A 118,512-nucleotide genomic window follows, 5' to 3' on the forward strand; every position below is an offset into this window, starting at 1 on the left:
AAAGAAGATGCACAGCCATGCTCGGGTCATTGCTTAGCTCAAGTGGTTTTATTTTATTCAGAATGACACCTGAGGAAAGGCTGGCTACCACTGAAAGGTATCATTACGGCTTTTCACGTGTTCTAACAAAATTGAGCCATTTAAACTACTGACATGCCTTACTACAAAACTCCAATTACACCACCAGCTTCTGTAACGCACTTGAAAAGGAAGTCTGAAAGCTATTTTTATTAACCTCACTTGAGAAATGCCAAGAGATATACACCAAACTTCCTTTCCCTGCTCAAAGTAGTGATTTATGAAAGAATATTTTAGAAAAACTCATATTTTCACACTTGTCTTAACTACTGCAGAGCCCTTTTATTTCTCCAGTTACCCATCAGCATTTGAATAAATGAAACTACTTAAGGTTTAAAGGCTGAGAACTAAGAAAGCAATGCACATGAAAACAGGGTAAAACCAATACGTTGAAGCTTTCCATTACTAATTTGTATGAAAACCTGAAGAGAAACTTCACAATATCTGCTTTTACTTCACTTGAAAATTTTGTGACCTCAGGAAAAATAGCTAGAGGTGAGCAGATAGTGGTGAAGAGAGGTACAGTAGTTGTTTCAAAACAAAACACAACTCCAAAGACAAAAAGGTGTCAGACCACTACAGCCCTATCAAGAGCTTCCAGAAACTGAGAGAAACATCAGTGTTGCAGCCATGCTGGTTTAAGGATGTAAACAAGACATCATTTATAAACAAAATACAGAAGTCTTCATCTGCCCAGGTGCTACAGCTGGGTGATCCATGCAGGCACACAGCGTTTTGTTATTTTCCAGAAGTCTGGACATACTTTGTGAGTAGTATCCTAACAGGATCACACTAAAAGGAAAACCCATACTAAAAACCCATACTAAGAAGAACCTGTACTACAGTTCAGTTGTCTGGCCACAGAGTCTCTAGCTTTGAGTGATCTAGCACATAAAACCACTTCAAACTAAAAAAAGTTTATTAACATTAACATTCAATAAGAGAGCAACAAATCGCACCTTACATGCTTCTTCCATCACTAAGTGTTGGAAGCGCTTCTCAGAAAAGGGCATTTCATGACAACAGCTGCAAAGATACACCAAAGCACAAATGCTGCCAAACTTTCTCTTTGATGTGTAACAAACACAGTCAAATACACGAGCAAGCCTGCTCAAAAGCCTCAGCTGGGAGCTTAAGCTCTGCTCTGTTTTCTTCAAAGAAGGTGACAGCTATTCTACAGCTCAAGTCTAAACACAGGCAGCTTACAACACAATAGTAAACTCAAGCATTTGAGTATGAGAGTAACAATGCAGGATGGAACAAGACCTTGAACAAACCACTAGGACTTCTGTGGGGGTTAAGTCTAATCCAGCATGAACCAAACACAACTTGCAAACCAGAGGTAAAGCTTCCTGACCATACGCCAGCCACCTGCCCTATATGGAAAGCTGCTGTGAACTTCAGACTGCAAGACCAAGTACCAAGATACCCTTCTCAGCCATGCGAGACTGTAAGAAGTAGGCTTCAGGCACTCCCCAAACTCATTAAATTATTTCTTAAATCTAAGCACTGTAACTACATGTATTTAATATATTCCACATTACAAGTGTGCACAGCTAGTTATGTTTGACATTAATGGACCTTATGATCACAAAGCAAATATTCCTCATATTATCTTTTAATTCTATCCTGGAAAAACATGAGTTCTTCCATTATTCCTGGACTTAAAATGGGTATCTGCCAAGATTTATTAGTCAAAGGGAAAGCAAAATCGGATGCATTTTCCTCTGTCTCCATTTAAAATTAAGCCTTTATTTCAGTCATTTTAAGCAGAAACCTCTCACAGCAGGTGGGATAAGCAGGCTGTTACACCATTACAGTTACATTCAGTTGCAGAGATACGTCTTACTTCACACAAATATAAGCAAAAGGTGTGTTTGTGGTGAGGTTTGTCACCCCTTAGCCAAAAGCATAAAGGAGCAGTTTTAAAATGTCTCAGTGTGCCAGGTACATCATTCTGCGTTTTTTGCATCAGGAGGCCAACTAGTAATGCAGGAAATCTTACCCGTGGAAGACAGAGGGAATTAAACTATTGTGTTATGACAAATCTTACCTGATAGAAAAGCACATTCAACTTGCTTGAGGAATCCAACTGTTCAGTGAAAAACACCTATATTCAGTGTTGTCATGGGTGGGGTGGGATGGGGGTCCTTAATTGCACAAAGGTGTAGAGCACTACTTCTTGGGTTAAAGTTAAAACTTAACTGAGCACTACCCTCACATCTTGACTCTTAAAATATCTGAGGCACAGATATGTGTGTGTACTTGTTTTATTCATAATTTGTCTTGGGATACCAAATGTATTTCTACTTCAGGTGATCTAACAAAACCATTGACCTCATTTCAAAACATCCACTGATCCATTTTTCATTCAATGGCAATATCGAATGTTAAAAGGAACATAAAAACAAACATGCACACAATTGTACAGTTTTCATAAATGTCTATTTCATTATTTGTGGGTAGCGCATTAAACAGTTAAATACATTTAAATAATGTTTAAGTGACTGCACTAATGCAGAATTTTAACTAGATGGGTAACCAATTTAACTAGAAACCAGCTAACAAGTAACTGTCTAAATACTTCAAATACAGCTCTTGTTCTAGGTCATTCTTCCTGGAAAAAAAAGCCTGCTGGTCACATTGGAAATGCATTTTAAGGCCAAATTCTTCTGATATCCCTTCTCTGCAGCAGTTTCTTCACCCTTTTAAGCCTCCAAATCCAGGCCAAGACCAAGTTTATGGCCACCAGCGTTGATGTTCTTTCCATCTATCAGGGCAGACATTGTAAGCTTCACACCTGTAAGATTTTTAAAAAGCATGTTTACAACATACTATTGGAACTCAATCTCTGTCATTAACAACTCCCAGCTCTTCTCCTATTTTATTACTTGCCTCTAAAGATTTCTACAGAAGAATCCATTTACCCATGAAATGTATTGAAAGCTAGTCATGTGAATCAAGCTAGATGCTTTTTGTAAATACCTATCACTCATTACCTGGCAAAAGGAGACCCACACACACCTCACTACAACCTCCTTTCAGGTAGTGGGGTGGATGGAAGTAAACTATTATTTTATTGGTTTTCAAATAAGGAACAAACCAATGGTAATATCACATCAGCAGCTGTTTTTCATATTTAACCAGAATTATTCAAGTTCTGCAGGGTTTTTTTTTTTACTAAACATGAAGAGCAGGAAATGTGTTCTTTTGCCAATTAATCATTATGTCAAGACCTGCTATACTTCAATACAATATGACTGGAGAAAGTAACACTAAAAAAAGACTGCTTACACAGCCTAAAGCTAAGCTACCAAACACAATACAGTTGACTCCTACAGAAATCAATGAGGAATATGATGCAGAAGTATCATTAGATACAATGGAATTTGTTTTGTTCAGATAAAGGTTTGATGTGCAACAGAAGCTCCTATAAACATCTACTTTGCCTTCAACACAAAATTATTCTGGAGAAACAATTGCATATAAATGCACAGATCTCAAAGATTTTCTCTGTGATGCGTAAAAGATAGGTATGTGATGTAATACATGTGATAACCCTTACCTGGCCTCAGGGCCTGGGTGTAACCCACTCCAACTAAACTAGAATTGTTCACTTTTGCCTGGGGAAAAAAAAAAAAAAAAAAAAAAAAATCAAGACAAAAGCAATTGAAGTGTTCTGATTAGTTCTTTGTTATCATTCAGAAGCCAAAATAACTATGGCAACACCACCATTATCAACTTAAACAAATTTTACTTGTTCTTTCAATATCTCTGTGCTTTCTGGATTCTCTCTTCCCAGCTATATCTTTGCCCCAGCTGCAGAAGTAACATATTTAAGAGCAGACAGAATGCAAGGGTGCGGAGAACTGTTACTGGAATGTAGTCTGGAAGGTGAAGTTCTGCACTCCGCCCCTACTTTTCAGAAAGGCATAGCAATTGACCACCTTGTCCTCTCAAAACAAGCCACTTCAGAAGAATCCTCCACATACAGATTATTACAGAAGAATTAGTATCTTGCAGGTCCAATCAGTCAAGCAGCAAACGTTTCATAATATCACCATAAACAATATGTGCAAAATTATTTATCTCACTTGCATTACTTTTTCTACAGGATGACTTCCAACAATTCAGGTTCAATTCTAACTTTATAATAAACTGATAACTTTTCTGTGTATCACCTTTTTAAGCAGTATCACCAGAGTTCTTCACATGAGAATGTGACAGAGCTCCCCAAAGACTGTTTGTTTTTTTAAAAAATAAATAAATAACGTGTAAGCTTACAGAAGTGGACATGAAGGTGGGGGTTTGTTGTTGTTTTGTGTGAGGTTCTTTTTTTTTTTTTTTTTTACTAAATATTTTATGTCTTCTAGAGTAGAAAAACATTTGACAGTCAGATCCTAAAAGACTTGGTTGTATGCAGCATCGCAAAATTTAAATACTGCTGGTTGAATTATGACTGCCTGGATTGTAAGAGTAATTGCTACAAGACTGACTGAGTTGCAAAACCTTCTTTTGTACTAATACACAGATTTGCAGAAACTGAAAATACACTGTGCTTAGCATAACCCTTTTGGTTAGAGCCATACTTACAGAGATAGAAGAAGTGGAATCCAACTTGTATTTAGCTGCAATGCCAAATCGAGTGCTGTTGCTACCTGCTGTCCAAGCCAGGTTTACAGCAGTTTCAAGACTGTCGCTCACTTTCTGGTAAATTGAGCCACCAAATTCTGAACCATCATTGCTGCACAAATTAAGAAAAAAGTTAGTTTCCCATAACTAGGTAATCCAAATATTTTTTTTTAACTACTTCAAATTTTTATTCCAATTAGAGTTTCAAAAGTTTAAGTTGTTACACACTTTGACAGGAGAAGGGAAGATGAAGAAAGGCTTCACGGCAAAATTAAACTGCAATAATTGATGGAAAAGAAGCTACTTTAGAGTGCTACAGCTAATTGTTACACTAGTTTTGAACTAAGTACTTGAATGAAATTTCAGATCATACCCTTCCAAAACAAACAGACACACTAATAGTTAGGAAATGGGTATTCTGAATTCTATTATTATTGAACACGCATGATATTCCTAAAGAATTAGATGACTTTTCTAAAAAATCTGTCACATGGTCTGACATTAGTAAACTGAAATGGAATTCTCACAGCCCAGACTATGAAGTGGTTTGTAGCTTCCTCCCATGCCCCTGTACTTCCATAAACCCAGACAGACACCCTCCAGAAGGACCAACTTCTACCTCAAAAATGAAGTTATTTCCTAACTAAACATACTATAACACCAGAAATTTTTATTGACTTAAGAGTGAAAACAGCATGCTCTTCCATAGGTTTTGATTAGCTTGCTCTGAAGAACATTTAAGATCCAAAGGCACAAGTCTGAAGAAAGTTCATAAATAAGATGTCTTACACTTGTTCAGTTACATTCTAAGCATTTCATGCACTTCTCATCCCAGACAGGCAAGAAGATGAACCTACTCAAGAAGTCCCACAGCAAAGCTCTAGTATTGCTCCAGGAACAACTACTGGCCTACCTAAACAGTGCAACACTAATTACTGCCTCTAATAAATCTACTGCCCTTAAATTATAGTCAGATAAAATTCAATGTAATGGGAAATCTGGAAAAAATCATTATGATCAGCTCTGCATAACTCAATTATTGCACTTCCGATTTGGTTGCACTTCGGTATGCTGTAGTATATATTGTGCTCTTTGTATTAACAAGCCATGAGTATCACAGAATCACAGAACTGTTTTGAAAGAGAGAGATACAAAGTAACATTTATCATTTATTTGTCATTTTCTATTGAAAAATGCACTTCACCTAATGGCCTTGCAAGCACCTTGCAAGGTATTTCAAGCATTTGTATTCTGACTAGAAGGACAGTAGAGAAAGCCTACTTCTGTAAATCTGGACACAATTTTCATTACTTACACATTAGTGTGCAGTTGGAAGTCTCCAGTCTTGTAACCCACAGAGAAGTTATTTCTTGTCAATTTTGATTTGGCACTATCAAAAGTCATCTGATAACCAGCAAGCCAGCCTTCATAACCAAAGACAGCAGAACCGTGGATTGCAGGTCCAGCAAAATCAAAGTCAACATCACAACCGAGGTTTACACATTCACGTTTGTAGGCTGACTTAATTTTACCACTTTTCTTTCTGAAACAGAGAAAGAGTTATGTTAAGACAATGCTTGATCTTCCTCAATGAACTAACTGTCAAATTTGAGCCGTATGACCCTACACAACAAATCTAAATGCCACGCACATGCATCCTCTGGACTGGGCCAAAGGACAGATAACCCACCAAGAAAGCACAGGGGTACCAGACAGGCATTTTGTGATGAATGTAGAGGCATTTTCATGCCTCCTGCAATCTTCCACGTGTTTCTATCCCAGAAAATAAGCAAAGCGGGCTGTTGTGAGAAGTCCGGTACTAGCCCTGTAGAATGTCATCCTAAAGAGCAGAAGCCTTTAGCAATGTAATTTGTTAATTTGGATCAATAGCAAACCATACAAACATCTGTCAATATACCAAATCAGATTAATATTTCCTGACCATTGGTGTTGCTGTTGCCCTAAACAAGGTAACAAGGTTAGCAATTCTTACCCTGTATTTGGTGAGAAAGTTGTGTCAAATGTCAACTTCAAGCCTTTGGCAATCTAATTCAAGGGGAAAAAGATAAAGCTTTAAATTCAGTTCTACTAGTTAGGTAAAACAAATACAAATACTCTCCTAATCTATTACCTGATCTTCAATTGCAATTTCTGTTCCCAGAGTGTTATCTGTGTTCCATTTTTCTGTGAAAGTCAGCCCATACTCAGCCCACTTGTATTTGGTCTCCAAGCTCCCATTCACTTTTCCAGTGTCTGTATTCGATGAACCAGATGTTGTGAATTCCTAAAAAGAAGTGTCCATGTTATACAGAAGACACAAGTGATCCTGAAAGCATTAGAGTGCCAGAAGGCACATTTTTCTTCAGCAAACACCAAGATCTTGTTATTCTGCACAACAAGTTTAACAACATTAGATAACTTGTGGGGCGAGAAGGGGGAACGACACAGACAAGAACAAGATGATTCATGCCCATATGGAGGCCTCCCCCCGCTTCCCATCTCAACTGCACTGTTTCTGCCACTATTACAAAACGTGCAGGTTTGCAACGCAACTCGGAAGCAAGACAGTAGTTACTGTATGCACTCTCCTTAAAAGCAGGAAACAGTTCTTGAAACATAAAGTTAAGTCTGATATTCCCAATGACAAAATTAAAAATCAAACCAAGAGCCAAGAACACTACAGGGCACATAACTCCAGTAAAATTCTTCAAGGAACACATACATATTTCCATTACTCAAGCCAACCTTGAAAAATAAATTATGTACAACTGTAAAATGTCATAGAATGACATAATTTTTCAAATCAGGGGTGGGTGGTAGTTTGGTTTCTTATTTGTTTTGGGTTCTTTGTTGCTTTTTAAGAGAGCTCTCAGCCTAACCAATGTGCCAGCCTTTCACACAAGCCATATACACACGTGTTTTTACTGACAGCTATAAAATTCCTATTCACACTCTGGTTCAATGACACTAGAAAAACATTTATGCTTGAATTGTGAGAAAAGGCAAAGTCTGATTTTATGCTTCTGGTACAGCCTTACTTGGAATTCTTGGAAGTGTTTAAAAGTTAGTTTAATAAGGTGATGTGAGCAATATTGCTAAGTTGTCACTAACATCTCTCACTATTTGGATTTTCACAAAGAACAGAGATAATAATTTCTGTGTACTACTATTCAGAAATTAAAGCCAAAACAAACCAGGCTTCCACGTCTGCTAGGTAAAGGATCTGTTTCCACTGAAATATTATTGTCCTTAAGATTTAAAAAATAATTATTTCAATTTTTTTTTTTAAACAGATCAAAATTTTTATCTCTGACTTCATTCACACACAATATTACTTTCAAATTGAACCCTCACACTCACCTCCTCCAGAAGGAAACACAAATTTTACTTTAAAGACCTCATTTGAAATCACAAGTCCTTAGAAGTCCTTAAGCATTTGTATTCTCACATCGCAAGACCTGCTGCATATCATAAGCATGCATGAGACTGTTCTATAATGGTGGTTGATCAAATTTCACCATGGCCAAGATATCTGCTTGAACCATGTTAGTGAACAACTAAACCATCCACACAGTTGCTTAATTTTAGTAAGGTCTACTTCTTAGCAAGTGACAGGGACTATACAACTTCAAGTCCAAATACCTTCAGCTTTAACTTCTTGCTTTGTGCTATTTCTAGTGCACAGGGTATATGTGACTGCAACCACTGTGGTAATAGCTTCAGGAGTGGCAGATTATTCCATTATCTCTTCTTTAAAACATCTGCAGTACATACACGTCAGTACTTCCTCCTCCTGGGAAGGAAGGCTTATAACCACTATGGAATTCACATGAGGCCTTCAATTTTCCAGAGAGTTTTACCAGGACTACTGGTAGTCCTTGAAAGAAACAAGCTAAAATAAGAACTATATCTATAACAGGGCTCTTGCAAACTGGGCTTCAGTTGGAATACACACTTCTAGCAAAAAGACAGCATATATCCCACACACCTTGTTTTGTAGTGAGTTACACTGTTAGAGCTTCCTGTTATTAAAACAAAACAAAAATCTACCTTTATATCTTGCAAAATCTGCTCTAGAAATAGATAAAAGTTACAGGAGGCACTGCTTGCATGACCAAGTCATCTTGCATCGAACATTACTGCAACACTTTTAATACCTTTAAAGAGGAGCCAAAGGTTCAACATCCTGTCACTGTCAACTACTTAACACAGGCACTAAGATACCAGAAATTTCCACCAAACACTGATAGAATCACAAAGTACTTTAGAAATAAATTCTGTGTACTATGATAAATCAAAACACTTCAAAAATGTAATTGGTTCACCTTCAGACATAGGATGAGGGACAACTAATAAACCTCTTTATTTTTACACAGATTACTAAACATTGCAATATCCCTGCTACATTCAGAATAAAGTCAGATCTTTAGAGGCGTCTGAAATTATTTGACACCAAAACCATAACATTCATATAAGCTATAAACTACTTAACGGCATATGGAAGGTGTCCTTTCTAATTAAATATCAGAACATATCCAGAAAAAAAAAAAAAAAAAGAATAAAAGGTTAAACTCACCACTCCACTTGTAGATTTTGTTTTCACATCCAGTTTCACCAATCCAAAACCTTAACAAACAAAAGTCAAAGTTAAACCAGTAGGTTTTAACTAAAACCAGGCACATTTTCCAAGAGTCTGGTTTTACAAGCAGTCTCATCAGTGTGCCACATATATACATTCACACAAAACCAACCATAAACTGCCTTCAGTAACACCCACATTTTAGATGCCACAGTAGGTTGAGGAGGTCACTCTAGAACAAACCAGGAGTTCTGTTCTATCATCACCATATAGAAAGTGAGTGTACATTTGGTGTACATTGTACATCTAACTACTGGGCAATTACTTCCAAAAGTAAATGTAGTGACAGACAAAATGCACTCTGTTCCCAGGATGGTATGAGCTTTTTAGTCGGTGCCATTTGAAGAGCCATCCTAACACATACAGCTTGTCTCTCAGCACCAAGAAGAAATATCTCCAAGTAAAAGAACTGTAAGATTGAAGTCACTGGGTAATACACAGCCTTTGGAACTGTAATATAGGCAGGTTTTATGGGAATGTCAATCCACATTGCTACTCCTACAGCTGAGCAACAGTCTTGTTGAAAAAGCCCCCACATGCAATCCCAAATACCAGAAAGAAACAGCACCATAACAAAGCAGAATTTAACTAGGCAACTGCCTGGCATTAAAGCATTTTAAAAGTGGAAAGATTCTTTATCCCAATAGCTATTCCTCTTTCTATTAAAAAGAAAAAGGCTACAATGTTACAGTAGCACATATGCCTTTCTATAACAACAAATGTTGTGGCAGAGACAAATTGGTAAATGAAGTTACTAAGTTAAATTACACTTGATGCTTACATTCTTGCACACTTGTACACCTCTGACATTTATGTGGCTAAGGCATTAACTTTTAGCAGACTTCACATCAAAACAGCCCTCAAAAAGCCTCCAAAGATCCATTCGTTGACGGTAATGATGTAAAAACATCACACCTTCTCCCTGCCCCAAAAACACTGGCATTTGAGCATTCAATTTTACATACAGGCTTAAAAAGGCAATTCATTGCCACATCACAAGCACTGTGTTTTATAATAAGTACTATTCTTACCATATCCTTTATTGAAGATATCTCTGGCAGACTTGCCAAGGTCCGCATATGATGGAGGAATCGCCATTGAAGCTGAAAGGTAACAGGGTAATTAACAGTGAATCTTTTACCACTGCATGCACACACACAAAAATGGCTACCACAACTGTTTAAGACACTCTTTAAGGCAGATTCATGTATGAAGGCAGTTAAGAGACAGACGGCTCACACTAATACAGTATTCTGTGAAACACCTACAGATTTACAGTGATGTCCAAAATGCAAAGAGTGCATATCTGTTTTGCAACATCACTTGCCTGATATTTTAAATGGGAGATATACAATTTAAAAATTAGCATCTAACACCATTAACTAGCAATCAATCTGATAAAGTTTTTCCCCCTGTAACACACAAGAGTTTGTCAGCTGCTCTTGTTAGTTTAGAACGAACAAGTAGTAGGAGTGCTGGGCCACTGAGAAAAAGCTCTTTTTAAAAGTCCCCTTATCAGCTGGGGAGCCTCTGGCAATCTCACAGTTAAAGAACTTGTCATTCCAGCCTAGCCATGACCCAGCCTCCCCACCCCATGGATAGCTACTGGCCTAAGGTCTCACAAGGCCTTATGGCTTCCCTCCCTGTGAAGATACACCTACCTGTACCTTCCTTCCATTACTGTTTTCCCACGATTTCACTAGCAAAAGGCCACTGTTACAGAGGCACTGTATTTTAAAATTACAGAAAACAGAGCATATTCGAAGTAACAGTTAACTCCCCCCATGCTGATAAAAGGCAGGGAGCGAGGAAAACAACAAAACTGACTAGGTAAGTGCCACAAAAAGACTAAACACAAACAGACAAAAATCTTATCTTTTCAAACTGATCTGTCACATTTGTTTTGCAAAGAAAGTCAGATTAGTATAACTGACTGTTTATCTTGCTTTTCTGTAGGGTTTTTTGTTAAAGAAAATGAAAAAATATCTTCAAAACCTCAAAAATAACAAAGGCAGTACCTTCACATGTTAACTTTCAACTGAAAGCAGAAAAATAATTTTCATATAGTACTTTTAACCAGTATTTAAAATTTCAACACCTGGCTACAGAATTGCTTATCTTCTGCAGATCTATGCAAGATCATAAGTATACTCAATAACACATTACCAAGAGGAGCTTTTTTTCCCTCTCTGTCAAAAAGAAGTTTATTTCAATCTTTCCATATCCTTATCTACATGTAGGGAAAACTTCTTTAGTAAGGAGTTCTAAACCCTGTAATCAGTTCACTACAGCAAGACATCCATCACTCGCTCAAGAATGTAAAACATCTGCTTTTTCATAAACTGTCTCTTAGCAAAACACCACCAAAAACCACCATGAAAATGACTTAGAGCATTTGAAGCTTAAAAATGCTTAACCCAAGTTCAAGTCCATAGTAAATAAGTCTTGAGAAAAGTTCTATAGCAGAACACATGCTAATCCCAGCGACAAGAGATTAAATGGTTCCTACTATTTATTCAATAAAAAGGTGATACACCAAATTATGAGAAAGTGTGGGAACGCTGTTTTTCCCCCCTAAATTTCTGCTGTACAGCAATTGTACAATTCATTAACACTTTAAAATAATTTAGAAAATATTTAGCTAAGCATTTTTCCTCTAATAGACAGACCTCACTTCTAAGTGTCATTTTCAGAATATTTATGTCTAAAGTTTTATACTAGCCTTTAGCAGACGTGCTTTTACAGTGTAAATAGACAAGCTTTTTGCTTTTGTTTAAATGTTTCTAGTCTGACTAGAGAACTATCACAGACAAGGTTTATGCAAAGCAGTGATGTCCTGAGAAGTTAACAAACTGGTATCTATATCTAAAGTCAAAGGATTACTGCAGTAAAAAGATACTGCCATTTTATCTGGCCTGGGTAATCACCCTTTTTACTGCAAGGAAACCAACCTGTATTTGTCAGACATTCCAGCCTACAGATGCAAGTTTTGTGATAAAAACTTAAAACCGAGTACAACTGTCACACTGTTGTTCTAATCCTATACTAACAGGGATAGATGAGGACAAAAAGGGAAACCAAGAGTTAATTTGGGGTACACTAAACATCTGATAAAGCAGTGCCATCACCAGAATGCTCATTAAATGAAAACAGGGGCCAAAAAAAAAATTTCCGAGTCCTCCAATGTTGGCAAGTTAGCTGGATTTGCAAATTCTTATAATCAGAAGTAATTTTCGTCAACCCTATTTTGAAGTGTCTTTCACTTAAAAACTACTCATTAGAAGTGACTAAAACGTAAGTACCATTTAACAACAAGAGGTTTGTGGTGAAAGCAACTACCAGATAATCTTATTCCTCACTTCAAAAACACAAAATCTACTTGAATCAAGTGGGAGCTCCACCCTGATCTTGTTTCATGCCACCCTAAAAAAAAAAGTTAAATGAATCTGTTACTCGAGACTCACAAATATGCTTTCTTCTTCTGTAAAAATAAAATAATCTCATGTACAGTGTTTCAAAAAGATGGATCCAGTTTCAAAGACAGAGTGATTTCAAATTTGGTCCATCTTTTTTAAACACCTCGTATTAATGTTATCAGAATTATTATGTCAGTTTTCTTTCGAGGTAATATTGCAAAACTATCTCACACCCTATAATTAAAGGAATGCCAACGACTTACATAAATATTTCTAACAATTTTAAGATCTCAGTATATTGAGGAACAGGCTGGAGGCTAGATCAGGTTATAATAAAAAAAAAAAAACCACAAAAAACCTTAAGTATTAATACAATTAAAAAAAAAAGGCAACTACACTGAGACTGTAATCCAGTAGTGTAAATAGCAACAGAGAAATCGATATTATTTTAAAAGATTTTGTTAAAATACTCGGGACACACCACTGGCCTTTAGACTTGTACTGCTGCTAAAGCTCAGGAAAAAAAAAATAATAATAATAAAAATATATATAAACCACCTCATTACCCTTGCTTCACCTGTCTCCCTACTTACATCCTGGAGGTGGGCACACTGGTCTAGCAACCATAGCTAGACCAGTTTAGAGACTCTACGGAGAAGGGAAAGAAAATTAAACATCTGAAAATGAGCTACGTGTTCAGAAACCGAAAGGAAGGATAAAGCAGAGCCTCCCAGGAGAGAAGGACACGGGAAGGGGAAGCGTGGCTGCGAGCGGCCAGGCCGGGGCGCAGGGGCAGGCGGCGCAGCCTTCCAGGGCCGGGCCCGGCCGGCGGCGCCCAGCGCCAGGTCCTTCCCCCGCGCCCAGGCCCGCCGCCGCCGCCAGGCCCAGCGGCGCCCGCTGCCGCAAGGTGAACTCCTCCACGCGGCCATCTTGGGCATCCCGGCCTGACCCCCTCCCGCGGCGCCCTCCCCGCCGCCCTTTATGTAACCGCGGCCAGGCCCGGGCCGGGCCCGCACGCCACGGAGGGCGCGGCGCCTGCGAAGGCCATGGAGGGAGGCAAAGACAAGCGACCCGTGCGAAGAATCACCCCACACCTCCTCAAACCGCCCCCCGCCTCCCCAGCCGCCCCCATCCGGCCGTTAGCCGGGGCGCTGGGCAACGCGTCCCCGACCCCGCCGCACCCGACTCCACGCGGCCCGCAGCCCCGCTCGCCGCCCCGCCGCCCGCCCGCTCGCTCGCCCGTACACGGGCGAGCCCCGCCCGCCTCCCGCGCTCCCACGAGGCTGGTCGCGGCCCGGGCGGGCACCTGGCTAGTGTGGGAAGGCAGCGGGGCCGGAGGCGCGGGCGGGTCTCGCCGTGAGGAGGCCGCGCTGCTGCAGCCGCTGGCACTGGAGGGCGAACTGAAGGAGACACCGATCCGCCCGCCCGCCGCCGCCGCGCAGGACCCCAACGAGCCGCGGCCGCCCCTCCCGCCGCCTGCCCCGCCCGCCGCCCCGCACCGCCGCCCGGCCGGCGAGAGGTGTCGCCGTTGGCGGCCCAGAACCGGGCGAGGGGGCGGGATACGCCGCATGCCCCAGCGGGGAGCCAGGCGGGGGGCCGCGGGCCTGCAGGCGTTCGGAGGGGCAGCCCCGACAGCAGAGAGGGGTCCTTGCGAGCGGGCGGGGCGATAACGGCTCACCAGGCAGCGCGGGGCGGGGCCGCGGCGGCCCGGTCTGCAGGGGGGCGGGGCTGGGGAGCAACAGCCGCACGGGGGAGGGTGGGGCTGAGGGCGCCGCAGGTACCGGTTCCTTAGCGGGCCTGTGGCGGCCACAGCCAGGGAGCGATTCTGCTGGGGAGACTCTAATACATGGACACTCCCTGGGATGCGGAGCTGCAGGGCGGCTCCAGGCAGTACTTGCAGGAGGTTCCATACTCTGGGCCACTACCCGCCCTCAGAAACTACCGCTCCGTTCAGGGCCCGTGTGCCTGGGCACACGGACCCGTGAGGCCCTCGGTGCGGGAACAGCCACGGGGAGCAGCTCTGCAGCCCGACACGGTGGCGCCTGCCCTAGAGCTTGGAGGCAGCCCTGGTAATCACAGCCGCCAGGACCCCATCCCATGCCACCCAGCCCTTGCAGAGCACTGGGGGTGCTCGCCTTCACTCTCCCACTGCCCGCAACTCTTTGAACACCTTACAGCTAACGTGGCCTCCTGTTGCTGCCCCAAAACACACAGGCACAGGGCAACATCCAGCAGCACGGCTGTCCTATCGCTGATCTGACATCTAAGAAGGTTTGCTGTTCCTTCCAGACAAGTGCCACAATCTCTCCAATTGAGTAAGCTCCATGTTTACCTTCCAGTCACTTCCCACCAGAAGACACAAGTCAAGAGAAGCAGTAACCCTCAGAAAGCTTTCCTAGATAATGCTGTCCTGATCATAAATGAGACTGCTTGGAGAAAACAGTCAAAATGACTGTTCTGCAGCTGTCACTGCACAACTCTAGCAGGAATCACTGAGTCACCCATGCAGACCATTGCTAGACCAAGGAACTGCAGGACAGGCACATAGTTCTCCCCTGCTTACTTAGATTCTGACATGATCAAAGTTCTTCAAAAAAGTGAAAATTATTTACAAATACAAATTCTATTTGCATAGTATGAAAAATATATATTACCATCCAACACTACCAATTTACCAGAACATATACTACAACAGCAATTTCCTGGGTTATTAAAAAGAGAGCAGATTAGCAGCAAGGCCCAACACAATGTCAGTCAGCACCTCCTAGTTATATAAAAAGATAAGCAACTTCTTTTTTGTGAGAGTCCAGTACTTTCACATCAGAAAACCCAACAGGTTAGTATGCTTCTTTTTGATATTTTTAAGTAAAACAGCTTGGCATTCCACAGAGGCGTATGTATTGATGAATCAAGAAGGAAAATCACATGCTGAGAGAATAAAGAGCAGTAGAAGAAGAAAACTAGTGTATCTTATCGAGCACTGGAACATATATTAGGAATAAATAGAAGTCCAGTTAAGTAAAAATAATCATGCAATAAGTTGTTCGTTATTTAAAGAAACACATTTATTATTCATACCCAAAGTATCAATCCATTCTGAATAAAATTCCACTACTTACAGGAGGCATCAGCTTTTTTGCCCTTTTTTCCTTTTTAAAATAATATTTTAGTCATGGTTCAGCTCTATTTTTAGCAATCCAGGAAAGTAATTACTGCCCCACCCTAAGGAAGGGAGGGAAAAAAAAAAGGCAATGAATCACTTGCTTTGTGAGACAATAATCTGAGACAAACGCACACACATTAATACTCCAGGCTTCTGTAGCGACAGCCTCTGCCTGCCAGTGTTTGTCACTCTTACTCTCCCTGTTCCTCACTTGCACAACCTTGCCTTATTTCTCACGACATGTCTGCTAAAGCTTAGAGAGCCAAGAAAGGCTCACCTTCAGCCAATAAAATTATTCTGGACCTTTCTTCTCATCGCTCTCCTCATACCATTCAGCGCACACACCTCCCATGCAGGTGTGCTCACTCTCAGTGGGCTGGTTTTCCATTGAAACTGAGCAGCTCTCAGGTTTTTGTGCCACTTGCAGTTTATCTATTACCACTTCATATGAATACAGCCATGCTTATGCATAACTGACAACACAGAGTCAAATATTTTACTGGTGCCACTGGGATTAAAAAAAAAAAACAACAAAACACACACATCACTACGAAAGTGTACTGCCATTTGAACACAAGCTCTGCTTATCTCTCCATATATTATAAGCACAATAATTTAAGTAATGTATGTGATCAAAAAAAGGGAGTAAGTGGCTACAGTGCATATCAGTGTCCAAGCATTTTAAACAAATTTATGTTCACTTCTAACACAAGCCTGAAGTCACTGTCTGCTCTCCCCGCAGATGCAGACCTTCAAGTTGAAGATTCAGTGGAGAAGAAACCTTAGCAAAAGTCTAGCAAGGAACAGCTAAGTAAATTAGAACTCCCCATTCTGAAACAAGTTGTCCTAAGGGATAAAGCAGAAATTATGAAAGTATAACCAGCTGGGAAAGGGTGGGAAATAGCAGGAAACAAGCTCAAAACAAGGAAAGAAAGTTTTTTTCCACCAGAGGAGTGCCATTCAGTGGAACTACCTACCAGAGGAAGCTAAATGTTTATATGGGCCTCCGAGGAAACTGTACAGGTTTGTGGATGAGAAATCAAGTGAGGATTACTAATTACTAATTGATTCAGTCATTACATATGGCTGTATGGCTTCTGGAATCAGAAAATCCCTGAGCTGCAAATGGAGGTGTCATTTAAGCTTACCCTGTTTTTACACAGTTGGTTTTTTTTGAGGCACACATTACCTAAATAATTGCTTAATGCATCATCTCAAACACAGGAATATTAGACTAGGCACACATTTTGTTTGATAACCATACAACTGCCCTTATGCAAACCAGGCATCTAAATAGCCCCAAGAGGGCAACCAGGAGAGGCCCATACTGCCAGGATCCTTTAGACTGACAGACTTAATACCTTTAAATTTTTTTCCCAGGCAGTTTCAAGTAGCCTTCTTTCAGTTTAGCTTAAACATCTAGGATAAAGTTCAACTTAAACCAGATTTTAAGATACTCTTAACAGGTCCACACAGAAGCATCTGGTACGGATACATATGGAGATAATCCCTTAGCTCAGAGGAACACCAACAAATATTAGCCTGCAATTTTAGGGCTGAGAAGGCAAACGGAAAGCAAGTTTGAGAAAGCCAACAAGGGAACCAACTTACTTTCAGGCCCTACTAAGGCTAATGGAGACACAGAGCAACTTGCACCTACATAGCTAACAAAAGCCGATTCCCCATAGCTCGGCAGCCAAAGCAAACCAAAAATCCAATCCTTGCTATGGCTTGTGGAGACACTGCATGCTTTTCTAGTATGTGTTCAATGCTAAAGCACCATATTCCCAAATAAACAGTAAGGTGTGGAAAACCTTCTGTTAAAGAACAAGGAGAAACTGAAATCAAAACCAACCCATGCAGAAGAGCCTGTACTTATTCCTTCTTCTGGATTTATCTTTAGTTGATCGTAAGTTCTTTTTCTTCATTTTTCTTTCTGTTGCAGCTTTCATTGACTTAGGATTTTTTTTTTTAATCCTCAGTAGCTTAAGGAATAAGTAAGTTTTTAACAAAGCTAACTACTACCTGAGAGATCTGCAAACCATCAGGTTCCCTGACACCCTGAAATATGTAAATTAATAGGCTTCATTCCTTGGAGGAGATACTTCCTGGAAAGGGAGGGCCAATCAAGTAAACAAATGCTGATTTGTAAGCAAAACAACCATTCACACAAAAGTCACTGAGTAACTCAGAAAGTGTTCTTCAATCACTTACATAGAGCAACAGGTTTGAGTGATTGGTGTAAGGATTCTCACCTGAAGTAAATATGAAAACATCTCACTTCTGTTGTATTGTTGACATTTCTGCTCCTGGTGCAGACTGTAGCAGTTAATGTGTCAGACTGATGCGTGGCACTTAGTTTTAGAGGTTACACATTTTTTTATTATCTCGAATTTTTCATAAGAAATTGAAGGAGGATTATGTGCATTTAGTGCTTTTTATACCAAAGAAATCACATTGCAGAGCAACAGGCCTCCAAGTCTTTAATCACTTAGCTGAAAACAATTTAGTTGCCTCCATGAGTGCTTATCTCATTGTAAAGCTTGACCTGGTGAGGGATATAGGTGCACAAGATGCTGAACAATGTTTTTATGGACTTGCCTCTCACTGAAGCCATTCCAGGGTTAAGCCTAAATTCTGTAAATAACACCATGAAGGTAGGGATAACAAAGCAAAGCTGAGCCATGCAGGAGGACGAACACCCAGAGGGCTGTGCTCAAGCCATTGCAAGTTACATACTGTGTTCAGAAGTGCTAACAAGGAGCTTGAGGAGGGCGGATGGACAACAGTTTGCCCACAAGAAAATCCATCTCTGAAAAAAAAAAATGTCCTTCACTGCCATCACAACCTTTTACATTATTTCTAGGTGTCATTATGTTCAGAGTATCCTGATGATGGTCTTTACTGTAGACTGCTCTGGATGCACAGCGCCAAACCTGAAAGCATCTCTACAGTACCAGCACATGTGGTTTGCCATTTGATTTATGAGGGACTAAGTTTTCTTTTTCAACAAATAACGCAAAAATCCTAATATTTGCTGTCATTTCAACATGCACTTCAAGCAATTTCTCCCTTAAGGGCAGTGTTTCTTAAGGTCACCCCTCTTTCTAGGGTGCCTGCCTGCCTGTAGCAGGCTGTACTAACATAGCAGAGGGATAGGAGGCCATTTGCAGTAGTCAAGCTGCAGAAGCTTCGGGCTGCTGTAACCTGAGCTGCTGCTCCAAATAGCCTCAGACTTCGAGGAAGCTGCAGCTGGGGACAGGCTGGCTGAGGTCTGGCCCTGGTGCATGCCTTGGCTCTCAGAGGCCAAGTGCCACCGTCCCCCTGGGTAGATAAGGCAGACTGACTTGGGGTAGGGCCACACTGTGGGACATGAGTCTTGAAACAAATGGAAAACAGCAGATTTCTGGAAGCAGATGTGTTAGGGGCAGGTTGGTGGTGCTGAGTGACAGGACAAGCCCAAGCTGGTCAGTGTGGCCACACACCATGCTGCAGCAGTCACTTTTTGGTTCTGGGTGCATCTTCTGGCTGCAGTGTGTGGATGCGATGCCAGCGACCCCTGAGCGAGCTGGGGACCAGCCATTGCCCACCCTTGAAGAGCATGGGGCGGCCTCAGTTTTATCCTGTAGGCACATAGGCTGCTGCACATGTCTGCTCTGTTATTCAGCCCCAGCAGTAAAGACACTTTGCTGAACAATGAATTCCATGGCTGCTGCCTTTTAGGAGCATGGGCAGCGGAGGGCAGGCTTTCCCGGCTGCTGAGCACAGCCAGGCCCGCGGTAGGAGGGAAACTGAACTGTAGAAGCTGAGATAAAATCCAGACTTTAAAAAGAGAAGAAAGGGAAAGAGTGGGGAGTTGGGTTTCTTTCCACGGTCTTTGTAAAAGCAAACTGATGTCCTGTATTACACTGAGTGCTCTTCGGTAGCTCCCGCACCGTCTGGCAGCACACCTCATGGGGAAACGGACAATGTAGATGGAGTTGACTTAAAACTGATTGATCTGTGAACAGCTAGAGTTTCACCATAGCAATTTGACACAGGTGGTTACCTGGGAGGAGGGGCTTATCTTGACAGGACAAACCTGTTATAAAACCTGCAAGAAGGGATTTATCTGCAGATCTATTTTGACAGCTCTCATGCTAACAAATATAAAAGCAGCATTACTTCCTTAGAAAACTGTGCGGACCAGACCCTCACATGGCATGGTCACGTGCAAAGCAAGCAGCCTTTGCCAACATACGTGAACTCTCCAGTTCTTCAAGGGTTTGCATTTTCATCTGAATATAACATATTAAAACACATACACACACACACACACACAAAAAGACCTGTGGGTAATCTACTCTCTCTATGGCAGATTTTTCCTCTTTTGCAGAAATTTAGCTATGTGTATTTACAGTCGCGTTTTAGTTAGTTGCCAGATACTCAGTGCAGATCTCAGTGCAGCAGAGCTGATGACAGTGATTCTTATAATTAGGTTTGCCTAACAACCCCCAGTAAATTGTCATATTTTAGTAATACACTATTTCATTGACTCCTTTTTATTTACTCAGAGTGGAGATTCTAGTCCAGAAATTTGTGTCAGCCTGAATGTTTTTTCCAAAGTTTTGATTAAAATATTCAGTCTTTTATAAGTGAAATATGCTGTTTACCCAACTGAAATAGTTCTTATAATGCTTAATTGAGAAAGCTCTGTGCTTTTCATGTTGAAACAGATATTCCAGACATCACATGGAAAGACTGCCCTTTTGCTGTCTAGTAAAACTCACCTATTCAATCTATAAACTTCAGAAGGATCTCCCATGGCATGATTTGGCAACTGATTTCTCTGAAGGGTGTATTGATGGAGCATACATAATCTCTGCACTTAGTGTAATTGATCTAAACCATCTCTCAGGAGCAATTGTGCTGAAAAAGTGGGATGAGATTTTTAATACAATTTTAACTCTGTATTGTAAACCTGACTGTTATTCTGAGCAGAATGGAAATCCCTAGAGGTCACCTTCAGGAGCATAAGAACCCCAAATGCCTCTCATGCTGAGGAGCAGAGAACAGAAAGCGATACCAAAACAAAAGGCAAGAAAGACAGAAGCACAAGTACTAACACAAGGGGATAATGAACTATGACAGGAACAAAGGCAAAAGTGTCTGTTGACAAGAATTAAGAAAGTGGGGACTTACTGCAGACCTACTTGCAGCAATTAAGTTCACTTCTGTGTAAGTCTTTGCCCTTCTGCAAGAAGGGAGTAATGATATTGACCTCTTTTGTCGAGCCCAGCACAAAGTGAACGCTGAAAAAAAAAATTGTCCTGATTTCCAGCTGTTACATAACTACAACTTTTTTTTTTCCTTAATGTCGCGTTGAAAAACTTGCACAGCCAGGTGTAAAACTAACAGAGCATGTAATAGAAAGATGGAAAAGATATTGGTTAAAAATCCTCCACAAAAATCCTCCACATTCAAAGGTGATGAGATAGGTACAGTAAGTGTGGCCTGTCACAGCCTAAAGAGGCAATCTTATTTGTATACAACCAAGCCACTGGGAAAAATCATACACACCATTCTAAATAAAACTAAACAGCTTCTTAGCTATCTCCTTTTCTTTCTGTTTGGAAGGAAGATGTGTCTCAGCATACCTATTTCATACCCTGAGAACATGTTCACCACATTCTTAGAATTTAGGCATTTAAAAGAATTTCTCATACACTATGGTTCAGAGAGACTTTTGTCTGGCACTGCTGCATATTTGTTTTTAAATGTATTCCCAGTGTTTATAGCACAAATGCTGATCAATTTCTAGAATAATGAAGTGTTAAGATAAATTTGAGATCATCCAAGTGTTCAAGCATAGCAGAGGATGGACATACAGACCTGCTTGCTTTATTAGAGCCACAAAGAGCTCCTTCTCTTTGAGCTGGGAGTAGGGGGAAACTGTGGTGTTCTGTGGTGGTTGGATAACATGGGTGACCTGGACATCCATAAGCACATGACACATGAAGGCTGATCCTTGTATCCCGTCACTGTCCCTCCTCATGTTCACTGCAGATTCCATTATAGCAAAACAATAAATAAGTAACATCTTAAAGATTTTTACCATCTTTTATACCTGATGCTTTGGTTTAAATATGCACATGACTACTTTGGGTTAAATGTTCACAAGCATAAAGTGAAAATTGAAATTTACTCAGCCTATAATTCACATAGGCTTTGCCTAAGCACCCAGAAAATAAGCAATTTTATCATATAAGTAGCTATGATCGAAGAGCATGAAGTTTAGTACATTGCAAGATTAAAATGGGGCAAATTTTGCAAATTTGTATTTTGATGGAGCACCAGGAAGAAAAACTTTTTACATGGGTATCTGTATAGAAAAGCGTTTTCAAAACTAGCCTAGATAGATAGTATTCATTGACCTAGGAAAAATATCAAGAACTATTCTAATGACCACAGTGTTATTATCTATGTGGCCTGGAAGGCAAAGGGGCATTCATTTGTTTCAAAAAGTTATCTTGCGCTGGCCAGATAAATCAAATGTGACAAAACTAAGTAGGAGAAGTTATTGCTAAAAATGATGGGCTTTCAAGTATGGTGTCATGCAGAGACCTGAAAAGCCTGTGTTGGTGAAAATAGAAGGTGTTTGCAGATGGGCTTATAGGTGCAGGTTGTGGAAGAATCCAGTGTACTTGCTTCATCAGTATCAGTTATGGCTGGAACCAAAGATGGAGCTTCAGAACAAAGACCTGCAAGTAATGACCCACAAAATGCATGTTTCTGAAAAATAACGTCACTGAGGAGTGGCAACCAAAGAGACCTCTGTCACTTGGTGGGTGTTCACAGCAGGACATGGGCCAACAGCTCAGTTAACGCAGCAACAGCTTAAGGAAGTCATAAACATTAAGAGACTAGCTAGGGTATATGTAGAGAAAATCACATGTGGTTCATTGATCATAAGGAGTGATCACAAGGAAGGAGTCCTTTCAGAGAGAGAAGTGAGCTTTTGCTCTCTTTTGCTTCCTCTTAGCTCCATCAAGCTGCAGCCCAACACCATCATAATAACACCATCAGCCAGGGTTATGGGTTATGCTACCACTGAAAATTCACCCAGCAGCAGTAAACGAAACCATCTACATTTTGGAAATGTGAATCCATCAGAAAAGAAGTTCATGTTTATTTTCCAAACCTTTTTAAGCTGGGAAGGGCAGAATAATCTACCCTTTGAAGGTCAAACCTTGTGAAATTCAAGCTTTTTGACAGTATCTCATGTTTGGGAAAACCAAAACGAAAATCCTAAAATAAAGACAACCTTTACATGAACAAACTGCAGTTTCAGACCAACACAGTCCAGGACAACTGATTCAGCAATACTATGAACTTCTGAACTTTGTGCCATTATATGGCTGTTAACTGTTGTTCAGTACTGCAGCATAAGAGTGACTGTTTTAAGTACCAAATGCAGCATGGGTTGTATTGTGTACAAATTCACCCTGCCCTGGGGGATCTTGACGGAGCTGTGATTGTTCCCATGGGGGATACATTCTGTGTCCAGGTTTTCATGCTTCCAGCACGATTTTCAGTACACTCAGCAGCTTTCTTCCGGCACAGGCTGCAGCTGAAGTCGTGTGAAGTGCTGCTGTGGATGCTCTCTGGTGCGTTTGCCTCCCTACCTTTCCTCTGCAGTATATCATACCAGTCAACACACAGCCTTGCCTTCTCCATGCTTCTATGACTGGCACTGCCAGCAGCTCCCAAGATGAGCTGGCTTATGTGGACTGCTAGACGCATGCGACCAAGAACAAGAACAATTCTGTATGTGTTGTTTTTATTTTTTTTAGTTTTACTCAGGTGTTTATTGAAGACACAAACAGGCAGTTTTACTAGCAGCCTGTTTATTTACTTTGAGTGCAGTCCTGATTTCTTACTGCTCAGGGAATTTATATATGGGAGACTGATTTGAAGATACTCTCACTGTTCTAACTAAGCTATCAGAGAAGCCAGATGCAATATAATAAGTTTGTCTGATTAAGCCCGTTGCAATCTTTGGCATGCCTGGGACTACTTCCGTGCTTTCATTTTCCAGGAGGATGAATTTCAAGTGTGCTCTGAAATCCTCAAAGCACAATACAGATGTTCATGTGACAAAAGCCAGTGCTCAGTAATCTTAATGCACAAGCATACTTCTTTTGGCAGGATCCTGGCACTCCAGCTGTTACTCTGATCTGCTGGCTGCCTGCTTTCCATTAATCACTTCTGGCAGAATCAAAGGCCTTCCAAAGATCTTTTAGCTTTGGCTTATACTCAAGCAGCAGAAAGGATGTTGCAGCATATAACACTTGTGCCAGAAGGGATCTTCAGCTGAACGGAGAGCATGATTCTGAGTTTTTTGCCATGGGATTCCTCACAAGTCCATCTTGGAGAACTCAACAATCTTGTCAGCCCCACCGCACCTTAGGTTTCTGTATCTAAATAGGGCGTTAGTCCTCAGTTACCCTGCCTGCATTTGTAGCTGACAAGTTAGTTCATGCCTAGCAGAGATCTGGCAAGACAATATCACAGGGATGATGTTTGGAAGACTGAGAATGCAGCACAAGCTTTTTAAGACTTACATGGTTGAGGGTAAAAAAAGGAGGAAAAGGAATCAAGAAAATATGGATATGAATCCAAGTCAACTTCATTCCTTTCTTTCCTGCGTTTGGGAACAGTAATGTACAGAGATACTTGGACAAAACTAAATTCCTCTAAGGGACCTAAAAAGGAGAAAAATTTTCAAGAACACTACACATTCACTGAACATTAAATGTTGAAGAAAGCGCACTCAATTAAGGAACCCAAGCTGCCTTTATTCTGCTTTCTGACAAATGCCCTCAGAAATACTGATGAGTTTGTCAGCACATTCTCATTAAGCTCCCTCATTTCTTACTCAGCGAGGTAAAAGATCCTCCTTCCTAAGCCAGCATCTATCTTACCTGTTTGAGGATGAATTCTAACAGTTCTTCAGCTGTTAGATTGGAGTTTGAGATACCAGGGGTCTGCATCCCAACCACCTGCTGCCCCAGGATCCAACTGGGTTTAAATTCCCACATTTTACACACCTGGAGGCTGGGGATTGGTGCCTCCCCTTGAGAGCTGAAACAATATATATATTTAACCTTATATGGGAGATTTCTTCAGATGAAGTCAAAGAGCTGAGCCAGTTTCCTTAGAGTTCCATAGTCTCTGTGCAGCTCTAGGTGTAAACTCTTCCTGCATCTGATGTGGTAACGTTGATTAGTTGTCACTGGACTTTGAAGAGCTAGATAGGATCTAAGTACACCAGGTAGCCAAAGGTAAGCTCGGGCTATTGTCTTCTCATGGATAATGCGTTCGCCCCACCATATACTGGCAGGGAAGATCCTGTGACTTTCTTTTGTGCTCAAGTGATCTGGGCTATTCTGTCGTTCCTTGCTGGTTCTGCCATGCTGCAGGAAAAGCAGAGGAGGAATTTGTAGAAAGTATTTGTGTAGTATGTGGAAAACCAAGGGCAAATCAATAGCCATCAGATGATATAGTGTACATCCCCACTGAAAAGCCAAAGACAAAACAACACAAGTTGTGAACTATTCATCAACCACACCAGCTAATGCAGGTTTAACTCATATGCATTTCGATGTAGTAGAGATAATGCCCAAGCAGGAGCCTGTCTATGGGTTTGGCTAACGGGGTAACTCTGTCTGGTAAGCAAATACTGCTGGAATAGAATAATTTAATTCTAGCATTTAAACCGCAGTGCGTTCTCAGTCAGCGTGCACACCACATCAGCACGATAGTGCTGCTGTAACTCAGCTGTGCCATCACACCAGCCCATCCCTGCTTCTACAATCCCAGGCTGAAGCATCCAGGCAGCGTTTCTGCAGCGCGGGGACAGAGGTGGCACCTGAGTGGTCTTTCACGTTGCCAGCTGGGCAGAAGCAGACACTAGCCTTCTGCTAAAGCTCTGGTTTCCAATTACCACAACACACAGCTTGGAGAAATGACCCTGTTAAGAGAAAACCAGAACAGCCAAACAGAAGAGCACCTTTGGGAAAGACTGCCTCTATGAAGGAGTCATCTCAGGAGCAGCCAGAGGCCTTCAGCAAAGTCTACATTCAGCAGAGCCCATTGCAAACTACTCTCCCTCTTCCTCTGCTGTCTCCTCTTGCTTATTTAATGTAGCCTGCAGGAGAGCAAATGCTTTTCTAGGTATTTCCAGTCTCATGATTGATGGTTTGTGATTGTCACGAGGGGCTGTTATGCCCCTTGGCATTAGCCAGGGAGGCTATTTTTAGTAGGCAAGACAGAAACAGAGGTAGAGCCTTAGGCCAAGTGCACCACAACCCTCTGTTACTCACAGATTGATTCACTTTTTGGCACCCTCATTAAAGCATTTGGCTAACAAACTGTGTCTGCTTTCCTCTTCAGAAACACCAGTGTGAGCAACCAGTTCCCCTGTAACATGGTGAAGCACTGTTTCATCCTGGGGTGGGGAGAGGACACCTTGTGGAGTGACACGTCAGGGCACTGCTAACTGATGTGACATCCCTAGGGTCACGTTAGTATCTTGCAAGAGAAGTTAGAGCTTGCTAAGATACACTGAAACCTTCCGAGACGCAAAATAAGGGCTGCAACAATCTAGGCCTAATTTGGGCACTGACTATAATTTAGTTTGGCTGGACCCTGATCTGGTACAAAATAACATTTGCGGTTTTACAGAAGCTGGAGCTACTGCTTTATACTTTTATTGCCTTCCCTCTCCATAACTTTGGCTCCTGTTTCTAGGTCAAACTGTCACTTTGTGCAAACGATTAAAGCGTGTCACTGAAGGCCTCCTGGAGCACAGGGCTGTCATAACCCTGCTCCTTGAGCAGGACCTTCTCTCCTTGGCTTCCTACCATGGAGCTCACCTCGGAGCACAGGAGAACAGAGAACATCACACACCTTATTTCTGGCAGAAGCATGCACAAAATAGTCTCTCTGATGTGTTTTCATGTATGTGTAAAAAGTAGCTATATCAGCTTATTGTTCTGTACATATTCCGTTTTACAAGCTTCCCCCGATATTAAAAAAACCCTAAGCATTGAGGAATATTTTAGAGTGCTGTTAGGACACAGAAGTCTCAATTTATTAGCTTTGCCGAAAAACCCCACAAAACCCTAACATCATGAAATAATTCGAATCCAAAACACTGAAGATGTGGAGAGGACCTTTGTGATGAGACTTGTAATGAAGTTACAGAAGCCAGCAAAATTGTGGGTTATAGTTTTATCAGTCCCTTTCTGTGCTTCCATTTGTACACCAGAGAGATTCCTTAGTGGGCACAGTCATCTAAAATATTTTTTGGTAAGCTCCCCCGAGCTTCATGCTCCACTCTCTTTCACAGTATTTGTGAAATGAATTGCTTTTCCCAACATTTCCTAAAGACCCTTCTTCAGTGCTACAGTAAGAATAGCACACTTGTTGCCTGCTGCTGTCTCCTCTTCCTCTCTGCCCCTTTCTTTTTAGGGCTATTGCTCCAATTATAGCATTTGAGAATCTACCAGTGATCAAGCGACACAGATTCAGTTTTGAGGTCTTCATCTGCCAGAGCGAGGGGAAAAAAAGTTAATTGCTTTTTATATTAAAATTGAATGATACTTCTTTGAAAACAAGCATTCTCCATCCCCTTCCAAATGGATCTTGCTTGCTGTGGTATGCTAGAGAACAGAGCTTGAAAATAAGCTTTTGAGAAACTAACAACACTGCCAGAAAAAACCTCTGTTACCGAATTGGCTGTCAATATTGTGCACAAGTCAAATCACACTGAGGAAGGGCTTCATATTCAGGATTCCTTCTCTAAATTATCAGATTGATCAACATTTTATAATTCAGAGGGAGGTAAACAAAAAACTTTGTAGCTGTTCAATATGTTAAGTTTAGCTGGCTCACACTAATTAGAGAATGTTTTAGCTAGATTAAGGTTACAAAATATATTTTAAAATTGCCCTTTACAAACATGAACATGCAACTACAGGGCACACAGCGCACCTGGCATACTGTTAAAGTTTCTCCATAGGAATGAGTGTACATCCTTTCACATGCCAGATGACTGAAATCCGTGACTGAGAGTAACAACAAGCCTAACATACAAACCCATTAGAAGAGTATCCAAGTATTCAGAAGTTAACTTTACTCTTTCACAGTTTTTCCCAACAGTTCTTATAGACTACTGATTTACTGTAACACTATTGACCACCAAAGCCTGGAGACATTAAAGTTACTTCACCTGAAGAGTCTCTGAAAGCCCTCTTGCCATACTTAACTGAAATCTTACAAAACAGAGTACATCTTTTTATTTCTTGATAACAGAAATATTTAACTGATTTGCTGAAACAATTTACAACTGGCAAAAATATCAGGCACGCTGATACATGCATTATGCAACATGCATTTTCACACCCATAAAACAGAGCTTTGGGGAAAAACAACTCTAAACCCTAGATTACTCAGGTATACTTTTACGATCACAGCACTAACAGAGACCATCATTTTACATATAAAATAAATCAAACATTTGTCATCTTTCAAATATTTTATTTTAGTACTTTTAAATATGTTTTAATACAACAAAGATAGAAAACAATATATTAATTCAATCTGAGTTTAGAATCAAAACAATATTTACTTATTTACAGTACTCACTTTAAACTTCACTGGCACTCCTTCTAGCCATTAGGTAATACTATTTTCTCTGTTGGAATAAAACTGAAGTAACTGTCAGTGTCAAAAGCCGTATTTCTACATCCCTATTATGTTAAGTACCACATACAATGCAGTTTGTGGTTTCTCACATTTGACAAATTTCTCATATTTGACAAAACAGAATTGAAAAAGCAAAACTAAGTTAGTCTTCCTAACTACGCAGTCACTGGGCTAACAGGTCAGGTTACTGTGCTCAACGTTTATCACCTTAAGATCTTACACACCTATTAGAAACTGGCTTTAAAAATGTGCATGTCATTGAACTATGTACATAATACTCACTGCAAATTTCTTAAGTTACTAAGAGTAAGTATGCAGGATACTGCTATACGGAAAGCTCAGTGTTCACAATACTATAGTGTTTGAGGGATTGTGAGGGGTTTTCGGTGTTTTTCTTCATATAATGAAGACAACATCAGTAGGTTCGCTCCAGAGGACTTTTTTCCCCCAGAAATACTGTTTCAATTAGAATAGGGACAATGTCAAAGATGCATCAGAAATAGTAATCATCTATATCAATCATCAGTAGTCTATCAATTAACCCTTGATTGATAAAGTCTACATGCGCAAAACAATTCAGAGGGTAAGCTGGCTCGCTGCTAGGACTTCTGCCCAATATATATCCATCTTGATAAGTCTATGATGGGTTTTGTAGTTACAGGTCATGTTTCTACAAAAGGATCCTAGATTATTAAAAAACCCAGAAAAATCAATATTGTCAATTACTGCAAATTCTCCCCAACTCTTCAGTAGAAACTACATGGACAGGATGAAAAACTAACATACTTGTTACAGGTTACTTTCATTATACTCCATGTCCACAAAACCTACTTTTCTTTTTTTTCCTAAGACATCTGCTATTTCTTCAAATGCGTATTTAATGATTAAGACTCAGCTCCACAAGAGTTTTGGTGAGTGAAAACCTAGTGGACTTTCATACATCAAAAAACTAGCTAAATAGTAATGAACAAGTGTACCACTAAGTATGCACGCACTGCTTAAAAAAACTCAAGGAGATACTAACTGTTGCAGAAGACTTGTACTGATGTCCGAGTTCAACGCTTCCTTCTTTCTCTTCAGTACTCTTTGGCACTACATGAGACACAGCTGTACAGAAAAGAAGATTATTGGAACCTGTGCTTTTATCCACATTGAAGGGTTTCAATATTTCTAAATAACCTCATTAACATGCTTGCATCAAAAAAGAACCTTTTTTTTCCAAATCATTTAACTGATTCTTGCATCTTAAAGCAACTAACTATCCAGGTTTTGTTTCAATGCTTCTTTTTTTTCAGATTTATTCTCTCAGAACCAAGTTAAGTAGTAATTCTTTTGAAATTCTCCTGGAATGTTTTCTTCTATAATAGATGGCCGTGGGCAGAAATCAGGGAAAACCAAAACCAAAGTGACATCACCTATTCCCATAACCATAGCAGCCGACCATGTACAGCATGTACTTGGCCTTATCCAAGACAATGCTTAAACTTAAATGGTAGCCCTCACTGAGGTCAAGAGCAGTTTTTGCCTAAAGTTAAGCACATCATTGGCATCATCACAAGCAGTATACTTGCTAGTCTCGAACATTTAAGTACTTCAGGCCTATCTACATTTCTGTACCAACACTTTGTATAAATGTTATCTTGTTTGCCAGAGGACATGAAGATAATCAGCATATATGGAAGATTTCTATATAATTTTTCAAGGACAGCTAAAGGAACCTTGTTTAAAGACCCTTTCATAAGCTTTTGTCAGTGTAATCAGAATTTGCTAAAAAAAAACACCTATGAAAGTCTAATTTCTGTATGCAGGTGTAAGGTCATAAAGCCACCAGTTTAACAGATCTTCCAGAAAGGAAAAACTAAAGGCAAAAAGTTTAGGAAAGCTATTACAAGAAGCTCTGTCATAAGGTACAATGAAAAAAAAAATGGAGGAGGGGAGTGCCTACATGTCTATCACTTGCAGGTCTGTGCATACATATCCCAAAACTGATGACAATAGTAAGGGAGAGCTCAAGACTGTTGTCAAGTCTCAAATATTACTAGATTTGCTCAGCTACCGAAAATGTGACCCTCCCCTTCTTTTCTATATCCAGACTTCTTAAGTTAAGACTTCTCTACTTGATTGCTTTGCGCACTCCCACAGAAGATGACTTTGTACAAATTAGGTGCAGCAAGATAAAGGACAGTAAGAAAGACTGGTGCATGAACATAAGATAGAAAGACAACCCTGAACGTACTTGGCATTAAATCCAAGGCCCAACGATGCTCTGCTGCCATTACTTAAAGTGCCTGTCAGCAGCAGAGAAGCAGCAAAATGCATTTAAAACACTGACTCTTTAAAAAGGAGGTACAGAATTTTAAGCCTGTCAGTTACTTGCAACTTGTTTACATCTAACTAACAATAAAACTTACATTAGCAATTTTACAGACTGACCTGTGCTCTTTTGCATGCAAGATAAGACTGTTCTGTCTTCTATTGATTTCAAGCCTTCCTCTTGCATGTTTATCAGCAAAATGAACTTACAAAATAGAAGAGGACAATTACCCCAACAATGTTTTAACCCACTTCAATGCTCACAAAACCAGTCTCTGTAAATTACTTATCTTGGACACAGATATTTAGCATCAAGGGAAAGAGCACAAAAGAACATGTTTCCTTTAAAAAACAGTGACAGGCTGATGTAAAACATGGATTTACTTAACAGAATTTGAAAAAATTAAATTAGAACAAAGAGAGAAGCCTTATATTTCAAAGTATATTAAATTAATTAAAAAAATAGTATTGAAATGGTAGCTTTACTTTATGTAAACATTGTTACACTGGGCTGTATTTGAAAATTCTCCTGCATGTCTAAGTTGCAGAATAATTTTTCTGTTTAGACACAGCTACGCCAGTTAGCACTCAGAATCGATAGCTTTGCAGTTCAATTGCTTATCTCTCCAAATGTTTTAACTCAGAATACAATCCTGCATATCCTGAAAACAGATGTTTCCTAGACTTTAAAAAATAGCATTAGTAATTGTGTGTGCATTGCAAAGGCAAATAAAAATTAGCACATAGAGCTCTTTGATTATTAAGCCTCAAGAGGAATGTTCAAACTGCCTTTCTGAAATCAGAAAGGTAAGAACAGCAAATGAAAAGTCTTTAAATATTTCAGAATATTTTCTCCTTTTTTTTTCTTAAGTGTATGCACACACCCCCAGTTTGGATAGGAAAAGCCATTAGGCTATGGCTGATTGAACAACACAGTATTATACCTGCAATTTTGCCAAAAAATTGGAATGTTACAAATGTAAAAGTCTGCAGAATAGTACAATGTATATGTGCTCAATACAGCTGGGAGAGATACTCTAAGATGCACAATCCCTCTGTGGAACAGGAGCTAAATTAAGTTACGAAAGTAATATACTACAAAGAGAGGAAGACAGTGAAGTTAGTACAATCCAGGTTTATAAAAGGAACACCACACAGCGAGGAGTAGCCCACAGGAGGTTACAAACCTCCAAACAGAAAACTGTCTTGCAAAATTCCAGAGGGATTCTTTTCCATGCAAACATAAGTATACAGTGGCCATTAAGTCAGCTTGTACCAAGCTGGAAAAGCTTCGTGCAACTTTCCAAAGCTGACTTATGCTACCTTTTGCATATACCACCTATTTGGAAATTGCAATAACTAAATAAAAATGCCTATATCTTTTTACGATTTGCACCTTTTACCCATCAGTTTTCATTTAGCATTAATCTAATTTCAAGTCTCTACAGCCAATATGTTAGTATTGTCCCCTTACAAACCACCACATAAGAGATCATCAATGGGGTGACCCTTGGACTCAGAGTGTTGGTTTGGGGTTTTGGGGGTTGGTTTGTTGTGGAGGATTTTTTTTTTTTTAACAACTGAAACTCAACTGCTTATGGTACTTTTATCTTTCAGTGTAGTAAATGAGCAACTTAATTTAAGAACTAGTCTTTTTTCGTACTTGTTAGATGAACATATACTCTGTGTGTTTATATATATATAAACAAATATACTGTGCATATATACCCAGAGATATTCACCATTGTTGATACCAGAGTGCTACAACACACACCAATATGAGCACTATTTCCAATACTCACTATTATTATTTTTCCTGAAAGAGTTACTACATGCATTTTCCCCATCCATTTATGGGACAGTAAGATACATGAAGAGAACCGTTCTGGCTTTCCAATGTTAAAGAGCTGCTCCTAAAAAGCATGCAAAGGTTTGGGTAGAAAGCAATTAAAACCACACAAAAGTTATTTTGTGGCTTTAAACTCACTAAAGCTAAGTTGACTTTACTTTCAGTGGATGTAGCATTTACTTTAATTCATTTATTTAAACACAAAAGGGAAAACTTCCAAGTGCCAGAACAACCATATACACAACTGATAGACTAGACTAAGTGAGCTGTCATTAAAAAAAACCCCATAATCGCTGCATAGCCACAAAGCAAACTTTTGTTTTTGGCAACCTGTATGCAGACCATTTATACTGTCAATTATACTTTAAGACTTGTTAAGAGACCCTTTTAGCAAGGAACTATACTGCTTTCCTCATTATGACACAGTACTCCTCAATTTTTAAGTATACACACAGTTTGTTTTGAAAATTACATTTATGACTGTTTTAAAATAAAGTCTTCATGAAGTTCTGATTTTTTTAGTCAGTATATGTAAAGGCTGGCATGTCAGGTAACGGAGATTATTTGGACCTGTAAAGGGTATCTCATATTCAGTACAAGCAAATACTTGAGGTTAGAGTTACTTAAACATTCACACAGAACCTTACTAAGGGTAACAATATTCTGGTTCATATGCATGATGCACTGATAGCCTTTACTGGTTCCTGCATTGTTTTCTATTTTAGCAACAAGAAAACAAAACACACACTTGTGAAAGATGGGAACCCCATTTTATGGCTACGAATCTAAGAAACAAGGCAGGGAGGAGGAGTGAAAAATATTCCATTTCCCCCCGCCCCAGCTAGCCTTGTAGGATCTTAGTCATAACACTTCATAAAAATCTGAATAGACCCACACACTCTTCAGCCAATCAGTCTTTTCAGTATAGTAGGTTTTGAAAAGGGCCAGCAATACTCATTGGGAACAGTACCATTAACATTGCATTCAAAAAAAGAAAACATCGGAAACCAGATCCTTGCTCTCCTACTCTGTTGATATGCTCTAGTATTAGCCAACGTATGGTAATACAAAAAGAGTCTTGTAGTGATGTAGAAGGCAATGAAGACATCTATAGAATAATGTTCATGTGCAGCCAAAATGAAGAAGATTCCAAAGAGATTCAGGACCCAGGACAAGGTGTGCAAGAAGTTCCAGCTCCTTGGTGTATCTAAGAGAAAACAGAAAGTGACTAACCTTGAATGTCTCAAAAATCCAGGTCATTACAAAATCCAGGCCTAGACATCACAAGTTTTTATACATAGTTTTCATCCAACAATGTGATGAAGTTATTGTCATCACCTGGAAATATTGTTTACAGCTACAGGTCCAATAAATCCAATGAAAACAACCATACAAGTTACAAATATCTATCACTTCATGACTTCATTTACAAACACAGCTATTATGCATTTCTGGATTAAAAGAGAATCCTAAAATGGTTTAGGACCATGTAAAGCAGAATTCTCTGTTGAACCAACTTCTTTTAATGAACACCGTGCTTTTTCCATGTAATAAGGGGAAAAATGTCATAAAGCGTACATTACTCTCTTATTGCAGTCATTCCATCATTGGTGAACTCAAACTAATTATCTTAGCTTGCTATATAATGTATCAAATCCCACTTTGTATTTACAGAACAAGAGTACCCTTTTATATCTTCTCACTCATTATGAAGTTTGGTATTTTGGCTTTATGCATTATACTAACCATCCAGCCACCCCGCTGGCTATTTTGCCTGACAGGGGTCAGTGGCAGATACATAGGGAAGTGTGTAGGAATCATAAATATCTCCCCCCGTATTCTCCCAGTAACAAGCTAGAAAGTCTTTCTAATTTTCTTGGCTCACATGTTCTTCCACATGTGCCCTATTCATCCTTCCATTGATCTAGGTAGTGCTGCTCCTTTCCTGGCTGCAAGTGAACTGTCCCGAACATGAGAAAGAGCACAGCAATCTGAATTTACATTTGTTTGCTTAAATGTAACACTCTGAACTTTTTGAGGAGGTCAAGCAACAGATGTTCTTAAAACTTAAGGACAGTTAAGTATTTACACTCTCACACTCTTGGCTAACAGCAAGCAGTACATATTCTTAACACTTAAGGACATTTAAGTATTGACACTTGGTACTTACATTCTGTGACAAAGAAGTTGAGCATGGTCAGGACAACAGTGTGACCACTGAACATGTAATCTCCACATGTATGTACTCCAGTCAGAGTCATTCCAAAGCCACTCCATATTGCAAATGCCCGCTGGAGTTTTGCCCAAACATTGCCATACAACTGAAAGAAAATGACATTAACCACACTGCCCGAACAGTACATCCCTAACATTAGTTGTATAGCACTATGTACATTTAATACCATTTATCATGTTGGGTCTTTTATTAAAATGAAGGTTAGCACATCTTTGAATTTTCTTGTGGCACTGAGTCACATTAGTAACTGGAATTACAAATCGTATTCATCATACCTCTGACGAATACTAGAATTTAGAGCAAGTATTTTGTTGCAAGTGATTTACATACAGAGTCTGCCACCTTTTTTTGAATGTATTCAGCCTCCCAGTGTGTCATTGTCAAGCTTCCAATATATTCAGCTCAACTAAAAGTTAAGATAAAACCATAAAATTCCATGTTCTATGGAATATCCCTTATTAGAAGGGGTGAAATAATAATAGGTTGCAGGTTTTTTTTCCAACCATGCATCCAAAAGGACAATGAAGCGATTACTCCTCTTCCAGCCTTTCTTCATGAAGTCAGTATCTTAAGTGCACACTTCTCTGTTGTATTCTCTCTGGTTTACATTGTGAAATATTCTAAACGCCCTTCCCCAAGTAACTATCTCCTCTCCCAAGTGGGAAGCGCTTCTAATACTCCTAAGGATGCTTGCCTACATAATGGCAATTAATGAAGAGGCATGGAGAGGAACAGGAGAGAAACAACACTGTTCTTACAAACATATGTCTAACATTATGGTCACAACCATCTTAATAATTTTAAATTAAAACAAAAAAACAAAAAACAAAAAAACAAAACAAAACAAAAAAAAAAAAAGAGAAGGAAATGGCAGAAATAATTGAAAGCATTTTAAGTTTTTACCTTTCCAGTACACTGCAAGTGCTGGCCTGGCACAGAGAGTGAGGTAACAAACATTGTAATGCAACGTAACAAGAATACTGTCCCCATGAGGCTGCACAGCCTTCGCAGAAGTATAGATCTGGGAAAAGTACATAGGAACTAATTGAACTAATTGCAAGAATCTTAATATATCATATTCTTAAATCAGAAACGGTATCATAAAAACAATTCCCTGCACCCCAACTTAATCCCATGAAGTCCCTTCATCGCTGCTGCAAGTTTCACAGTATGGTTTCTGTTTTAAGTAGTACTGTAAAGGTATGGTTCCACATGACAGGGTGAGACACCGTGGCAAGTTTACTGTCACCAAATGGTACAGCTCCACTCCTCTCCAGCTGCACTTGTAACAGCTCTGGCACTCACACCTTCTATTGGCAAACTGATAAAAATCAACTAACTGGTACAAATTTAACTTCAAATACATACACAAGCATTTTCTACTCTTCAGTGACACCACCCTGCTAAGCTGGCTTAGTCATCCTGTGGAATTTCATTCTCATAGGATTTTCTTATATACAAAATTGTTACAGTATGAGAGTATATACCAAGAACTCTCTGAAATACATATGTTCTGAAGGAAATTACATATAAATCCAGTAGAAAAGTAAATTCAGATTATTCCTTTGTAAGATTAACACATCACCATTCTTGAATAAATCCTCCCTAATCAATTTTAACAGGGACCTATTAGAAGCTTACAAGGTCCTCATTGAATTGAATTGAAAGTCTTAAACAATCATCATAAATTCTTGCTACAGTCCTTTCTCTGAATCAAAGTATTGGTTAATTTGAACTTTATATACTGTACCTGTGTTTGTGAAGCAGAAGAACCAACAGCCAAATATAGCAAAGAATTACACCGCATACTTCAGTCATAGCAAAAGCCCATGGTATCCTAGGGACACTAAAAAAAAATAAAGGATGAAGCAAAAAAGTTAACTTGCAATACAAAGACTTAATTTTTCTACCTAGTCTCAGTATTGAGAATGAAGACATATAAAGTTCTAACTACAAATCTAACTTGCATTAATCTGACAATAGTTTAAACTACAATCAAAATTATTCTGTTAGACAAATGAAATAGAATTTGAATTAGTTTTTAATCACATCATCTCCCTTCTAATAACATATTTTCAGCAGCCATTTGCGCAGAATTCACTAAGACAAAGAAAATCTCTAGTATGCTCTCTTAATTTATGTGTATGATTTCCTAACAGGATGTGTTCCTCCGCCATTGTTTCCCAACAGCCTTTTTCTTTCTGACACAAACTTGCATCATGTCAATTATGCTGCTTATACTTATAAGAAACCCATGCCAACACAATTAATGAAATGCTGCAAAGCCTAAAATCCTAAATACTTGCAATGAAGCAGAACTGCACAGGAAAGCGCCAGGAAAAACAAAAATTGTTTTCAAAGTTAGATTTCAGTGATAATCACTACATGCAAACTTTTCAGCCTTGCTTGTCAAAATATTTAAGACTTTCTTGCACATGTATGGCACCAATAACAATTTCCACTCTCCAATTTCACTAAAATACAGACCAACAGATTTCAAGAGAGGCTGCTCCTCGTAGCTTGGTGTTCCCCCTCAAACAAAGGGGTAGCAAAGCTGCTACCCCAGCTTTATAGTAATCCCCTCACATTGTTTTGTGAGCTGCTGCTTTCTGACCTCCCCCATCCTCCTGCCCACGGAACACCATGGCAGCGCCTGGGGAACATAGCCCAGCAATTTCACAGAGCTCATTCTCTCTCCCCTCTCACACTCTGCTAGACGTGGTCCATCCTTGCTAAGTTATAACTGAATTTATGGGGAATTCTGCACACTTAAAAGATTAGACTCCTACAGACTTCAGGAAAATCATTAATGAAAACGGAAATTACTGGCAGGAATAAGGAGACCACAAGGACAGAACACTTAAACGGTTTATCTTGTCTTTTAAAGCTCTCTAGGCCATCGGTTCTCTACAGTGCACAGGCACTTCCGCAAAGGAGCATTTATCCCCCATTAAATCTGTAGTTGACTATATATAGACTAGAATTTCACCTTTGCTATTGTGTCCCTTTCCTGCCTGAAGTTGAATATTTTCCTTAAAAAATGAGCAGGTACTATGTAAGTTACAACAGTGCTTTAGTACACAGATACTTTACGGTTAAAAAAGACGCTGGTCTACTCAGTCTACTTCAGAGTTTCCCTAAACCACCTTCGACAAGTTAACAGTGGGGAGCCGGCAAGAATACAGTATCAGTGCTATTCCCTTTCAATCTCCCTGCTCACTAGCAGGTCAAAATATTCCTTCATAAAAGGCTTTTCTATCAAGACATGTTAAGCTTCGTAGCAGCATCTGGGTTTCAGAAAAAGCGTATGGCTGCTTATCTGTGACAGCTGACCATCAGCCTTTTTAGTAAAATTAGAGGATGGACAATTTAATTCCTGTGCTGCGATTAGCTGAAGATGTAGAATTAAATATAAACTGGGTAGAGCAACAGCTCAATTTATTTTCCCCTGAGAAGACTAAATCTCTTAATCTAACTGACGTGCATTTCGATCTTAGCAGAAGGGTTTAACTACACTCTAATTACTATTTTGCAGAGGCATCTTCAAGAGCACAAGAGACTTTGAGAATGAAGACAGCCTATACTTTAACCATCAAGTTACTATTTTGTTTTAGAAGACAATTTCTTACCTGTCTAGAAATATGTCTGGTAGAGGTGGATATGTTTGCATGTCAGGTACTCGCTCATGTACTATAACCATAACAAACGATGTAAAGCCAAACACTATGAAGACATACACACAACTTAAAACTGTCTTCCAATACTCTGGGTCCAGTCTTCGGGCCGAGTGCTTGTTTTTGCCATTGGCATATTGATACTGGTCACCGTTCGAGTCAGTACTTGGTCCATCGTAGTCCCGAGGTACTTCACCATTACAAAACCAGTCTGAACCCTGCAGTGAACCAACACTGGGGCACATTGTGCCAACGTGACTGTCGCTGTTGTAACCCAGCTCTTCTAGGACATCAATATGTTGCTTCTGCAGTTTGCGTATGGACAGCATTAGCCTTTTGATATCCCCCAGGACTTTGATTTCCAAAGGAGGGGATCGTAAGTCATACTCAGTAAGTGTCAGCAGTGTAATTCCATCTAGCCTGTGTCTATTGCACAAAACATCCACATATTCACAGAAACCTTCTTCCTTCAGCCACTTGGCCACATTCTTGGTAGTCCAACGTCGAATGCAAAGCTGGTTGTTGCCTGCCATCATCCTTCTCTATCTGCCAATAAACTGACCTGCAACATGTTGGAGAAAGAGACAAGACCCAAACACTTAATGCAGATCACTGAAATGCCACTGTATTTTGTTTATTTTAGATGCCTAATTAGCCAAAGGCTTTTTACATATGAGCCAGCTAAAAAACATATATATAATTTATTAGGTAATATAAAAATACTTTAAAAACATTTTTTATCCAAGCAAAACTAATATTATCTCACTTGTTCCAAAATACACATTTAAAGCTACAAAGAAGCAGAGCATTTCCTGGATGTACCAAGTCTACTTTCATTATTTTCTTAAAATAAATAAACAAATTAAAGTTTGTTAATTACAGTAGGTGATGAAAAACAAAGATTTCTCTGTTTAAATACTAGCTTAACCAGTAGTCTTTTCCACTGCTTGCACTTCATCAGCTAAGTATAGCCAGCAACCACGTGAAACTGAATTAGAACTAAAGTAATACATTACAGGTCCAATACATTCTACTGTTTTAAAAAATATACTGAAGCTTTAGTGGCATGGCATTTCCCCCCACCCCTCCCAAATAAACCTAAGACTAGGTATCTACAATAATATTGACCCGAGGCATCTCAATTGTATGTTGATGGTGCAGCCATCATATTTTATCTTTGTTTGATCTCAGTAATTAAGATAGATGCTTATTATATTATGAATCCTTAAAAATATTCAGCTTTCAAAATAACATTACTAGAAATTAAGCATTAGCTTTAATTCCAAAGCACCTTCAAAAGCGATGTTGTAATAGATGACATAATAACACACCAGAACCAGAAAAGATGTATTCTCTTCACACAGATTTCTCAATAATTGTTTTCTTGACCCTAGAATATTGTTTGAAGGAAAGCAAGCCATCTCAGCAACATCTGAGTCACGTGGAAGCGACAAGTCAGCAGAACAACAACCAGAAAACAATTAACCCCAGAATGTTAAATAGAATACATAAAAAAACTTTGAAAAGCTACCAGTGATGTGAAAGTAATAAAAAGCTTATCCAATATTCAAGACCCACAGCAGTACAGAATGGACTTGTGCATAAGTTATATTTGGTGACTTATGTACAGTTACCATCTAAGAAACAGCTACAACTTCACAACTCTTTTGTACTCAAAAAAAACAATCTACTTAACTAGAATGTTTTAATCATGCCAGCCAAATTTCAGAAAATACAGGAGTAAAATACACTAGCGCATTGAATACTACACATGAATATTCAACAAAAAGTTCTACACCATTTTCAGGGGCACAGCTCTTCCACAAACAGAAGCTCTTTCCTTCTCACTTCTCTTTTTGAAAAGGTATTGTACCTATTGCTACAAGTAGCTCTTCTCATAATTATTGGATTCAACTTTTTCTTCCAACTTATATCTAATAGGACCACACACTATTTTATTCTATATCAGAGAAGATTCAGTTTGTCCAACAAGATTTATGAGATTTACCAACAGTGCATAAGAAATCATTTAGAAGAAAAATGAGTGCACAAATCAAAGCTGCCCTTCTAAATGAATTAAGGGAGCGGTACTTCTGAAGATATTCTCTCTGGAGTTGACTGTATATTAACAACATGTACTTAACGCATTGTTTAATTTCTCAAAACTCCATATACAGTCAATATGTATATAAGCTTTAATACCTTGATTTAACTAGTTGCAAAAACATCCATAAACCACTGCTAGAATATCTGCATATAAAAGGCTATTTGCTCATTTCTGTTATCTATTTCTGAAAGTCTTGCTCAAAACAACTATAGCAACTACTTTGCTCGTACAGCTATTAACAAAAGAAATAAAGACATTTAATTTGTAATTAATGATCAGTTAAGTGACCTTTTTTGTATTACATATTTTTATCTTGCTCCAGTAAAGCAAACAAATAAATTCGAGCTGCTTATCTGGACTTCCAGCTTTGCTTACACAGAAATACAGACAAAAAATGTTAATTACTCTGTTTTTCTTACAACACTGTAATCATCACAAGTTTTCTAAAAGCAGTGAATTTAGACTCACCAAAAATACACTCAATTTACGGATTTATCTTCTAACCGAAACAAGTTCTGATGGCAAAGGCAGAAAACTCTCCCTGTCCCATGAGAAATCTGTTCATTTTTTTGCAAGTAGCCCACGGCCAGCCTAGTGTTTCTTCATCTGGCATCACAGGAATAAAAATCAAGTCTTAGCAAACATGCAATAAAATGCATAATGTTATTTAAAATGAATAGCATGCATTAGTAACACAGAGCAAGCAGAGACTTCAGCGTCAGAGGGAAAAATATACTTTTTGCCTGACATCAGCAATGTCTGTAGCGAGCTAGTTGATTACCTCCCTGCTACTGGGACTTCATATTTAGTCAGCTCATCAGCAGTACATATCATGTGTCCTGTTTCCCTTTTTTCCTTCCTCAGCCTTTCAATCAACAGCATGAATACAACCAAAGATGAACTTCATGCACATAAGTTGTTTTCTTCTTTTTTTTAAAGAAAAACATTACTTTATGAGTCACGAACAATTCTACAATTTGGTTAGGGCATTTTTAAAAACGAGATGCCTCTGAGAGGCTGAGTATACCCTGACTGTTAGCACAATATTTTTCCTAGATGTCTACTTAAATATGGAAAATTAATCTCTCTCAAAATGACTATCATGTTTTCCTCTACTGAATTACTGCCAGTCAACCATTTAGTCACTAACTTTCATAGCATACAGACATGGAGCCAGTATTTTGAGGTAAAAGTGTGGAAAGCTGAATACGATTATCACTGCTCTAGCCAAGGAAAAGTAGCATTAGTATCACACTAATATTAGGCTGCAATTTGGTTACAGAAACAAAACTCGATTCCACCAGAGTCATAGCTGAAGGGTTAAATAACACGCTAGCGATGCCCACAACAGTTAGCAGAATGCTGACCGGATTTGTTCATTCTAGACACATGCGAAACTCTACCAGCACCTTTAGAGCTTCACCACCTGCCCTCGTGTGCCTCGGAGAGCCTGTGGCTCTCCTTCCTGACATGCCTGTGGATTTTGTCCCAGCTAGGTTAAATTCTCACAATGCTTCAGAGGAATTTCGGGAAGGACACTGAATCTCACCAATCTCAAGTGATTTAACCTACATTTCTTTGTGGAAGATTTCAAGCTGATAGGCAACTCCAACTCAACCCCTCCTTGCCGGGTCAGCCGGCTTGGAAGCACGACATCTCACACTTCGGACATCTCACACCTCGGGTGAAAAGTCTTCCTGTACAAAGGCTGCTGGATCGCAATGGGGACAAGACGCAGGTTTGAGGCCTTGGCTCCCCAGCACACAAAGGCCATACACAAAAATGTACACTGAGCCAACTTGCAATAATGGGGCCACTGTCACATACCAACCCAGTAATGCTGTGCTGGAAAAGGAAAATACAGCACTGCCTTTGTTACTCATCAGAAGTCTTGAATACTCTGCTGATTTGCATCAGAAGCCTGTCACTTGTTCTTCCCAAAAACTCTAATTTTTCAGTGCTTATTTAAAGCAAATAACACCAAAGGTTTCATTGCTACATAGTATACAGTGACTTAAACCTTACCTTCTAAATGCCAACATACATAATACAGTATCTTGAAAACAAAAGGAGAAAAAGAACACTTACCAAAAAAACAGATGACTTTAAAGGGTTTTTAATACAATAGCTACCATGCTATACAAAAAACTGATCAAACACAGCAGAATGCCCACCGTGAGACCAAAAAATTGTTTTTTTTCCTGAAGCAAACATACAGTAACTTCAAATGCAGAAATAATCCTGTAAAACTTTCATTCAGTTTTACTTAAGAAACTTTGCTATCAGGGTTGTTTCATAAACATTTATATTAAGAGAGATTATCAGCAGTATCTTAATTGTACTCAAAGGCCTCAGTGCTATTTATGAAGGTAAGATATGAAAACTCATAAAGTAACACTTGTTTAGTTTACTGTATGTCTTAGGTTTTAAAACATGAAGGAAGATGTGTTTTTCAATAATTATTTATTGAAGTGCTGCATTGTGGAAAACATAGAACCGATACTGTAAAATCCAAGATTAGCTCAACATGCTTAGGAGAGTGTGTCTGTTGGAATTGCCTCCGTGCCAAACCGACAGCTAAACATATTTGTCTTAAGAACCACTAAGTGCAGTTACACATTGCAGCAAGCTGAACAAAGTACATACTCTTACCTGACTTTTACATCTCATTAAACCAAATGGGTTGTACTATACTCAAGTGAATACTACGAGTGGCTCAACTCCTACTCAACTGCCCAGCTAATGAAACATTTTTAATCCTACCACCGTAATTCAAGACACACACAAGAGATTTTTAAATAACTGATTAAGTACTCCACCACTTATCTTAGGATGTAATTCACAGTATGTCACTAATATTTGTACAAGATCTTGAAAATTTCACATGCTAAACGTCAACCGTCAAATATTTTTTCCTCCAACTTCAAGAAATAGTATATGCACCTCCTAATGGAATGTTTGCTGCTCTTTATCCTCATACAGCTTATAAGTAAAACAATTCATGTTTGCTTTTCCCCTTTTACTTAATTCTTTTCTTCTACACCCCCATCTTAAGATGGAAATTAGGAAAAACATGAACAAACTCTCCATCCAAATTAATACCAGAACAGTATCTGAAGTGAAACTGTGTTTGTTCTTATTCTCCATAATCGTTTACAACCTGATCTTTTTTGGTCTAAAAAAAATCTAGGAGCCTGCTTCATTTTAGATGCATTAAAATAAATAAGAAATAAAAAACCTTTTCAAGTTATGGGATTATTAAATAATAATTTATAGTGTTATATAGTTTATGGATCTCAACCAGCTTAGTGGGCTGCAAAACTGAGCTCTGTTCAAAGAAAAGTGATAGCATGGAGCCTGAATGACCACAGCTCCTAGGCCAAGCTGGGTTTTTAATTGTATACTACAAAACAAACAAACAACAAAAAACAACAAACCAATCGGCCAGGAAAAAATTCACATAGCATAGCAAACAAGATAATTACAAATTCTTGCCCTTTACAAATCTACAGAATGTTTCCTTCACATCTAAGTAACACTTTCGCAACAAAAACTTATGAAACTTCCCAAAGAATTTCCTTCCACTGGGTATAAAAATCATTTCACTCTAAACCTGTGAGTTAATGTCACCTTTTTTTCTGTACCACAGATAGCAAAAGGAGAACAAGTCCACAGGAATTTCCTTATCTCTGATATCCAGCAAGTGGCAACTCCTACCAAACAGGAGGGGCATTTAAATGCCAGGATATGACTTGCTGAGCTCTGGCTGCTGCAGAGAGAGCACATCAGGATCGGCCACCCCACGGAGGTGGCACAGACCCCGTGCCCAGCTGTCCGAGGGAGCTCTGCGGAGACGGAATGTTCTCAGCACAAGCGGAATCTCCCATCAAGTCATCTTACAATGCAGAATGTGTGTTGGGTTTATATAAAATGGATTTTGCAAACTGAAGCATCAAATACAAGGCCACGAGACCACTTCAATTCCAGTTACAAACCAATAAATATGTGAACATTAAAACTGCCTCTCATTTACCTCTTCTTCCATTAACTTATAGAGCTGAAAAAACCTACCCTTTGAAGTATTATTTTTAAAAAACAGCATTAAGTGATTAGTCCAAGAGGCCACCTGATGCATCAGCAACGTAGATTTGACAGACAGAGTGGACAGCAGTTCCTTGCAGAGTTTCAACTTTCTGCACACACTCAGGCCTTAAACTCACACAAAATCTGTCCCACGCAGGCAGACTCCTCCCTTAATCCCGAGACTCGAACAGCGTGGAACATGCCAACCAGTAACGGCACCTTTCCTTGTCAATTATCAAATCCTACATGCTCAAAAACTTTTTTACTCAAAACTGAATACTGTGCCCTCGAAAAACCCACGATTTTACACCGTTGGCAGAGAAAACAGTAAGACAGATAAGCGTCTGTTTTGACCCTGTACGACTGCTTCGTTATCGAACTGCAGGACTGACACACAGCATCATTTCCAGAAACGATGTGTTTCCTGGGCAGGCTGACACGGGAATCAGACACGATTCCTCCCTCCCCAGACCTGCTACAACTGAAAAAGCAGAGTAACCGCCCGGCCCCGTCCCCGGCCCCGCCCGGCCCCGCGGACCCGCCACCGCCCCGGTTCACACGGTCACACCCAGGCTCCTCACGAGGATTTTCTCCTCCCTGATGACAGCTTAGGTACAAAATTCACAGAGTCCAGAACGAAATCGACACAACCGGACACAGAGACTAAACCTGTTCATCCTCCCTCCAGCAAACGAAACGACTTAAGCAAGAAACACGCAATTCCCAGTTTCTCAGCAGACTGGTTTCCCCAAGCGCCCGGAACCCACCAGCCAAGGCGGGTCAGACCTCAGGAGAGCCGAGGCCGTGACAGACACACGTTAACGACGGCGGAGCGGGTTTCAGCGCCAGCAGAAGATCCAAGGGGCTCCTTGCCCGCTGAGGCCGCTCTCCAGCGCGGCCGCGGCCGCCCGTGTCCGTGCCGAGGCCCGCGAAGCCCGCCCGCCGCCGGGCCGCACACACGCCGCCCTGCGGGCCCGGGACCCGTGTTTCGCTGAGGGGCGACGCGCGACCCCTGCGGGGAGCGCCCCTGCACTGCACCGCACCGCACCGCACCGCACCGCACCCCGTCCCGCCTCACCTGCCGCCGCGGCAGCGGCGCTAAGTGGCGGTGCCGCAGCGCCCGGCCCCGGGGCGGCGGCAGCGGCGGCGGCTCCTGCGCGCCCTCCCTCTCTCCGGCGGCGGCGGCCACCGCCACCACCCCATCACCCTGCCGGAAGTGGCGGCCAGCAGCGCATCGCGGGCGGCGGAAGGGGCGGGGACGGCGCGGGGGCAGGTTCCGGGATGGCGGTGGCTCCCCGCCGTGGCGCGGAGCGGTGCGGGGTCCCGGCCGTGCCGTGTCGCAGCGAGGCCCAGTAATGGTGGCGCGGGGCACCGGCAGCTACGGGCGTCGGGTCGGTACCGCGGCCTTGCTGGTAGGGGCGGAAAGGCTGGAGCGGGTGCTGCCTGCGGGCGGCTTCTCACCCTGCTGCCCCTCCGGTAACCGCCCCACGGCGAGGTTACAGTATAGCGTACAATACGGGTACAATGTCCTGTCGGACTGCCGTGAGAATGTAAGTTCTAAGTACGTGAAAGCGTAGTCACTGCTCCTTTGAGCTGTCCAAGAAACTCACAATCCAGTTGCCCATTGTTTAGAGGTCATAAGACAAATTATTAACTCTTCCATAATCCCAACAGAGATCAGCAGAAGGGGCAAGTGAGGTTGTATTGCTTTTCTAACTGTATTGTGCTATTCTATCTGAAGAACAGAACGTGCTCAAAACAGGGCAAAGGTATTGAACTCTACCCTGGTAAGATACCATAGTGTATTTTTTCCAGAGTGATCTGGATGTACCTTAGTACGGTGTGGATGAGAGAAAGAGGTGGAAGTTTCTGATCACACTGTATAGAATTTTCATTGCTTTTGCATGAGAAATGAATAAACACATAAAATGAGCCTGGCATCATTTAAAAATCCACTAGTGTTGTCATGAAGATATTCCCATCCTTCATTTAAAGGCGTATGTCAAGAGAAAATAGCGGAGAAATATTGCAGGACCATTATACTGTCAATTTTCATATCAAGCAATCATTATAGGCCATTTCTCCTTAGACGCACCATTTTTTGCACTGTTGTTCTTTTCTGATGTCTATAGAAAAAATAAATCTGAAAACTGGCAGCTGGCAGACAGCACTTAGTCATTCATCCAAGGTGATCCACAGCACCGATCTGAACAGCACAGATGATTTATGAAAGCTCCAGCAAGGCACCGTAACATCAGGAACTCCATAACCTATAAATAATACAAATGGAGGGGATAGGAGACAGATGAGTTAGAAACAAATGACTCCAGAAATAAATTTATTCTGTATATCAACTGACTGTGGTAGCAGTCAGCCCTTTGCAGCAGCATAATGCAGTCGGAAGAACATTCAGATTTAGCTTTGTTTATGATTTAATTACTATGAGGATCAAGACAAGTGACCTAAGTTGTCACTTTGGTTGAAGTAAAGATGCTAATGTCACTCCATAAAGTTAATGACACTAGCCCTTTCAAACTATTGGGCCTTGTATTCTTTCTTCACAGAGGAAAAAAGGCTCTTTTGCAATTCTTACCCATGTGCCCCTACAGTGAAACAAGGAAATTTTACATTTCAAAATGCTTCACAGCTACTTCAAGTTGTCAAGTCATCAAGCAGTCTAATGCAAGTGTCCACAATTGTACAATCTCAATTGTAATGGACTATATATATTTTAAGTAGATCAAATATTTGGAACAGAAGCAAGCTGTAAGAATTTCTGCGCATTACCACACGCCCTGATACTGGTTCAAAGATGCTGATCTCTAAGTAGTCTGTTCCATCCTGCCGTTATTTTTTACACCAAATGAAGTGTAGTTTCCCAAATAAGTTGCTGGATTTGGAGGGAATGTTCCCAGTTCAGTAGCCTCTGCAAACAGTATAGGAATTAAGTACAGTTTCAGTCCTTGCAATGTTTCCCTGCTTTCTCTTTACACACACTAGATGAAAAACCAACAAGTTTTAATTCATCGGTGCCAAACTGTAGAACACATACATATGAATCTGAAAGCAAAAAAAAAAAAAATTAAAAAGGACCTTGTCTTGCTGTTAATAATGGACCTGTAATAAAGTTGAATGTTGAGGGAATTTTGCTTACTCCAGGTCCACATATCCGTATTAAAAGTAAGTAGTTATCTGACAAGGGAAACAAATAGGGGAGCAAGGCAGTTTAGTTCTGCTATGCACATTATTCACTTTTTCTGCCATGCATTTTTCTTCACCAGCTGCCTGTCAATCACAACTTTCTGCGCACTCCCAGGTGCCAAGTTGGTACAATTTATAACACATCGCCTCATTTGCTTGTATCTGAAAAACTGGTTTAAGCTAAAAATGTAAAAATAAGTAAAAACAGAAGATAAAAAATGCTGCAAAAATAACTGTAGCAGGCTACAGAGCTGCCTCATCACAGAGCGGGTCACTGTGTCAGTGTCTTAAGCATAGTCCCAGCGCTAACTCACCTTCGTGATCTCATTCTTAGCCTTGTTTTGGGAGGTGCCAGGAAAGTGCTGTTTTGTTCAGAATGCTGTGGCTTTGTTGTGTGGGTGGTTTTGGTTTTGTTTTTTAACATAAACACACACTAGAGTCCACCAGCTCCCCAGATTGCAGGAAGGAAGCGAAAATGAAGGCAGGAGTTTCCTTATCCTGTTTCCATACACTGTTTATAGCAAGATCAGCAATCCACCGACAAATGATTTCCCAAATTCAGTCTCCAGACTTCAGAAATCCGGGTTGGGAAATGAGCCATGATTATATATACATGAGAGTCCAGGACTATATGAAGTCTAGGGCCCCAAGGTATGTTTTATCACCGATAGATTTCCATGCAGTGAGCCCCTGGCTGAGAGTCACATGCGCAGCAGAACTGGAGGACAGATGTACATACGTACGTATGTACATGTGTGTGCAGCCTGGTCATGCCCACTGGAGACAGAGAGCCCTGTGCCCAGCTGTGGGGGCCGCTGGGCTGGTTTGCAGCAGCGATTTGGCAACATTGGCACTGGAGAAAGTCTTGACGGTCGGTTTCTATTTGAAGTTGTCCCTGCTAACTGCGTTTTGCTGCTCTGTCTAGTTGCATCACCTAACAAATATTTTGAAAATGACCAAATTATCTTGCACAAAAAAGTGATGAAGAGCACAATTTAAAACTTGTAACTCCTGAATGAAAGTAGACATGAAATAGCTGCTTAGCCACTGCACTGCAAAGCTGAAAACTGGTTTTCCTTGCTGACATTTGATGTTCTTTGAAAGGGTGAATTATCTAAATAGTTTGTGCTTTATTTAACAGAAATTTCCAATAAACCTCATTCTGTCACTTTGAGTTATGTCATTTCACGCCATGTGACATGAAGACATTGATGTAAGTTTGACAGGCAGTGGCAATGCTGACATGTCAGTCTGAGAATTTATGACAAATTATATGCTACAGATGTTTTTAAAAATACTGCAGATTTCCAATAAAATGTCTTCAAAATGTATAATCTCACTGGGTGCATCTTTAGATCGAAAACAATTTATTCAATACACTTATATTGATTCAATGTTCAGACTGACACTTAATTAAAAAAAAAAGGAAATTTATATTGAAATTCCCCAACTAGCTCCAGTTACAATATATTATATAGTAAAGGAAAATGAGATATGTTAATGCAATGTGGGGTTTTTTTAAAACACTCTGTCATCAAATAATACTGTTAGCATTTAGTAATTTGAAATTATCTCAAATCTCAGGATGGCACACAGGAAAGAAAGGCCCCAACTGAACAGGGAATTAATTGCTTCCAGCAAATAATAAAACATGGCAAAGGAAGATAGGGAGATCTTTCACTAGAAGTGCTAATTGATCTAAATAATGTTTTATTTTCCAGGTTTTGGATTTTTTTTTTGTGATCTCATCTTTGTACAGATCAGATCCTCCTTAGAATTTATTTGTAATCTCTGTACTTGAGTTGAAACATACTTAGATTAGTCATGTGGACTTTCAAGCATCTATTTTATTTTCAGATTTTGTGCTCCCATAATGGAAGAAATAGGGACTGAATGCCTAAGAACTAATCAAGTTAGTTAAATAATTATTTTTAAGGCAGAAAACAAGCTGCTTAGAGGGGAGAGGCTAAAAAAGTAAACTCCATGTGCTGATCAGACAAAAATTGTTCTATCCATTAAAAACACGTTAATGTTGTAGAACACTAGAAAACTCTGTCTCACTTAGTATTGATCTAAATGTGCCAGAATTCAATTAGTTTGTTTCTTCTTCAATAGCTAACAATCCCCAAAATCATATCCTGAAAGGAGGCTGATGAGTGAACTGAGTACATGTTTTGCAGTCGGAGATGACTGTATCTATAGCATCACAGCTGGCTGAACTTCCATGCTGTAACATTTTCCACTCTTAAAATGTTCTTCTTTCAGGATATGTGAAAGGAGTTTGCTTTCGGCCCAGATTTCACTAGCGAGCTGGAAGAGTGTCACAGACATAGCATCAGTTAGTAGTGATGTTCAACAGAAGAGCCTCCACAAATGTCCTGTTCTCTCAATTGCTGCTCATTTTCCAGGTCATGCCATGCTGCTGGGGCTCTCATGGCAGCTGACACTGTTACCACCTAATGTGTTATGAGCCAGGGAATGTTTGATTTAGATTATTGCACCATGTACTGCCTACAAAGTAATCACAAAGGCATAGTCCACTCATTGACAGGATGCCTTCTGTTGGGTGTTCCAGAATTAATCATGCATTAATCTCAACAGAAACAGCAGCTATTTTAAGATCATATATAATTGCACATGGATGTTTGGCTTAGAGCTGCCCACCATCCCAATGCTCAGGACAATGTCCAAATTCTTGGAATCTCAAAAAGTTCCTACTGCACAGAAAGCTGCTTTTGCCTCTATTCAGTGTGTCTCCATATATCAATTTGTTGTTTTATTGCATCCATCCTTAGTAGTTTTAAAAGGGACAGCAAAGAAGCAAAGCTGTCAAGAGACCTAAACCCATGTGGACAAAAGGTTGCACGTGGAAGGAATAGCCTGCCAAATTTGAGGACAAAGCTAAGTTCATGCTTTCCATAGTTTTTTACCATTTGAATTCAAGCTACTTTTATACCAACTAAAATACAGCAATTCTTCACAAAGTCAGAGAGTCACGGCATTTCCCTGAATGTTAACATGAGGACAAAATAAAGCACTACAGGAGCAAGGAGATGGTGGAACAAAGCCTTCAGCTTCATGTAGGGGAGTTAGCACTTCTGCTGAGAGGGATCTCCAGCTTCCTGGGAGTTTCACATCAAGGCTCATCTCAGTAGAGGAGAGCCCAACTGTCCGGATAGCTAAATAGTGTGTAAATACATGGAAGGAGAGGTATAGTCTGAAACACCCAAGCCCCATGCTGTGGGCAAAGAGCAGGCAAGGGAGAACGTGGAGTGGGAAGAGATGGTCTTGTTCTCTCTAGTGAGGTTACATCCTGTAGGTCAATGCGTAACAGAGCTGGTCTGAAAGCCAGATCTCTGCATCCTGTCTATTTCAAAGACGGCTCCTGATAACAAGAGTCAGTAACACAGCTTTAACAGTCGTGGTTACAGACTGTTAAATGTTTAGAAGATGCTAGGTGGGGAAGGCCAGAGTTTTGAAGCAAATGGATGTATGCCATACGAATGTTGGAGGCACACAGGGCTTAAATATCATTCATCTGTAGTTCATGTTTTTCTACTCAAAAGCTTTCATGCCACAGATGAACTCTGAATTTTTAGTCAGTGCAGTAGAGGTAGAGTCCAATAAAACTTTTACAGCTGAAAAGAGCCAGAATTAAATACGAGTGCCACATTTCTGACAGAACTTGATTGGCAACAAAAGGGCTGTGCTTACATTTTAAAAAACCCTGCTCATAAAGCCTCAGCTTAACCCTCCACCCAGAAACCTGAGAAAAGTAAACTAAATTAAACAACTTCACCTGCTCAGTGAGTTAGTTTTCCTCATTCATGAGCACAAATCAATCAGCTTAAAAAGCACTAGTTTACCAGAGGAAAAAAAAAGAACAAAACAGAGAAACAGGTTGACATATTAAAGACATACGCATAGTGCTTGAAGTTTAACCATTTTTGCAGTTCTCTGCTGCATCTTGCCAGCTGGTTGCCTTACTCACTGCAGAGCCTGGCTGCATGTCCCACTGCCCCCTCAAAATAAAGGCAGAAGCACTGTTGCTGGCATTTTCTCTACTTTGACGTTTTAGGCCAGAACATATATGGCAATGGCAAATAACAGTCTCTTTGTATACAGGAGGCTCTTAAGCAGTTTTTTCTCTAAATCCACAGAATTTTAACAATTTCTGCTTCATAAGAGACTCTAAACAAAGTCTTTCCCCCACCTCCATATAACTTTTGACCTCTGATGCTAGAAACTATTGCCCTGCATTAAAGTGATCTCTCACCCTCAATACTCCTAAGCATAGTTATTTAGTCCAGACTTTAATACCTGGTTTCAAATGGCTCTTCATGTCTCCTGATAAAATAAAATTAAGCAAATGCTCTCTCCATCATAGTAAGTCAATGCATGTAGAATAAAGGTGTTTCAGACCTGACCAAGGGTTCTTTACATTCATCACCTTTTTTCCACGGGGGATAATAGCAGCAGTAAGCTTCTCCTCTTGGGTCACCTTCTCTTCTGGATTCCTTTGGTAGAGAAACCAAGCTCTGCACATTAGCTGCCAGGCTTACAAAGAGCATCAGCATCTCATGTATTTCACCCTGCAGCTCCATCACTGACAGCTTTGCAGCCCCTTCCAGGAGTCCCGTGATCTGAAAACCAGAAGCACAGGCCCTGCTCTACTTGACAAGACCCACTAACACTGCAGTTTGACATGATCAGTCTCTAGTGGCTCACCAGACCTTCCTATATGAACTAACTCAGCAGCTTACAAGTTTCACCTGTTAACCATTATACTCATGTTTCTTGTTCTCCCACTGAGGGAGATATTGTGCAACATGTGGCAACTGTATTGTATTAACACGTTGGTGAAAGCAGTGACTGCAGAAAGATTAGACATATAAGGTACAGTGAAGCTCGGATCATCTTACATAGTGAAAAAACAGTAGCTTCAAGAAATACATTTCTCTAAATTATTGGTGATAGGCAAAGACATCATCATCTGCTTGGTGTTTGACCTCCTGGTGACCATGTTGGTAGGACCGGCTGGTGCATTTCTGACCCTTTTGCAGCAATGGTTTTAAGCACCTCAAAGTAACTGGGAGACAGTTGTTATTGGGAGATAGTTGCCACGCTTCTTGCACTGGACAGGATTCCATTTTCTGTTATTTGGCCTTTAATCACTTACGATGAACACCCAGGTCTCTCTAACTGCCGCTGCTGTGTCAAAGGAGAGTGGTGCAGCTCTGGGGATGAGCCCTGAGGAGTTGCCTGGAACCAGTGAGGACGCAGTGAAGCCCAGTTTGGTACATGTAGCTGTTTAAACTGTCTGTCCCTGGCAGGGCAACGTACAGGCGAGCGGCCAGCCCTGGGGAGGGGTTCGGAGAATGCCGCGGCCTCGGGATAGCATGGCTCGGCAGCGGGAGCTGCTGCCCGGCACCTGCCCCAGCCCATCTCCCGGCTTCCCCGTGACTGGCGTGGGGGCTGGCAGCACCCCAGCAGCAGTGCCGTGCCTCTGGCTGGTGGGACTGGGGTCTGTCCCTGGCTCTCAGCATGTCTGGGGTGGAGGCGCTGGGCCCCCGGGGACCTGAAGGCACTGGGTCATGCACAGGGGACATTCCCTCCCTTAAAGAAATCGAGCAGCTCCTGAACACCGGGCGGCCCTCTTGCAACCACGTTGATGAAGTGTGGCCTAACCTCTTCTTAGGAGACCTGTGAGTACAGCTTTGTGGACACACCTCCACCATATGCTGTGTCTGTCAGTATGCCTCATGGGTGCAGCTTTAGATAGCTCATAGTTTTTGCTAATTGCTGTCATTTACACTGCAGACAGCATAGTTTCCGAGATAAAATTAAGACTAAGCTGGTACTTGTTTCTCAGTTAGCCCTTGGAAACAATGGATCGGCTCCAGCAAATGGCTTGGGAGATGCAATCGCAGTGCTTCTCCTGCTCGGTGAATACTTCCACGCCCATCTCAATTTGCTTGTGTTTATCTTTGCCTTAGAGTAACAGCTCACAACAGATTTGTTTTGTGGAAGATGGGTGTGACCCATGTTTTAAATGCTGCCCATGGCACAGCATACAGCCACGGGGGCCAGGACTTTTATGGAGCGACCATTGAGTATTATGGTGTACCAGCCCATGACCTCCCAAGCTTTGATATAAGCCAGTTCTTTTTCTCTGCGGCGCAATTTATCCACAACGCCTTGAACACGCCGGGAGGTAAGAAATGGTCATTGGTTGCATTTTTATGTGGGTTGGGAGCCTCTCCTAGCAGGTCAGCACCACAAACTCAGTAGTAGACATGTCACTACATGGTGTCCTGCCAGCTTCTGGTCACCTGCATGATAGATCGCAGGAGAAGAGAGTGCTGGGTACACAGATGTAGCTCTAACTGGGTCCCAAAAAGGTGACATGAGAAAAGGGATGAACAGTGCAGGAGAGAGAGAGGGGCAGAGAGGATAGGAGGCAGAGTTGAGAGAAAAGTATCTGGAAGGAAAGGCTGGTTCAAAAAAGGAGAAGCAAAGCCATGCATTTAAATTGGACATCCTCTTTTGAGACACTCTTACTGCAACAGTATTTGTAAGAACAAATGAATAAAGAGACAAAAGTTCTGATTTCTACAGCCACCAACCACATGAAGAGGCTCATATATTGCAGCTGAGCTTCTTGTATGAGCAGGGCCTGCAGCGCTGTGCCCCCAGGGAGAAGATTTACCTTTACCCAAGGAGATTCATAGCATGTTGCAGGAGAGACTGAGCTGCTTGACACTGGTGCAATAAAATACTAATTAACCTGTACTACATAAAAGTCCATTTCTTAGCATGAGTAAACTGGCATTAATGGAGATGTTGCAGTCTGTGTTACAAGTTCTGCCTTCATAAGAGAATTACAGTCACAGAAAATTGCCTTCTTATGCAATGGTACTAGGCCAGTCATTTTTCTTGGTGTCTAATGTGTTAGTGCCATCCTTTCAGGCCAGATTTTAGCATTCTTCTTCACCTAAGTAAGACCTCTGAAACCAACGAGTCTGATTTTCTTCTTGCTCACAACTTCATTACTTCAACAGGGTTTTCTTTGATTTACCGGTGTTTCTGAGATCAGGTTGGGATCTCATGACACTTCTCGTACAAATGAGTGTAACAACTACAAACTAAAATGAACTGTTAGCAGTTCATGTGATCTGTCAGAAGAGTGAGAAATACACCATGTTTGCAGTGTTACTCTAATTAAGCTGGAGAAAGCAGATGGGCTTTGCCTTCCCTTTAAAGTAAACTTCTTCTACTGTACTCCTTTTCTTCTATGCTTATAATTTATTTATTTTTTTTTTAACCAGCTAAAATTTTGGTACATTGTGCAGTTGGAGTGAGCAGGTCAGCTTCCCTAGTCCTAGCATATCTCATGATAAATCACCACCTCCCATTGGTTGAAGCCATCAAAACAGTGAAGGAGCATCGATGGATCTCACCCAATCGTGGCTTTCTGAAACACCTGCGAAATTTGGATGTTCAGCTACGGCAAAAGAAAGACTGCTGAAGGGGCAAACCCATTTACATTCACTTTTCTGAGTTTCAGCCTTCATAGCCATTGTGTGTATAGAGTTTCCTATGATCAATGCATGTTGAAAAAAATGACTAAAATTGCACGTCAAAGAAAAAAGTCAACAGAATCGTAAATGGATTAATTCTGATAGCTCAGTTGATCCAAGACCAGCACAGCCAACACCAGCACCGTAAGGGCTGTGTGCTGCAGAGCTGCTATGCCTGGCCTGGGGCTACCAGGTGACTCCACTGGACTGGTTAAGATGAACCGAGTTTGTTCCTATTTTGTGCAATGCCAGAGGCAAGTCCAATAATTGCACCTAGCTGTATGGCATGTTTGAGTCCCCTTTACTCAGGAGTGTAACATAACCACCTTCCTTGGTTTGGTTACAGTTCTCATGTGCATGTTCTCATAACAAAAGATTGTTGTGTTTCAGGCCTGGTGATGTGGTGAGGGCAGTTTCTTAAGAGCCCAGTCACTGCTACAGGAACATTCCTCTTCCACTGGACTACTAATTATTGCAGTGCTACAGAAAGCTGTGACAGCCTGGCCACCCACACCGGCAGAATAAACTTCTGTGCAGCTCTCCCTGCAGTCTCTGGGTCAGCAAACCCACAAACCTTTTATTGTGTAAATATGTTTTCAGCAAGATAGTGTTTACTATGTAGTATACTAAAGACATTAAAGAAAAATGGCAGATCTTCAAAGCATTTTGTAAGCTTGAACTCATCAGCTCATTCTCCCTCTGAATTACACCAAATCAGTTCTATGTAAGTGGCTTTGAATCACTCCTGGTTTAACATCATGTAGGAACTTAACTTACATCAATGGCTAGGCTTAATTGATACAAATTAGTTTTAAGCTGTTTTGAGGATGTCACTTTTCCTATCACCAGTTAATTGGTACTTAAACCAATGTGATTTTTAATACAGCAACAGCATTTTAAATTCATGCTACCACTCTGCCTGAAAATTAGCTTGTTACCTTGTGGTGAACCATGAAGTGATAATCAAATCTATTTTTGCCCTTTGCTACTGGCTTGATTTATTGATTAGCTAACCTTATAAGCCTTCCCTGCCAGATGAAGTAAATACATTTCTGTTTGTTTATTTGCATTTGAAGCATCAGTTCTGATCTTTTTCCTCTCTGCTGGAAGAGACTTGCAAGGTTATTAGTAGACTTAAATAGTGGTGACTTGTGAGTTGAACCTATTCCTTCATGGACCCCCTATCCTTCTTAATTCTTGGAGAGGTTATGACATGAATGCTGATTCTGCCTAGCACCTACAGGAATGTAGAAATCCCTCCCAATTTCAGTGTACACAAATGCTTTGCAAAGGAAGCATATTTAAGATCCTTTCAGAGGTCTATTTGGCTGTCTGTTTAGATTTTCCTGAATCTTGCCAAAGAGCTCTGCTGACAAGAGAAAGAAGACATTGTAGTGAAAAAAGATCAAATAGAAAATCACATTTAAAACCCAACAGTGCTAGGACAATCTTTATACCTCACAAAGCAACAGAGTGGTGGAGGAGCTGGGTTTGCTTTGAAGTTCTCCATTAGATTTAATAGGGATTTATATGAGCTAATGTTTCATTATAATTTATACTTCATTCACGTTACAGTAGGTTTTAGCCTGGAAACCTTTTGAAGACATAGCATTGAAAAATCTGAAATTCATGTGAGTGAAATAATGCATCCTAATGGCTTTAGGCTGGGCAAAATTAGACACATGTGAGCAAGATTAATGGAACCTCCCATCAGGATAATGCTTTGCATGCCCCTGAACATCTGTCCCACAAAGCCACAGCTGTGAAAGCTGCTCCTGTTGTAAATTAGTACCTGCTCTCGGAGATACTGCTTGTCCTGCAAGAGTGTTGTTTCACCAGGGCAGAGAAGAGCACAGAGAGAAGCTGAGCCAATATGGCATCCATGCCACCAATGACATGATAGTGATCACGTGCAGCTAGACTTACCCCAGTGGAGGGAATAAATTAGTTAGAAAATCTTTTCAAGGGCACTGGCAAATCACAGAAGTATTTCTAATCTGTGGAGTGTGTTGCCTGTATTTCCTGCCTGCCTGTATTGCTCTTTCCCTTACATACAGTTCAATTTTGGCTCCAGGTCTGCTCAGGGAGGAGTCCAGTCAACATAAGCAGAAGAGGTAGAATTAGGCCTGTAACTTCATAAAACAGAAAACACTGTCTGCTGTGATGTGCGAGGAGGAAAAGAGACCTCATCTGTCACTTACACTACCCATAGTTCAGGTTATGATGTGATATGACATTAGTGCTTCATTATTTTCCACTATCAGCAGGAAAACTTATTTCAAATATTGGTTTGGGAAGTTAGACTAAGGAACCAAAACAAAAGAAAAATACTGCCTCACCAGTGGCACTTTGTTCAGAAAATGCACATCTGTCAACAGGGTCTACACAACCCAGGAGATTAAAGACACCAAATGTTAACTCCTCGCTGAGGTAGGGTCCCATTTTGACAGATATTTCAGTATTTAAAGGTAATTTGGGTACCTGCTGAGCTGCCAGAGCACACAGGCTCACACAAAACCACAGTGTCACCTGATGGGAGTAATGTAAAATTCCTGTGGAAACTTCCCTTGATTTTATTTTCCAGTACAAGAACTGAGGGCATCAGATGAAGTCAGTACAAGCCAGGTTTGAAACAAGAGGAAGGGGTTTAGCTGAGCTGCGTAACACCTTGCCACAGGATGCTGCAGAGGGTAAAAGCCCATGAACGTTCAAGGGGTAGCTGGAAAATTTCCACTCAGGGTTATAAGTATTTAGAAATTCCATCCAGATCTGGAAGCTGGGAGAGTGTTAGAAAGCGGTGTAATTCATGCTTGTATGTTCTTATTTTCTGTAGGTAGGCACTTATACCCACAGTTAGGTGCAGGATAATGGGCTCAATGGACCTCTGGTGAGACCCAGAACAGCTGCTCTCTTAGCCTTTATTTTGAACTCACCCCTAATATGAGCTGTCTGCTCTTTCCTGGTAGTTTATTATTAGAACTGGGTCACATGAGGCACTTGGGACTATGTCTCGGTTGCGCTGACATTTCTTTCACAAGGAAAGGTCTCTGCTGGTGGGCACAGCAATATAGCTTATGTGGGGAGGGGAGTACTGTCTTTTTGCATAAGATTCGCTTAATGCAGACTTTTCCTTTTTGTGGTTTTTCCCCGCTCGATCAGGGCTGTAGCACTGAGCTAGTGCGGGGAGGCGTCAAGGCGTGCGCCGAATTTAGAGACAGCCACCTGCTTGGGAACATCACACGGCAGCAAAGAGCACACTTCAGCAAAAACCCTCCCCTGCGGGTGCCGCTGCAGCGGCACCCAGCCGGCTGTCCCCTCCCTCAATCTGCCCATGGCCACTCAGGGGGTCAGCGCCTGAAGACGATCAGACCCCGTCAGCCCAGGAATGCTCTGAGCCTGGCAATCCTCCGCCCAGGAACCGCCAGATATTTTGGACAGCTGCAAGGTGGAATTAAATCACGTGGGTGAAGGGTGGCCTAGTCTCTGCATAGGCAATATGTAAGTGTTATTTGAGGCTGAGTTGTTCTGAAGGGCTGGGGAATACAGTACTTGTTAACACACCCCGTCCAACTACTTTATTTAGTTAGCGTTGTTAAACTTCATTGCATTAAAATAGACTTTAGATTAGCATAGAAGAAAGCAAAAGGCCTGTCTGTTGAAGAAAGAACATACAAACCAGAACGAAATTAATTAAAAAAAGACTATATTGCTTTGCATTATTTCATAATTATTCAACAAATAGATTTTATAAATGCTGCAAACATTTACCAAATAAAGCACAAGACAGACTCATGATTCTGAGTAGCCTTAAAACTGAACTATTATTGGTTTTGATCTTTTTTCAGTTTATTTTTAAGTAGAGGGAAATTTTCATATTAAAACAAACAAACCAAACCAAAACACAAACCCGCACAAAACCAAACAAAAAAGTATTATAATATATGCTGTTTGTATGACAACCTTGTTTGCAGTTGAAATTTCTGACCAAAAAAATATGGATATTCTGAATAATGGCAGACTTCAGTGTTGATTTCTCAAACCTGTGCAGATGTCCGTTTCACTCTGGAGCACGTAGAAAGCACAGTCATCTGCACTCAATGTGCCTAGTGCCCAATATTATGCTAAAATAAGTTCCTTCCTCCACAAGCAGGTTGCAAACTTGTTGAAATATCTGGAAAGTACAATTACAATAATTCCTAAATGAGAGAAGCAGGAGTAACTGATGAACCTTCAGCTAATTGCCCATTGATTACAGCTAAAAGTGAGCATTCTTTTAGCTATGAAAAAGAAGAGCCTAAAAATGAGCTAGATGACTTTGGGGAAGTAAAACCAGGTTTTCCAAACGCAGATTACAAATTGTAGCCTGCTTCCTAATCTGGCCACATTTCCAGTCAGGAGCGTGACACCCTGCAGATGAGCCCTGTGCACTGGTAGGCACTGGTGGACACCCAGAACATGATTGTTCAGGTCTGGCCCTGGGTGGGGAAAGGCAGAAGCCAGCACAACACGCAGAACTTCACTGAATTTCTGCCTTGGTGACAAGAGCAGGAATCCAACCTTTGCCTTTCCAGTTAAACCTCATAACTCTATTTGGAAATTAACTTTTCTTATTTTATTAGAAACAGCTGGAAAAATAAGGATTTGAAGAACGGAGGCCAACAGGTAGTAAATGCAAAGATTTAAGACTCTATAAAAATCACTGAAATTGTATTGTCTTAGCACCATCATTTAATTTTAGACATTCTTCTAACTGCAGTTTTAAGACCTCCTTTTAATGTCTGTGGGTATATATGCTCCAAATTATTCTTGCATGTTTATTTTCAATCACAATCTGTCTCTTAGGGGGAAAAAATGAATGGTGGGGAAAAAAAAGTATAGATAACAGCAGTGTGTACATGTAGCATGGAAAATATTAACTTTGAGAACATTCAGTTAACAGGAATAAAAATGTAAACAGGTTTGTTTGCTAATGCAACTGCCAGTCACTAATATTGTGGTTAAATACAAAGAGTTACAGACTGCTATCAGTGAACCTGGAAGTTTTTCAAGTGCTATAGATGGAATTTTCTTTATTCTGCCAACATCAATAAGACAAGAATGAACAACACCTGAGAATAAGGTTTCATGGGATCTTCCTGAGGTGGAAATGGGACACAGAGGATTTGCATTCAGGGCCCAGCCTAATACTCAGTGAAGTCAATAAACAGAGGCTGTTTCTGTTACTGAGCAAACCTGTGCCAGCACCAGGGCTTGTGCCAGACATAAAATAACCTGAAGCAGTACCATAAATTGTCACTGCTTGTTCCTGTGGAACCAGTTATGTGCAGTTCCTGAAGAACTATTTGGAAATTAAAGGTCAATCTAGAATTAAAGCTGTATTTGTAAGAAATATTTATCCTTGTGACTTTTTCAGAAATGTGATGGCCAGCCTATTTAAATGAGTTAAATATCTCTAGTAAAACAAAGTAGGGATGGTTGACTTTACACAATGTTTCTCATCCCAGAGGACTTTGAAGTGGTCAGCAAACTGATTATTAAATATTTGCATGGCTATCAGCCATTGCTGATATGCGAGGCCAAGGCCAAGACTCTGACCCTTTGGGTTGAAAGGTAAAATATTTTTTAAAGTCCTACATAATAAGCAGCTGAGGGCACAAGATGTAAAATATCCTGCAAAAATCAAACTTCATGCAGATTTTAAGCAGGCAGGTTTATCAACTGGAGTTTAGTGATATTAGCGAGACTAATATCACTCCAGCAACTGGATAAGATGTTTACAGGCTATGCTCTTAGTGTGTTATTTCAACATACATATTTCAAATCCAGTTACAGGAGGGCCCGAGCTACCTCATGAAGTGAATTTTTGTAAGGTGTTTGGGCCAGTAATTCTCTATGCCTTTGTCATCAAATAGAACCTGTAACACCTGTTAAATTTACAGGAAGTTGTAGGCAGGAAAACTGTCTTTGCAGAAGTGACATGACCTGTAATTCTGCATTTTCTACATCTATTTTGAGTATATTCAAAAATCACAACCTTTTACCTTCTTTTACTACAACAAGTCTGCAAGTGTGGTGGGCACTGGGCTCTGCAGACAGGAATACATTACAAGGCAACCGGATGTGTTGAGTTGCTTTTCATCATGAGCTTTTGTCCCTGACTCTCAACATCACTGTAGCCCACAACAAGGAATCACAAAATCACAGAATGGTTGGGGTTGGAAGGGACCTCTAGAGATCATCTAGTCCAACCCACCTACTAAAGCAGGTTCACCCAGAGCAGGTCACACAGGAATGTGTCCAGGTGGGTCTTGAATGTCTCCAGAGAAGGAGACTCCACAACCTCCCTGAGCAGGCTTGGTGTCACCCATGCACTCAATGCTGCACATTTTGCATGGGGAAGGCAAGAAGACCAAACTGTCTGTGGTCAGGAAATGCATTATTATATAATACCTGCAGAAGATTTGGTCTACTTTCACCTTGGTGCACATTTCTTTACCACGTCTGAATATATTCACAAGGCCAAATGGCGAGTCCCTCTCCTGGTGGTAATCTACTGCTCTTATGCAGCACTTACGCAGCACTTTCATTAAGGGATCACAAATTAGTTTAGCAGCATTGATTAAACCTCACTCAACCACTTGGGTGAGCCTAATTATCCACTTACAGATATTGTCTCCATTGGCAGGTGGGAGGACAGCAGGATCCTGAAAGATTAGGCGTAACCAACAAAATTGCATCCAAATCAGTGGCAGCGATCACACGTGGCCTACTGGTAATCATCAGAGTGTATCTTCTGTAGCAGGAGAGAGAAAAAACATCAATTATAAAAGGGAATGATGCTCTGGTTTAGGGAGTGAGGAGAAAGTTCTGACTTCTCAGTCAGAAACCACTGATTTTTAATTTTTTTTTTCTGTTTTTCATTCATCAATACACACCACAAAAATTATTGCTTTCTGGTTTCAGAAACAGCGGAAAGCCACAATGAACTATCATAGAGATATGCCAATTAGCCATTTACAAAGCCTAGTGCCATGTGTTTTTCTGTCTTTATGGACTCAGATCTCTAGAAACAAAAAGTGGTTCTTGATTTGTGAAAGGGATTAATGTAATACCCTGGAGGCTACTTTATCTCAGCTGCTGTAAATTTGATCTCTCAGAGATGAGAGGTGAGTGAGGTAGAAGCATGAACTCAAGCAATCTGTGACCATGGTGCTATTCCATGCAGCCTGGAACAGCACTGCATGTATTCTTTTCTATTTTGAAGGGAAAAATCTTAGTTCTCTGTATTCCTGGAAAAATCAGATCTGCTTCCCTTGTGCTGGTCACCTTACGATCTTCTGTCACTTTCCTCTAGCAATGCTATCCCAAGAGTTATCCAGGAGCAAGCAATTTCATCAAGCTGCAGGATTTACATATCGAACTGAGATGTAGTATACACCTATGTAAACTCTAAACTCTTATGAAATTAAAAAAGATCAAAGGGAGAAAGGTCAGACAGACAACCTGGATCTGAGATGTAGTTCAAAGGAACATGACCTAAAGCTTTGGCAGCAAACCTATCTTTCCTCTTTGTTTAGGAGGTAGAAGGTTTCTGAATTTTGTATGCTCCAGTCACTCCTCAGTCATTTGGTTAAATGGAGGCAACAAATGCGCTAGATACGCCTGTAGGATACATTCCCAGTTTCTTGTCCATTCTGCTCATTAAAACTCATAAAACTCAACTCCAAGAGAAAACAGGCCCCTGTTTAAAGTTAAAGCTCTTAAGGATATACCTGGACATAAAAAGATGCTACCTTGATTTGCTGTGTTGGGATCAGCAAATGAAAAGGGGGAAAAATGTTGTAGTCCAACACATACAAGAAGTCACCCAGATGTAAGAATTTTCAAGTCCTGGTTAAAATAAATGGTCAATGGCTGGGGACTTTCCAGAGGTACCTTCCTCCCACCACACCTTCTGTGCACCTCTATCTTAGCTTTATGGACCTGAGATTTACAACAAACGAAATGAAATGAAATTTCAGCCATAAATTAGCCTTCTTTTCATGCTCAGAATTCCCCATTCTCACCAGACTTCTTTTTACACAATCATTGCTGTGTCTCTAGCACCGGTAAACACAGGAAGAGCCAAATTCTTCTACAGGATTATTTAATAAAGAAATTGGTCTTTCAACCCTACTCATCTTGCTCAGAAGACAAGGTTTCTCCCAGTACCCTGTCTTCTGTCAACATCTTGCAAAGGAAAGGGAACTGCAAAGATAAAATACTCATTAGACTTTCAAAATGACTACCCAAATTGGCAAGCTAAGCCAGACCAACGTAGGGTAGTTCTCATCTTAGAGCAGGTTCTGGAAAACAAATTGTAGTTTTATACTAAAGTCCTAGACAAGCAGAGGTAAAATATCTGGGGAAAGTTGCTGGTGGCAGTTCCAGCATCTCAGCAGAACTACGTAGCATTTGCCCAGAGCTCATTTGCTGCACGTATGCAGTTCTGTACAAGATAATGCAGCGCAACATCAGGCACCAACCCTGGGGCCAAATTAATCCTTTGGGGAAAGTCCCACTAAAAACCAGTGGTGCAACCCAGGGCTGAGTTTGCCCTCCTATTTCCGAAAAGAGAAGTCAGCCAAGGACAGTATGGCCTAAGAGGCACACAGAGCTGGCAGGCTCTCAAGTGTCAAAATAGAACCAGCATCGCTGGCCACGTACATCCCGTGCTTCGCAGGCGAGACAGAGACAAGAAAAACAATCAAGTTGTCTGGTGGAAAAAGCAGCTCCCCAGGATTGCTGTAGCCACGGTGTAATTGTGATCAATCCGCATTGGCAAGTATCAGCTTTCTGTGTGTGTTTGGCCTCACGCAGGCTGCCTGCAGAGAGCAGCTCGGGCAGGCTGCTGCATGCTTGTTATCGCTGGCGTAAATATCTCTGCCTTGTGTTATTGTGGCACAAAGCAGCTGGACCATTTGAAAATCATTTAAAAAGCACTATAAAATTAGGGCTCCAGTGCTCTTATTTTATTACTTTCATGAGCAGCCATTGCCTAGAGAGAAATTATCCTCTTTATTTTCAAGGCTAAAGGTTCTTTTAACATTCATCAAAATGAAAGTGCACCCTTGATAACACATGGAGCTGTTACTTATCTAGTACAGACTCTTTACCTTCTGCATAATATCACATTTGAGATCTCAGTTCTTCATATACAACTCATTTCATTGTGTCTGCTGTTGTTTTCACCAAGTGAATTTGCATAGTTCCAGGAGAGTCTGGATGATGCCCTGAAACATATTCTTTCCATAATTCCTAATTTTTTTTTAATTTCTAAAACAATAGCCTGGAGTGTTTTTGTTACTAATCCTTCTATAAAAATGGTCAATTACCTCTTCTGGCAGTTGATTTGCACAGACCAATTAAGCACTGTAAGCGAAAGATTTTCAAGGACATAAATAGTACTTTGGTGCATAACCTGATAGATTCCCCTTTCTGCCTTTGAAAAATCTCTCCCCCATATATACATAGAGTCTTTGATAATTTTCTTTTCTTTCATTCTTGTTTTCACAGACAGCTTCTTTACTGAACTCAGGAAAATGGTGAGTGAACCAAAGCAGCATGACAAAATGCAAACTGTACAAAGGGAAAGCCATTCTTTTGAGCTGGATTGTCCGTACTTAAAGCTCAGATTTGAAGGGCTTAGGAAGAGACACTGCATGAAATTCTCAGCTACAGAGGCTGTGAATGGAGAATGGTGAGGTCCTGCACATCCTCTGTCCTGCAGCTCAGGAAACCCACTGTTTTCCTCTGTGTTGTTTAACCTGCCTTAGGTTTCTGTAAGAGACTGGTCACCTTAATATGCAGACATCAAATATAGATTGAAGATTAATAATTTAGAAACTCATAACCTTAGGTCTGTTCTCATTATTCCCTCTTTGGCCAGGATTTTGTCTTTATTTCCTCTGGAGGTAGCAGGCTGCGTTCCTGTGCCAAAAGGTGGCATGCTTTCAGATCTCTGCAAGGGGAACTGGTTGGTCCTAATAGATCCTGCTGTGAAAGCATGTGCAGCCACGCAGAGGAGCTATAAAGTCAAGATGCAGCATCCTGCATGGAGGAGCTGTAGCCGGCCAGAAGGCAGGCTGCGTGTGGGTGAAGAGAGCCTCGCCACCACACCAGCACCTCTGCTGGCAGAGGGAGTTTGAATTTTTAACCATAGAGGTCTTGCCTGTCATCACCCAGTTTGCGATTCATCAACAGGATGCTTAAGATAATGGAGAGGCGAGATGGAGATATTTAGTAATCACGATTGTTTATGCCCCCAGGAGGGCAGAAAACAGGAAAGGCGTGATCAGCAGAACCTAGTACAGTCTGCTGTCACCTTGAATGAAGAAAGCAGGACATGCTAATAAAGTACCTGTGGTGTGCTTTTCTGTTCCAACAGTCAGCAAGCCAGTGACCACCTTCCTGTGTCTGATGATGCCAGAAAAGGAGAAAAGGGCCTAGCTGAGCTGATCTTGCGCTGGGCTCCTGCATTTCAGACCAGATTTGACCTTTTGGGTTAGGACCGATCCACCCAGCCTCAGCCCTTACTGTGGCAATGGTCAAGAGTAAGTGGCAGGAAAAGGGCAGAGTTCAGGGCAGCACAATCACGATCATGTCACCTGTCTGGGAGCTTCCTCCCTTCTGAGCTCACCTGCACATATGCTTTTTCCCTCTCAGGTATATACACCTCACCTAACAGAATAGAAACAGAAAACTCAGGTATACACACCTCACCCAATAGAACAGAAGTAGAAAATCCCTTCCACCCAGAGTTTTCAAGTTCTTAGACAGCCCTGAATTTGCCTTTCTTTTGGAGATAAACTGTATTGAGTGTTTTTTCAGTATTGTCTTCACTAAAAAAAGGGAGGTGGGGGAAAGGAGCAAATGGACATTTGAAGTTAATGATTCAGTGCTGAAAGAGAAGGATTTTCCTTTCAAACATGGAAGGGGAACAGATATCTATAGAGTGTTGTTTCCCCCATATACACACCCCTACTGAAACCTCAACGTGCAAAGGGTATGTGCTTGCTCACCTCATGTCCAGAGCAGGGTTAAGCATACCCTGGAGGTGCTTTGACCTAGATAATCAGTTGTTGGAAGCCTGGCAAAAGGACTCAGGTTGTAGGATGTCCTGGATGAGGCAGACTCAAAGTCATTTTGTGCTCTCTTAAAACTATGCATTTTCAGGGAGGACTAATATACTTCTGAATAGCAGGTGGGACCCTTTAACTAAGAGGAGGGCAGTAAAGGGGCAAAAGAAAGCTGCTGGATGGCAGCAGTGCTCTTGCCACAGCAAGCTTGCCAGCAGCCACAGAGCTACCATCACTTGCTTTACTCAAAGGACGAAGCTGAGTCCGCTGCTAACCACACAACCAATCTGGGAACAAAGTTGTTTTACCAAAAGGAACAATATTATGAACAATACCTTAAAAAGTCAAGTAGGATCAGAATCCTGAAGCAGAAGGTGTAAGGGCACTGGGGTCTGTGTTAACATCATCTCATGGGGCAAGGGTGTTCCTGCCCAGCTGATGGCTGTCCACAGCATCAGTTGCTTTTCCTCATCATCACAACAGTTGAAAGTTGCTTTAAACATTTTTCTTTTGCTTCTTCACTCTTGATCCCTTGCCATCCTCCTCCTTGCTGCCACTGTGAAATAAATCTTGGTTGATAGTAAAAATATATTGCCAACCTGGGAAGCAGACACTAGATGTTTGGTGCCCGTGTTAGATAATGTGATGTTTAGCAATGGATATGGGGGACACCCCATTCATAGGAGATACGGAAAAGATGCCAAGGCAGGTTAGATCTGAAGGTCTAGTTAGTCAAGCATTCTCCATCAGCCCAGAGCAGAGTCTAGGGGAAGACAGTGTAAGAAGCAGGACAACCTGAGAGTGATGGGCCCACTCAGTGCTGCCCTTCAGAAATCACTGCTACTGGTTAGTAAGAGCCTGATCGTTTTCACTGGTGCCCAATAATTTTTGCAAGTTTTCTCCTACAAGGGAAGCATCAGTCTAGTTGGGGAGGAGGAGTAACGCCTCTGGTTAACTCAAGGCCTGCAGCCAGTCTGATTGCACTTTCCAAACCAATTTCCATCCTTATAAAGGGTTTACTTCCTATAAGAAAAGTATTTGACGTGAAAAGTGGCTGGGGAGAGAGTATGAGCAGCATGAACTCCTCCGTCCAAGCCCTCTTCAAACCCCCTCCAGCTCCTGAGAGAGGCTTAGTCCTGGCCGTGGAAAAGTCACCCTTGTGACTGAAGGGTCAGTTTTCCTGTGGAGAACAGGCAGGGGAGATGCTGTCTGAGGTGCCCACCATCAGTAGCCCGCCACCTAGTCCAGCAGCTCAGTGCAGAGGTTGTCAGTGCCACCAGCAACTGCCCCACACACCTCCCTCTTCCTGAAAGCTGGAGGAGGGGAATATTTGCACCATGTTGGCTCTTCTCCTACTATGACTGGAGGAACTGGGAAAGGGAAGAGAAGCATGCTTGGAAAGAGAGAATAGAAGACTAAAAGAATCACCCTCTTTTTCTTTTCGGTGATTGCATTACATCCTGGTCTCTGGTGTAGCCTGGTTTGTACACGAGACTTTGCCAGGCCAGGCCAAATCGCACTGCGCATATAAAAAATGAGCACAGTTACAGGCTTTTCTAATACAGAAAACCTGCATGGGAAAGGATACGGTATAGATAATTTGATGTATACACCCTAGTCAATACCAATTTAATTCATTCAGTACACATTTCACATTTTTCATTCATCCAACTGGTGCCGTTTCTTGTGAATCAGTAACAGCTCCTTCTAAAAGCCAGTAATGAATATACTGTATATTTTTAAATCATTCAAGATTGCTTTATTCTGCCATCTTCTGGCAATATGAAAAATGACAGAGCCTCAGTAACAGCATCGTTGCTGTCCTGATCAAAGTGAAGGGTTGTCAGTAAAGGCAGTGTATAATCATATCATTTGGCATAATTAGAAAAAAAATACGGTCCTTCTTGCTTCTTTGAAAGCTTGCCTAATTCTTCCAGCTCTACCAGTTGATCTAGTAGCAATGTCTCGGTGGTTATCCCAGGACAAAATGTCTCTTTTGTAGACCTCGTGTCTGTGTCGTGTCTGTAACAGCGAAGGAGTTGCATGCATAACATGTGAGGCTTTATCACTTTATAACACGACTTCATTGAGTGTACCATAAATATTTTGAAAATAATATTTTTTTCCAGTTTCGCTCTCAATCTTCATAGCTCCTTGACAAAAGATATATTTGTTTCCTATGAAATCAGAGGAAGATCTTGTCCAATAGGGATGTAAAGCTTTTTCTTCTACTGCAACAACTATTTCTTTCTGATGTCTCAATGTAAACACCACAAATCATTCCAAAATACCTTGCATTATTTGCTTAATTCTAAAACATTTGCAATATTTTTTTAAAAACTTACATAAGATTTAAATAAGACTAAATTTTGACTCCTGGGTTTTTTACCTTTTCCTGCAATCACACAGAGGTTCTTTGAAAATGACTACTTGTGATTCTCACTCTCCTGTCATAATAGCTTTCCCACATAGTTTTGCTAAAAATATGAAAATTATACACGATAATTAAAAGAAAAGAAAAAAATCCAAAAGGAGAAAATGCCAATATTTTCCCTTAAAATAAACTCAAAATTCAGAGCCAGTGAGAAAAACTACTTGCAAAATTCCAGCCTGCAAACAGAACACAAATAAAAGCTGTTCAAAGCTGTGTTCATTTTCACTAGCACCAGCAAAAATGAGTGCTTGGGATGCCAGGCATTGGAGAGAAAGGATGTTAATGCTATTTATAGCTCATGGATGGCTCCCATTACCACTGCACCTGAGAAGCTCACAGTCTTTAATGTATTCCTTCTCACAGCAACTTTCTGAAGCAGAGGACAGCCTTCCCAGGGCTGTGCTGGAGGAACTGGGGTTTGCTTGAGGAAAACGGACAGTTACATTTGTAGCCTGTTCCCAAACTGTCTATTATAAACTGCCTCCAGCAGGCACAACCTCCAGCGAGGCTGCAGCCATCCCTGCAACCTGTGCTTGACTCTCCCCTCCGCGAGCCATAGGGCTGCAGCTTTGCTGGAGGCTCTTCCTCCCTCCACCATCCTACCAGCTTTGCCATCCATCTACTGTCCACACCAAGCCTCAGAAAGAAACATCATCAGAAAGACAGCAGCATAAAACCTGACAACATAAAGGTGAAAAAAAACCTTCAAAAACTTGCTGGCGCTTAACAACCCTGGCTCCTGCCCTGCCTGACCAACTGTGCATCTCAGGTGCCATCAACATGGTATGTGGGGAGGGAGCAGCACCGCACTGCCAGCTCCTTGCAGAGACAGTGCAGAGGCAGGGCCTGGCAGGGAAATTCCTTCCCACCAGCCAGCAAATGGCAGGACGAGCTCTCCCAGTGACCCTGAGACTGGACATGGCGCAGAGCAGAAAGGCGTCCCCCCCACACCCTTGTCCCGTCATCCAGCAGAGCCTGGAGAGGTGGCTGCACACGCCGCCTCACCCACACCCGACTGGGCAGCGCCCTGGTTGCTTGCGCTCTGCTCTACCTGGTACCCCCATACCAGGGAGGACCTGTAGGAATACTACCCCCAGTTTTATTTCTTCAAATTCAAAATAAGAAATTAGGAGCAAATATTCATCAGACACATAATCAAAAGTTTGCAAGAGAAAGTAAATCCCAGATCTAGGTCTAACTATTTCCTCTTAGCTGTTCTCATGCACCTCCTCAGTGGTCAATTCCTCTGATAAAAAATGTCACAGTAATTAAAAGACGACATAATAAAAAACAACAAAATCCAAACCAAACAAAAAACCCCACACAAACAAACCATGATTTTAAAGTCAGCAATTAAAAAATATGAAGTAAATTATCCTGCTCTGCCCCAACAAAGCTGAAGTGTGTCCTTTGAAAGCTCTGCCTGAAAACACTTCAGTGCCAAAATAGATCTCTCACTGTAGAGTTTTGAAGTCTCTTTTCTCTTGATTCCACTGCAAAGAGTTTGTACAGCTTTGTCAACCTTAGAAAAAGGTTCCTTTCTCATATGTACCTTTTCAAGCAAGGCAAGGCAAGGAGCGCACTTCACTGCCTACGTTAAAAGTGCAGGGCGAGACAGACAGCTCAAAGATACCACTGCCAAACGACTGAGGAATATCAAAATGCCTTTACTCATGCCTTCAAATACTCTGAAATCTTGCAAGCTTGACAGCATTGTCAATTTTGTATTGACAGCAGCAGTCAGAGAAAAATAATTTGAGGAGTAAATCAAAGAGAAGGAAAAAAAGCCCCTTTAATCCACCGTTGCACAAATCCATACTGCCTGCAGAAGGGCAAGGGCTTTAGAGCCCCTTTTAATAGCAATATATTAATATCCTTGTTTGCCTTTCCTGTAGCTTGCATGGCATTTCCCATCTACACCCCACCCCCACCCCCGACTCTGGATTCTTCAACATCATTTGGGTCAGAGCTGCCCATAACTTACACCTATCGACAGCCTGTGACAACGATGCAATCTTGGCGCAGCTCTGGCTGTGACAGCACTCACTGAACTGTTAGCAATATCAAGGTCACTTTGTTTTTCTTGCTCTCACTGGAGCTCCTCTGCCCTGGGGCTGCCCAGGGAAGCTTTCTGCCTAAGCTCCTCACAAGCCACAGCCTCGCTGCTCCATTACTGGCGTTATGTAAGATTAGAGTGAAGTTTCCACTATTAGAAGCAGTCAGCTGCATGGTGAGATTGTGCTCTCCTGATTATAGCATCTAGCACAGCTATGGCTGCTGGCAGCAGAACTTAAAACTACCACTATTATAATTCAGGGAGAAGGATGAGCGTAGTCGAGATGTATCAAGGAAAGCAGTAGTTTGGTGGGTTTTTAATTCCTAGCTGTGGTATCCTGGACAGGAGCGCCCCAGAAGAGAATTAAAGGGGAAAGCATCACCCTAGGCTTGACAGATATCCACAGCCGAGTCGGAAATTATGGCAGGAGCCTGTGGAGGGCAGCACTGCCTTGCTGGGGATGGTGCGTTGAATAGCCCAGCGATGCCATCTGCTAAGGTAATACTTCTTTTATCTCCTTTGAATCTGAAAGCTGCAAATGTAAAAGCTGTCGTCCTGCCACAGCCATGGCTTGTCACTGCAGCAGGGCGTCACATTTTTCCACCTGCCTCCCCCATTTTTCAAGCATCCTTTCCCACAGCACTAGCCCTGTGCATGGACAGGTGCCTCTTCCTTGGCTGCATCGCTCTTAAGTGGGAGGGTTGAGGGTGACAAAATGGGGCTTGGGGGCTGGAGGCAGCATGGAGGTTCTCCCCCTTTGAAAATATATAGTTTTGGAATAATATGTGCAGATCCATTACATTGCAAAAGAAAGGAAATATGCTCTTCAGGAGCACTTCAATGAGCTAGCAATAACACCCTCTCCCCAAAACCCAGCAGGTCACAGGTGAAGCTCCCCCCATGAGCCCTAATCCTGCTGACAGGGCTGTAAATCGAGTTTAGCAAGCTCTGCCCCTCCTCAGGGCTTGCCTGCCGGATTGTCCAGGGGCAATGGTGGCTGTGTGACCTTGCATGGGGCTGCTGGAAGGAGCTGAGAGTGAGCAGTGGGACACCTCGCTGGGGCTCCCCACCTCACTCAGGAGGCCCACCTGAGCTGAGACACTCGGGCTTCATCTCTGCCTGTGCCATCCCACAGCTCTGCCCCTGCCTGGCCACGCACCCCCTTGATTTCCCATTTCACCTGGGACCTGCCTCCCCACCACAGGATCTCCTGGCTGCCCAAACCGCTGGCTGAGGCTGGTTACCCTCACCTGCCCTGCCCTCTGACTGCTCCCACCCCAGGAACACCCTCACGCGTCCTGGCCATCCCAGGTGCAGGCAGCTCCGGCGGGGCAGCAGCAGGCTGTCTCTGCCCTGTGCCAGCCCCTCTGGCCCCACGGGCAGCCCTGTGCAGGGACAGGAAGGCTCTTGTAGGAAGAAGCCTTTTACTCTCCAGCCCAGCTCAGGCTCCTCACATGCAGAAGTTGCTACCTTCCAGCTCAGTTTGGAGGAGTCAGAGGGCCACATCATAAATGTACAAGGCTGGACGAGATGGAGGTGTCAGCAGGGAGAACAGGCAGTGAAGAGGTGTGAAGACTCAGATTTTCTCCCACCCAGTAAAACACGGCCGCCGGCACAGGGCGAGGGGCATGTGCGAGCGGAGCTGCCGGGGTAGCCATGGAGGAGGCTTGCAGGGCTGCTCCTGCTCCTTCCCGGCGCTGCGGTTAAACAGAGGGTTGTGTTTTCCAGAGCCCTCGGTCTGGCATCTTTCCCGGGTAGTAAATTCTCTTAAAAACTGAACCAAACAGAGCTTTAATTGTACATTCTGCTTTTCTCTTCACTCCAGAATAATGGCAATTGCATTAATACAGTGCTGCATTGAACACGTACCTGCACTGAGGCCGAGGGACCGATTCTGCTTTCCATTATTATGGGGCACTGCCTCTGCTGAGGCAGATCAGGATTTAAACAGCGAGCAGGAGCAATGAACTTCTACTGTTCCCTGCTGTTTGAGTGTGGGCAAAATAAAAGGCCCTAATATATGATGCAGTCAGCCAAGAAAGCAATATTGCTCTACCATGTGCATGGTCTACACCGAGACGAGTCCAGGATCTCATTTCTAAATTCCCATAGGAGCCTCATTTAAACCATCAGCCATAACCTGCTTCTCATTTTCAATACCACTTGGTATTAGAGCTGCAGTGAACTGCTGGTGAGAGATTCTAATTCCTGCAAACAAGCCCCTGTAGGCTTGCAAGGAAAACAGAGAGTTCCCCTCTTGGTTGCCTGCTAGGTTCCCATCTGGCTGTTTTAACTTTGCTATTGCTTTTAAATGTGCCTGTTTCTGCACACGAGGCTTTCAGCTCTACCTCAAGAGACTCCTGGGTTCTCTTAGCATCAGATTCTGGCCAAAATGTAGAGACACAGATTGGGTCTTCTTAACAAAAAGGAAGATCAGATTTCACATTACAGTATCTGAAAGATTAATTCCACTTACATGATCATTTCCCTGTGAACCACACTTCTTTCCATCTGGATTTTTCCATCAGGAGGACAAAGAGCCATAGTGTTAAGCACTACCTGAGAGAAAAGAGCAAGGAGTGTGAAAGATGAGTGCAGAAATACTTGCTGAGAGAAAAGAGAAGAAAAAAAAAAAAAAAGAGTAGACAGCAACCTTAAATGCATCAAGAGGCTTTTTTAAATTTTATTTTTCATGTGAATTATATTCTGATCTCATACTTTAGTAATTTGGACCATTTCATTTGTTGGATTTTGATTCAAGGAATTCAAGTTTTTTGGCTCCAGGCTCTTTCTGTATCATGTTATTGTTATCTAGTGTTTGTTATTGTAGTAACCACAGGCCCAGCCAAAATCAGTGCCCTGCTGTGTCTGAGGCTACCAATTATATCATATAAGACCTTGTTATTGAAAGACACCTGTCCTGATCCGAGCTACAATCATAAGCACAAGCAGAGCTGTGCCAGCTAGGAAGGTGCTAGTGAAAGGGATAGAGGAAAGATGACTTGGGGCACAAATAATGCCCTGCCACAGACTTCTCCTGGGGCTTCAGTCATTTAATCCCTCTACAGCTTAGTTTGGTCTTTACAAGACAAGGTAACCACTATAACAAAAGGGCAATGGGCTTTCGCCCTTACAGAAATGAAAATTAGGGCTAGGCAAGCAAGTGGCTGCTCAGTTAGTGTTCATTTTTAGGTAAACAGAACATGTTTTTCTTAATCAGGAACAAGCCACTTCGTCTTGTTTTAATATTTTTAAAAGTATTATGCAATGCTAAAGTAAAATTGCAAAACAAAAGTAACTTTGAATAGAAAAATGGAATTGGTCATTTTTTTTGAGATAATAAAATGAACTATTCCAAACCTACAGTATTGGAACGTTTGCTTGTTTCTTCAGAACTTTGCTGATTTTTCTTTCACTGGAATCTGCAAATGCAACACAAATCTGTTAAATGCTTTAGCCAATTCAAGTCAGTGGGGGTTGTGTGTTTTTTTCTCTTCTCTTTGCCAGAAAAATCTTCAGTAGAAAACGATAATTGTTTCCAGTGTAGAGGAAAAAAATAAAAAAAGCGCCTTGCAGCCTGCACTACTCAAGTGGCCAGATAATACGAGGGAGATCTCAACGAGGTTGTTGCAGATGAGATCCTGGATGACCAGGTCCCTGAGGAGCTGCACCCAGCTGCAGGCAGACAGGGCGTGGGGTCCCCTGCAGCCCCCCAGGTGCTCCCTGCAGCTCGGCACTGCTGGCCTCACAGCTACCTGCAGCTCTTCTGCCCCCTGGGGAAATCGAAGCCTCCTCCGTGGAATCTAGAGAGGTGACTGGGGCTGCAGAGCTCAAAGGTGGAGCCAAGCAGGTCCCAGCCATTTGGGATGTACCCCAGTGGTCTGGCTGTTTGGGAACTGATGCATAATGACAAACCAATTTTAAAGCTTGTGCTACCCTGTATTGTGCCAGGGAAGGAAGGAGGTTAATACATCTGGACAGCCCTTAAAAGCTCTATCCCATCTCGAATGTCTTCTGTAGGTAGAAGGGTTCAGGTTTTTTGTTGCTGCTGTTTAGTTTTTAACAAAAAAAAAAAAAAAAAAAAGAGGAAGAAAGATAGAAAGAATGAATCTAATTAGAATGTCTTTAGGTACTTCCAGGCTACAGTTTAAAAGTAAAGCAATCCTACCCAACTTTCATGGTCTAGATCTCTGCAGAAAACACTAATGACTTTGCAAGACAGAATTTTTTCTCCCCCAATTACGGGGGCTCCTGCCCTCCTGTAGTCACAGGCTGTTTCCAGCTCTACCAGCTTCTGGGAGCCACCCAGAGGGACAAGCTTAGATAAATGTAATCAGTGGCAGCACTTTCACTAGCTTTGCAGTATCTTAAAGTAGAAGGAGAGGGGAATTCTCAGCAAAGTCCCTGGCCTTCAATTAAGAAATTCATATTACTTTCTTCATTAGTCCAATCATCTGCTATAGCTATTTCCAACCTCACCCCGAAGGCCCCGCAGAGCAATTCAATTCCAAGGCCAGCACAGCACGGAGCGGGTGCTTGGGAGGAGCTGTGCTTCGCGTTGACACGAGGAGCTCGCTTGTCTGGCATTAGTCATGCGAAGCAAATGATGCTGACGCACTTTTTGGGAAGAGGACTGGTGCATGAAAGGGAGCTCTGTTGCAAAGTACCTCCCTGGCTGCAAAGCCTGGAGTCGCCTGCTAAGTTTCACCAGCACCAAAACGACTCAGTTCTTTGAGGCCAAGAGAACCTCCTCAAAGTCGGGTCTTGAACGAGAGGCCTCGCAATGTAATTCTCTCTGCGAATAACCTCTTTCCCTCTACTAATCAACTCCATTACTCTAACTAGCTGACAGGCTACAACAGGCCTTTAAAGCAGTGGGGGCTAAGACAACTGAAAGTTTAGTATCCATCTGCTTACCTTCACAACTTCAGCTTTTAAACATCTGCAGAGACTGAGCATCAGCCACACTCCTTGAAAATGAGCCTGTGGTCTTATGAATCTCCTGATGTAGAAGCTGGATTATCTTTTTCTTTATTTCCTTTTACTGCTTTAGCTTAACATTCTGTATCAGTGAAAGTACAAACAGGTCATCATGACAATGCTGGTAGTAGCTCTTGAGCACGGTGCATGACTTCTGCAAGGTAGTAAAACTTGTAGGGCAATGCACAATATCTTTTTCTGTGCTGTTCTTCATGCTAATCTGTGCTGGGACTGCACAACATACTCCTTTACCAAAGCTCTTGGTGTTATGTGCCCTGAAAAATTTGTAGGCTTTTATCCCTATACTCCTCTCTACTTCCCTGCAGTTCTTTTCCTTCTTCATTAAAAGTAAAACCAGTCAGCTTTTTTTCCATTTCTTCCATCATTTTTATTATGCTTTTCATATCTTCCTTATTAAGTAGTTACCCCAGGGAGATTTTCTTTTTATTGGAATGTACAAAAAACTGTAACTGCTCTCAACATTCATGGGGAGGAGGGGGGAGAATGAAATAGGGGAAGAAAATGTAGGCTGAGGTCACAAATATATTTGGTTTGTTCAAAAAAATGCCTTGCATCATCCCTACTTCTTTATCTATAAGCAACAAGATATTCTCTCTTCCTTTCTGCTTATTCCCCAAATCAGCCTACACTGTTAAAAATAACATACCTGGATGTTTGGACAAAGCTGTTGTTTAGGAGTGACATCCATCTTGCTGCTGCTGCTGTGGGGCAGGGGGCAGACTAGATGACTTCCAAAGGTCCCATCTGCACTTGTTTTCTAGAATTGCTAAGAAAATAAACCAAAATTCTAGATTTAGGTATTCAGGCATTACAGAAAAAGCTGATGTCACTTAAACTTTTGCAGAATAAACACAGGACATAGACTTTGGGAAGAGTTCTACTGTGGTTCCCATGTTGATTATAGGTTTAATACCAGCAAGCAACTAAACAAAGAACATCAGTATTCTCTAGGGTCAAGAACAGCAATTCAGGATAATGAGATCCTGTCAGGAGAAACGCTCCTGAAGTCTCAGAGGAGGGGTATCTTTGGCTTGGATATCTTTGAACTTTTGCTCTCAACCAAGCACTGCTTCAGGCTGGACTGGCTGGCCTGAGCTTCCTCGGTCTAAACCAGCAAAAAACATTGCAAAAGGGATGCCTGTATTCCACTGCATGATCTGTAGGGGAGAAAAACAGTCCTAAATGGGATTCTCAATAGGCCAACAATGCCGGACCTTTCAGCTCTGAATTTCCCAAAATTCAGATGTTCTTTTTTCTCATGTGCCAGGTAAGTGCCCTACCTCCCAGGCAAGAGGAACAGCCTCTCTCTGGAGGCAAACAGCTATCACATTATTTATCCAAAGTGGGACAGCTCCCAGAGGAGAGACTGAGACAGACAGATGCAAGTATACCAGCATAGCTGAGTGTTCAGGGGTATCCACCTGAGACAGAGAAAAAAATGGTTCAATTTCTCTCAATTTCTATTTATATACATACATAGCTATATGTATGCTTGTGAAAATCCTCTTATGTATACATATGTGCATACATGTGTTTAAATACATCCCTATAAACACAAAGAAATTGTACACACATACATTTTATATATGTATACACATACACTATATGAATATGTCTTACATGCACATCCTAAGATTTCCACTTTGGCCCTATATGTGGCACTAGTGCAAGAATGGCGAGGAGGGGAATTGCAAATATGCTCAAGCAACTGCAGCTGGGGTGCAGTTACATAAATCACATAAAACACATAAATCGAAAGTAGAACCTCTGTGTTTAGATAACAGGCCAGTGAAAAAAAGTTGTAAAGGCACCTTGTCATATATCCTTGAGATTCCTGCAGGCAAACATCAAAGCAGTATGGTAAACTGCGCCTGCACGAGTCCCTATATACATGCCAAAACGAGCAGGCTTGTTGGTCTTCACCAAGGGCTGAATTCTGCAGCGCCTGTATCTCCGCTTTTGCGACCTCTGCCTGGGAGCTTAAGTGCTGTTTCAGAGATTCCCCGGTTAGAGAGATAACAAAAATAAATTTGTTATTTGCATTGCATCTGTGGCCCCTGGTTGTTCCTGCGACCTGCCTGCGTTGGCTCACACACCTAGAAGCTTTGTAAGTAAAAGTCAGACCAATGATTCATTCTTTCAAAAACTTCCAGTTTTAACTAAACAGAATCGAGTGTACACAAACACTTTGGTAGCTCTCCAGCATCAAGTATGGGAACTTTCCTGTACACACTCACCAGCATTATAGTAACAGAAATAATACCTGCACCTATGAAGTTCAGCCAGTGCTGCATTCGGGTGGCACAGGATGTTCTTTTTTCAAGTGTTACTTGACACACACAAAAAAATCATGTTGTCTTATGCTGCTGCTTTCTCAAGGGATTCATTACATGCCTGCAGAGTCCTACCACAGGGTCAGTCCTGCTCTCTGGATGCTTTTAGCAACACCTGCAGGTCCTGCTGCACACACCAGTTATGATAATGTAATGCTATTTGGAGGGTAATGAACAGGACAACTTACTAGGGAATATTATTTCTGTATGAAAATTTCCTCTTAATTCATTTCAGGAAAGCTGTCTCTGATATATCCTGAGTGTATGCAAGAGAAGGAGCAAGATGCCTCACTCCAGAGACTCTTCATCTCCAACGAGCAGCACAGGGAGCAGAGCTTCCTATGAAACACCAGCACTATCAGACCTCCAGAGGCTCTTGTGGTTCAGAGGAGGGTCTGATAATCATGTGGACGAAGTCTGGCCAAATATTTACCTGGGAGATGCGTAAGAACATATGGTCTTTTAATTAAGCTGTTCTCAGTCCCTGGGAGGAGGAGGAAGGGGTGTGGTGCATTGGGAACCAGCTTTTGGATCTGCAGGAATGTTTTTCTGATACGGGCTTCCAAAACTGATAACATAAAGAGTCAAGAAAAACATTACTTACAAAAGGGTGATTTACTCATAGTGTGTCCGAGTTGGGTCTTCTATGTTCTGTGAACCACAGCGGATTTGGCAGAGTAAGAATTATTTGTATTCTAGACAAAAGTCCTTAAAGAACCCATCCCAAATTGGTGTCAACTCTGAGATGTCTTATCCACCCTGGAAACTGCTCCAAGGCATGAGGCAAGAGCACGGTTGCCCTCACATTCAAATAGGAGTAGCATGATCAAGAGCCAGATGGAGGAGGACCCAAATGAATTATACAATAGGGATTTTACCAGTTCAAATCCAAACTTAGTTTCAAAGATGGTAAAACTGAAAATATCGAACAGGCATTTTCAAGCAAGTACCTTATTCTTGCGACAACTTCTATTTATTGCCATTTTCTGGTATTTGGATTACTGCAGATTACATAGATCATCAGCTCACTTTTCCCAGCTGTTTCTCCTCATGAATGCATCAGTTAAGGATCACAGTTTTGCGGAATAACTTCAGTCCCAGTTTAGGGTGGGGAGTGGGTAGAACCTGGCTGGTGAGCATGATGCATCCACTTCAAGTCCAAACTAGGGATGAGGTGCTGCTGCATCTGTGTGGGTTCTTGCCCTTGTGACCCACACACACTATGAATGAGAGATTAGCTCTAGAACTTGATAAACAACTATTTAAAGGAAAATCTTGACTATATTATACAGTAAGCCATGTTCCCATGGATTAACTGCTGAGAGGCATTTGCTTAAATAAGAGTATCCCACCGGCAAGTCTGTGCTCTTGCTGCTCTTCACAACACCATATCACATTTTTCATGTGGGCTTCTTGAAATTTGCTACTCTGTAAGCAAGCTGCAGTTCCTGCATCCTTCCCTAGTGGGAGGAGGCACTAACTTTAAACCATACTATTTTAGGAGAATGTTAGGAGTGTTGCCAATGAGCCCTTCATGTCTTTCAACAGGTGGGCTGCTAGGAGCAAAACTACTCTTCAAAGCCTCAACATTACTCATATCCTTAATGCAGCAGATGGGCCTTATAGCATCAATACAGGAGCCAAATATTACAAAGATCTGCAAATAGAGTACTACGGAGTAGAAGCATTTGATGATCCTTCCTTTGATATAAGTATCTTTTTCTACGATGCTGCCAATTTCATAGGCAAAGCCTTAAACACTTCAGGAGGTAAGGGGGAGGCAAAGAGAATATTTGGGAAGAAGTTTCAACATGAGCCAAATGGCTTCTCCTTGCAGTAACAGGCAGCCAGCAAGGCTCAGATTCAGCATAGGGTTCAAGGAGGCACATGCAGAACCGCCATGCAGAGGATGGGAGGAGGGTGCCTATGCCACACACTGCAGGGAAGGTGGCCATGGCCAGATGCCCAGGGGCTGGGGAGGGCTGGTCGCCACAAACCCTGTGTGCTGGAGGAAAGGGCCTGCTCTAGGAGCAGGGAGAGGCGAAAGCAGAGGTTATGACACTGGGGGGCTCCCCCATGGGTCTGTCCTGTGGGAACCCGCAGGATCCATGTGCCTGCACACGCACTGCACACCCCGGCACGGGCTCAGCCCCGCGACCCTGCGCCGGGCCGCAGAGCCCTCTGCCCGCTCCCGGTGCGCTCAGCTGGGAGCAGCCGCACTTCAGCGCAGGCTTAAAGTCTTCACATGCTTAAGTGCTTCACAGAATTGGAGCTTTATTCAGACTGTCTATTAAGCTAGAGAAGCAGCAGAAGTTAATGAACTAAGTCAAAAACTACAAGCCTGACCCACAGCCTGCTGAATTTTGTCAGCAGACTTTGGATTATGGCCTAGTTATCATAATTTCCATTTGTTCCAGAGTTTGCTCCGACTCTGACTGGCTGCGAGATCTGCTGCTTTCACTGGAGTGCTTTACTAAATCCCCAGTTAAAGCTCACACTGGGCTGCTGAGATACAGTAAATTATGAGTCCACTTTTACAGGCAGACTTTTCTACAGAGTTTATGGGACTTGTCAGTGATCACAGTCAGGGCTGGGCCAAAATTTTCTGCCAAAACAGTTGTTTTTTTTTTTTTCCACAGAAAACTATACTATCAAGTTTAGACAGAGCAAGCTTCTCCTTCCATAGGAAATTTCAACGATTTTAATCTGAGGCCTAAGTTAGATGCATGTGGTCAGTATGAAATATGACCTTACTGGAGAAGAATGGCACAATCTTATGCTGTCATAACATGAGTATTCACTAATCATCACCATTGTTTTCCCAACTAATTTCTAGTAGTTTTTGTCTTCTCTGTGTCCCTCTTGCTTTAGAAATGGTAAAGTCCACTCACCTTGCTGTGCCTTTTCTTTTACAGGTAAGGTGTTTGTTCATTGTGCCATGGGGATAAGCCGCTCTGCATCTTTAGTGCTTGCTTTTTTAATGATCCATGAAAACATGACGCTTGTGGATGCTCTGAAAACAGTGAGTGCTCACAGAGACATCTGCCCAAATTCAGGGTTCCTCAGCCAGCTCCGGGACTTGGACATTAAATTAAATGAAGAGAGGAAAGGAACCAGAGAATCTGCTACTAAAGAGCTGTAAGAAAATATCGCTGAAAGAGAGAGAACTAAACGTTATTTGAGTTTCCTGTATCTCTTTTAAATGAATTGCAGTTGTAAACTAAAGACACAAGTTTATGATACACCAGAATCCATGTTACGACTAAAAGGACATTTTACTTGATCTTTCCATTTTGCAAAATCCTCCCAGATTATATTTACAATTGGTTGTATATTGTATCTCTCACTCTCCACCTTAAAACATTGCTCTCTGCTGGTTTAAAAAAAAAAAAAAAAAAAAAAAGAAGATATCAGGTTCCACTTCAGAAATAGCTGTGTTTCAGCAACTAGTGAAGCCCATATCACTTTATGAAGTGTTAGGCTATTTGAGGTGAAAGATGCCATATTATTTATGCTACAATAATGCTTAGAAGTTTTCTTATGAATCAGCCCCACACCCCTTTGCTCCCTGCATCTGAAATGGTTTGTATTTTGAGACTTGAATCTGGCACTGGTTAGTTCTTGCTTTTACAATTGGTGGAGCCGCTGAGTTGGGGGTAAGAGGCCATTTAAAGACGGAGCAGCTGGGAAACAACACAAGCCACTCTTTAAGAAATTATTCCAGGTCTGCTTATAGTATTTTCCCTTTAACTATTCATCAAATATATTCTTCTTCAGTCCATAAAAAGTACCTCTGTTTGAGAAGGCATTCAAATAATGTTCGTCCTCCCTGGTAAAATCCATCCAGGACATGCTGTGGAAAATGCTTCTGAAGAGGAAGATGGGCTCCCAGTTGAGGCTCCAAACATCTGCATGGGCAGTGGGAGCGGGTGCAGGAAAGCATTTGATGACAAAGCTAAAGGGGTCCCAAATTTGCCTGACAGTCCAACGTTATAAAACTTGGGATTTTCTTTCTCAAAAATAAAGGTCATTAACATTGCAACATCATGTTCTGTGGCATTTGCTTTTGTGAGGGGACTCAAGTGAAAACTGAAGGGACACAGGAATGGCAAGGGAGGTGCTGACAGGCATCAGGCTTTCATCTTTGTGTCCCTGGGCCACCATAAGAGCATTCAATAGCTACTGTCATCTGATGGATCAGTGCTGCCTGGAAACTTTGTGAAGCACATCTGGCTCTCAGTTCCCAGCGGACAAACATTCACAGCACAAAGCCAGCTTGGGGATGGCAGTTGTTTGCATTCCTAGTACCAAACTCAGGAATGCAGAGGCATGAATACTCCCCACCATGTGAGCTGGCTGCTCAAGAACACCACAGCAACAAGGGGAAACATTCCTTGCCATTCCCACTGCTGTCTACAAGGCAGATTTCTGCCTTCAGGACAGACAACTCAGCACCTTTTGTAATACTCTTTGGCAATATCTACATCTTCTATGTGGACCAGGCTACAGAAGCAAGAACACAAAGCAGAGCATTTGGCACTGAGGACTAGACCCTCACACCGGGGCATCTCAGGGGGTTTTGATTGGGACTAACCCTGTGGACTGGACATCCCCAAGCAGCAGGCGAGCAGTGCTGGAGTGTTTCTTTGCTTTAGTTCCCTGTCTAAGGAAACCTGCTGATGAGCACCAGGGCTGCTCTGCAATGTCAACAAAAACACAGCAAGTAGGAACGGTCAGTGTAAATGTATGCTTCAGACCCAAATAAAAATTTAATATGCATGTCTCAGTTACCAATTAACTCAAATAAATTGATTTCAACTTACAGAACGAGTGGGAAACAAACAACAGTGGATCTGGCTACAGAGATTCCCCCATCTCCAAGCAAAAACCCCACATTCCCCTGTATTTCCCACCTACAGGAAAACTCTGCTGGCCCTTGGCAGCAGTGGGACTGAGGCCAGTCAGCCACTTCCATCTGCAGAGCAAAGGGCACAGCTGAAGATGTTCACAGTGGGGGTACAAGATACCTGTAAACTATATGCATTTCATGTGATAAAATCTTACTGTGTTTTTGGTGCGACTGGAAAACCTGTGTCTTACTCTGATGGTACATTACTGTAAACACTGCAGAATAGCACACAGAACGCACTTTCTCACCCTGCGATGCAACGCACTCGGTTTTCCCCGCAAAACACCCGGCGCACCCCCGCGCCAGCCGCGGCACCGGGTGGCGCCGCCAGGTGGCGCCGTCGGCCCGGCCGGCAGCACGCGCGGCGGGGCGTGGGGGGGCGGCGACCCCCGGGTTGGCCCTTTTGTTCCGAGTTGGGGTCAAACCCCGAGGGAAACGCAGCAGCCGGTGCGGGGGCCGTGCTTGGGAGCGCCCCCGCCCTGGAACTCCGTGTGCCGCCGGGAGGCTCGGGCACGGCACACTCACACCCGCCCCGCCGAGACAGACCCCGGCGGCCCCACGGGCACGCGTGACCGGCGTGAATGCCGCAGCCCCAGCCACGCACACGGGCAGGGTAAAACTCCACACCCCCCACATGCGTGCCAGGGGTAACCCCAACCCCACAATGAGTCACGCAGCTGGGGTAAGCACCAGCCACCCCGACACCCGCTACAAGGTTGAACCCCAGCTGCCCACCAATGCGGGTGTGCCGGGGCAAGCCCAGTCACCCCCCGACTGCTCTTCTCCGACGTAAACCGCAACTGCTCCGCCAACAAGCACACACGGCAAAAGCCCAGGTATCTGGGGTACACCCCAAGAACCCCGCGACATTCCCATTCGCGCTGCAAACCCCAGTGTCGCCGCCAGCAGCGGCCCGGCCGGGGTGAACCAGCGCGGCCCAGCCCGGCTGGCCGGGGCTCATCCGCTCGCACCACCTGATGATGATCAGCCCCCTCCACAGCGCAGCTCCCGCCGCGGCTGCCCGCCCGGGCTCCTGCAGGTCCAAAGAGGGTAGGGGATTATGGTTTATAATTAACACAATTAAAAATAGATTTTGAATAAACTGAACTCTGAGAGGATAGAAATCTGTTGTGCAACTGGCACCTTAGGAGGAAAGGAAGTGGTATTATTCAAAGGTAATCCAAGACACCGCAGCAGAGGACCTTCAACTACCAGGCAAGTACTTTTAAGCTTGTTTACAAACCAACCCCCAGTGAACTTAATACATGCACTGAGCAGCATGAATTTAACCACAGCCAGCTCCGCAAGCAACAACACAACTGCAGGGCTAGGCCAGATTATAATCTATGCTGCTGTACTCAGAAGCTCTAGTATTTGTGAAATTTTAGTTTGCTTTCCAGCTGGATTCTCAGGCTGAGGATCTCTCACTGAAAAAGATGCTTAAATTCAAGGGTTTTGGTTTTTTAAATACCAATCAGTCTTGTATTTAAATTTCTTACAGATCTGTCTTTAAGATAATAGCCATGAAACACTGTATGTGGGTTTCCTTCTCAGTTAATATTCACTAGAGTCTTTCTTGGGAAGGGAGAAACTGGGCAGCCAGTTACACTGGAGAAAATGGGAAACAGACTATGAATGAAATGCTGTGCAGTTCAAAACCAAAACCTGGGGGTGGAAAAAAAATCTGTATAAAGAAGTTCGAGAGATGGGGCGGAGGGGGGGATAATTTTTTTGCCTTTATTTTTTAATACTAACCCTCTATAGTTTGGGACTTCTATGAATTATTTATAACTAGGATAGAATTTTCAGAAAGAAATGGGATTTTTAAAATCAACAGCCTTCCTCAGAACATTTTTATTGAGGAAACATGTTTGTGTGTCTGTAGAAGACATCGGGATGCTTGGAGTAAAAGAGTGCAGGAAGAGAAGACTGGGTTAAATTAATTCCCGCTAAATACCTACCAGCAGACTTACTGTCTATATGAGGAGCTGGAGACAGAATTGTACCAGGGTAAAAAGGATACTGTGTCTATTTATAGCACTGCCTTCAACACCGCAGGAATTCAAAGGAAAACTCCAACTCAGCACACAGTCTTCTCATCATCTGCTTCTGTCAAGATTAAATCGGGGCTGGGATGATTCCTTTCCCCTGCAAATCCCTGCTAGGAAGGATCTGTTCCTTCCTGCAAGTGAGGGACTACCATGGTACAAACCACTCCAGAGCTCATATGATCTGGGAGTCTTCACCCAGACAACTGTCACCTCTTTCCTCTTGGTAGTCAGAGGAAGGGGATAAAAAGATCCTTACAAGCCTCAGCACTTCAGCAGGAAAAAGCAAAGGTGTTTCACCTGCTCTGCATCCCTGTTCTCCATGCTGTCCCCAGCCCTTCTCCTACACCAGATGCTCTGGGGCACTTGCAAAAAACATGGTAGCATAGCTCCAGCGTGCTCCCAGTGTCAGGAGGCAGGGAGGGGAAGATCAGGGTCCTGGCACACAATCATTGTCACTCATGGTGTCACTGAGATCAGGCCTGTACCCCACAGGGCATCCATCTCTGACAAGGAACGGGCTCCAGCAGTTGTATAGGGCACCTATTTGTCAGTGGAAATGATTTCTGATGTTAAGAGTACAAATGGGAGCAGCCTTGGAAAAGCTATTGGCAAAAACCTGACCACCACTCCAAGAATAAGGCAGGCTCCTGGAGTTCCTTAGGTCCACTCTTCTTTTAGCATCACAGTGCCTCAGATCTTTCCTTCTCATCTTCCACCTTCCAGTTTCTCTTTAATAAGAGCTGCTCTTTCATTCTTCACAAAGCACTACCTACTCTACACTCTCGGTGCTCCTCTTCTGTAATTCTGTTATCAAGCTGTCTGCTAGGTGGGGAGCAGAGGTGCAGGACTTGGTGCTGCGTTTGAGGTACAGATAATTATTATGTGCATCTTTTCTTGTGGTTGCTGCCTCAACGGGTGGAAAACATGCTGTTCTCAGATAGATTTGCAGCACTCTGAGCTCCTGCCTTGTCTTTTCTCTAAAGCCAGTCGTGTGGTGTTCCTAAAATAATAAACACAGCCTCACTGCTGCCACAAAAACCCCTGGTAAATATATTTTTATGGGAATGAAATATTAAAGGATTTGAACATTTCACTGAAAGCAAAATATGAGCAGTAAGGTTGGGTAAAGATTCAAAGGCTGGTTTACTTCCTTTCCCTGGGGCACATCAAGGCTGTACTGTTTGCACTTTAGAGATGGATAGCGGGGAATTACTTAACCCAAAATGATGGAAACAATTCAGACGATAATAATATAGCATGAGAGTTTCTCACATTACATCTATTCCCCATACTGCTGGCTATATTCTGCCTTCAGATTCACATGCACAACTCTCACTGGATTCTGGAGGAACTGTATTTGAAGCCAAAATGCATTTCATTGTCTTTCTGAAGTCTCTATGGTTTAGTTGCTAAATCCTGAGCTCAAGGACTGGGGACAAAGCTTGTCTAAACATTTCCCAGTGTCTGTCTCTGTGAGATTCCCATCTGCTGTGTTTTATTTTGAATTTCATCTCCCTACTTTCCTAAAAACACAAAGCAGAAACACAGGTTTCCTCTGCCCTGGAGTGCAGGAATCACCAAATTTCCCAGCAGGTTCTTTCACAACATATGGTGGATCCAAGTTTGTTTAAAAATGCTACAAGCCCTTTGTGGAGTAGAAAGAGAGGAGACCAGAAATGTGGGCCAAGTTTCTGAGTGTTATGAACACCCCCCATTCCCCAAAGGGACTCCATATCCTGTTTCTTCTCTCCCAAAAATTTCACCTGGCTTTGGGTTTCATTAGGAGAAATACACATTGCTCAAGTCCAGGCTCTAAGTCTTCGGTTTGTGCTTCCTGCTGACACTGCAGAGACTATACGAGCAAAAAAACTGAGTCTGACCTGTGGGCTTCAAATTTACTACAATAGCAGAGCAAATTAAATGGAGAGCATGTTAAGCAGGTTGGGAGATTGTTGTTGACCAACAAATCTTCATTAAGTTCCCGCACCAAGCTGTGCTGCATCTCCAATGTAACTGATTATTGTGTCTCCATTTGTGTTTCAACTATATCTTCACCAGGCTTAAAACGAACTCAGACTTGCTTTAGGTCTAATTAGAAATAAAACATAATATTCATCCACGTTGCCCCACACATGCACCTAGTTTGGAGGTGCTGGTGCATCATTCAAACAAGCCAGGTTCCACTCTGTTCACCACCAGGTATTTACTGCTCTGGTTTTCGCTAACTCTTTTATTTACTGCCAGTGTCTCACAGAGACTTTGTTCACTGTTTTATGGTGACTTTCTGGATTAGCGGTTTGCATTACCAAATACAAGGTCTGAAATTAGTTCCTGGCACTGATCTCCAAAACTTTCAGCTCAAGAGCCACCAGCATGAACCCCAGGAGTTCATACAACTCATACCTCCCCATAGCAAAGCCCACGCTTGGCATAACAGCAGCTTTCACAGAATTAGACCAAAGCTCTTTTTCGATATTCATGACTGAAGGGAGGCTACCACAACTGGAGCCTCTGACAGCCTTCCCTGCAGGCCACTACTAGAAATACAGCTCCACAGGCAAAACTCAGGTGCCAAGCTACTCTGCTGTATGAGCTTTAAAAACACTGCCCAATTTAGGCCAAACAGAGAAAGGTTTGAGGAAGAAGTGCAAGGAAAGCAAGAGGAACTGAACAGCAGTACTGCGAGTTATATAGCTTCAGCATCTGCAGTGTACATGCAGAGCAGGATCTTCTGCCACAGACTGGCCTTGCCTTCAGGTAAGATGAGAAAAAATTATTAGCTATTTCTCTTCTGAATACAAGGTAAGAAACTAAAGGTATTACATGCAGATACACCGCAAATGACGGAGGTAGCCTTTAGTATCATTCTTTGCCAGATAACATTTATGGTGACCGAACTACATACTGGCCATACCCCATACCACATTGTTCTCAGAGTCAGACAACACTTGAAAAACATGGATAGGACTCAATCATTTCCATATCAAAGAGAAGGCATTGATTACTGGGCTATGGGGTTATTGGGTTTATGCAGCACCACCTCAGTATGAAGGCTGGTACTGGTTCCCAGCACTTGGGCACTGCAAGGCAACCTCCCCTTCACAGAGCTGCCTGTTGTGTCCCTGGCAAGGCTAAGAGTGTGAACACAGCAGCTGCCTTCTCATGGGATCTGAATTATTTTTTGCTAGTGGTTAATTTGTTTCCAGCTCTAGAAGAAAACGAGTTCTGTTCTGCTTGTACCATGTGACCTATGACATTTAGGGGCATATATTTTTAATTGCCAGTTTTAGAAATATGGTAAAAGTTAACCTAAAGGACAAATAATTAGGAATACCTGTAATCTCAAGAGCTAATACAAATTCTGGGAAATTCTAAACCTCAAATCAGCTGTACTACATAGTATGATGGGTTCCTATTCTTTTTTTTTTTTTTTTTTTACCTTCAGCAGACTTAGTAGTGATATTTTACAATGAGAAGAAAGCAATTTGCTTAGCTTACTTAGGATTTAATCTCCTTCCATTGCACCTCTTAGACTGCACACACATCAGCAAGCAAGTCTCAGCTCTGTTCAGTCTCAGTCTGACCTCTGTACTAACTTGATTTATTGTTTTTAGTTCTCATATAGTATATTACATTATACCCCAACGGGTCTGATTAGAACTGGCCAGTATTTTAATGATTTATGAGGGGCATCTGGGACTGCATGGGTAGCATACGTGTTGTGTCACTGCTATAGGAGGAGTCTGTATTGATCCATTCCAGTGTGCTCCAAGACAACAGCGTGTCAAATTCCAATAAGCTTTAGTTCACAAACCTGATTTAACAGGTGGCCAAGCTTGCACTGGGACTGACTGTAGTTCTCATGGTGGGAATAAAACAAAACATCTGGATTGCTTCTAGTCATTGCATTATGAGAGGATTTCCATTCCTTTCCCTTGTTCCATTTCTACCTTACAGGGCTTAAGGAGGTGTTTATCCTTCCCAGTTCTGTAGCCAGAAACCTGGGCAATGGGAGCTTGCTATCAGCTCTGTGGTTTATCTTTCTGCCAGGGAATGCTGGTGAGGACAGGCTCCTGGAACTAGCCGTCCAAACCTCTCTCAGTCCTGCCATGGCTATCACATTGCTAGAAAGTCTCATATCAGAGAGGCTGGGGTGAGAGCAAGATAGACTAATAAACACTTAGAAAGACAATGTGGTTGTTCTTAAGTCATAATGTCACCACATTTAATAAGGGATCATGCTATTTTTTTAGGGTATCTCTAAATAAGGACTTTGCAAACATGATAAGAAGGGTATCAGGAGAACAGCACAGTGACATAGGGTTTCTGTGTCCTTGGTTTGATTTTGCATGTTCTGAATTCTGTTCTGAACAAAGCTAAAATCTGCCAAAGCATTCCTAGGAAATCTCATCCCTATGCACGGAAGTCCAAATTTGACCATGATTTTCACTTCAGAATGTAAGCTATCTTTGACTCACTAGAAGTAGGCACAGCTTTTGACCTAAATTAAATCAGAGGGTGACTCTTAACCCTGGTTCAGCTGTTGCTACAAGTGTTTGGCAGCACTCTGCCCTTGGGTTGCCTCCCAGCTCAGTCTTTTGTACAGATGTAGAAAAATCATCCAACTTAACTTTACCATCTCCACCTGTGTGGTAGGAACAGCAGTTTCTTCTTCACAGGCTCACTGTGGTAAGAACTATAAAATGCATTCCAGTGCTCAAGAAACACCAGGGAACTGGCTGCCTACCTCCTGCTGTCTTCCACCTTTCTTCCTAGCAGGTTGCTCACCCTTCCTGCTCTGCCAGCCTAGGGATACGTGTCTGTTGTCTCCTGTAAGCTGGGTAGCACTGAGCCATCTTCATGATGCTCGTAGAGACCACTGGGCAAGAATAAAGAGCAATGAATCTGTCAATGTCCCCAAACAGAGCAGACCCAAAAAAGAGCAATATATTCTTTTTAAGATAGAAGAACATACCAGAGCTAGTCACAGGGGAGAAGGGCTTTGCATTGTGCCATCCTTTCAGTTAAATCCTTGGGGCAAAAACCATTCATTTGTAATGAGATTCTTTGAATTCTGAAGTCTGATGTTTCAGCGCTGGGCTTGAGGACACTGCTATATTAGTTATTGTTAAAGCAGCCTCATTCACCTTCAGATGTGGCCCACTAAAATCTAGTGGGGACACAAGACACAGACCTAAGGGACTACATTACAACCGGAGTTCTGTGCAAAGCACGGTGCAGGACATCCTTGGCCTCTGAGTAGTTATTGCTGAAGCAAGAAATAAACATGGCTTATGCCTCAGATCACTTTGGACATGACCTGGGAAAATTAGATCAGGCTAGATTAAGAACATGCAACATGGTAAGCCTGAGGAGTAGAACCATGGCTGAGAGACTGGAAACAGCACCCAAGTCACATTCTATCATTCTTCCATTAAGCTAGATGTATTGTGCCCAGCAACTCGTTTGTGGCTTTCTCGTGTTGTGTTCAGTTGGAAGTGAGATGTCTGGATCGACATCCCTTGCAAAGTAGACAGTATGCAAAAGACCATAGCAGTTGAGCTGCTTGGCAGTCACAGTTTCAACCCAAACAGCCTCAGAGAGGGAGCAGAGAATGTACCCTGTGGTGTACAGCAATGACAGGCTCTGCCTCCACACAGCAACAGTGCTGAGGTTGAAATGCATCACTGCAAATGGGAGCCTGCGGCCCACTGGATCTTCTTCAGAGAAATAGACTCAGCACATTTCAGGTAATCTGTGAACAAACCCAAGCTTGTGCCTCTCCACAGGGTCATGCTGTATTAACATCACCCGGAAATGAGAGCACCACACACTCTCTGCAACTTCAGGCTGCAAATGTCAGTAAGACCATTACCAGAAATCATGAAAAAGCAGCTAAAATTTGTGTTTTTCAGGGAGGGTGAACATTTTGGGATGGTTGTACCAAAACACCAGTGTCAGCCAGGCAACTCAGCTGGTTGCTGGCAGTTCCAAGAGGAAATCAAAGTGGCACACATTACTCATGATTTACAGCAACCTGCATCGACTTGCCAGCTTGTCTTCAGAAATGTTTCATCCTTTGAGTTTTCCAGTAATCTTCTGAGGGTGCTTGCAGAAGAAAAAACAGAATTTACCTATTCAGAGTACACTGGCTTTCACCTCAGACAAGTCATTGCTGGAGGCAATAGAGAGTAAGCAATGTAACAACCCTTGTGCACAGGAGAAGAGCCACTCTTACACAGGAAAAACTAAATTTTAGGCAAGTGTGTCTTCAAGTGGGAGCGTAGGGATAGCAAGAATGTCTCCTGAATGTAGAAAGTCCAAGAGCTGTTTAGTGCTACAATATTGTAAATTGGGATTTTTGTTTTCTCAAGAGGGAGTGAAAAATATCAGTACTGAATGGAGGAAGGAGTTACAGACTGTCAGAACTGATCACTTGTCAAGTCTGATGGCTGAAGTCCACTGCATAAGAAACTAGCAATTACGTTCAATCTAGGAGCGGTAGCCTGGCAGGGAGCTAGAGACACTCTCAAATACAGGTGTGCTGTTTCAGTGACAAATAGCATGGAGATGTGGCAGATGCATTTTGAACCAGCTACTGTCTTTGGGCCATATGCAATGTGTCTGATTCTCTACCAGGTCAGGTTTGGTTAACAGGTATAAGGATGTACTTGTCAGCTGAGAGCCCAGGAGTACCAAGGGGCTCAGAGGGCCCAATTTTGCAGCTGAACTTCTGTGCTCACAGCCAAAAGCCCCACACCTTTGCTGGGGCCAGGGCTGGAGGGGAACCGACTTTCCTTTGCTTCCTTGCCAAGAGCCAAGTTCAGGTCCTTAGAGCTCTACAGCGCTCGCAGTCCAGCTGATGACTTCATGAACACCTAGTGTTGAGAGGAACACAGCTCCCTGCACAGCTTTAAATATTTGTGTTTCCCTGCATATGCCGATGACATCATTGCCACCTGAGGGCCTGAACTCGGGTCTTGGCAGGTAAAAGCCTTTCGGGTCACCTTACATTGGGGTTCTTGCTCTCAATGCATATTTATGTAATGATTACTAGATGGCTCTAATTAAATGACTGTAAAGCACCACCTAAAATGCACTAGTAATAAATTCTTAATAGCTGATACTATAACAAGCAGTTACCAAAAAATATATCGTAACATGCAGATTGTTAACAGTGTCTGGGCTTGTTTAACGCACAGCTTTTAATAGTTACAATGCACACTATTAAAATAACATGTAAAATTTGTAACTAGTAAATAAAAGGTCCAATTCAGCAACAAAATACACGCAAGCTTCAGTGGTGAAGAAGCCACAGAAAAGCTTGGGGTGGATGAACTATCTCCTCTTACCTCTGCTACCCTTCTGGTGGTGCTACCTATCAGCCATGGCTTCTATAAAGCATAATCTATGTGCCCACCCCTGCCTGGTACAGCCTCTGCCCCTGTCTCTGTCCTGACTCAGGAACATGGCTAGGATTGAATTTATATTAGAAAAATACAACTGTGTCCAGAAAACCCTTGGTTTTGCATTCCACAAGGAAGGGATGGGTCTGGGAAAATCCATTTAGCTGCCCACGTTTTTTGCTTTTCTTTCATCCAGTCAAAGCTTCACTGTGGGCAACATCTCTACAGAGATGATTTGCCGTGGCTAAAGAAAAAATAAATACACGTGCAAGACCCAGAAAAATTAGCAAAATCAGAAGGTGGCCAGGTTTTGAGCATTTGGTACAACATTGCTGCACATAAAAGGATGGCTGCTTCTGTCTAGCCACTGTCAGGAACCACACACATGGCTGATAAATACAAGTGTACTAACCAGCTGATGACAAGAGAATATTTTTATACTACAGTCACAGACAAAAATGAGGCCACCCTGCCTTGAGGCCTGCATGCTGATGTACATCCTGAAACAGCTAAGACCATCAGGTCTGAGCCCTGCTGGCTGGCCCACAGACTTGTGATGAAAAAATTAGACATTTTTGAGGCTTCTGAGGCCTGGCAACCCATAACATCAGTAGAAGCTGTGGTAAATTCAGCATATTTGAGAACCAGGATGGGCTGATTGATTTCTTCCTTACATTTAAGTAATGTTTTGCATCAGAAATGTTGCTGCTGATTTCCCTGAATATCACATGGAGGAAAGTTCTACTCAGAGAAGTGTCACAAACCCTCTGCAGAGAGGACAGAAAATTTGGTACCAACACAGTACTGAGGGGAAAAAAAAACAGTCAGAAGTTTTCCTCTTCCTTATGGTGCTCAAAGCTGTCCAATACAGAGATTAATTTAGCTAGTCTGCTCCTCAGCACAGGCTCTGCATGATCTGTTGAGAGCAAGGCCATCTAAATGGATTTTGCCAGGTCACACCAAATGGGTGCCTTAACCTAAACATGTATCTGGGTTAAAGTTGGGGGTCTGGAAACCTCTCCTAAATTTGGAAGTGCTGTTCAGATTACATCCTCCAGCTGCTGAAGAGATTTTCTTACAAACAGTTGGCTACTCAAATACACTGTGCTTCCCTGGAAACCACCTCTATCTCAGTTTTCAAGTCCAGCCAGCCCCACCTCAGTCATTGCTGTATTTGATTCAACCCATCTATATCCTCTACTGCTCCTAGCAATTGATAAATTACAGCTCCAGTGAGACTATCGGGTTAAACACCACGGAAGAATGATGACAGTAATACTTGTCATTTGTATGGAGACGTACCAACAGAAAACCCTCAAACATATGTTATCTTGGAGGAATCTTTCCAAGGGATAGGCTTTCTGAGAAACATTTATGACTTTTGAATACACGATAGGCATGAACTTGACATGACCTACTTTGGCCAAGCCCTAGCTTCAGCCTGGACTTTTACCACCACAAATCAAACCGTCTATCTGAAGTGCGGTCAGACTGATATCTTCATTGAGATGACAAGGTTACAGCACACATCAGATTGAGAAAAAACATGATGTAGTGCACTTTGTTCTCAAGATTTAAAAATTCAGAAATATTTTTACTAAAGCCAGAGGAAAATGATGACTTTCTACCCACACACAAAAGCCAAAACAATGCCTGGGATGATTAAAATATTCACTACATCACCAAAATGAGAGTATTGACATCCTTATATTATACTCAAATCCCTTCTTTATCTTGGCATTGGAAAATGCAAGGAAAAGCAGAGGATATAAAGGCTTTCTACTGAATATCCAGGACACGAGTCATTTTTTTCCTTCTGACTTTCTAAAGCATCATGCTGCAGTGTTTTGTTTTGCTCCATCTCAGCCTTTATACTATCCTCTCAGCTTGATCTTGTACCAATGTAATGCCAAATTGTCAAATTACACTGACTTTTGAGTGTGTTCTTATTTAATTAAATACTATGGTGCTGGAGAAGTTGGAGATGTGACACATGTTTCCATGGACTGAGACACCTGTTTAAGGGATACCAGTCTCTAAAGGCTTTCTCCTCAGCACAGCACCGGACAGCGTTAAATATGTTACAGATAAAGCTGTAGTCACTGAACTAACTGAAAAACAACCAAAGCATCCACAGTATACACAGCACACAGGGGCATTCACTGCTGGGAAGAGAGGAAGCCTTGACATCCACGAGGGAGATGCTCTCTGTGAGCTCTCACAGGACCACTTTCTTTTCTTCCCGGGACATTCCATATATAAGGAACCACTGACCTGGCCACTCTTGTAGCCCAACTGCAGCAAAGCCACTAATGGGCTTCCAGGAAGGGGGCTACAGGTGTGAGCATGGCATGGTGACATGTGGGGCCGTGTCATACTCTGTGTCACTCTAGATGATCAGAATTATCTTCTGCTCTGCAATAGGCCTCTTTGATTGCAATTCTTCTGCTAGTAATAATTAAGGAAATTCTGTTACACAGTTCAGATACAATTATGGTTGTAGTACAAACCAATTCAAAATTAATCTCAATATAACAGTAAAATTTCTCTTACGTGACTGAATAATTACTGCAATACAACTCCAGTAGGGCAAAGATCAGGAACATTTCATGTGAATATCATTCAGAAACCAGCATTGTAAAATTGTATTGCTCATTCACATGACACACATCACAGAACCAGATCCACTACAAAAAGTGAATATAGAGAAACTGAGCTGAGAATCATTAAAAACTTATTTTTAAAATTAAGAACCACCACATTATTACATGTAATAATTTTCCTCTCACACTCATTTGTTTTAACCTATTCACACTCCTTATAAAACATTACACAAAATTTTAATCATAGCATTGTTTTCTTTAAATATGTGCATTTCAGTAAATGACACTTGCATGTAAAAATTTAGTGAGCTAACATGTTAGACTGACACTAGAACTGAGCAATCATTTATTCAGAAAAAATTGCCTTGTTTTCCTGTCTGTAAATTTTCTATGGAAAGCTACTATTTTTTTCAGCATATTCATTATTCAACATATTATTTGAATAGTCCTACAGAGACTTCTCTGCTTTTAAATCATTCACAGCCTGTTAGTTACAATTATTTCACATTTGAAATTTGAACCCAAGTCCTTAATTTTCATTGGACATAGCGTTTACATGAACTGAAGCTGTTGTCCAGTTGAACAAATGTGACTAGAATGCAGATGGAATAAGTTTTGCACACAGCATCAGTGGTTCGTGCCTGTTTTTCAACAGAAGTAAATTCCTTAGCTATAATACAAGATCAATGTGAGTACGAGCTGGAAGTCATCTCAGGGTAATTCTGGAGAAGCACACCCATCTTGCAAAGACAATTATTCCACAACCTTCAATAGCCCTGTGGCACACGCTACCTTCTTTTGCCAAACCTATGCAGTTATGTTCCCTTCCAGAAAGACAACTTAAAAAAAAAAATCTCTGAAGGAGCACTTTTCCTAAGGTGTGCTCTACTTCTGAGTTGTCCACCCAGCTGTTAGAGGGACAGAGTTACGGACCTGGAAAGCACAGCTCCCAGAAGAGCTGTTGAGAGTTGCTGCCTGTCCCTCCCCATCTTAACGACAGCCTGAATGCTGAAATGTTGCCTGGACTTTTGGACAGTGCCCTGTTATTCTCCACTCATGTAAGGCTTAGGAAAGCAAGGCTGACAGCAGCCTTCCATCTTCTGAGGCTAGGTAATATGAAAATCAAAGTATCTATACAGTGGAGAGGGCAAGAGGAATGGATAACAGGCAGTAGTAAGGAAGAAAAGAAAAAACTTGAAACTGTTGAAACGAACTTTATAAGGAGTGAGAAGTGGCCTAGAGCGGTCATTAGCCACACTGCCAGGAATAAGATACATCAAAAAAGAAGAACATTTGCTGCAGATATTATGAGGTGTGAAGGATTGGAGGAGGCTGTTATAATTGAAAGTATTTAATGAGCTTGTAGATGTCCCTGTGGTCAGGACACAGGAAATGCAAGTCCCATTTCTGCTGCAGACCTCCTGCTTGGGATCAGAGAAGTCATGCGGGTGTTTGAGATCACCAGCGGGAGCCACGCAGACCTGACTCAGTGGGCACTGGGGTGGGTCAGTGTCAAAGAAGCTGTCAAAATCAATGGGGGATGTCCGTTCCAGTATGGGAATTCCTCCATGCCTCCTCTTGCATGAAGCTATCCAAAATGGGCAAGAACATCTGCTTTTGTTTTCACAGTAAAAGCTGACACTGGCGGAGATATGCACACTTGGGAGGGGGGCACATTCCACAGTGGAGCTCTTTGTAACACAAACAATACAAGACTATCCTGGGAACATTATTATTTTGTGAAAACTTACTGTATTCAAGAGGACAAGACTGCCTGTGAAGGTGGCAGAAGAAGGTGTACTGACAGAAGAAAGGGTTCCTTTTCACAGCTGCCAAGGCAAATCACCCAAGTGCATGGCATAAGGGTGGCTTCTAGTGAATCCTTCCCTCCTCCATTTCTGTGGACATTTCAGGGACTTAGTTATTCCATTTCTCCTTCAGCAAAACAGTGGATTAATATAAAGGTGCAGTGAGCTCCCAAAGCAGTCTAGTCTTCAGACTCTTTGTGCATGCAAAGAAAAATATTTTTAAACAAAATTACACCAAAATATGAACTTAGGGCTAGTGAAAGTACCTTGATGGGAAACCAGGAAAACCTTTCACCACAGTTAATATTTGGAAAGAAATTGTCAATGAAGGTGCTTGAACATGACTACGGCCTATTTGCAAATAGCAGAGATTCAGCAGAAAGACAGAAAGAATTTTAGGTTTTCTGTGCTGGACTGTTCTACCCCAAACCACCCCTCTAATCATTTATGCAAAAGACATTCAGCAGTCAGTGGCAATGCAAGGTTTTGACTCATTGACCATATCTTCATCCATGTCCTAGACAGATGCTTCTGTTCTACAGCAGCCTGAGTTGACAGAGTTCCCAATATCTCTGTAATGCAGATACTTGACTGATTTGTAGAACATAGAAATCACATACATTTTTAATAATTTTTTAAAGCATAGCTCTGGTAAAAATAGAGTCTCTATTCCCCTCTTCAAACATCCTCCCAACAGTTCAAGTCTATAGCTAACACAAGGAACCACTATTTCAAAAGAAATGTATCATATGGGAACAGATTAATACCAGAGACAAATTGATGCCTAACAAAACCTGTTTCTCCTTGTAATTAAAGTTCTTCAAGATTAGAAATGGGACGGTTTTGGAGAAGGCAGAAAGGAGAGGAATGCAAATGAAACAACCTATTAAAAAAAAAAAATCTATATATTAATGCTCATGTGAATGGCAGCTGGAATCACTATAACTAACTCATGCAGATTCCTTCTGCCACAAACGTTTGTCATTCAGACAACAAGTATGGCTGGCAACTACCATCACAAAGAACAAAAATACTCATAGAGTTTCCTCTGTTGAAGCTGACAATTAGGAGTTAACCACTGAATAAGATTTTGTGTGACTAATTCTATTGAGCTCAGCTCAGTTTGCTGAGCAAATTATAAAAGACAAATCAGATAAATAAGCAAGTCCTAGGTATGTGGTTAAAGGAAAAACTCAGCATACCAAATTAGCAACTTGTTTCTATGCCTGCTGTGTAGCTACATTTACACAATACATTTTCTGTAGCATTACCTGTTTCTGTTTGAAAGCAGAATTCTCATACTGGCATATCAAGGACCGGTCTGCTTCACTGCAGTAGTGATAGTGTCTGGAATTCCAAATACAGAGTGGGAAAGTTCATACTACTATGTATAAACCTTTAAAAATATAATAATGAACATTTAATTGACTGTTTGACATATCTAGAAAGAAGGGTTGAGTAGTCAGGTCAAAATAAGCCTGCTGAGGCCTTAAGCCTAATAGTTTGAGAAAGCTTTAGCTTCCAATTTGCCATAATAATAGGAAACTTTATTTAAGAAGCACAAGCTTCAAAATCATTGTCTGAACCACAACACGGGATTATGGGAGGCACTGTACTGTTGTTGTTTAGATCACAACAGCATTCCTGAGTCCAGTCATGGCCTCTGCTGTGATAAGTATATAAACACATGAGAAAAAGACAATCTCTGTCCCCAAGAGCTACAACTGTAACTGTGGGCAAGCCTTGGGAAGGGGTAAGGGAGGGGAAGGCAACCTCAGAAATGTCTCTGGCTGGTGCTGAATGTCTGCCCTCCACTTTCAGGATGGCCTGGGACTCCCTGTGCAGCAGGGACTTACTGCGCCCCAAGATAAGAAGCTCCTCGAGCCGGACGCCCGGCAGCCCACGCAGCACCGAGACACCATCCCTGGAGGAGCTGCGGCGTCTGCTCTGGACACACAGACACCCCACAGGGCACGTGGACGAAGTTTGGCCAAACCTTTACGTGGGAGACCTGTAAGAGAGAGGGGAAGGTTGAAGGTGTTCATGCAACATTTGGCCCCCACCCTATACTCCCTGAAATAATCTACTCTTCATTTAAAGAGAGACCTAGAAACTAATTTAGTGCCTCACAGTGTGTCAGGCAAGGCTGAACTCCGCTTAGGATGCTGTCGCATAGAAAAAGGCATCCTTAGTACTCCAAAAGAATATCTCCCCCTCTGATTTCTGCTCTTGTATTAGTACAGGAGTCCCACCCTGCAACAGCCTGGTGGGGCCATGGCATCGGTACCACAGGCAGTCATGACAGAGCCCAGTTAAACAGGACCAACCTTGTGTTCTCCTCACATTGCCAGGCGGCATCAGTCCCCTGAACCGATGGGTGCCCAGCAGAGGTGACCTGTTGAGAAAGCAAACCAGAAAACTCTTGGCTTGTGCAGAAATAGCTTCACCATCACCTTTTTATTTTTTGTCATTTGAGAAGAACCACCTAAACTGATGTTTGGGGGGAAAAAAATTCAGGAAACAAAAGTCACTTTCTTAACGAGTCACTTCTGTCTTGAAAGACTTTGGTGGAGACTTTATACCTGATCAACCTGTCAAAAATAGCCACTACAACTTCATGCAGTTTTAACAATCTGCACCATCAGCAGCATGCTCTACCCCGCATTGCGATGCAGTAGGTGAATATAACCCCCCGTCCTTCTTCCAGGTACGTTGCTCGTGACAAAGCACAGCTGAGCCGAATGGGCATCTCCCATGTTGTGGATGCTGCTGCTGGGCGATTTCATATTGACACGGGACCCAAGTTCTACAAAGATCTGTCTGTGGATTACTATGGCGTAGAAGCAGAGGACAACCCAAACTTTGATCTCAGCATTTACTTCTACCCAGTTGCTCGATACATAAGAGCAGCACTGAATTCCCCAAGAGGTAACTAGACCATCTGTGCATGCTGCATACCTTCTGCATAAGAGCCAAGTAGGGCAAGTTATCAAATAGTATCTGGCATAACCAACCACCTGCAGATGTGGGTAAGAATGGAGATAGCCAAACCAAGTAGCATGACGCCTGCCTTCTGAACTCCCACAGTGAGCAGCAGTTCCCCTGAAACAGGGAAGGATGCACTGAACGGGCTTTTAAAAGTGTTTTGGTATGCCTCGTGCTATTCATTAATGAAAGATAAAATAGCAAGTATCCCTTATTACCTATAGTGACATACTGACCTGGGAGACAGCACATACACAATTTTTTCAAATTAGTGTTGGGATTTAGAATAAATTCTGGGATGGGGTAAAAATGCCATGCTGTTGCTAGAAGGAGTATAACCTTGAAATAGGAAGATAACCCACAAAATCCTTGGACTCACTAAATACAGGCCAGATACGATGCCAGAGGCCTGGGGCTAGTGGGGGATCGTTACTGTTAAGGATAAGCCTTCACAAAAGCAAGTCTTCACTGGGGCACAAAACTGTACAGATACCCACTCAAAAATAAGTGATTCATTAAGAGAACACTTACACACTCAGCAAACTGTTTTGCTTGCATCATGGTGAGCTTTAATATCAATGAGGGTCATAAAATACTAACTACCCAGATTAACCATGTGCAGCTAGTAGATCTAATTTACACCACGCAATCTAGGAAAGGGAGACACAGTTACTGAAAACAGTGCACCTCTGTGCTAGATTCCTCAGCATTTACTGCTGTTTGGAGGGCTTGACCCATCCTGTTAGAAAGAATTGGACTTTGGCTGCATTTGGATTTCAAAACCACTAACACATTTGAGGAATTTGGACCTGCACACATTTCTATTACAGCGTATACTGTTTGCAATTGAATTCATTATTTGTGGTGCTCCAGGGAAAGGTAAGATCCAAAAATCTTTTCATGTGTGTGTAAAAAAAAAAAAAAAAAAAAAGTTTCCAAATCAATTGACAAAAGACAGAAAACAACAGACGAATCATGGTGACTACAAAAGCAAACAAAATCAGTGCTTTGCAAGATGCATGCCCAAATACTGAAAGCTATGAATGCAGAACAAGTTAGGGCTCAAGGCAAGCACAATGAACTCATGTCTAGAGTGTATATTTATCTCTACTCCCATGCTTTTAGACATTGCTGTACTGAACTCCATATGGAAGTAAGGTTCTGGGAATGGGGACAAGGTGAAATTCAATCATATACAGTCCAGCTGTTGCTGACATTCATCATTTTAAGGAAAGTGCAACAGTTTAGAAAATATATAAACAAGATGTTCTGGAAGCATAATTTCTTGAGGTATAGAAATTTAGCAGCTAAATACCCATGATCTGTGCAAGGATGAGACAGGGAGAGGATTGTTACTCATAGCATTTAGAAGAAGAGAAAAAATGGCATTTATTATAAGCAGTGATGCTGAACTAAAAATTACACCAGGTGACAAGAGGCCTGTTCATATTAAACTCAGGATGTAATAAGGTACTTTTGTTTGACTGAGAAGTCATTTAAGACTGCTGCTTAACTCTTACAAGCAAATTTAGCATCTTTTCTTTAATGGAATTAAATTATCTTTTTCACCTGGGAGGATAAGTCGAAGTTAAGACTATATGAGGCACAAACATATTTAAAACTATGAATCAAATACTAATTAGAAATAAGTAAGAACTGTTACTCCCATCATGCTAGAAGAAAAATTCTGATGCTTTACACCAGAAGTCCAGAAAACAGCATAGTGAGATTTACTTCAGATTTCTACCTTAGCTGAACAGATTACGTCTTTGATGATGTAAGGATTTTCTTTTTAAAGCAATGTCTTTTGCTCATGCCAGAGCATGAGCAAAAGGAAGCAGAGGAGCGTGTACTCACCTGCTCCTCATCGGGAGCTATTCCTGTCACAATGGTCAGTGGCTGCATAGCACCCTGACTGACTTCCTTCATCATCTTTATTGTCCACATTAAGAAATACAGGCAGTACTATTGCAGCCATGCCATATAAGCACTATTTTATGAACACTGTTTCCTTGGCTGCCTTTTTTTCAGCAGACCCCTGCTGTTACTGTGCCCACTTAACAGAGCTGTTTGGGAAGGCTTAGCCAAGAGCAAGCAGATGCACAAGCTGCCCCCTTCTCTGCAAGGAAAAACATGATGTCAGGGAAGTACCGTCTTTCTCCCTCATACTCATGCTCAAGGGGCAACACCTTGAATATCAAGTTTGACCCTTGCATGGCCATCTGTGCAATTTGCATTTTTCTGGAGTACAGCTAAACCTAAGCATAAACCAGCAGCGTTTGGCGAAGTCTAGCAGGAGAGGGAAGGAAAGAGAACTTGAGAGCACAGATGAAAACATGCCATGAAAACTATTAAACTAACAGTATGTAGACAGAGAGATTCCCAAGGAGAGAGCTTCTCCTTTTATTGACCTCCAAACACGTTTAAAACGGGCAGGTTAAAATCACCCATTAACTTCCTGAAATGGCAAATCCTTCGAAAGACATTTCCTTTCTTCCGCTTCACTGGAGCAAATGAGAAGCTCGGATCCCTCTTCTGCCTTCTTGGTGGTGGTGGTTATGAAAGAAGATTAACTTACAAGAAAAGGGTCCTCTTTCTTGACTCTGCCATGGGTGCATTCCATACACCAGTTTGATCTCTCGCCCTACAGCAGATGACAGCCCTTACCTGTTCCGGGAGGCGTGGGAAGGAAAGGACATGCCACTATTTAAAGCTCTCCATAAGCTTCATGCTGTTTTCAGCTGTGACAAATAGACACTTGATTAGTCAATAAATAGACAATTGATTCTGCACCTGGCTACAGGATGGTGGCTAAAATGTAACAGGAGATGAGAAAACCACAGTGGAGTAGGAAGAGGCCCTGGGACCTCCTGGCCCAGCTGAGCTCTCGTCCTGGTGAGCAGCACAATTCTGCTGGATTCAATGGGGCAAAGGCAGCTGGGGCGTTCACTCCGGGTGACAGTCTGCAGACTGCTCTTAAGCAAAACTGAATCCATCCTGCAAGAACGCAAGGGCTGGTTCAGGACATTTAGCTCAGTTAATGATGAGTAGCAAAAAGACAATAAGATATTATGTGTTTTAATGACTAATTTGTTCAACAACATTGAATTTCCCAACTTGATTTTGGCCAACAAAGTTGAATGTGCAAACTTCATCCTTAGCACAAACCCTTTGATGTCAGTAGAGTTACAGCAGGCATGAGCTGGATATAATATCCATAATCCGTTGTTAAAAACCAAGTGTCATTGTTCTGCACAAATCCCAGCCAGATGACAGTTATTGTCTGCCTCTGCAAAAAGTAGCTTGAGATGTGTGGTGCAACATTTCAAATAAGGATTGCAATATTTAATAATGCCAAAAGCTAAGTGGCCCCACTTCTCCTCAGTTAATCCCATTATTCCTAAGGGATCCTGTTACACGCTCAGAAAGAAGGTTGCAATATGGCCCTCTAATGTGGGATCAGTCCGACTTCTCTTTGCACTGTATGATAAAACAAATAGAGGCGAGGAAAGCAGATCTGAAGGATGTCAGCTTGTGGCGTGGACTCTGTGGTATAGAAGATCTGGTTATAACCTCCTTGCCCAACCATGACAGAGGCATGTGCCACAACTGCCCCTGCGAACACTGCTCGCCCAGGCTGTGGTCCAGCAGCCACCCGGGAATCCAAGCCTTAGTGCTGGGACAGTGCATCTCTGCTGCCTGCCGCCAGAGCCTCACGCAACCTGCTGCCAGCAAGGCCACTGCAGTCACTACATGGTACAGATCTGCTTCAGGCACTTTTAAAATGCGGTATATCGTGGTGGGTTCAGAGTGTCACTTAACTCAGATAGAGCAAGTGCTAGAAGACAAGGGTCTGAGCCTGTACACAGAACCAAATGGCAACACAGCTTTTGTTTCCTGACTCAGGTTTAACATTCAATTTGTTTGCTACAAATAATCACATAGGAAATTCAAATATGTTTTCATTAGAGCAATTTTACGTTAGTTAAATCATTTCATATGACAGTCATTTTATTGTCAGTGTACCAGCATTTATCATAACCTCTGTACCTCATGAAACAAAACTAACAATGTAGAACAGACATAGCACATGTAAAAGAAATAATATACCTGCATTCTCATGGAAACAAGTGTATCAGAGAGACCTGCCCATTAGGACCAGGGTCATTAGCTGGGGCTTGTCCAGGCTGTCGCTGAGACACCTTCTAAATCTAGATGTCAATCTAGGAGGATTCTTTTGAAGTGTGGATAAGCCAGAGAAGCAGACAAGAAGATTCAGTGCGTTCTTACTTACCACCTCCTCCTCTCAGACACAGAATTAGATACAAAACAGTAGAGAGCCAGCCTGTACAAGCAGGAGTCTGGAATTTGTTCTGCTTTCTGTGCACACAACAAAAACACATCAGGCAATAGTTAAAGGCAGCATCCATACCTGTGCTTAGCTCTGTCTTCACTTCCAGACTGCAGGTGGGACAGAGCATTTTCCAAAGCAGAAGGCTCCCTCTGGCTGGAAAAAAAAAATGGACCCAAGAACAATTTTTAAATTTAATTAGGTTCCGAACAGTAAGTCTCCTGTCCTCCATCCAATTTCTGGCCAAATTTAGATGGAATTCCAAACTATTTAGTGATTCAAAATCAAATTCACCATCAAGGTCATCTCTTTTTTATTTTTTTTTAACCCTCTTCCTGGTGCAGTTCAAACCATAAATATAATTTCTTTTAGTTATCAAATGTTAGTAGCTTAGATGTTTTTGGGGCGGGGGGGGAGGGGGTGGGGTGGGTAGGAAAAAAAGGGTGTTCTATTTCCAAGAAAATTTTTTTAGAACATATAGTTCCTTTGCTTCTGTTATGTGGGCTGTGCATCAGGGTGAGAGTCTGGATTTCCCCAGTCCCTGACGCTACGTTGCAGTTAGGCCGACTGTGAACTACTGAAGCATGGATTTTCCAAAGACCTTTGGAACTTAGCCCTGTTTGCAGAATTTCTTAAAGATAAATTGTGCTCATGACTCCTTTATGTCCTGCTGAAAATCTCAGACCTGGCTTATCTGGGTCTGAAGTGCCTTCTCCAGGCAAGACAATACAGCATACATATCCCACCAGGTTGGTGTGAAGGCTAATGATAGTGCAGCACACTGAAAAAAAAGCCTAGTTAAAATTCAAATTGCCATTATCTTTAGCAGGGGTGCAAAGCATTTTGCCATATTCCTGCAAAAAGTAGGACTTCACTTCCAAGAATCCCCATGGAGTTAATGGAATTGACAGATGTAATTTAACTTGAATAATGGCATCAGTATCTCAGTTAATTCTGTCAAGCTGTATCTGAATCGGAAAACATAAATAGAAAACATTTGATCTACTAATTCTGCAAAACCAACATTATGTTGGGAAAACCTCTTCCTTCCCCCGAAGGTTTTGATGCCCAGTCCCAGTCTGCTGTCACCAGAGCTGGTTTCGCTGCTTCCTTGGAGACTATATTTGTCCCTTTATTTCTGCTGAAGACATGTCTATCTTTAGGGCTGAGCTCAGATTTCTCATGCCAGGATAATGAAAGGTGGCTGTGTCACATACATTGCAGCATTCAACACTTCTCTCAACCTGCTGGCCAGAGCGGGTCTTTACAACACAGGCATGTCGCTATGCCATCATCATTAGTCAGAACTGGAACAGTTGCTAAATAAATACCCTGTCACAAACAAAAAGGGATCTAAGATTAAAAGCTGTGCACAAAGTACCTGGAATTAACACCCGGGGAGACAGGGGCAATCAGTCTGAGGTTTTTGACTGGATCTATGCTCATCATCCAACAAGGATATTTTTGTCTTGCTCTCTGGTAATAGAGAAATTAAGATGCTGTAAGCACAAACAAAGGAAACCAGCTCTGAAATGCTGTCCATTCTTTCTACCCCTCCTTACATTCTACAGAGAAACAGCATCTGAAACACTGTATTCCATCTCCAAAGGTAAAAAAGCAACATGGGATTGTTTTTACTGATTTTCATCTTTTTCTGGATATAAATGGTATTGTTGTTAAATTGCACGTCAAATAGCTATACAATTAGTAGACAAGAGCCTTCAAATAAGAGTGTAAAAACCTCCTAAAATTAAAAAAAATACAGAAAAGATTTTGTCTCAAACTTGTGAAGATCTGCAGTGAAGCAGTGTTCTGAAATTTTCATGCTAGAAAGACTACTTTTTTTTTTTCCAGCTGCCTTAACAGGACACAGAGCTGTCCACTAGCTGGTCAGAAGTTCAAATCTGACTCTAATCATTAGTTGCTTCAATAATGTCCAATCGTTGGGCCCTGCTCTCTGTGAAAAGACTAGATCTGGCTGCAGCAAAGGACAGAAGAGTCTGAAATTTTTCAGGCATGGCTATAACTGAGTAGAACAACAGGTCATTTTTCTAATTAAAATTTTTTCATTGGATCACACCATTTTTGTGAAAGCTGAAGCATTTTACAACATTTACAAGATGTAGGTTTTCAGGTTCCAGAATGAGCTCTTTGTTCACATCCAGAAGGAAAATACTATGAATCTGAGTTTTTCCCTCTGAAAGCAATCCTTTTGACAAAATTTGCTTTAATTTCACATAAGACCATTTTAAAAAAATGCTTATTGCCTTCCAGCATGGGTCAAAGACACACATCAGAAACCTGGGAAGCGGTCATGATACAGAATTGGGTTTCTCAGGCTGCTTCCATTAGTGATCACAGCAGCAAACCCAAAAGCAGAGAGCAGAGGGCAGGAGGGATCCCTGGGAGTCTTCCCTGAGGCTCACTTAGAGCAACATGGAAGGACTCACAATATTACTCTTAACGAAGATGTACACCTCACATTGAAACCTCCAGGGAACTCAGAACATTTCATAAATTGTTTTTCTGGTGATCACCTAATGCAGAAGGGAAGACAAAAGCGTTAGGGAAGATAGTGACTACAGATATACAGGGTAGGTGTGGGAAAATAACAGAAGTTTGTCAAGGAGAATTATAAACATGCTTAAGTGACCTACAACTGAAGTGTAGAAAAACACTTATCATACTAATTGTTATTTAGCCATTTGTGTTTTGATACCACAGCCCTGTGACAGACTTAGAGGCACCCTATCAAACATGATTGAGACACTTGCCCTGCTGTGGGAAGATCAAAGCAGGTAGCGGTAAACTACACCTGCGCAAATCCCTGAAATACAGGCAAAAGCAGCAGGTTCAGCGATCCTCTAGCGTGGGCCGAGCTCCGCGGTACCCGCGTCCCCACCTGTGTGCCTCTGTCCAGGTGCTGCTTTGGGAATACCCCGGTTGGCGCAGTAACGAAAATAAATTTACTCTTCACATTTCATCTGAGGTTTTGTGGTTGTTCCTGCATCCTGCCTGTGCCAGCTTATACAGTAGGCTATAGAAATAAAAAAACATAAGTAAGCAGGTGCAAATGGCATATACGAACAGGAGCTGTTCTTACAGGTAACACCCATTTCCCCACACGCTTCCAACAAGGTCTGGGCAGCAGTCAGCACCCTCAGAAAGCATTGCTGCCCTAAGCAAAGAAGAAAAAAAGAGCTTGTTGAAAATCAGGAGTGTTCCTATAATAGCACCAAGGGCTCCTGAGCATCACACATTTGAAATCCCAAGTGTCCAGGCACTCTTGTAGTAACCTGTCAAGGCTGCTTCCCATCGTATGGCCTTCAAGTATGAAGACTTGAAGCTTTGCCAGCAAGTACATCACTCCCTAAAACCACACGTGCGCAAGCAGGGACACCATGGATGGCAGGCTGGGCAGGAGGGCCAAGGGCATGCCATCAGGTTGACGGCTAAGCCCAAACAAGCAAATGTGGATCCTGGAGTAAAATTATGAATTTTCCATGCCCAGACATTGCAAACACCACTGTTTCCCAGCCATCAGTGCACCGCGTCTGCTCTGCAGGGCTGAACACATCTGTTTGCTCAGCCCCAGTATCAGCACCACTTCCATCTCTGCTCCAGCATGATAAACCCCACCATTTGGCCTCCTGACTTAATTGGATCTCTCTCTCTCCCTTTTCCAGGTAAAGTACTAGTTCACTGTGCGATGGGAATCAGCCGCTCTGCAACTCTTGTCCTTGCTTTCTTAATGATCTGTGAAGATATGTCCCTCGCTGATGCAATTCAGACTGTGCGTTCACACAGAGGTGTCTGCCCCAACTCTGGCTTCCTCCAGCAGCTCCGGGAGCTGGACATCCAGTTAGGAAGAAGGAAAGGCAGAGGAGCAGAGACCTGCTAGCACCAAGGGGTGATGCTTCCTGGCGCTGGATGGAGAGACGCTGCCCTCACCGAGGACAGTGCAAGGACGCTGTCAGGACTGCTGTGCAGCTGCGCTGAGAAACACCTCGGGAAACGGCTGAGAATGAGCAAGCTGGTAGGACTTTGGTATGTATTTTTTGGATAAGCCCACTAATTGGAAAGAAAATGAAATAAAGAAGGATTCAAACCTGCAGTTTTGCCCACCTGGTCCTGTTTATTTAACTACCTGTTGGGCAGGGCATAGGGAGCAGTTGGGTTTTCCTGCAGAATTAAAGGCAGCACAGTCCACTTGAAAAAAAGACTTTTTACTTGCTTGTAATTTCATTTATATGGCAAGAGGGAAAATGGCTGAACTAGTAAAAAGAAAAAGAAAGCATGAGATTTTTAAGCAAATCTTTAACATTTCACATCCAGCTGGCACAGGGGTAGACTTCAGGTTTTGTAAGCTGACATGCTCCTTTAGTCAGACACGGTGACACCAGTCAGGATCCAACTTGGACCTGGGGCTCTCTGTGTTACAAGACATGGAGGCTCTCACTGGGACCCTTCACAAGTTCTTTCAGCTTCCAATATACAGCAAATACTGAGAACTTTAAAAGATCATGAAATCCTCAGGAGGCAGTACTGGAGGTCCCAGCCAGACGCTGCACCCTGGGGCATGGCTATCGACCGCCTCGCTGCTGGTCAGAGCGGGGAAGGTGTCCCCTTGCACGTGGAAGACAAGGGGCACACTCAGGGCACGCTGCCCACTGGTGCACTGTGGGGTGGCAGCAGTGCCAGACAGAAACATCCTCTGCTTGGCTGGCAACCCAGGACTCCAAATCACATTCCCTAAATTTCCCTGTTTTAACAGAAAACCAGAACCTAGTGTCATCATGTCAGAGCAAAAATGAGCAGTGCTTCTAACAAATTCAAAGCAGCAGCTCTGCATTTCGATTATTCTTTTACGCCCAATTGGCCACATTTAATCTTGTGAAGAACTCGAAGCAGATATTTGCTTCAGTGCAATTACAGCCACATACAGAACATTGGCAAATGCAAACAATATAGAATTTCCACTTGATGGCAGATTAATTTGGTGTGATGTTTTCCCTTGGGAGGTCTTAAAGGCTTGCAGTTCTGAAAGTACCCTGCAGTTTGTATTTATAACACTATGGATGTTGAAGAGAGAAGCATATACTGGTTCTGAAGTTTCTTTTGCCTCCATACATTAAAAAAAATTAAGTGAGCATAGCACACTTCCACTGAATTTCTCATAATGCAATATGGGAACATGATTTCCCTGCAGAGCCTATAGAGAAGTTCAGGTGGTGTTTCCACTTTCATAAACATTGTAAGTAAAACACAAGCAACGCTACAGACTAATTTCCTCTCAGGGAACAGAGAGATGTGTCTTCCCTTCAAAAAGGGTCCCATCCTTTGAGACTGGAGTAAGCAGCCAGAAGGGAGGTCACAGCTAATGATGGAAAAATCAGTGAAGTTATAGTTTTCACAGGCCTCTTACTGGCTGTTGCAGCACAGAGATTAGATTTCAGTGAGCATGGTGGCTGAACCACTCCTGGCACTTGGGTCTCCTCCACCTCAGTCTGTCTGGGGATCCTTCTTTATTCCAGCCCATGCTGAAGCTGTTTTGTGAGTAGCCTTTTCAGTTGCCTGACTAATCACTCCCTTCAGGTCTCTGTAACTCAGCCTACGCGAAGCCAAATGGCACTGTATTAAAGCATAAGAAGCGTGTGAAAGACAATGGTCCAAAATCTCCATGCATTGAGCCTGTCAGGACAGGTCATAATTCCCAGCAAGTTGCACATCTCAAAACATCTGTGCTTGCAGGGCAGAATTTAAAGCAAACTACTTCTCTGAGTGACTGAGCCTAAATTTCCCCCAGCTGAGGCCTGACAGCCATTGTGGGATGATTTCATCTGACCATGGACAGCCACAGGTTTCCCAGCCATGCATGACTTGCAGCAGGGTGCAGTAACTCCGGCTGGAGCTGCAGCCTGCCAGGAAAGCCAGGGGCCTGGCAAAGCAGGACTGCTCTCTGGGTATCACTGTTACAGGTGTATAGTGGAAGCTTCCTCTTCAACTTGGAAAAAAACCCTAATGAAACAATAAAGAACAAGAGGTCAAAAATCACTGACCCAAAGACAATAAAGTAACTATCAAAGCCCAGGACAAAAAACATTCCGTTCCTAGAAAAGCCTGAGCTGGTTCCAGCGCTTAGCATTGCTATGAAGTTCAGACAGCAGAAGGCATGTCCCCACATCTCCTTGCAGTTTCTCCACCCTCCAGCAGACAACAGCACCTGAGCCCACCATTGCTTTCCCTCTGTGCTTGGGCTGCGGCACCACAGAGATGGCCTGGCACGGGCAGGCTCAGTTGTTGATGACAATTAAGCAGTCCTAGTGTCTGCCCCACATGTGTTGCACACTGAGATGGCTTATTGTCCCTATGCTTGGTTAAACAGAAAGTACGGCTGGAATCAAGACAAAGAAAATGAAAACAATATTGGGGGCAGTTCCAAGTACATTTTGTACTACAACCTTGAGATCCAGAGTTGCTGACTCTTTGCAAACCATCAGCTTGGCCCAAGAAACAAGGAATAGCTTCTTTCTGCCACAGCCATCCCTGCTAACAGCAAAGTGTTTGGTCCTGGTGTGCAGCTGTTATTTGTGCTGCCGGTGGGTCAGGCAGAAGCCCCACTTGCTCACTTGCATTGCTCTTGCAGTATCAGCTGTGATCACACTTGCCCAGTGCCCTAGCTAAGTATTACCTGCCAAAAGCAACTGCAGGCAGGGCAAAAGTGTTCAGAATGGCAGATTCAGACATATTAATGGACAATGCAACATTGATGCTACCACCTTTTCCATGCCCACTTCTTACCCAGTGCAGAGCAAACACTGAGGTTTAGTTTATGAACACCTATCCATTCTGCCTGCCTATGAAAGAGCAACCTCCAGCACTGCGGTGGAGCCGGTGCCATTCCCACACAGCCTGCAAGGGAGGACGGGCGTCTTCGCCCCTTTTCCCAGACAAGGCACCTGGAGTTTGCCTGAGCTGCAGTATGATGTTTGGGGAAAAGCACAACAGGATTGCTCTCCAGTCTCCAGAACTGGCACAAAAGCATGAGAATAGTTTTCTCACATAAGGTTTCTTGCCTTCACCAGCTTTTCCTCCCAGGCTTTCAGCAATGATAAGTATAGAGAATATTGCTGTGGGCATGTCTGCACTGTGTTATATATCCTTTGGTTTTGCACTTAGGGCTTTTTTGTAAAAGGAAAGTGGGACCATAAATCTGCTCTGCAAGAAGCCAAGGGGAGAGGACAGAAATCTTCAAGAAGTTACATGGAAGGAGATGATGCCAAGAACAGGTTTCTCATGAAAATAAATGCCAACCAGGATATTGCCCAGGTACACAACAAGTGTAGTGGGCAACAGCTAAGAGTGCCAGCCTTTTTCTTGCAGGTGCATTAATTCATTCCTCCTTGGACAGGTAGCTTTGAGGTTGCTGCAGGAAGGATGGCCCTCCTATGGGACCTTCTTTTGCCCTTTTTTCTTACAAAAAATAAATAGATAAATCTTAACTGAGACCAGAATAGACCACGAACGGGGAAAACTAAGTGTGAACAATACTAACTCATCGGAGTTGAGTAACAAGCCACTGGACAAGCCTGTGTTGACCATGTTACAGAGTAACTATTTTGTTCATGGCCTTCAGTACACGCATGACCGCCCTTTGGACACAGCACCCTAAGTGACACGCAGCACCTTAGGCAAGGATGGAGGCAAGCACCCTCACAGGCAGATCCCCTGGTTCTGCATTATGCTGGTCTGTTCTGCTTTAGCCACTGGTTCCCACTTCTGCTTTAACTTTGGCGCTGCTCACCAAGGCCAGGTGACTTTCTTCTATGTAACCCTGATGTCTCCTGCCAGCCCCTCCAGAATTGCAAAGCAGTCCCGTGTCCATTTGTCAGACATTTTTCTCTTCCCATTATTTTTTTATCTTGTATTTTCCTGATAATAAGGCTGAGCTATGTGTTACTGTGGAGAGGGGCTTCAAAATAGCTTGTGCTTTACAAATTTACTTCATAGTCTAATGTTCAAAGAGTATATGTAGCTCCTGAAGCCAAGTCAAACAGGAATTTAGGACCTGAGAGGCTTTCAACAGTTAAGTTTTCTTAAGGCTACAATTATTTTGCTTAGAAACTAGACCCCTGATCCTTTGCAGGAGGCTGCAGTTTAATAAAGTAAAACAACTTGCTCTTTGCAATGTACTATTTGTGGTACTAGTATCATCAAGTTATACCGCTCCCCTTCACTGCTGCCTCCTGGAACCTTGTCTGTTTATATACAGAAAGCACTCTCAGGAAGCACTCCTAAAAATACCCACTGATGTTAGCTGAGGATCTGGCTCCATCTCTCTCCTCCTGCTTTTGCCTCCATAACATCTTTCCATGATCTTCATGCTCAAGAACCTCGGCTGCCCAAGCAACCTTATTCCTGTCTCACCCTCTAAAAAATTGTTGTTTTCCTTCCACCTCTGCCAGTAGCCATTCTCCAGCCTGTCACAGAGCAACTTCCGTGATGTTGCCATGCCATGTCCCATCTAGTGTTTCTCACTTTATCACTAAATTAATTACAGTGAAGCCACACTGTCTTCATCAAATCCTTGAGTATATCTATATGGCTCTGCCCACTTTTCAGACAGTAAGAAAGTGCCAAGTTGAGGCAAAAAGAGAATCAGAAAAAGAACAATATCTTTTACTTTTGATAAAGAGGCATTTTAAGACTGCAAAACAAGATGCAGTACTCTTCACAGACTAACTTTTGAAACCACTCTCAAATAAGTTACTTTAGAGAAAAAGCATCTCCCCACGGAAATACCATTGCGAATAAAAATACCGTCACAGTGGGCAGTGCCTCCCCGACATAAAATGCCACATGTCAAGGGTCTTCTAGTTGCTGCACTCTGATCCTGCTTGTCGCCGGTCATCCTCACGATCACAAAGATCTTCCAGCGCATTCAGTAGGTACCCAGCACAGATGGAGATTCATAGCAGCACAAAGGATCTTTGATCCTTCAGTCTGTCCACGTATCACCAATTGACCTGAATGTTCAGCAGACAGACCCTAAAAATGAAAGCTCAACACATCTGCTCTTGTAGATCTACCTTTGTGGTGCTTCCCAGTGTAAAACTCTTCTGAAAGGTAGTTGCTGCCCTACAAGCTTCATTTTATGAAAAAAAAACATCTAATTATGTAGTTCCTCCTAATTCAATAATAATTATAACTAATCAATTAATCTAATATTAAATATCAACAATGAAATAGTCACAAAAATTTACAACCAAAATGATTCAAAGCCCCTAAGATTGCTTTTGGAGGACCAATGGTTCTTAAACAAAAATTCCTGGAACCGGAGAAGCCAGAACTGTAAGAAGTGAAACACTGATAATATTTGCACCAAAAACATTTAGGTTGCTTATGATAAATAAAAAAATAAATAAATCAGTTATTTACAAAACCCCCACCCATCATTGGAAAACCATTAGACAGAAAAGAATGAGCAAGGAATTATTTGCTCAGCTCTGGTAACAATTGGCTGTTACTAGAGTTATTCTGACACATTATTTTGGAGAACATCTGTTTCCACTCTGACTGCTTTAACTTTCGGAGGTGAAAAACAAAAACTCATTTTCATGCCATGTCTCCCATCTTCAGCTGGCAACAGTTGCGTGATTATGAAGTTATTGTTATGCTGGATGATCCGTTTGTCAGTTTATATTTTCCTATCATATCTATTTTTAGCTGCTCATTAGTATTTGTTGGAGCCCCTCCTATAAATCTTAAACATTTATAGCACATCTCGACAATTCATCAAATGGAGCCAACCTCCAAGGAAAGGAAACCCAAACCACTTCCCCTGCTCAGCTGAATGAGATTCAGATCCTTGTCTTTTAAACTTCAAACTCAACATTTTCCCATCTGCTCTTTATACACAACAGCCCTTTTGCTCTACACCAATATTTTATTCTCCATTCATAACTTTTTACTTCCCTCCAGAGGTTTTCTGATGCTTTTAGTCTGCTGGACTCATAGAAGACTTGGGTTTCGGAGGATTTCCCCCCACACACACCCCCTCCCCACTCCATTGAATGGGAAAAATAATCATTCAGCAATGAATGGCCACTTTTCATTACTCATTCACAAGAGAGACACAGCAGGATCCCAGGCCCGGACTCAACGACACTTTTCTCTGCCATTCTCACAAGAGCAAAACAACATTTTATCAGAGACTATTCAAACTAAGGATATTTGGAAAATTTAATTTACTTTTGACTCTCTGTTCTATTCATTGACTTGCATTTCTAATCCTCTGTGTGTGCACGTAAAACTATCAATCAGCTGCACAATTTTCATAGCTATGACCATGCCTGGAGGTACGCATGATTTGGCTAAGTCATCCGTGCAGGGAACATGTCTAAAGGGTTCAGTCTGTAATGGCCAATGATAAGCCGATTTCAAGAAACAAAAACCAGAAGATGTTGTTTGGCCAAGAGTTTCACAGAAGAAAAATCTCCACCCGTGAAGAAATGCCGTCCCCTGCCAGGCGCCTGGATGCCAGGAAACGTTGTGCAGCAGCTCCTGGCTGGTGGGACCAACTAGTGCTGCAGGCCAGGGGAGGTGGCTCTTCTCCTCCTCCTCCTCCTGCTCCTGCTCGGCTCTTCTGAGGAAATCCCAGCCTTACACACTCTGCCCATTTGAACACTAAGCAACACATTTCTCAGATGCAACTATTAATTGTCTGTATGCAATTAGCTGATATCTGACTGGAACACACAACTGATTAAACATCAGGCTGACCATCTTTTTTGTTTCCTACACATTTGAATTAATGGAAGGAGACATCATATAACAATAAATGAAAACTGTACCAAGGAAAACAGTCCTGGCATGCGTGTTAGTCTTACAGAGTGGCTTTAATTTAAACAGCCCTTCTGATCGGGCAGAATAGCTGTCTGTTGCTTTTTAGGGAGATACAGAGTGCTCAGGAGAAGGCAATAACATAAATGAGCATTTAGATTTCTTCAAAATTAAACTTACTTCCCATCAATTCACACAGTTCTTCAATTCACCTACTGTCATGTTTCATGGAAGAGAAAAACCCAAACCAACAGTTTATGGTTACACCATGATTTTATGATCACTATAACCTCCAGCAAGTCCTCTAGTTCCTAACCCATCCCGCTCTGCACCACAGACGTGTCAACTTTACATTTCTGCTATCCCAGATCCTTTTGGCTAAAAGTTCTGTATATTCTAGTAGTTATCTCATGCAATAAACTGCAAGAGCACTTCTGGAGTGCTGTGATTGTACTAGCAGAATACTGCAATGTGGAATGTCAGTTCACAATGTGGAACAGACAGTTGGAAAAAAAAAAAAAGCAAACTGTGCAGGCACAATGACTCACAGGGATGAGAGATTACAGCAGCAAATGCAAGTAAGTCAAAGAAAGCACCATCGTATCAAGATCTCCTGCCCACCTCAGCCACTTTTCCCATGAAAAGTAGTATGCCAACTCCCTTATGTTTTAATTTGTAAAAAGAAAAAAAGAAAAAAGATTAAACTGAGGACAAACACATACTACAAGGTTCAAATCTTACCCAGATTTCTCTTAGAGTTAGACACTTACAGACCTGGAATCTTAAAGTTTATTATGGCAATAACAACCTTGGATCCAGAATCACAGCTAGACTCAGACACATGTACAAATCACCCCTGTATCTACCTGAGCAAGAACTGTATTTCTGCCAGCCCCAGATGTTCAGAACTCCTGTATCACCCACCCACCCTTTCCCATTGCGAGAATGACTTTATAAAATGTCTTTGTAAAGCATGGGATTTTATTATTTGTCTTAAGGTTCATTGTTTTCATTATTTTCTTGACAAGGGCAATAAACTTATATTCCTCCTCCTCTTCCCTGCCAAGGAAAGCTGAGATTCTCTGGTGGATTTAGGAGCGCGTACCATGTTATGAGACACAGAAAAAGCTATGAGAGCTATAGTGCTGCCACCTGGTACACCACAGACATGTCCTAGGGCTAAAGCAGCTGGGTGCACATGTTGTTTCATTTACTTGGCTATGCCTTAAAATAAGCAGTGCCAGGGAAGGATGTATACACACATATATATTACAGCTTCATCAACATCTGTAACATTGGGACATTTAACATATCTCTTCACTTACCAGCAGCTCCAAGCCCTGCTCTGTCAGCTTTGGGAAGGAACAGCCCTTTGCAAGCTGTCAATCAAACTAAGATCACTGTTTAAACTGAGATGATTCCCACCAGAAAGTGGAAATTTGACTGGGCCCCATGTTACCACATACAAACTGGTGGAACAAATCTGTGTCTCAATTTAAAAGGAATCATTTACTGACAAAGCCATAACCAATCAGGGGGTTTAAAATTTTTTTAAAACATCTGGAAGGACCATATAACAATACTATTTATACAAGAAATATTTAGCTACATTAGCCCCTAAGATGCGTGAATTGCCCAAAGTTGAAGCTATCCCTTAGCAGTGTTGTATGCACATGCTCAGCTGCAAAAGCAAGAAGAAAGCTGCATGTCACTAAAAAATAAAGGTTATGAGACAAACCACTGCATAGTGCAAAGGAACCTGTTTGTAACAATGAAAACATCATTACTTGGTTTTATAACTGATAGTATAAATGTTCTATAACATTAAGAAACATAACTTGGAAAACACTTGCAACCCACATTTAACATTAGCAGGATGCAAGAGATGTGCTCCACGACACAGCTGGGACCACAGCCTCACAGCAGCCTGGTGTGTGCCAAGCCACTATCCCTCCATGCTCGCCTTTACACCTTCCTCAGATGCTATTGCTCACCGCCCATGTGGCACAGGGATGCTCTGACCCTGAGCACAACTGCTGCATGACTGCAGGGTGGCTAAACTGGGAGAGGAGAAGGGGGCAGGACACAGTGGGGACCGCAGGAGGACAGGCACCCCGAGTTGCTCCTGTGAGCCAAAGGTCATCTTGTCCAAAGGCATGAACACCCACTACAGCATGGTGATATTTTGCACAGGTTGTTTCTCACAAACATTAATACAGGCTTGAGTTTTTCACTGTCCTGTCATGGCTGCCTGAAGGATTTAGAGTTCAGGCTGAAGGCTTTTAGTAATTTCTGCCACAGCTGCATAGCAGGGCTCTGGAGACACTGACAGTATTTATAGCAGCCTGAAAATTGTACCTCTCCTCACCAACTGAACCAGTTCCCTCAGCTGAATGCTACAGCTAATTGAGAGAAGACTGTCATATACTATCAGCTAAATTTACTGCTGGTCCTCAGGATCAGGTTGTGCTGACTGCACTGTGACAGCAGTGTCTAAAGACAGGTCATAGTCATTTCTAAATTTTCCCTCTAGGAGTTTCTTCTGCATCTGCACTGCTAGGTTTCTATTTTTAGGCCTGAACCCTGTGATGTAATCTTCCTTTTTGTTTCCAAGGAAACAATATTTCATGTATTCTACTTTCAAGTTTTCTTTCCTTTAGGTTACCCCCCTGGCCCCACTCTTTCCCTCACTTTTTAAAGAGATAAGTCAACAGGTAAACCCATACTTATCTCTGGCATGCAGCATAGTTCTCTCTCTAAAACCAGGCTTATTAATAAAACTGAAAAATTAAAGACATTTCAAAAACATGCTTAGCAGTAATTTTATGCACTGTTTATACATTTTACTTTTCTGATAGTAAATGAGCTATAATTGCAATAGGCAGCAACTCCTGT

General features: G+C 42.0%; 4 protein-coding genes across 16 annotated transcripts; 2 read left to right on the top strand and 2 right to left on the bottom strand.

The window, feature by feature from the left end:
* Positions 1–1,810: 1,810 nt before the first annotated feature.
* VDAC2 (voltage dependent anion channel 2) lies at positions 1,811–14,230 on the bottom strand. The gene is made up of 9 exons (XM_082053726.1): positions 14,072–14,230; positions 10,381–10,452; positions 9,287–9,336; positions 6,842–6,994; positions 6,704–6,756; positions 6,026–6,253; positions 4,672–4,822; positions 3,644–3,701; positions 1,811–2,878 (listed from the first exon to the last, which is right to left on the bottom strand). The coding sequence occupies exons 2-9, from the start codon at positions 10,445–10,447 to the stop codon at positions 2,787–2,789; spliced, it is 852 nt and encodes a 283-aa protein (XP_081909852.1). The 5' UTR covers positions 10,448–10,452; positions 14,072–14,230; the 3' UTR covers positions 1,811–2,786.
* Positions 14,231–32,106: 17,876 nt separating this feature from the next.
* Positions 32,107–95,688, bottom strand: SAMD8 (sterile alpha motif domain containing 8). Of its 6 annotated transcripts, XM_082053464.1 has the most exons (13): positions 83,257–83,312; positions 81,554–81,814; positions 76,976–77,095; positions 76,246–76,390; positions 74,689–74,750; positions 73,805–73,883; positions 62,386–62,514; positions 46,019–47,210; positions 38,706–39,312; positions 36,827–36,922; positions 35,980–36,097; positions 35,011–35,161; positions 32,107–34,047 (listed from the first exon to the last, which is right to left on the bottom strand). In XM_082053464.1, the coding sequence occupies exons 9-13, from the start codon at positions 39,284–39,286 to the stop codon at positions 33,743–33,745; spliced, it is 1,251 nt and encodes a 416-aa protein (XP_081909590.1). In that variant the 5' UTR covers positions 39,287–39,312; positions 46,019–47,210; positions 62,386–62,514; positions 73,805–73,883; positions 74,689–74,750; positions 76,246–76,390; positions 76,976–77,095; positions 81,554–81,814; positions 83,257–83,312; the 3' UTR covers positions 32,107–33,742. The 6 variants fall into 6 exon arrangements, with proteins under 6 accessions (XP_081909590.1, XP_081909591.1, XP_081909593.1 ...); XM_082053465.1 differs by lacking the exons at positions 62,386–62,514; positions 81,554–81,814; positions 83,257–83,312 and adding an exon at positions 95,582–95,688; XM_082053467.1 differs by lacking the exons at positions 73,805–73,883; positions 74,689–74,750; positions 76,246–76,390; ... (1 more) ...; positions 81,554–81,814; positions 83,257–83,312 and adding an exon at positions 71,711–71,767.
* DUSP13A (dual specificity phosphatase 13A) lies at positions 53,641–82,709 on the top strand. 7 transcript variants are annotated; one of them, XM_082053477.1, is made up of 5 exons: positions 53,712–53,846; positions 65,277–65,305; positions 78,898–79,106; positions 80,211–80,431; positions 81,578–82,709. In XM_082053477.1, exons 3-5 carry the CDS (start codon positions 78,946–78,948, stop codon positions 81,802–81,804), a joined length of 609 nt encoding a protein of 202 aa, XP_081909603.1. In that variant the 5' UTR covers positions 53,712–53,846; positions 65,277–65,305; positions 78,898–78,945; the 3' UTR covers positions 81,805–82,709. The 7 variants fall into 7 exon arrangements, with proteins under 7 accessions (XP_081909608.1, XP_081909603.1, XP_081909606.1 ...); XM_082053479.1 differs by lacking the exon at positions 53,712–53,846 and adding an exon at positions 57,385–59,219; XM_082053478.1 differs by lacking the exon at positions 53,712–53,846 and adding an exon at positions 64,423–64,507.
* Positions 84,580–108,852, top strand: LOC309440120 (dual specificity protein phosphatase 13B-like). 2 transcript variants are annotated; one of them, XM_082053472.1, is made up of 4 exons: positions 84,580–84,786; positions 99,261–99,452; positions 100,147–100,367; positions 108,462–108,852. In XM_082053472.1, exons 2-4 carry the CDS (start codon positions 99,262–99,264, stop codon positions 108,674–108,676), a joined length of 627 nt encoding a protein of 208 aa, XP_081909598.1. In that variant the 5' UTR covers positions 84,580–84,786; position 99,261; the 3' UTR covers positions 108,677–108,852. The 2 variants fall into 2 exon arrangements, with proteins under 2 accessions (XP_081909598.1, XP_081909599.1); XM_082053473.1 differs by having other exon boundaries at positions 108,617–108,852.
* Positions 108,853–118,512: the final 9,660 nt, after the last annotated feature.

The sequence above is a fragment of the Streptopelia decaocto genome (genome assembly GCF_964273445.1).
Source record: "Streptopelia decaocto genome assembly, chromosome: 5".
Taxonomy (NCBI): Eukaryota; Metazoa; Chordata; class Aves; order Columbiformes; family Columbidae; genus Streptopelia; species Streptopelia decaocto.

Coding starts and splice junctions, on each gene's coding strand:
- VDAC2 (XM_082053726.1), bottom strand. CDS start 10,447: ATGGCGATTCCTCCATCATATGCGGACCTTGGCAAGTCTGCCAGAGAT. Junction 9,337..10,380: donor TATCTTCAATAAAGGATATG/GTAAGAATAGTA, acceptor TTGTTTGTTAAG/GTTTTGGATTGGTGAAACTG. Junction 2,879..3,643: donor CACCCAGGCCCTGAGGCCAG/GTAAGGGTTATC, acceptor AAAATCTTACAG/GTGTGAAGCTTACAATGTCT.
- SAMD8 (XM_082053465.1), bottom strand. CDS start 39,286: ATGATGGCAGGCAACAACCAGCTTTGCATTCGACGTTGGACTACCAAG. Junction 36,923..38,705: donor CCAGACATATTTCTAGACAG/GTAAGAAATTGT, acceptor ATTTTTTTTTAG/TGTCCCTAGGATACCATGGG. Junction 35,162..35,979: donor ACTTGCAGTGTACTGGAAAG/GTAAAAACTTAA, acceptor ATTTTCTTTCAG/TTGTATGGCAATGTTTGGGC.
- DUSP13A (XM_082053477.1), top strand. CDS start 78,946: ATGCCTCACTCCAGAGACTCTTCATCTCCAACGAGCAGCACAGGGAGC. Junction 79,107..80,210: donor AATATTTACCTGGGAGATGC/GTAAGAACATAT, acceptor GTCTTTCAACAG/GTGGGCTGCTAGGAGCAAAA. Junction 80,432..81,577: donor AGCCTTAAACACTTCAGGAG/GTAAGGGGGAGG, acceptor TTTCTTTTACAG/GTAAGGTGTTTGTTCATTGT.
- LOC309440120 (XM_082053472.1), top strand. CDS start 99,262: ATGGCCTGGGACTCCCTGTGCAGCAGGGACTTACTGCGCCCCAAGATA. Junction 99,453..100,146: donor AACCTTTACGTGGGAGACCT/GTAAGAGAGAGG, acceptor TCCTTCTTCCAG/GTACGTTGCTCGTGACAAAG. Junction 100,368..108,461: donor AGCACTGAATTCCCCAAGAG/GTAACTAGACCA, acceptor TCCCTTTTCCAG/GTAAAGTACTAGTTCACTGT.